The sequence below is a fragment of the Calonectris borealis genome, chromosome 4, assembly GCF_964195595.1.
Source record: "Calonectris borealis chromosome 4, bCalBor7.hap1.2, whole genome shotgun sequence".
Taxonomy (NCBI): domain Eukaryota; kingdom Metazoa; phylum Chordata; class Aves; order Procellariiformes; family Procellariidae; genus Calonectris; species Calonectris borealis.
The window spans coordinates 19848786-19992964 of NC_134315.1; the positions used below are offsets into that span (position 1 = coordinate 19848786).

Consider the following 144179-nt stretch of genomic DNA (forward strand, 5'->3'; position numbering starts at 1 on the left):
CCTTCTCAATGAGAAATTATTAAAACAAATTAAAAAAAAAATCCCAGTCAGGTAATTATGAGGGCAAAATAGAGTATTATCTAAAAACATTACCAAGTAAACTAAAACTCTGTGCAAGTGCATTAAAATAAGCCACAGCCATCTAAAAATATAACTAACTTATGCAGCAAGTACAAGACAATGATTTTGGAGTAAATGAATTGCCTGTATACTAAAAATCTCTTTAAAATGTAGCTTCTTCACTTCAAACAAATTCTAGGCCTTATGTAATTAATTGAGCTATTTACATTGTCTATATCAGACACCGAACATTGTCTTTAGTAACTGAAAATTACAAGTTTCAGATACTGAAATAGTAAAATCAAGATGACATTCACTGCAATAATCTTTAAAAAACCCAATAAATAAGTGCAACATTGGGCTGCTGGGGAAAATACTATTTATTATACATTTAAATACAAATTTGAAATGTGTTGTGGACACATCTGCAGGGTTACAGGTAAAAAATAAAAATGTACAAAGTTATGTTCTCCATCTCTCAAGACTGATGCTTCAAAAAAAATTTCACAAAATACCGAAAGTTCATCTTTGTAAGAACGGCAAAGATAATAATGCATACAATCTTTTGCTTGGCAGATTATCTTTGTTTCCTCCCTGCATAAAGTACCTGGAGTTTGTAAACAGTCTTTAAAAGTGTTAAGTAGCTTTAAGGAATGTGTAATCACAGTTCATATGGATTTGTCCCGCAATGAATTACAATGCTACACAGTAGTTTCATGTTTCCACAACCCAGTTCTAATATTACCAGTACTGTCTGCAGTGAGCAAGGCTCCATCCTGTCCACTGCTTTTAAGTGGTCCATTCTGAATGGCTAAATTTAAGCCGTAAGATTTTTGTTGGTTTTCAAGTTCAACCGATATTGGTTTCCTTAGAATATCTTTTTTGTTGTTGGTAGCTATTGTTTTTTCAGTATTTCTGCTGCTTTTTGGAAGTGTACTGCAAGCATCGCTGCTATCCTGTTGGGATTGGTTATACTGACGTTCTCTATATGCCAAATAGGCTCTTCGGCTCCTTGAATGCCCTTCGCTGTTGCTTTGTCGACTTTTAGGTAAGCCGTTTTGCACACTTCCTTCCACACTTGTGGGAACATCGTACGCATATTCCCTCAATACTGCAAGCCTGCTAGCACGATGTCCCTTGCTTCTGTTCTTATGATGCCGACTTGGGTGTCCGTTTGTCCGAAACTGTACCTCTAAGGGAGCTACATGCATTTTGATGTCATTATCCACTGAATGTTCAGTGAGACTGTTATCAAGTTGAGGACCTGTGTTCAATGGCAGAGAAGTAGGGTGGCACTGAGCTGCTGCAGCTTGTAAGTTCGTTAGTTTACAACCTTGAGAAGAATTTTTTAGGCTTGATGCACTTTTATTTGTGCATGAAGATTCTGCGCTACTGTTGGTGCACTTAGGGGCCTCTCCACTAGTTCCACTGGAACTGGAGGGCTGAACATTTACTTGCACTGAATACGTACTCCTTCCAGGGCAGCAAGTTGTTATCCAAGCGTGCCTGACATCTTCCCTGTTAACGCAATGGTGCACCATAAGAAAGGCACTGAGGCTTAAACATGTTGCCCCAAAAAAACAGCTGAAGATCAGGTCCATGGGATAATACAGGGAAACTGACAGAGCTCCAAAGATCCACAGAGCAACATACAAAAGCAAAGTAAGGCCCGCTCCCAGCAGCTGTGCTTGAAAACTGTGCTCGTTCTCCAAAGCAGATGTAGAAACTAGCGACACTGACAATGAATCTTGATGAGCCAGTTCCCCGTGTTCGTTGGTGGCCAGACGCTGCTGTTCCTCAACGGGTTCCTTAAGTTCATATTTACGTTCAGGGTGACGTTTTAGTTGTATGAATATGCTGAGAAAATACATACAGTTTATGAAAATTATAAAACTAGCTGGTCCATAAAATGCTCCTAAGCTAGGTTCCCAAGTCATCCAGCAACTGGAAAAGAAACAAACCAAAGAATCAAAACTAACATCATCTCACAAATCACTTAGGCTTTATCAGTTCATAATGGTACTTTGAAATTATCTTGGCTGTGTTACATTTTCTGGAAGAATCAGAATTAATTGCAACAAGTACTTAGAAAAGCAAACCCATGACAGAGCTCTCAGTGATATGGTACTTACTAAGGAGCATTAGGTCTGCTGCCATAATTTCGGATGTTTGCTGCTGCTGTTATTCCACAAACTATGACAGGGATCCCTCCACCAATAAGGTAGAACCTAAAAAGTAAAGCCAGTATATCAGTGGCTGCTTAGTGGCAATTCAGTCACCATGAAGTAAAGGAGAGCTTTCCTCTGGATTCTGGAAATATGCAAGTTCTTTAAGAAAATAATTAGCGTGAATCAGGTTTGGGCTTCGGCAATATAAATTTTTTCTAAGTCTTCCTCACTACAATTTTTTTGCTCCTGTTATAAACCAGCTCTCTCTTACAGCTGCTCACCTCCTTGGAAGGCACTGAACGAAGGTATACACAGTTAGACAGAAGAAGCAAAAGCTGGCAGTCCAAAGTTGTAAACTGCTGGAATAGAATACGGAAACTTAGAAGGAAAATATTAAGTGGTATGTCTCTTGTTCCAGAGATTAAACTTGCCTAATATTATGGACACTATGTTCAGAAAATCAGCCATAAGAACTTTTGTTGCTTGGGTTTTTTTGTGTGGAGGGGCTTGGGGAGTGGTGCTGGTGTTGTTTTCATTTATTTGTTTTTTATGGACTCTATAATCTCATAGTATATACCTCCTGCTTCCCTGTGGTGGTGTTAATAAAAACTGTATGCCTTCACAAGGATGAGGGCATATGTTATTGGAGTATCTAATTTTTCATCCCAATTTCTGTGAATTCACACTGAATTCATTAGTGGCAGATCAAGAATTACTGACAATCATTCAAATTAATGGCACACTGTCCTGCATCTTATGTTAATCCAGTCCAAATTCAGATCAGAACATACAGTGAAAACTACTACTGTGACATACAGATGGGTAGTTTGTTTCGTCAACAAGAGACACCTATTCCAATGGTCCTGGACCTTTCCACTGCATTTCAGATTAGCCACCAGAAGTTACTGCTGTCTCACTTGAGACACAAAAAACCAGTCTAAAATAAATGAAGTCTTTCTTGGAAGTCTAGGTACACTAAATATATTACTTAGTTGCTGAATCCTACAAAGATCAAATTCTGGCATTGGTTTATTCAGTATCTTGATGCAGCAATCGGGAGCTGGCCAGATGAAACAGATCTTTGTGGCAGATTTTACTCTACCTATCTTTCACTACAAATTACTAAATCACTGCCTCAAAGATGCACCACTACTCATACATGAACAGCTAGGTGAAGCTGTTCTATACAAGGCAAATCATTACTGGTGGGAGAGTGAAGCGGTATGGATTGTTTGTAGCCATAGTTCAGTTTGCCGTATTGAAGGAACATGTTTACAACCAGCCTTGAACCATTCAAGACACCAAGTACCAACACAAAAAACCCCCACAACACCACAAAAAAAAACAACCAAACAAAAAAACCAAGCCACTTGTGCGTTGATGTGTCTAAGTCTTCAGCAATTCCTAAAAGCCCAAATTACAAAGCAAAACTATCATGCAGCAAGGAGCTGTGCAAACAGAATAGTAACTAAAAAACATATACAAAGTATGCTAGAGGAGATGCAGTAATATTAAGATTCTGAGGCAGAATGCTGTACAAGCTAAAACTGTTCCTTAAGTTAGATCAAAGAGAGAAAAACAAATCTAATGACATGGGTACACAAGAGGTGTTATGATGGTAACAGAAAAAAAAACGTAAATAGCGAAATGCTGTGTTTCTAAGTAGAACAGTCACCCAGTATTTGTATTATAGTAATACAAATATTTGTATTTATTTTAAATAAAATTACAAAATACAAATATTTGTATTTTTATTTTATTTTGTGCTTTACATGAAGTATCCCATCCAGTAAGATCTTCAGCGAGGTTCTTTGTAAAGTAATTCTTTTAGTTAAAAAATTTGAAACTGTTTCCTTTTATCTTGGTTGGAGTCTGCTGAACAAAATACCGTTTCTACACGACAGACTCCATTTCCTTCTTGTGATTGGCAGCTGAGGACCTCAGTTATTTTTACACCCTCTTGCCTGGCATGGCAATGGAATATACTTGGCATAAAGTTTTTCACAGTTAAGAAATTCTAACCAGTGCCAAGTGTTGCACTATCTTCTCAACATGGCTACTGTGAGCCACTGCAAATCTCTTCTACTGTCTATAGTGGCTTTCTGCAGAACACTGGATCCATTTCAAAGTCTTTTTCCATCTTGTTCATGACATGTGACAAAGTCCAATTAACGCTGAATTAATATCCTCATCACCAAAAAAATTGTCTTACATGCAATGAATTTTCCAAAATAAAGAATAAAGCTTATCTATGCTAGAGGAGAAGGAAGCTTAACAGGTATGAATGAAGTCCACCCTCAGAAAATACCTACAGGAACTGATGATCAGTAAACATCATGTCTACCTATCATCTGCAAGGTGGACTTCTTTAAACCCAAAGAACACAAAGCAGAATAATTTACATATGGCAGATAAGGAGAAAAATGTATACCTACATACATTTATTGGGTTTTGGGGTTTTTTTTCTGTTCCAAAAAGACCTTAATTCTAAAAAGGCATATGGAGGAGAAACATAAACAGTGTGGAGGCAAACAGAGAATCAGCTGTTTTGTCTCTTTAAATTCAACAAACAGGGGGCCTGATAACAGTAGGTGACCAGTTCCAAAAAAGCAAGAAACTCTTGCTCAAAACTCTTTGCCCTGTGCCATGGGTAGTTTTGTTTTGAACACAAGTTTAAAAGACAACTGAATGAAAAAAAAAAAATCCTTCTATGGCTGTTCCATGCAAAAACATCACACATCTATCTGATGGAGGAAATCCCTGATCCGCAAGAAGTTGGACATTGAGAAAATCTGGAAAATACGAAGCATGTTTGCTCTGTTCTGATACTTGTCTCCAGAGTTACTGCCATTGTCACAGATGAGGTGTCCAGATCTGAAATGGGTACGTACATGTTTACGTCTATGCAGAGCTGAGCCTGTGAGGCTGGTAATTTTATTGTAATATTTTCCAAAGCAAGAACTCCATGACAAATAATAAAGGATGAAAAAAAAACAACAAAAAAAATCACAACAGATATTAAAAAGGCTACTCATTACCCTGCTGGAAGGCACACAGTTGGTGATGGGCATGATATCCTACAGTGAATACAACAGATGTACTTTTTCTTAAAAGAAAAATAATAAAAGTTAAGGAAAGCAAAAGACGGCACTTACGTGGTATAAACGTTAAACTTCTACCTTCTACTTTATCAATTAAATATTTCTATATGCTTGTAAATAGTACTGCAAATTTTAGTTGATGATATTCAAAAAAGCATTTCTGATTTTCTACAGTCTCTGTACTTTAAAATCAAGCTTTCTAAATATTTGCCTATAACTAACCAAAGTTAATCAACTTCTGCCACCTTGTGGAGAATTTCAGCTTCGCAGTTTTTAATTAATATCCAGGGTCTCAGTAAGCTATATGAACAAAGTATGTTAATGTTTTCTATTAGAAGTTTTTCACATAAGGTGAATTTCACAGGTAACTAGTTTGTCCCATTTCAGTGGGAATGCTTCACAAAGAACATATTTTTATTTGGTAATGACCGGTACCTGTTTTTCAAACTATTTGTAAGCAATCTTTGGAAAACATATTAAACTCTATTTACCTAAAATGCAGCGTTGGTTAATTGCATGATAACAGTTCTCCACATTCTTTCTTATATGATAATTTAATGGGAAGTGTTGCTATCTAAAGTCCTAATCAAAGCCCCAGTGGTGATGCTGAAACACTACCATTTCTTAATTTATAAATCAGGAACACAGCACTGCAACAGTAATATGCTAACAATCGCCCTTCACCTCATCCTCCTTAACATAATGCTGAGAAACAGAAAAATCTGGAAAGGACTTTAAGGATCTGGAAAGAAAATCTTCTATGAAAGGCACTTGCAAAAAAATCTGTTACACTTTCTGATCAGAATATGAGCATAGCGACTTGGGAAATAATGAGTTGCAGACACAAACAACAAGCTCACCTCAGCATTGGTCTGGGTGGAGGAGGTGGTTCATCAGGATCTTGACATCTTTTTGCTTTTTTGGTTACTTGCTTGTAAATATTACGAGATGTCACGCCCAGCCACAGTACTGTAGCAAGAGTGGAATAATGGAGAATTATCCCAACCTTAAAAAAATAAAAATAAAAATGAACCCCAAACATTTCCTTTTTATCAAGTTAAAAATTAATCATTTAACACGCAACTGGTATAAAACCTGCATTTTCAAAAGCTCAGTTCAAGAGAGAAAAAACCCTCTTGTCTTACTATGACTGTTCTAAATGTCAAGTCATTGTGGTTTTCAAAAAAGTAAAATATGTTACGCAAACCCATCTTCATATCAGTTGAGTCTGGAAAGGCTACATAGCTGCTGTTGCCTCTAGTGGAAGGAAAACTTAGTAACGCGGGAAGAACTTTGCTGGCTGACATTTTTAATATTATATATCAATCATACACTTTAGGAAACTGTATTTTATGAAACACTTAACTTTAAAATGTCTTGTGTTACAGATATTATTCAAACTGAAACAAGTAAGGGAACAGCAAGCTAATGATATTGTGGTAACTACATACCAGGCAGCAAAATATAGACAGCTAACAAACTCATCAGCGATTTTAACATAATGCAAAAAAAAGAAAGTGTCATACTTTAGATATTTAACCAGCCCAAACATTAATGCAAAGTCATCCTCACAGACTGACTGGGCACTACTGTTAAAAAAATGGCTGTCTGTCAGATCCTTTTGCATCTGCAGTATTTTATAAATCGAACATTGTTTTCTTAAAAGAAGTTCCAGGAATCCCAAGACCCAAGAGTTTTGTCGAGGAAAGGCACAACCTGGTTTTCCTGTATTTACTCATAAGCCAACACTGAGATGAAGTGACTGGAAGAAGTAGGTTTCATATATCCCTTAAATGACAGCACACATGCATGGAAGAGGTGACATTTCAGTTTCTGTTAAGATGACTGGAGGTAGGTTTTTTTGCAAGTTTCAATCGCCAGTAAAAGCACAACTCTTAAACAACCCATCCATATCACAGAATTTGTCTTGGAGGGATTACTGTCTCCAAGAAGGCAAGAAAGAAGACTACAGTTTTTCAAACTATCTCCTCCTCTCCATATATATGTGTGTGTGCACGTGCTTATACATGCGTGCACACAAACTAGCATTCTCTTTATATTTGTAGGAGAAAGAGCAGGGACATATTTTATTGAAACATGCAACACTTCTTTGAACCATCAAACTAATAACTACTGTAAATTCAAACAAAAAGCATTACGGAATATTATGGTGAGAGATTAGAAACTTTTATGAATCACTGGATCAAAAAAAGAAAAACATTAAAAAAATTTCACTGATATCACTCCAAACCGGCAACTTTTACTATACTGAAACACTGCAACTGAATTAGAGATGGCCAAATCTTAGAAGAACAATTCATTATAAAAGAGGAGTCTCAAACATCTCAATGATGCTTGTTTAGTCTTTGACTTGAGACACTTCTCTTTTCCACCCTTTAGGTTATACTGAACAAATGGAAATAAGTATTTTAATGCCTGTGGAAATCAGTTTTCACAAGGTATGTAAAGGCCATATACAGGCCTATAAAACAATTTCATAGTAAGTAAGTCTCAAAAATAAAACTAACAGGTAAAACTTGTTTTTTTGTGATAGCATTTTGGGCAAAAAAAATTTCTGTTGCACTTCTGAAATACTTTTCCAGTTTTCAAGTTACAAACTAGTTCATGGCTGGATGAAAATACAAGAGAAATCTTTAAGGTTAAAAAAAAAAAAAAAGGATTTTTTGTCTAAATTTTACATTCTGATGAAAATGCCTGTACAGAATACTGTACAGTATACTGTTCTGTAGCAGGCAAGGGGGGCATCTACATATATAGGAGTATGAAACTGGTAACTAATTTTTCCAAGTGTTTGCATGTTTACTTACTGCTTGGCAAATGCTGGCATTCCTGGTCTGAGTTATGCCTCCAACAAACATCACACATGTCAGGAAAATATGAAAGCTCAGGTTAACTAGCATATGCCAGCTTTTTACACTGATCCTGATCACACTGTTAAAAGAAACAAATCAGACAACACAAAACACAGCTGCATTATTGTCTTTCAGAAACTAGCAAGATATACTTGTGATAAATGAGACATAATTACTGTTAATGATTGTTTGACTACCACGTACTTTGTAATCAAATATCATCTCTGGTCTTCATCACAAGAAATTAAAACACCCTCCTATTAACTAGCATTATACAACTATTTGGGGCCTGATTCAAAAATTTTAGGCTTCGAGCTTTCACGTCAACAGAAATGTAAAAGGCTGAACAGTTTGTTAAATTCTACCGTCATTCTTGAATGGTCTCTCCTTTCATCATAAAGCGAAAGTGAAGAATTAAAGAGATACATGGTTATGAGAGCTAAACTGTCATACTCAAGAACAGATGAAATAGCTTGCTTAACTGTTAGTTTGCATCAACAAATTTTACAGGGGAAAAAAACCAAATGCAGATTACTATATCGTGTTCCTGTCAAAAAGAAAAAGTAGTCCTAAGCACTTATGAAACGGATTTTTTTAATCTAGTAATTTTGATTCATACCTGTGATGGTATATGTAACTGACTATGATCATCAACAGGCACATTAGCAAAACCATTGCAGTGGCATAAATTACTGGATGTAAAAGATCAGCTGGCTGTGTATATAATTCAGCTCCTGTCAAGTCCTGACAACAAAAACAAAATTAACATTAGTCCACCTTATCTCTTCATTTTGTGGGGGCGGGGGGAATGGCAGAGGAAACACAAAATACAGAAGTAACAGGAATCTTCTAGACGAAATCCCTCCCGCCCCCCCAACCCTAACCCTCCAATTATTTATTATTTGATGTTCCTGGCTTTCTTCCACAATTACCTGCTATTCTGGCTGGCCTTTATAAATGTAGTCACACATCTCATAGAACACTTAAACTTCATATATGTTTGAATATACAGAGAAGTTAACAGCTTACAGACACACACCATTTTCTTCTTCTTAAAATACTTATATGTATAGCATGTAGAACTGTGTTTCAGTTATGATTATTATCTTCTGCAATAACCTAAAGAACATTACAGAAAGTGCCCTCAGCAAGTTTGCAGATGATGCTATAGACTGGGGAGACTGATCAATAGATTGGAGGATATTCAGAGAGATGTTGGTGAGCCAGAGAAATGGGCTGATAAAACATCATGAAATGTAGCAACGGAAAATGTGAAAAGATCTGCATCTGGGATGGAATAACCCCATGCATGCAACAATACAGGCTGGACACTGGACTGAATAGAAAGCAACCAAAGAACTATTTGAGAGTACTGGTAGACAAAATTTGACCACAAGTCAGCAGTGTAGCCTGCAGTCCAAGGCCACACTTTGCTGTAGTGTGAGACCACCTCTGCAGAACTGTCTTCAATTTGAGGCTCCCCAGTACAAGAAAGGCACTGACATACTGGATAGAGTAAGTCTAACAGATCACTGGGATGACTAGCAGGCTGAAGCACACAATGTCTGAGGCTGAAAAAGCTGGGTTTGTTCATCTTTAAGAAAAGGAAGACGGAAGAAATCTCATTATTATATTGAACTAACTACTGGGATGGTGTAAAGAAGACTGAGTCAAACTCTTCGTGGAAATAAACCATGAAACGATGAGAGGCAATGGACATTATCAGCAACATGGAAAATTCTGATTAGATACAGGAAAAAAAATTCTGATGAAAGTGGTCACGTACTGTCCAAAAAGACTGTGTATTCTCTGTCCTTGGAAATACTCAAAGGTTGACTGAATATGATCTGGAGCAATATGATCTGACTTTGAAGCTGATCAAACTTCGAGCAGGTAATTGGACCAAATGACACCCAGAGGTTCCTACCAGACTGTTATTCTATGATTACTGCTTGACAGGAATAGATAGCTGGTAACTCAAATAGAATTCAACAGCTCTTTAGCATCGTTCAAGTTTTCTGAACCCACCCATCAAAATACTACTCAAGGAGTAACATGAAATGGAACCTTGGACTGTTAAAGTATGGCAGTGTTTCAAATAACACCTGAGGAGTGACATTTTCATTTACCAACACGAATAGCAAGAAGAAATAATTCTGTTTGGATGCAGTTACAATTTACTAGGGTTCCACTTCCATAATGGTAATGAACACTGGGGAAAAAAAAAACAAACCACCTCAAACTTCAGTCCCTTCCAGCACTAAATAAAAAAAATTTGCTTAACTAAGATTAGTGAAAAAAATCTATTAAAAAGAACTTCTCAGAACAGACAGGATACAGAAAATTCTCTCACCTGTAATTCTGTCACTCTTAAATCTCTACAGTTGGCAAAGTTCAAAAGTGTGCTGGGGGAAAGGAGAACAAATCTGGCATTCACAAAGAACAGTAGAACATTAGAAGGAAGCTTCAGTTTGTTTTGAGAAAAATCACAGCGATTACAATCTGTTTTTAAGGTTAAGACAGGTAATCTGATTTCATGGACAGGAGAAGAGTCTTGAATTGAATCTTACAATCAAGAGTCAGCAGTCTCTTCACCACTCCTTCAATTGTTCTTTCATCAGAATATAAATTTGTTATTCCTAACTAACTCACCAACCTCATTTCAAACTAATTTAATCAGATTGTCAGTTTGATTTTTATGTATTTGGTTTTCCTTGGCACCTGGAAAAAACACTTTGAGAAAAACCATAAGATATTATGCCTCAGGCATTTCAACGCTACCCATGGCCTGGTTGATATCCAGCTGGAGATCCCTAGGAACTCATTGCTGTTACAAGCATGAGCAAATATATCATCACACATAGCCAGTGAGTATCGGAGAACAGAAACTGTAGGAGAATTCTTCTTGCTGCTTCCAGATTGGTGACAGGTAAGAAGACGTCATGCATGTGTTGGTGTTACAACCTGCTTTCTTCTACACACATATGCACTAAAGTAAAGTAGACTAAAAAAAGAGTGAAATAACTCTGGTTAAGTCATTCACCATCCAGCCAGGATGATGGAATATTGCGTTCAAGTCCCTCCTGCCAGTACTGTTCATGTATTTGATGTTAATGACAACTGTTGAATTAAAAGCCAAACTTCTAAAACTGAACCCAGAACTATGAGCCTGGGACTAGAACCCAGACTTCCACAATACTATCAAAGTCTACAAATGAAATAGGCTATTATTGTGCCTTTTTTAGTTAATATATGGATAGGCATTATGAAAACCTTTTTCAGCAGCTACTTAAACATCCAGGGCTTTTGTAGTATATTAACTGTGTGCAAGGAACATCCAACAGATTAGCGTTACTCTCTGTCCTCCTCCACCTACCCTCTCCTCTCCAGTCCCTACAGCCTAACATTTTGGCAAGTAGCTAAATATTTAAGGAATACCAGTTTTGAGCAAACATAGAATGACAGCCACTGCCAGAAAAAGAAGAAAGCTGCCCCTTCCTCTAACTTTTTTGATTTCTGATTGTCGACAATTCTCTATATAACTCACAATAAGATACTGATATAATCTTACCATGTGTTAATCTAGAAATAGTCATTTAGAGCAGCAGATTATGTTCTTCATTTTTCTTCCTCCAGATGGCAGAAATGTGACCAATTTAAAGCATCATCTCTCTTTACATGCATACTACACATACAAATGAAGTTTAATTCCGTTTTAAAGAATGCTGTTATGTTTTAGGAAAGGATTATGTATTTTAAAAATATCAAAGGAAGCAACCATAGGATTATAACAGTTTGAAGTAATTTAAAACAGTACCTTCAGAGGTAAAGTGAAAAGCTCTCTGAGCTGTTTTAAAAAGCTTGGCATATAAATCTCAATTTTATTTATGTTTAGCTTTTTGGTATTCTACTATTTAATTCTCTTAAGAGGAAGAATTTTGAAAATTTGAGGTGCAAAGCTGTCCTGGTTTCGGCTAGGGTAGAGTTAATTTTCTTCCTATTAGCTGGTGTAGTGCTGTGTTTTGGATTTAGTACAAGAATAATGTTGATAACACACTGATGTTTTAGTTGTCGCTAAGTAGTGCTTATGCTAATCAAGGACTTCTCAGCTTCCCATGCTCTGCCAGGTGCACAAGAAGCTGGGAGGAGGCACAGCCAGGACAGCTGACCAACAGGGTATTCCATACCATATGACATCAAGCTCAGTACATAAACTGGGGGTTGGTGGAGGAGGGGGACCGCTGCTTGGGCATCGGTCAGCAGGTGGTAAGCAACTGCATTGTGCATCACTCATTTTGTATATTCTATCATTATTATTATTATTATTTTCCCTTCCTTTTCTGTTCTATTAAACTGTCTTTGTCTGAATCCACGAATTTTACTTCCCCTCCCACCACACTCCGATTCTCTCCCCCACCCCACTGGGAGGCAGGGAAGTGAGCAAGTGGCTGGGTGGTGTTTGGCTGCCTGCCAGCTTAAGCCACAACAAAAGCAAAAATAGCAACTTCTCATGCATTGATCGTTATAAAGGAAGCCTCTTTCTTCCACATACGATTACATAAAAATATATATTTAATTCCACACAGAGCACATTAACTACAACAAAACCCATACCAAATTTACACTCAAGTTAACAGTATTTCCTAAACCTCTTACTATTTCACTCAGCTTCCTACTAACCTACCATTTTTATGTATCACACTTTATCATTTAGCATCTGTGGTGATGACTGATAAGCAGGGTAGCAGTCACCATCTCTAAAAAGGGAAGCTTCCCAGGCCAAATGCTGAAACGAAGAGCTCTGGGAACAGACAAAGAAGAAATCCTACTTCATAACTGAAGAGCACTAAAAGAAGGTGTCTCGCTCCCTTCTTCTTCAACTATCACTATATTTTAGATTTAACCTTTTTATTGACATCAATATGCTAAGACTAGAGTTTAGATACTATTTTTTAAGCAATATTTCAAAAATACTTTGGGTAGTAACTAAGTGTTTTGATGTTTTTCTTTTTTCAATCAATGTCTTCTGGTAACAGACCTACATACTAGTGAATGAATAGCTAATTTGCAGTGAAATAGCTATCTCTGGTTATGGATCACAGCAAAAAAAAAAAAAAACAACCAAAACCTGGGAAAACACTCCTGTCAAGAGACAAAGCTAACAAATTTAATCTAACACAGAGAAGATAGGGTTTTTTGATTGTTACCTTTCTTTATTTTAAATTGTCATTATTAGATTAAAATTCATAAAAGCCCATTTGATTAAGTAGCTCATTAAAATGGCTTCCTATAATACAGTACTTTTCATATGAAAATTCTTTTGTGTCTAGTATATTCAGCAATTAATTCCACTTTGACAAATTTCCACTTAAACCTCATCTTACATCAACATTTATATCAACACAAGCAAAAACTGAAGATTTCTTATGTCTAATTTTATGGGAAATGGAACATGGGAATGCTCATTTTCTTTAATGCAAGGAAAAAACCCCACAGAATTGCATTTTGAATATTTTTAAGTTCCAGAAAGAGACGTGTAATTGTAAGTGTCATACCATTAAAACTGCATAGTTGCTGAGGGAGTAGCACTGAATGGTAGTAATATTTTCATCGGACAGAAGAATGCGACAACCATCAGATTTCCATCCCCCTTGTCCATTCAGTAGATCAAAGTCCCACTGAGCTGCAACAGCATCTGCTCCATGCGCAATGCGCCGCAGTGTCACATTTATAGGAACGTGGTGACTGGCTAGGTTTAAACCATCTGTTACAAAAGAAATGTATTTGCACATGTAACACATTAGATGCTAAAAACCTTTTATTAGATATACACTAGTCGAAACAAAGGAGTCAAAAGCGTTTCTTATTTTTAAAGATCATAAAAAAGTAATAATAAAAAACAAACCTATCTTGGTAAGAATAACTGGTGTTACAACTGTACGACGTTTCCCATCATCAGCCAGATTTGTTGAATTTCCTGTTGCTGGAAAAAGCTTTCCATTGCGAAATGCAATAAGCTGAAGCTTGTAGACAGATTCATCTGCTGGTCTGATTTCTCTTTTTTGCTTTTGGGTGAAAAGGGAAGCTGGCAACTGGATAGAAGCCTCTACAATTGTGTTCTAGAAATAAACAGATTTTTAAAGTTTTAAAGAGAAAATGAAATTCTTTACACAGATTAAATTAGCAACGCCTCCAACTGAACAGTGTCAGGGATGAATGCATTTAGCAGACTATGTATTGTGACCAACCTATTTGACAGTGTTTCCAAGTAATCCATGATAAAATAGTTGAATCAGGTTATTAAAGTCTTAACACTTCTTTTAAAAAGAAAAAAAAATGTTAAGATTCTGTAGTTACCTTACTTGTTACAGAGAGTAAAGTTGAAGTTGATATCAGTAAAGTATTACAAGAGTTTTTCAGATTAGACTATTGGCAACTAGAAGCAGCAACCAAGACAAGCAAAGAGAAATGCTGTAATTGTGCATTAGTACCATTCAAAATGAAACACTGTATACAAACAAGTTTTGATAACTTCTATATAAATTATACTTGGGTAGGGAAGCATACATGTAGTTTCATAGAATTACATAAATATCATTTCAAATATACACCCTGCAGTGATGTTCAAGCACATTAAGTGATAAAAGCAAACTGGTACGTTGGGGAATGTAACTGAAAAAATACTTTTACAGAATATGAGGAAGTGTTTCCATTCTATACACACCCACATATATATATGTGTGTGTGTACATGCACACACACACACACAAATAAAACCCTTTCAGGTCCATTTTCTATTTCATGCTCAATTACAGCATCACTCCGAGCAGAATATTTCAGATATTTAAGGAGACTGGTAATATCTGATTTAATATGTAATGAAGGTGAAAATACAGCAAAATAAAGCCAAGTATTATTATGAACTAGGGAGCATTTCAATTTCCATACTTATGAAAAGGTCTGAAAGCATCTTTCAACTTAAGATGTTTTAATAAAGAAACCCACACCTACTCATTAAAAATTGTGTCCATTAACAAAATTATTCTATAATCAAAATTTATTATCCTTTGTCACTTTAATTATTTCTTGTCCCAGTCATTCTGGATTACATAAAAATGTTACTTTAACATTAGAAATTAATAATATAAGCCTGCTTTCCAAATGATTCATATTTAAGATATTATTACAAAGTCAGTAGGGAAACAATGAGTATCCGACCTTTAAAGCTAGACTTGATAGTGTATTTGAAACGTTACACTTAAAGCTTAATTGTTTATCTAGATTTCCATCTGGGTCTCTTCTCCCATAATCACCGAGTCCTGTACGGTCTGATGTAGCCACTTTCTGAAATACGGTGCATGTCATCCCAGTGAAACCAGCAGCCTTTATTACATAAGCCTCAAGAGCAATATTTGGAGAATACTGTGACGACAAAAATCAAACATTAAATAATTTTACACATGACAGGAAGAATAATAAATAATCTTAAAGGGATTCTCTGCCATAACAGAAAAAAACACCCAGAAAACTCTTTCTGTTTATCTGGCAGGGATAAATCTGTTCAGAGTATTTCTCTTCTCCCTACAGAAATAGTAGGCATTTCAGATAATGTCAACATCTATTAAGAAAAATAAAAAGCTATTGAAACTCAAGAGCCAGCAAAGTGTCTTCTAAATAAATAAATTTATACTTACAGTCGAATAAACTTGAGCTCCATTTGCAAGCCGATACATAGCAATTTTCTGTAGACACTGTACAATTCTAGTGCAAGCCTTGGCTTCCCTTTGTGCCATCCACAGAACACGTTCATCAGCTAACATAATGTTACTTGCTATGTCCACCATCACGTCACCAAGCTAACAGGGAAGAGAAATAAGACTATTTTATATCTTTGAAAGCGTTCATCAAGTAGGATCATTATCAGACAATACAAAGCGACTTGTCAGCACAAAAAGCAAAAGCAAATTGGTTGTTCCTGTTTCAATCACCACTTGTCAAGTTGAGATACTGGCATACTTTGACTCAGGCATTTACCTCCACCCAAGAAAAATGTTATGCCAATGTAATTTGTCTGTTTACATTACACTTAGAAAACAAAAACATGAGAAACACAGGTATTTCGTTAAAAGCAGAGAACTCCACGTTCTACTGTATTAATTATTTAAAAGGACTATTTATAATCAACTTTAAACCTAAAATAAATAAACTATAAATCAACAGTAATACAGTTTGCACGTATGGGGGAAGATAGTAAGAAAAGAGTAATACAGGCAAAAATTAGCACACAACCCTTCCACTTCTCTTCCTTTTGCTATGTCTGCCTCTTCTTTGATTCCTTCCTTGCTTGCCTTCAATTTTGCATGAACTGTTTTAGGTCACAGGTTATACATGAGAGAGACAGCAAATACCCGTAGGTACCAGAGCTGCTTTCAAACTACCAATTACATTGTAAGTTTATGCTCACACTCCCTTACCCTGTCTTCTGTATGACAGACAAATACAAACTATAAAGGGAATTCATTTATTTAGGCCACAACCCTGCAAAATTAATGAGCATCTACATTGACAACATTGACCTACACTGGATTTTCACAACATTTAAGAAACAGTGACAAATATTGGACCAAAACTGAAGGTGCATGTATTTTCTAGTTGAATTGACTGAAATGCAATTCACAGTGCCTAAATTTAGGGACTGGAGTTTTCTGCATAAACAGAGACAGGGTGGGGTGGGAAAGACATCTCCTTTACTATCCAGGCTTCCCAATTTCTCTTCAGAATATTACTAATAAGGAGAGAACACAGTAGTTTGTTCTTCTTTTTTTACATCTTTAAAAATAAAGGCAAGAACACGAATATAAAAATATTTACTGTTTCAAGAACTGTCTCTTTTAGGGACAAAAGCTATTATCAGTAAACATTCTCAATAGCTAACACAGAGTCTCAAGTAGCATTTGCAGGCTGTAGCCCTTTTCATTAAATTCTCAAGAACAAATCAAAGTTAAATTAATTGAAGATGTTTATTATGAGTTACTACTACTTGGAAACTGGTAACGTTTTACACATCAACAAATGGTGGTTTTACAATAAATTGTCAGTATTAAGATCCTGATGTCACAGGACTCAATTTGTTTCATGTTTCATACTTTCAAAAAATTTTACGCATTATTCTTGCCCCTGCTTATCAAGGTACGCACAAGTTTTTCCAATTGCATTCTAGCTTAAGACAATCTGCTAAGAACTTTCTGAACATTTGTCTTCAATTTGTTTCTTCTTCTAACATGAAAAAGATATTAAATGAAGCTTTTTATAATTTACAGTATTTATTTTTCAGAATAGCCACTGTAACACAAACTAAAGAACTGACAATAAGATAGTATAAGTGAATACAGTGTTAAGAAAAAGTTTGTAGAGTAATACCCTAATAAGAAATAACTAAGTCTTATTAATAGCTACTAAAAATTATTAAATGAAATTGCACTCACATTCCTTGAATACATCAGCAAATCAAAGGCTGACTTCAAATCAAACCAATTAAGATAAAAAAATACATCATCTAAGACCAACGCTACCTATGAATTTAACTTAGATATTTTCATACCATCTATTACTTTCAAATATGGCAACGTAATGCCAGATTGTGTCGCTCTACAGACAATAAATCATAGCTGAGAAAAGAATATCCTTATAATGTTAACAAATCATGAAGCAATCTAAAACATATTTCTGTTTTCGACTGGGTACAAACCCAGCCATTTAATGAACTGCTTGTATAATTCCAAAATACACACAAAAAAATCCAAGCTATGATGGCAAAAAGGAGATTTAGCCTGAAAATTCTCCAAGGAGTTCTGCAAAGAATTTACAACCAACATTTATGGTTTGCTGAGGGTGAACAGGGAAATTTGGCCTTTTTTTTTTGGTCAAGTTTAAAATTGAGGCATTGTGGTCTCCAACTTCCCAACATGCACTGTACAGTGAGATCAATATAACCTCTGTTCAGCAGTGAAACAGAGAGTTCCTACCCACTGGTGGGACTATTCAACTACTCGCATTTTTCTCCCCAACAATGAGCGTTCTCTAAGATTTTATTTTAATGTCTTGTCTTATATCCTGCAAGATACAGAATACTGAAAACCTTAGAGATACAGCTCAATACTGAATAAAGACAGCCTACCATGGTGGGAGGGGAGAAGATAAGTCTTGTTTTATTCATTATTGAGAGGATCTCTGAGGCTTTCATTATTTGTATTTTTAGATAAGAACATACCAATGAAAACCTGTGTGACCCACTCCATAGTAAATAAAAACAGACTTACTGTACCTATCTCCCTGCTCCAGTGCTGACCAGAGGTGTTACTCACATTACAGGTCCAGTGAATGCTGGATCATCTCAGCGCGAATGCAAAGTCTGTGACCATGGGTCAGCAACTTCAGGGACCTACTAAACAAACAAAAACATGGAATAGAATCTGATAATCCACTAACTCAGTGCCTGCATCTAACGTTGAGAAGGTTTCACTGCTCAGAATACTTAAGGACAAACACTTTGATTATCTTTAAAGTGATGGCAAATTATCCAGTTACCTCTTTATATTTTTCAGCAAATCTTCCAAATTTCTCTATCATTTCAGCCACAAAAATAACATCCATCTTATCAGAAAAATTTGCTGCTTCAACAGTGTAAGCCAAGAGCTGTCTTGCTGTTGCCACTGCATTAGTAAGGTTGAGCGGCATCTACATAGAGAACAAACAAGCATTTTGAAGAAGTGAATATTAAGTACAAGATAGAGGCAACACTTCAGCAATTAATAAATACGCATTTTCCCAAAGAGGATAGCAATTCCCACAGGGATCACATTATTTTAAGTAACAAGGGACTACTACTTTATCTGTTAGCAAAAACATTTCCTACAAGACAGAGAACCAACATTTTTACCTGCAGCCAGAAATTGGTGTTTGTCCTGTTGTCCTAGAAGGGAGAGAGGTGTTGCACCAAGAAAAGGAGCAAAAAAGACAGTACTGTTAAATACTTATTTTCCTTTTCACCAAAGCCTCGGCATAACAATACAAAGCTCCTAAAATATGGCATTTTATAGCAAGAGAAGCCAAAAGAAATTCAAACACCACTGCTGTAGCATTCACTCTTGATTCTGTAATTACAGAAAGCATTTGGAATGGAACACACACAAAAAAACCCCACCAAGATAGATCCTTTCTAAGACAAAGCTCATGGTTTCATTCCTGAAACAAGCACCATGCTGGAAAATTCTTCACTAAATAATATGCAACATCAACATGCCTAAGCTAGCAGGGACCCAAAATGGGAAATTTCATGTAGTACAGTGGAAAGCTGTGCAAATGTTATCAGCTCATGTTCAGATGCTGTTTACCCATGATAATCCAAACTAGAGATGTCCTGTCTCTCCGATTTTTGGTCTGCCCTACTGAATTTGCAATGTGCCACATAAGCACAACTATGTATTTGTCCCTGCTGGTCTTAGCACTTGTACGTAGATTTGAATGCAGATTAATGGAAGATTATTTTTTTCCAAAACACTACAAGTCATGCACTTCAAGTGTAAATAAAGTTCAAAGTCATAACACGCACTGAACAAAGTCAACTTTCAAATTCAGATATTCTGTATAATTTCTTTGAATTTTTTCTTTAAACATTAATTTCTTTTCACGTAAAACTATACCTGTATGACACACAAACAAGAACAAAGTGAACAAGTGAAATATAAGTGTTCTTGTATAAACGTTACGCTTGTATACAGCCTATAAAGGTTTCTCTCCATTTTAAACTTGGACCTCTACTTGATTTAAATTGCTTGGCAGAGTTCTAAAGTTCAAAATGGCTCAACTACCTTTGTGTTCAAAGGCTCTATATATGCTTATATTATTACATTTAATATTAGTCTCAAAGAGACAATAAATTTCTGGGCAGAATACTGCTAAAAATTCCAGACCTACTACACATAAAAAGAAGGCGGCTCTAATGAGTAAAAACAACTCCTAAAACCAAAACATGCCACTTCTCCCTTTTAAAAAAAAAAAAATTTGAAACCTCTAGTTCAGTGTCGCATACCTGTGTGCATATATTTTTAAGCAGATAACTTTCTATTATCTACTTCACACATGGAAATTATACTTCTACTTCTGCTTTTCTGAAGACACCAATCTGACCCTCTGTGGTGGTTTTGGCTGGGATAGAGTTAATTTTCTTCATAGTAGCTAGTATGGGGCTGTGTTTTGGATTTGTGCTGAAAACAGCGTGGATAATACAGGGATGTTTTCGTTATTGCTGAGCAGTGCTTGCACAGAGTCAAGGCCTTTTCTGCTCCTCGCACCGCCCCGCCAGCGAGTACGTTGGGGTGCACAAGAAGTTGGGAGGGGACACAGCTGGGACAGCTGATCCCAACTGACCAAAGGAATATTCCATACCATATGACGTCATGCTCTGCAATAAAAGGTGGGGGAAAGCTTGGCCAGGGTGGCCACTGCTCAGGGGCTGGCTGGGCATCAGTCAGTTGGTGGTGAGCACTTGTTTTCATTTGCATCACTTGTCTTTCTTGGGTTTTATTTCTCTCTGTTATTTTCCTTTTCATTACAATTTATTATTATTATTAGTATTATTTTATTTCAATTATTAAACCGTTCTAAACAATTATCTCAACCCACAAGTTTTCTCACTTTTACCTTTTCAATTTTCTTTCCCCCCATCCCTCTGTGGGGGAGGGGAGCGAGCAAGCAGCTGTGTGGTGCTTAGTTGCTGGCTGGGGTTAAACCATGACACCCTCACATTTTAAACTTCCTAACACAAAGTTGGCAACATTCTTCCGCAACCTGATAAATGTTGGCTAACCAAAAGCAGTTATAACAAGCTGAAGTAATATAGGCTCTTGAGCACTTGCAACTCTAAAGTTGGGCTACAGTACACAGGCAGGAGTAGCATTGAGCTGTTACAAGCCTTGCAGGAAAATGTGAATTCCCAGGTGAAGAAAAAGCAAACCAGCAGCAAAGCTCTCAATAAGCAAACACTCAACCTTGCTGTGTCCCACAAACTGACAACAAAGGGATCCCCAGCATCATCTCCCACCTGCTAACCAGTCATTAAGCACCACCACTCCTCACCATTTCAGTCCTCAAACATGTTTCTTGTGACCAAGCCATGGCATGCACCTCTAGTGCTGGGAATGTAAAGCAATAGAGCACAAATAGTTATGTCAACCCCTAAGTTTATCTTGGACCAGAACAGGCAGTCCTTTCCCTTTCTTTCCCTCCCACCCTTTCCATCTTTCTTATACCAGTGCTCATTGGTCCTCAGGGAACCAGAGCAGGAAGATAAAAAGCTATGTCTGCATTAGTAAGTAATTGAACACAGAGAGAGCAAGTCAACAACAACCCATCTACAAAATACGCAGTTCAATGTTTTTGCCTCAAACTAGATTTAGGCCAAGCCACGTCAAGCCTTCACTATGTGTATAAATTGGAGACATCCAAAGGGTAAGTATCAGTTTAGATCCTGATAGTCCCAGTTAGGGGCGGCGGTGCTTCTGATACACACAGTGTGAAGTTTTCTCTAAACAAATGTGAGCTCACACACTGAAACACTCCGAACACACGCAACACGCAGTAATCCCACCCTGAGGTCAGACAAGTACCATGGCCCATGTTAAACATGGGGGGGTGCTACCAACATCATCAACTCAAGTAGCATAGCTGTATTAAGTGGGAAAAAAAACCACCAAACACAAAAAAACCACACACACACCCCCCACGCACACACACCAAAACACATTCTCCTATCTCCATAGTTTCACCTGTTGCACTGATGCTAGTGATCTGACAGTACGCACTGGAAAACATGAAGCTTGAACCAGAGGTTCAAAGTTTTATGGAGTGTTTTACTATACAGCACCTATACATACAAGGTTGGGTACAGTACTGCATGGGTGCCTCATTGCGGAACAGTGTTTGTGAAACTGTGCGTTAACGAGAGATAAGCCTCAAAAGGATTGGAGCTGAAAACCTTTGTTTTATAGCTACATTTAAAATCTAGAATACTCTCTTGTAACCTGGTGAGTACTACCAGATTAGAAAAGCCTAGTTAATACTCACTACTTTCACTAGTTAACTCTGATCAGCCACACCAAGTCTATTAAGAGGTTTACAGCAACAGAGGCAGAGCAGAGTTTGACTACTCTCTATTATTATAAATAGCTGTTCTCCGTTACAACTTCATCCTGCCTTGTTTCTTTATAGCATGTGGGCAGAACAGGGCATCCAGCTGACAAAAAAAAATCATGACAAGTACCATTATCTTATGCTTTATGCAAGTACACCGAAGAATAAAATTTTCCTTGTACTTTCAATCTGGGGGCACTCAAAATAGGTATTAAACCAAATTCTTAACATAAACCTACAAGTTCTAGTGTTGTACTCAGAGGCACACGTTCATCGTAATTCATCTCAACCACCAGTATCACCAGCTTAAAAAACAATGGAGAAACAGACTTTTGAATTTTTATTTTCATTAAAGAATTTGATTTTATAGAAATGCACAAATTACCTGATTGAACATATAAAGAACTCGAGTCACATCATTTGCATATTGGCACCTGGAGTAGTCCTCTTCTGCCCAGTACCCTCCCCTGTCGCATCTGCGCCAGGCCCTTCTCTCATCTTGTGAGTTGCCAGGATATATCCCACTGCCAGCAGAATAACGTGTGCACAGCAGGTACGCTGTGATGCCTGCCAATGTTCTAGGCCACCTGGGGAGTCAAAAGCAAAAAAAAAAAATCAGACAAATTTACATGACAAGTAAATAAAAGGATTAAGCACTACAACATGAAATAAAGAGACACTCAAAACTAAGCATCTCTAAACTATTTCAAGGACCACCTTGGCTCGCCTTCAGCATTTTCAAGCTGTTCATATTTGTGTACTATTAACAAAATGAGTTCTAATGCTAGCATGCCTTTTTTTTAATTCTTTCATGAGGTTGCAGGTGGAGAGAAAAAGGTGCTTATAAAATTACTAAAAATAGTTTACAATTTTTTATAAAAAACCTTGCCTACTTCATGAAAAATTCCGTATTAACCCTATAAAAACAGTCAAATACATAGTAGAAAGCCCTGCAAGCTTTCTATTTGTCCTGTTCACATGCATCAATCTAACTTTCAAATGACTGCATTCATATCAATACTAAACTGCAGATATGAAAAGACGACTTACATTTACAGTAATTAAAAAACAGTAGTAGTAGTACAACCACTTAGACTGATTTTGCAACCAAACATAATACCAAATAGAAATGAATGGGAATAGAAAGAGTTCATAATGTTAAGAAAGTAGAAAAGATTTCCTTTCACTCACGGTATGTGGAACTAAGCATTTTTTAAGAAAAAATTCTAACATTCTCTCAACTTTCTCCTCTGTAATTTTACTGCATATTTTATCTGCATAAACACATACACAGATAAAAATGAAATAAAGAATAAATAAATAAATACAGAAAATTAAATTGCAATACACCTTTAGTGCACTGATCATTCATGAGATCAGAACTGATTCAAAGGAAACAAAACCAGAAGGAAACCACGCCTGAATTAAGCTGCAGTGCTGAGAAGAGGGAAGGACAGGGACAAGGAATGCCAGCCAGCCTGCCTGCCCCTGCTTCCGGACCTCTCCCCTGTTAAGATATGCATAAGCAGTGTTTTATCATTCAGTACACTAATACTTAAAGTTTAAAAGCAAAAAGCATACATACCTAAATTGCAGAATGCTAAGTATCTCAAATCCAACAACCCAACATAAAAGGTTTAACTAAAACTGAGAGCAGAAGAGAGCTTCATTTGATCATCCCAGGCTTTCTGTATCATAAATAAGTCAAGCTCCCTGAACAGCCTTAAGAGCTAACATACTTTTTCTCAGTTTTAAGTATTTCAAAGGGCCTTGCACAAAGCAGTTGTCTCCAAAAATTGACATGGTCAAACAAAAAATTCTGTTAGATTACACTGTGATTTAAAGTTTGCTTTTACACCTGGACTGCACTTCAGTAGATGGCCATTTAGTCACTACTATCATCTAAATTAAGAGATGCTCAGAACATATCTATATTTGGAAAAAAAAAAAATTCTGTGTTTGCAGGAGGATGGAGTAAACACCTTGAAGAATATTCCATTTCAGGAAATTAAAATTTAAGTAATATTGCCAAAGCAGAGAAACCGAACAAGTCAGCTCTATTTTCCTTCCTTATTCATCAGTTAAGAAACTTCTCTTAGTGAAGACACTGGGATTTATCACAGCTCTTTCTCAAAGAAGAGAGTAACTCCAGGGATGGATCAAGGCAAAAGGCTACACTTTTCAATTATATTAAATGATGCAAGAGATTAACTTTGGGGGTATACTGAAAGTCTATCTCAAATTCCTATTTATTCCTAATCAGCTCCAACAGAACAATTTTGGCATGTTCAGTAAGGGAAGACAGACTCTTAATGCAGGCCATTTAGACAAACATCACTTAGGTCTGGTCAACAAGCAACTTGAAGATAGCTGCTGGTGGCATCCTTAAAATGCACAGGTCATGGCAACAACCATAAAAGAATTCAAAGTCAGTAAGCAATCTAATGGAAATAGACTAGACAATAATTACAACAAACCAAATTAGAAAACGAAGGCTTAAATTTTACTACATTTTGCAACAGCTTTGGCATTACAAATCAGTTCTCCATATTGTAGTGACATCATTTAGTTAAGAAATAGAGACTTGTTATTATGACCATCACCATAGTATCCGAATACTAGTAGAAGAGACAGAAGATTATTTGGGTACCATAGCAGAAATTCATCCAGCCTAGCAAATACGCATACACTTATATTCAGAGCCTCAGCAGCCACTTCAAGACATTAACTGAAATGTCACCATTCAACCTTTATCAGAAAGGAAAACTTATACCAGAATTGGTGGCAATGGAGGCGGTTTAAAGAAAGAAGAAAGAAAAATAAAAAAAGAATTAGCACAGTTTTTAAATGCCAGGATTTATACACAGGTATTTTAGAGAATGTAAATTAATTCAAAGAACAGGTATAGATTCTGCAATGGTAATGTAAATTATTTACCATCTTTTCTCCTGTATAGAAGAAAAGCCAGCAGAAAGGATGTCATGGTTTAGTCTGGCAGAGCTAACCACCACACGGCTGCTCGCTCACTCCCCCCTCAGTGGGATAGGGAGAGAATCTTAAGAGTAAAAATGAGAACATTTATGGGTTGAGATAAGAACAGTTTAATAATTTAAATAAAATAATATAATAATAATAATAACAAAAATATGTAATGAAAAGGAAGATAACAAAAAGAGAGAAATAAAACTCAAGACAGACAAGTGATGCAAATGAAAAAAAACAATTGCTCACCACCAACTGACCGATGCCCAGTCCGTCCCCGAGCAGCGGCCCCCTGGCCAACTTTACCCTGGTTTATATACTGAGCATGACATCATATGGTATGGAATATCCCCTTGGCCAGTTTGGGTCAGCTGTCCTGGCTGTGCCTCCTCCCAGCTTCTTGTGTATCTCCAGCCTTCTCAGTCAGTAAAGCATGAGAAGCTGAGAAAGCCTTGACTCTGTGTAAGCACTTCTTAGCCATAAGGAAAACATCTCTGTATTATCAACGCTGTTTCCAGCACAAATCCAAAACATAGCCCCATACTAGCTACTACAAAAAAAATTAACTCTATCCCAGCCAAAACCAGCACAAAGGACAAAAATCTTCCTTACAAAATCACAACAGCCTTTGTGAATTGCTGCAATCCCAGTAGTGACCTTAGTGCAACCATTACATGCACCCTAGCAAGCTGACAAAAACATCACTTCGGATCATGTCTGGCCAACTCTGATCATGGACAGAGCAAGTTATAGATCTGCTGGGAAGGGATAAGGGATACAATACATGTAAACTTATCTAAGTCTCTGAAATTTCATTTATGAACAAATTAAAATACAGTCTGATAACACAGACTAGGGAAAAACAAGTACAAAGATGAGCTACTTCTATGCTCCCAGTTCTTATGGATACATAAAGAGCCTTCAGAGAATGAAGCCAAAAAGAAAACAGGCAGATGAAGACAACTAATAAATCAGCTAGCGCAGCTGTTAGAAGGCATGCAGGCCCACAAATACCTTGCATAATACACCCAAATCTCAGCTTCCAGAATGCCAAGTCAGGTTTCCAGAAACACTGACACTGGAGTGCCAAAATATCATTTCCAAAACAATTTTATCAACACTGAAATTTTTGTATTAAGTTTCCAACATCAAAGATGCCACTTTGAAAGGGATATCTGTCTCTGTCTTTATAGACAGATTTCTAGAAGTTGTATTTTTCCAAAGCATTTTAAGCTGAAGTGCGGTCGGCTCAGTTTTGACTGAATGTATCGCCTTACAGAGCGAGTGCCACATGGCCTTAGGATAATTTAAACTCTGCGGTCCTGACAGATGTTGTATGACACAACCTCCAAGACAAATATTTTCACTGAAAAATGGCATGTGCCATTCCTTTCCTCACTGTTCATACCTAGTGCTAGAGAATTAGAAAAAGAGAAACCAGAGTGAAACACTAGGACTCAAATGAAAATCAAGTTTTTCAGGAGAGCTAAACAAGTATAATTTCTAAGCGCGCTCTCTCTCTCTCTCTCTCCTGGAACTTCTGTAGCCGTCAAATGGAAAAAAGTGAGAGTTTCAGTGTTTAACACTACTTCAAAGGTTATTAGATTATCACGAGATTATTTGCCTTCTCTCCCTGTTCTTCTCTCCACTTCCCCTATCTTTTTAATCCATCTCTTTCCCTTTTGTTACTGTCCCTTTATTCCTACTGCATTTACTTTTCATTCATCTCCTTACACAGCATTTTATCATCTTTTACCATGATCTTCTCAAAATAATACTAGCAGTGCCAGACAGCCATACAGTCTCTGCTGCCTTTATAACAAATTTAGGTATCTACAGAAACATTTTACTAATAAAACTAATATATTATTCATATAATGATTTAGAAAGCTTTCCACTAAACCGGACATAAAAGGTGGGCAATTTAAAACTCCCAGCTTTCTGCCATAATTTCACATACACAAAAACAACACAAATGTGCAGTGTCACTAAGAGAAGCTCTTTGTGGAGAACAGTGTCCCTTACCCTCTTTCCTCTCCCATTCACAATACCCCTTGTACAGGTACAAGTTTCTTTACAGCCCAGTGGTGAATGAGATAGGGGAATTGATTCCAGCTGTAACTACGCTTCCCTTATGCCCTATTTTTGCTAAGTGAATGTTAACCTGGACCATTCTCAGCCATGAACTGTCTCCTCCTAATACCTGTATGAGATGAGCTGATGAGGCACTCTCCACTTTCCCTGAAGCCAGAGAGGACAACCCTCCAGCAGGGCTCAAAAGGTGACTAATGACATGAAATTCTCATTATGCAAACAAAGGCTTCATAAGTTTGGCTGCATTCTTAATTTCTTGTGAGCCTAAGCTTGAATACCTTTCACAGTTTACCCAACCGCTAGCAGAAGTGCAAATTTGGACTGTATTAACACTCTTACTTCATCACTGTTTATAATTAGGTGCTCAAAATTTATCACATATACATGAGAGTAGACAGCTGTGGAGGAAAAGATGGTTCATTTACATTTAAGTACCATAATTTCATTTCAGGGAAAAAAAGCCAGACCATGAGATTATAAAAGAATACTTCCCTTCATGCATATTAATTGTGTTTTGAAAGCATTCATTTCTTTAAACCAACAGTAACTTTCAGTTACAATGAGTTTTTATATCATAATTTCATTATCTTACAGGTAGTCTAATATTTTTTTCTTATTACATCTTAGTAATTCTCTAAATTCAGCATGACAATTACAGTTTTAAGATTGATTACACCCAGTGAGGAATAGTTTTCAAAAGGATAATTCTTATATTTAAGAAAGAACTCTATCAACTACCAGCATAAAATTATTCTAAACACAACCGTTGAAAGATTTACTGAAGCAGAAGCACTAGGTTACATTCTAACATGCAAACTGTATTTCCAGTTTAATCATGGATTGTAACATATTCAGGGATATTATCGAGTAAGACTTAAAAGAATATCTAAATTTAAAAAAAAAAAGATTCCATAATGAAGACATTTTTTTGCCTAATTTTTATAAACTCATGTTAAACTACTATTACTAAGCCAGAGACTGAAGACAAACATCCTCCTCCGCTACACTTTGCTATCCCATCTCTGAAGGGATAAAAATCTAGATGCCAGTTTTGAAACAGCTTCCAAGCTAAAATGATAACCAGTTCCAACTAAAAACCTATAAAATCAAATTCACCTAGGATCATTTACAGCCATCTGCTCAGAACCATCTTCTCACTAGTCAAAGCCTTATTTCCATATGGTCTCAAAGGTGAAAAATTACTCCTTATTATTACTCTACCTAAAATATAAATGGAAGTCTGTTAGAGTAAACCCAGACATAGTGAACTTTTTGATAAGCTGAACATTTTCTGGAATCTTATTTCTTTCTACTGAATTCCAGAGGGGGTAAATCTTATTACACTGAACAGTCACTGAAAAGCACAGGTTAATTTAATGGAAAACACTTTGAAATAAGCCTTTACCATCTGTTTTCACCTCTAATGGCAAATCGAAGAAGAACAATTCACACTTGCATCATTAAAAAAAATGCATAAGTGATTTAAATAGATGTGTTCTTTGATGAATACAGCATGCATCTGTTTGACTTTCTTCACCTTATATCTTAAGCAGGAAGTTCTCATTTTCTAATGTAATGCTCATCACTGCAGTTGAAACCACCACAGTGTAAAAAGAGGATATGTACAAAGTTTCTTATATAAATAATTCCTTACAATGTGAAAGTGAAGCTCTTCAGTAGTTCCAAATTGCCTCTGTGCAGCAAGTGATCTTAACACTACTTCCCTTACTAATAGTTCCTCCAACTCAGACACCAGCTACCCCTCTCAAATTGTCCAATTGATGAACATAAAGAAGATGAACTCAGAACAAGTGCTCTCAGCCAGGACTTTACCTGAACTTTTGGTACAACTGGAGAACGCCTTCTGCACTTGAAAGCTTGTCTTCTCTCCCCCCAAAAACTATGTCCCAGCAAATGCTTTAATTTACTTTTCATTTCTTAAAATAAAAGATTTATGGTCTTAGATTAGCTGTATAGAAAGAAGATGACTTTAAAGAACTCTACTGCACACAGGGAAAGGAAGAAAAGTTTATAAATGTAAGCAAAAGATTAAGCAGAAGATCCACATAGCCAAGCAGCATAAGAAAAATGAAAATAAATGAGTGGGTAAAAGCAGTTATTACAACATTAAGAAACCCTACAAACCATACTGAAAACATATGCTATGACATACGCTAATTCTCAGTAGGAGTTACTGCAAGGAGGTACAACACAGAGTAGTTATAAAGGGAATTACCTTACATATAGAGAATCTATACAGAAGCTATCTGTTACAGCTGGCACCTCCAGGAGTAACGTGTTGTTAGAGTGACCAGCAGCAGAAAGATCAGAAAAGGGAAAACAGGTGAAGAGGTAAGAACAAAAGATAAAATACTCTGCAATACCCAACACAATGGAACATCAGAGCTACCACTACAGTCCCAACAATCATTAAAAGGAAGCACCATTCATATTATTTACTCTAATACTCACGGGATAAAAAAAGAAAAAAACTATATTACATGTTTCTTATATAGTGATTTTGTCGTCTGGGAGAAGGAGGGTTTTAAAAACACAATGATAACCTGGTGGAAACCCGCCCATCAGTATGCAGTCCAACTCTAACTTATAGATCATGTAAAAAGTTTTACTCTATTCCAATAATTTCATTTATATGTTTCAAATATCATAGCTTACTTTCCATCTCTTCCAAATATGTGAGTTAACATGTTCAGAGTTTAACATTTCGTGGTATAGTTGTGTGCGCTTCTTTCAACACATACTAATTTAGAACAGTTAAAAATCTGTTGCACATCATTTACAAACAAGCATCCACACAGGTGCCTTTAAAGCATAATACCTTAGTTAAAGCCAAAATTAAATGGACTTTTCTTTTCTCTGAAAAAAAAATTGACGTTACCAACCTGAAATCCCCTTTATTGTTCACAACCCTCTCTGGAGGGCAGTACTGCGCAGAACTTTCTAGCACCACAATGTCTACTGTCCTTGTGTTATTCCCACGTCTGGTTTGTACATGGCAACCCCAGTTTCCTGTGGAGCCAGCCTGAATGTTTGAGATTGTCAGTGCACTGGGAAGATAAAATAAACAAATAAAACCCAATGGTCTGGTAATAAAATTTATATAAGCTTTTACCAGAAGATGAATAAAGTACAGAAAGACAATGGAGGAAACAACCGATTACATACAACCGTCAGTGATCTTACAAAACCAGAGCTATCTATGAATCAATGTACTGTAATTAACAGAGAAATATTTACTATTCTTCTAGCTCTCAATTTTGCCAAGGTAGGAAAGAAAAAGAACAGCCATGGGAAAAAGTTCCTTAACTTCAGAAAGACAAGATGAGAAATCCAAACTCCCCAAGTGTTATCATTGCTCTTCAACACAAAATTTTTATAGATGTTCCAGAAAGGCCAAACTAAAATAACTTCCCAAATGCATGATTTGTGATGAAGTTAGAAGCCCTAATTTACTTATACAATTACAGGATATATAAACACTCTGTAGATGCTGAATGAGTCAAAAAATCTGCTGCAGGCAGAATAAATGATACTTATAGATCTCTGCTGGAGAACTTCAATATTACCAACTGTGGTGTGCTCAAAAGGAAGAGAAAAGAATCTCACTTAAATGCTTTGTTTTCATAATTTTCATGTTCCAAGAGAACAAATGTATCCTACCACAAGTATATGTTACATGAACTGCATTAGGTAATCCTTGGAGATAATTAAAACCCAACTGCAACAGTCCTGGGCAACCTGTTCTAGGTAACCCTGTTTTAAGCAGGTGGGTTTGACTAATCAAATCTCTAGACCTCCCTCCTCAAACCTGATAGTTAGCAACAGTAACCAAACCCAGGTAATTTAAGAGATGTGCGAAGTTACAGGCTACTTCCCTGCTTGGGAAGTTTCTGTCTACATATGTTCACCCAGCGAGAATACGAGAGGGCCTTACTGGTTACAGAAATAGTCACTAAATCAGAGCAGAAAATAAGGAGTGGGAAATACATTTTCTCTTTATGGATTCACCTTGCAATCAGCGAGCAGTTATGAATCATGTTTTTTTCAACAAAAATACCCTGGGACTCATCAGTTTCCACTATCTTTCCATCCTGATACCATAAGACTTGCATGTCTTGATCAATATACGAAGCCATACATTGGAAGGGTAGACTATCTCCTTCAAAGACAACCTGACGGTGAGATGGAGTCATATAGAAAGATGGTAATTCAAGCGGCGGTTCTAGAATTCAAGAAATAAAAGCACAATTAATAGCAAGAATCTGTTATATACATAATTTTCAAAAGGGGAGAAAAATACACTGAGTATCAATTATTGATATAACCTCCTTGTAAACCGCATCTTGCAAGATTTATATAAAAACTACATTTGATGCATCGGATATTGAAAATACAAATTCTCATCATATTCTTTTTCAAAACATGTATTCCTTTAATGTAATACATTTCAAAAATCTTTTGCTAGCCCACATCCAAAAGAGTGAAAATATAAACTTGAATGAAAAAAATACATTTATGCATTTTATTTCTTCACAATTTCTCACTATTAATATTTCCAAATCACAAATACATACGTTTTATTATTTTGACAGATGGAATAACTCTAATACAACAAAGAAGTTAAGCAAATTGGTCATGGTTTCATCACAACAAGAAGGCTAATCAACAACAGAATAACCATGTAGGAAAGTAAGTCGTAAAATAAAGACCTCAAATTCAGAATTTGGACTTGGAATAATTTGAAGTCGGAGAGCTAGACTTTGGAAAAAAATTATCAGTTTCTGATTCCTTTTGTGAGGTTTAGGTAAAAATCCCTGGAAAACACAGACTAGCAGGAAAAAGGAGTTTATCTCCAGAGGGTGCTACTCATCCTTAGTTTCTACAGACTAACATCCACAATCACCAATTTATTTATTATTTATTTCCAAAACAAACAATACTGAATCACGACTAAAAATCAGCTTTTGAAAAAGAATCACTATTACCACTATCATGTAAGTACTGAATTTCAGGGAAACAAAACAAAGCATAAAAGTCTGTTCAGTAATATTAACAGAATATGGAATGCATTAGAAAATAAGTATCAGTTGTCAGGAGTGCTTACCGCAGGTCAGAAGCTCCTGCTTAACACCAGTCACCGTCTGCGACTGAAGTGACTTGGGATAGGCACATTTAGTTTCACGTACGGTTATATTTCTTTCTTTTAACCACTGATGCATCCACAGTATGTTGCAATCGCAAAGAAGATAATCAGTCTGAAATTCTCTGCAACACAAAATAGGTATTCACAGTGACAAAATGCAACATCAAAGGTCTGAAAGCTTGACATCAACAGCTGTACAATGCCTCTCATTGTCACAGACACACAGACAACAAGCAGTCAAACCCCAGAATACAGCGGAGTTGCCTACCACTATGTATTGGAAGATACTCTAATCCTCTGCAAGCTGTGGTCTGAGAACAAAAGTACACAATCCCTGAGAAAAGGAATCTTCTCCATAAATATGAGGAACATCTAATACCTGCGCATGAAAAAATTTCTAGTAATTTCTTTCATGGAGGGAGTTTACGTTATTGAAGTGAGCAATAACAAGAAATTGCTTGAATATGCATCAGCATAACTTAAGAATACACTTCATTGCTTCACTTCAGCAATCAAATGCTTTAACAGTAAAATCAACAGAAATATAAAAATAGCCTCTCACCTATTTCTCTTTTCAGAACCACTATTCACACAATTTTAATGATAGTTTTATTCTACTTTATATGAAAATCATATAAGGCTTTTCATTGATTCATAAAGTCTTTTCTGTATAATTCAATACCTTCTACTAAAAAGACATACCAAATCCCCCCGTAGGTATTTGTTGTAGTCAGCTAAATTAAAAGAGACCATAAATATTTTATCTGTTTAGAAACAGTTAAAAATGTATCAAAACGTATCGCTGTGTCTACACTGTTTTTTACCTCCAAACATAATTTATTTTTCTTTTTGCAAATGTCTAGAGGATAACACAACATCACAGGCAGAACACTTCAAACACTATATCAAAATTCCTGTGAAATTCCATTTGGTCTTTGTTCACAGGAATTCCTCCAGACACATACATTTTAATAGCAACAGTTATATCCAGGTTCTCTTGTCAGACCTGTGATGTTCTTGGACAGCAACCCTTATGTACACAATTAAAATACCAGGAATAACAACTAATGAACAATTAAAAGAAGCTGGAGGAAGGAAAGAAACATTTGCCTTTATAAACAAGAAATTAACTCTGTGTCAAAGCCAAAAGTCAGAGCTTTTGGGAAAGTCCCAGTACAACTGAGCCAACTACCAGGGAAAAATGCAAGCTAATCATCAGCACTCAACTTTTTTTCATTTGCTTTCTTCCTTACACAAGATTACAACTCATGAAACTAAAAGCAGAAAAATAACATAAGGTTGAGATGTACCCACTGTTACGTGTAACAAAACTATACTGTTCTTCAAGGACTAAGATATTCCTTAAAAGTATTTGTCCCCTTTGTTAAAAGAAGGTGTAAAATGCTATTTATTTAATATAAAGTAATAATCAATGCATACAGAATACAACTTTCAGAAGCCCAGATGCCAGTATAGCTTTGTTTTCTCAGAACTATGTAACAAATACTGAGCATCTTCTGAAGGAAGTTACATAAACACCCAAATAACTGTACATATATTTCCCATGCACTTATTCAGATAAAGAAACCGCTGTTATGAGGTTTAAAAGTAAAAATGCAAAACTGTAGTACAAACAAGTGTATATAAAATGGTTTTTGTTACGAACACAAATGATCCTGCAAATTAAGATTAGATGCAATAAGTACTTACAGAGACTTCAGTGAACCAAGATGATCAAATGTTCCCTGTGTAAGTGTAGAAAACAGATTTCCAGAAAGATTCCTAAGAAATAAAAGTATCATGATTTGAACTCATGCTCAAGCAACTGACATTTGAAATAAAAAAAATTCCTCTTCAAGATGACGTTATTTTAAAACCTACAAGATACTATTATGACACTCTGTCATAGTTCACAAGACTGTAAGAATAATAATCAAGTCTGACAGCCTAGCAAAAATCCCAAAATAAACTGTTCCCCAATACTTCTTTTTTAGTTGAAGAATTTTAAGATTGGGAACAAGGACTGAAAGCAAATACTTTATTTTTTTTTTAAAGCAACAACTAGCACATGCTGAGCATACATTTCAAGAAGTTTAAAATTAACTTCGTTTTTCACAGAGAATTGATGTGTTGCTATTAACATGCTATAAAAAGCATGTTTGGTCTAGCAGAATATTTTTTAAAAATATTATACATCCCACTTTCTCTGTATCAGTGAAAGCACTGCATAAGAAGCGAACAACCAGGGCAAAGAAACATTCCATAATCTTACATGTTATTTTCTTACAGTAAATGAAGAACTACAAAATGTGCAAGAAAGCCAGCAAAACACAACCATACTGATGCCATGGTAGAAGGCACAGGTATTAAAAGATTCTATAACCCTGAAATATTTTTCTAAGGAAAATATTTTGTAGAGTCTGCTACTCTCCCCCCTTCTACTCCCTCTATACCTTCTAAGATTCTGGAAAATGGTTGCAAAGCAGACAGAGCACTGAGTAGTATGGTTTTGGTCGTGCATACACACACATCCCCCGCTGCCCTTTTTTTTTTTTTTAAGCTTGCTACTGAGTAACAAGCCACAATCACAGCCATACTGCATCTCTTTCAGACACACACTTAAAACAAACTACTCCCATTGAAACAAAGAATGTTAACTTACATAAGACTAAAACTTAAGAAGTGAAATTACATACCACAAAATTATACTTACAATCTGATAAGATTTACAAGTCCTCTAAATATATCTGCATTCAGGCAGCCTATTCTGTTATTAGTTAAGTCTCTATAAATAGGAAAAAGCAAAAATCAGAATAAACTGTTTTATTTCCAAATGACATACAGTCTGCAAACAGAAGTATTTCAACTAAAATTCATGAGTAACAGATTGCACCATATATACGTTTAGTCTTTTTCAGGAAAACCCAAAAGGTACTGCTATATGGGTGGACACACATGCACATAGAGTCCTTATTCCATTTCTAAAGTAACAATGGTTTGCCCATATTCTTACCAGTAAATCCCCTTAGAATAGGTTTGGCTTACATCACTACAAAGTAAATTTTTGTATTTGTACAGTATATTCATCGTATGTGCTACATCACTTAATTTTCTGACATGCCAGAGAGACCTATACTAGTGCATTTATTGTACATAAATAGGACCAATTCTATATTTATACTTACATAAATATTTAAATATTCTATATTTAACAATGTAGGTCTTAAATCGAATTGCCAAAAATTCTTAAAGGAATAAAAATTAAGCTTGCAAGTAGTAATGGTCCAGAATTGGTCCTTCAGCTTTATTTTTAAGGTTTTCAGTGAGCCAGATCATCTGATCAGTGCCAAAAATTTAAAAAGGAAAGCTGTATGCTGACTAAAGGTAGGGGCGGGAGGGGGGGCAGCAAAATCACTAAGACTTAAAAGCTGTCCCAGATATATTGCGAGAATCTGAAGAGTGTTTTAAAAAAAGGAAAAAAAGAAAAAAGAAAAAGAAGGCCATCATGCTGAGGTCTTGTTTTTCAAGTTTCATCTGGGGCAGAATTTTTACCGTCAAGGTATAAATCCCCCAAAAATGTGTTAATGGGAATGTTGGCACAACCTTCAATAAAGCAGCATTAACAGCGCTGTAACTTCAGTGTAGTATTAATAGCAAGGGACTGTGTTCCACTATGACCTTTGGAGAAAAAAAAAGAATCATGAGGAGTTTAACATTTAACAAAGCAAGACTTGATGGCATCAAAGCTCTGAATGAATGTTCACCCAGTGATGTTTCAAGTTACTGAAATACAAAAAGAGAGGAATAATACAAGAGACTGTCAGTAAGAATAAGTGAGACTGCCAATCCACAAGCAGTGGATGTTCTTCAGTTGTAAGACTCAAAGCAGACTTTGTTTTATATATTCATGTATGTGTATAAATTTAGACAGCATATACATATTCAACTTTTAATATATAATAGTTTTGCTGTCTAATTTTCCAGAATCTAAGACTTACTCTACTCTCAGGGTTTTTTTGTTTGTTTTGTTTAAAATGACTAGCTAGATATACCACTTACAGTCTCTTCAGAGATGAAAGTCCCAGAAAAGCTCCTGGATCTATAGTACTAATAAGGTTGTTCTTAAGGTCCCTGCAGAGAAAAATTAAGACATTACATTTATCACAAACTACCCCTTAAAACAGATATACATGCATGAAGATACATTTAACTTGTCTCAACTTATTTGAAAACTGCCCAAAAAACCCATACAACACTTTTCTACTTTCTCTAAAATAGTATCTTTCAAAATTTGAAAATCTGTATTTTAACTAGAAAGAGGAATATAAACAGCATGTGTATTCCTTTAAATATTCTATCAGTTCCTATCACATGAAACAGTATATAGTCAAAGATACTTTGCCACAGCGTCCGAATAGATTACAGCTGCTCAGGGTGTAACATTTGCTCATTACACAGTACAATACCATTTAGCACAGTGTTGTCTTCTTCAGCCTACCCATTTTAAATACTTAGTAGTGCCCAACATCTGTCAAAAGAAGCAAAACAAGATCCTAAAAATACACCAAAGATACAACATTGAAAGTTTCCACCAACGTTACTGGCACAAAAGCAAAACCCTGGCTGAGAATCCCGAATAAAACTGGTGAAAAAGCTCAGAGTATTTTTAAATCTTGAGTTGCCAGAATAGGAGATTGTAAGGAGAAATGTAAAGTAACTATGTCATTAAACTGCTTTATTAATTTTATAAATCATATAGGAGTTTTAACTCCTAACTCGAGATATTTTGCATATACAGCTTAATTTGAAAGGTCACAGAAAGCATCTGCCAGCATCTACACAGTTTTGAACAAACTTTATCACTGCATGAATGCTAAAATTATTTCCACCTCCTTATTCATCCAAGTTTTTTACTATACTATTATTTGAAACTTTTCAGGCACTTACTACTACAAGGAAAATTTCTCATTCCTTGGTAGTATGTGAACGTTTGAAAAGAAAATTAGTAATTTCAATTAAAAGCAATGTTTTAGTAAGCAAGGGTAGAAAAAACATCTCCTAAATCTACCACAACATTAATAATTCTGCCCAAAAGAGAACAGTACAAGAGGATTACATCTACACAGATATGCATGAGCGAAAAGATAAATTCATCCCAAGATTTCACAATAGCATTTCCTGCAGCCAGATTAACAAATCATGGTACAACAGACAGTGTCATGGTCCATGGATCATGCTTCAATGCCGTACCTAATAAACATTTTAAATACTTGAAATACTTTAAATATTTTAAATTTGCCTTGCAGTCCAGTAAATTAATTTTCAATAAAACTATGACATATACACACACTTCTCTTATTTCAACTTTATATTCTTGCCCTGTATGGTGGCAGGGACTGCCAACTACTTCCCAAGCAGTATCACAAGCCTGAAGAACTGTAATGTTTTTAAACCTCTTTCAGCAGGCTTATAAACCAGTACCGAGACCATGACAAATCTGAGAATACTAAATGTTAATCACCACTTATTTATTGGGACAGGGAAGAAAAATGATACTTAATGTTCATATTTTAAATTTCATTTTAAAATCATGTAACTCCCATTTAAACTTAAAATCTCACTGTGGAAAACACTCAGGGAGAAAAACCTTGACAACATGCCTTGGAAATCCACTAGTCTAGATTATCAGTGATCCTTAATTTCATTACTTAAATTCAAAGCATACTCCCTGATACACCTCTTTCTTAAACCCATTGCTTCAGTGGAAAAAAACTATATAGTTCTAAAATTAAAAGCAAGAGTTTTAGTACATCCACAACCTGTTTACAGATTTTGTTAGATTAGTTAGATAAAAACTGACTAGTCTATTCTTTATGTAATTTTTTGCTTTTTCCCCCCCCTCCCCTTAGTAGGTCTTAATATCAGTTCCAGAAGGATAATTACACTAGAATTAACAAATTCTTTTTAAAAAGAAATGCCAACAATTTTCATGTTTTTGTAACACTCATTCCATATATATTCTGTATTTTGCAAATAAGATAGCAAAGCATTAATGAACCACCATACTAAAGGAATTTTTAAAAAACACCCTGAATGCCCAAAGTGTTAGCATTTTCTCAACCTGCAACTACAACAGTTGGGGGGTCTCTGGGTTTTTTTCCCCCTTCCCAGTGGCAGTCATTAGTAACCACTAGCTATGTATTCATCTATCAAAAAGTATTAGCAGACGAAAACTGTGAAATAAAGAGATATTTAAAGATCTCAAAATTAACACAGTGCTGACATGTCTGGCAGCTCTTCAGAAACAGTAAAAGATGTTGATACACAGGCTGGTGCAATTGCCAGGACTCCTGTATCTAGGACAGTTTCTAAATGAAGAAATGACAGTTGTCGTTAAACCAACAGACTGATAGGATTCTCACGTAAAAGGGAGGTGGGGGAGAAAATCTCATTAGAAAGTTGTATTTGGCTTTAAATTTTTGTTGTTTTTAACACATATAAATACATTTATACAAACTACTGATTTTTAGCAACAGGAATTTACTCATCTCAGCCACTGATTTTAGTAATTTTTCTTTGGCAAAGCTCAACTAACAGGATATAGTTATTGGTATTTATTTGTCAAAAAAAAATAAAATCTGTCCAAAAGAAATCCATTAGAAGAGGGTTTCAGTTAGGATAATATTACAACTTCGCCATATAGTCCAACTTCTGGCTCAAAGCACAACTAAATCAGATCAACTGCCCCGCTGTTATGACCAGTGAAGTCCTGAAAACCTCAAAGGATGCAGATTTCACCATCTCATCACCCAACTCTCTAAGTATTTAACCATTCTCATTATGAAGAATTTTCTTATGTCCAATTGGAACAGCCCTTTTTCAAACCCATGATTAAGTGGCCAAATAGCAACCTACCAACAGGCAAAAATATTTTTAAGAGCCCGACAACCGCACCTAATGTTATCTTGTTAAGAAAAATATCTTAATGAAAGAATACTTAAATGTAACTATGGTTTACCATGTAAAAACCAAAATCTTTACATTTCATTAGAATTTATAATGAAATGTTTCAGTGGCCAGTTGTCTATGACTTAAAAGTGCACATATACAACTCAAAAATTACTTATGTAATAATACATATTACATATAATTTATTGCTTTCTGTCTCAGCACAATGAAGATTGTCTTAATTATTACTAAAGCATCCTGCAGGCACAAATAAACGATGTATATATATACATACTGACATGTATACATTATTTAGCGCGCTCAACTACCATTAGATAAGCTATCTTTTCTTCCTGAACAGAATGTGAAAATGAACATCGGACAAAAAACACATTAGCTACCATGGACTCTTAGTATATGAAATGCCTTTTCAAAAAGGAAATGGGGGAAGAGGACAAAGAAATTACAAAAATAGGTTAAACATTACATAAAGTCAGCCTATCCCTCCCATAGCTCTATAGGGTGTAGATTTTATGCAGGCAGATCCAATAAATGCTTATGACTGATTAAACAATTTTATGTTTCCTCATCATTCACTGTGTATGATTTAAATTCTACTATACATGCATAGGCTTTCTCCCTAAAATATAGCAGGCTGTATTTATTTTGAGTTTTCACCATCCATGTACCAAATATTTAGGGTACCACCAAAACTGCTGATAACTGGAAGCCCAATACTTTACGGCATGTGGGTCTCAGATGTAGAATTCTGCTTTTAGATCACCATATTCAAATTGTATGTGAGGATCAAGGGCTGCTGGAGCTGTTTCACCAGGTTCAAGTAACTGTCCCTAGGAAAGGAAAACTGGCTCAAATCTATCACTGATTTCAATGATATTAGAGTAATACAAGAATAGAACTGGAGTGTCCAGGTTCATAAGGAACCACAAAACAGGAGACAACAGACAGTTCCGAGACTTGGATATTTTCCAAATGGAAATTAAAAAGTTACTAAAAATCATCTCTTGACTTTTTGAAAAGTTCTTACATATGCTTTTGACATCCCCTTGCACCTAAAGAAAGAGACAGCAACTTGGATCACTGTGTTTTGCTGTTTTGCTTATGCCATCACATCACCTATGACGTGCATTAACTACAATAGTCAAAATTTCTTGAAGATGTAATACAAAAAAGATTAAAAAAAATGCTTGAGACTACCACACTTCTGCAAACTAAACAAAAGCTAGAACCTAGACAAGAAAACCTTTTTGTTTCCTTCAAATAATTTCTGTACTTCCAACAGGTCAGAATACTCCAAAGCGTTCAGTTTAACAGCACAGATTTTTCAGCAGAGACTAGAAGCACATTTCCCCCGCCTCACCACTCATCTTTCAGAAATTACCTGAAAACCAGGTGAAGATGGGGAAAATAAATATTTTGTTAGCCTAACACTCTCAGTCTTCTCCTGAAAGAGCCACAGCTAACAAAGAGATGGAGCTTCCAGAACCAAAACCAGAACTAAAGTTAGAACAGAAAACAAGTTCCTGAATATTCATAAAACTGTTTCTCTGCTCAGCAATATTAAAACAAGAAATACTGAACTTTCCAATCACTTTTAAAGATTTTAAAAAAAAAAGTTCAGGGCCACCACTAGAAGAACTCAGGTCCATCTTTTCACATGCTCTGCTGCACTATCACAAGAAGAATTAAAATCAGAAATTGTTACTGCCTGAGGAAGTATCAGATACCGCTCTTTTTAAGGCATCCATATATCTGTAGATTAGTGCTGTAAAAACAGGAGAAAAACAAATGAGGCTGCTACAAATAACACTCCCTTCACACTGCATATTTTCTCTTTTCAAAGGTATATTAGTATATCCTAAAAATACATTGGTAAACCCTTGTCATTATTTACAGTTCAATAAATATCAAACCCTTCTTTTGCCATCTAAATATCTTACTGAATTCCACGCCTGTCTCTTCCTCCTCTCTCTCTCATGTACAATGAAAAATAGTACTTTATAAATGCATAAAGTAATCTTCCTTATCCTTGCAAAAATCAACAGGCAGCATTAGCTAGCTGCCAGATGGAAAGCAGCAGTTTGCTTCTAAATTGCTGGACTTTGAATACTGCTATATAAAGACAAGTATCTACTAGATGAAAAATTACCTGTCACAAATTAGTTGTGCAAGAAGTTACTTCAACATTTAAACTGCAGGAAATTCATAGCAAAACATAGCATTAATAAAATCAGCGGAGATTAAAATATTTAACATCTTTTTGTACAGACGCTTTAATTACCATTTATGGCAGTAAAAATCTTTGACCTGCTTACTGTTATTCAGCTACCATTTGCATGAATTTTTTCCTATAAGAGTAGATGTAGACATAACATTGTCATTTTCCACTATAATTAACAAACATTTAAACCTCCAGTAAAACAAAACTCTTATTTTGGTAATCTTATCACCCTGTTTACAAAATAATGCATTACCAAATTCTACATTTTCATAAATTAACATATGTGCACAAAATTATTAACAAACAGATTTGAAATTCCTACTTGGGGCCAGCATTTTTAATGTACTTCCCCATTGTTTTGGGGCATACAAGCAACGAATAAAACAATCTCTCCCTTTCAATAGTAACAGTGAAGAATTGTCAGATGGGGGATGAGGTCAAGAGATAACATGTTTGAGCAAAAGGATAACCTAAAGGGAACAATTTGCCAGATGTAGATACCATATGCCCAAGTTTATCTGAAGAACTGAAAAAATATCAGAAGCCATTAAAAAATATGTAAATTTTCATTAAGATGTCCAAGAACTAAACAGGAGAAAACAAGTTTAGTGTGTTAACAGATGAACTATGAAGTTGTGAATCTGTATTTCAGGTTTCAAAATACTGATTAAAATGCAATTAAAAACAATTATTATGCAATTACATGTTCCTGACATATTAGCTTTTTTTTAAAGGCTTTGGTTAAATATATCTACACATCTAAACTCTATCCAAAAACCATTAAGGAGAAATGGCAAAAATATTTGCTATGAAGTATAAAATCAAAAGGAATGAACAAACAAGCATTAAATGCATACAGAATCTCTCCCTTGGTGAGCAGCAATTGTTAAGTGACAATGCTACTGTCTGAATTAACTATTTAAATGCTGACTGAATTTCTTTTATCTCCATTTCATCTCTTAAATTAAAAGTGGGGAAAAGAGCACACCTACAAAGAAAGAAAACACTGATAAGGAAATAAGGGGGAGTATGAGTAGTAAGAAAAAAATAAAAATAAGCAAGAAAGTCAAAAAAGTGCAATTTTAAAGGCATGCAAGTTATCACAGTGAACTTTAAGGAATATAACTTGAAACTGCTGAACATAACGTTAGTGTTCAAAATAGTTACCATGGCTTTCAATTTTTTTTCCTTTTACTATTGACTATTCATTTAAGTTTGAAAAATTGTTTTAATTACAAGAGTAGCTTCTGTCCAAGGTCACATGAGCTTTTAAAGCAGAAAAGTATACTTTTACTGTGGTTAAATAGTTTTTTAAATAAGTCTTGCACAAAAGAAAAAAGAGATGGTCATTAATGACTAGTGTATCATGCTAGTTATCCCCTCCTTTATGATGAAGACACCTGACCATTAACAATCATTTGTTGATGTATTAATTCCTACACCAGTGCACATAAAGTGTGTTGTCTCATTCAGATGAGACCACTACACTATCTAAAATACTGCTATTCCAGATCACTTTAAATGCTCAAAACATGATGCCTTACTTACTGCTTTCTTTTCCTTCTCATGAAAGAAGATATTAAAATAATCTAAAAAGTCCTTACAAATGACAGGAGTTAAATGGAAGAAAGCTGGGTTCTTATAATTTTAAAGAAAATTAAGATTTGGATTCATAGAGCAAATGTAAATGATCACCTCAAACTAATTAGAGTTTCAAGTATTTCCTGTCTGAAAATTGTAATGAGTTACAACAAATAACAACTGTCAGCAGATGCCTTTATTACCTAGAGCAAGGATGCCAAAATAATGTGTGAAGATCTAGAATGCCATCACTGCTGATAACCTTGCTTCTTTGGCACAATGGCTTATTTCTACAATAAAGCTCATCTGCCAGCACAGAAGACAAATCTTTCTTCTGGCATGTGGGGGATAGAATGGTGGAAGTGTTTGAATTTATTTAGGCCAGGTGACCGGCACTGCAGCCTTCAAGTTTTAGAGGAAGAATAAAATACTTTTAATCCCCTGAAGCCAGAAGTCCTTTGGAACTCTTCCTAGATGTTGTGAGATGATTACGGAACTGGCTACTTTCCCAGTCAAATGGCCTAGAAAAATCCTTATCTCTAAAGTTTCTGTTTGCTCCCAGGTAGATCAACCTGCCAATCCTGACCTTCTACCAGCTGGAAAAAAGCTGACTGTAACAGAAGCTACAATGCTGCTTCTGATCCCATAGGTGATATATCATCTGAAAGGGAAAGTTAAAACAGGAAGCAAAAGGCGTCAAAGAAGTTACTCCCATCAGACTCACTCCCGTTTTCCCCCCCCCCATACATTCAGTGTATACCGAAGTTGTAAAGTAAGCAGCAAAACTGTTAAAATAAACATCAACAACAAACTTAAAATGCATTTAGCCTCTTTTAGAGGCTCTAATACATCCGCTTCCCCTACAAATATACTTTGATAAAGGGCCTGATGCTTCCTAAGAAATTAAAGAAATAATTTTTTTTACAACATAAGTTTTCATATTACGAGACCACCAACAACAAAGCAAATGCAGTCATCACGGCATTCCAGTGAACTTCCCACAAACTGCCCTAATCTCACCCGGAGGTGAGATTATCCCTTTCTGCTGTTACACGACATTCATATTCACGAAGAGAATGCTTAACTATGTTAACTCTTCAATCACAAAAAAAAAATCACAATAAAGTAAGAACACATCTCTTAAATAAGACATTTTGTTCTCAGAATTATTAATGAAACATAAACAATATATCACTTAATTTTTCAAGTGAAAATAGCTTTTTAAGAAGTGCTTACAATCTTTCAAGAAGGTTTAATCCAGAGAAGGAACCATTCTTCAACTCTGTTATTTTATTGTTACTCAGAATCCTGTAAACAAAAACGGACAAGAATAATACATTATAAATTTGGTAACAAAATTATTTGCTGCAGCTTACACTTCTGGTGTAAATCTTCTTGTTTAACAGCCTTTATATCAAACTGCAATGCCTAGCTCATTGTCTGAGGTGTATATAACCGCACTGCTTAAATATGATGAAGAAAAAAAAAAAAGAGGATTTTCTGCTATGTGCCCTAAGTACCACGCAAGCTTACACAACTAACATATGAAAGAAAGTACACCCATATAGGATTGTCATAATAAAACACCAGAATTGGCATAATAGAAAATGAATCTACACATTCAACATTCTGTTCTTCCATACCCATTTTGATTTTCAAAACCATGCAGCATATCGCCTGTTTCCCATTTCCTCTGCTGCCACCCTCAGCCGCTCACACGCGCTTACTTCTCCCATGTTGTGCCACCTTTCCCAGCCATTCTTCACACATGCATCCCTCTCCTCAACGCAATCTTTTTAAGACATCTGCAAATAAGCTCAGCAAGCAGTCCTTTACTTCTATCTATCCCTTCTTCTCTTAAGGACCACACAACCGCAAGTTCCCTCTTCCACACGAATAACTGGATCAGGCCCATCTAGCCAAGTATCCTATTCTCCAATCACAGCCGTCTGCAGATGCAAATTACCCTCAAGTTAGGAAATCCCTCGTATAGCTGGATGCTTCCTTACTTAGAAGGCCCTGCTTTCTATGTATTTCTCTGTCACAAAAAAGCCTATTTTCCTTCACGTAAAATTTTGGCATCCACAACACTCCTTACAAAAGGTTTCACAGTACAAAGCTCTGTTTCACAAAGAACGCCTCATCTCATTCATTCTGAACACAGCTCCTACTAGCTTCACTTGATGCTCCCCACTTCTTACACTGAAACAAGCAGTAATCAGTCCCTACCTACCCTCTCTTTACCACGTGTAATTATGTAGACACCTAGATGGTCTCTTGCCAGATGGAAGATTCATATTTTACTTAATTACTCTTCACACGGAAGTCATTTTGTGCCGCCTTAATAATTTCTGAGCTCTTTCCAGCTTTATTACACTCAAAAAATTCTGAGATAAGACCACCAGAAATGAAATAGTATTCAACACACAGACAAGTCACAATTCTACATAGTGGGATAATGATGTTCTGTTTTGTTTCCTACTGTTTTCCTAGCAATTCCTAACATCTGATCTGCCTTTACCACTTGCACTAAGAATTGAAGATTTATGGTCAACTTAGCACCCATCATCTATATATGAAGACAGAATTGTCGTTGTCCCCAATACAATTTTCATTTTTCTACAATGTGCTGCTTCTGCCATTTTATTGCCTGATCATAAACTTCTCCAAAATTCTTCACTTTACCCTTATCCTTATTACATCAAGCAACTCACCAAACTCGGTCAACCCCCTACTCACACTGTTTTACAGGTCATTAAGAAGTACGTTGCGCATTACAGGTCTCTAGGACTCCACTCCACTGAGGTGGCTTTTTACTTCCACATCCATTTACTTCCACATCCACTTCTTATCCTTCAGCAAGTTAGCTGTTCATACAATTATTGTCCACTTTAGATTGACATACTATTTTCATCAAATGCCTTTGGCGAGGGACTGAGAGATGCCTTATGGAAAAGCATCTATGTCTCATTATATCAACTGGATCATCCTTGTAAATATTTTGCTGATTCTGAAGAACTGAAAGGTTTGCGGGGAAGAGCTTCCCACTACAGGAGACACAAATTTTCTAAAGTACATCTCTCTCTCTTTATCCACGTATCCAATATATTTATTATAAATTCTACTGATTTGTTCAACACAAACATCAGACTTGGAACCATGTAGTTCCCCTAAACTCTTGATGCACTTATAAAAATCAGCATTTGCCATTCCTCCAGTCCTCAAAAATCAAGTTCATTCTAGGCAAGACTTCAGACATTCATCATTTGACTTTTTCATCCCTGAGTTCTTCTAAAAGCTCTCCAGTGCACGCCATCTTGTCCTGGAAATTTATACACTCTGTCAGTTTGTTCCACAACTTCTGCTACAGTCACTTCAATTTCAGACAGGTCCTCTATCAAATGCATCCTGCAGATCCAACATGTCCGTGCGCTTCTTCACTTACACCTTCAGGCTGGATAACTACTGCCACACTTACAACTGCCACTAGGAGAATTCTTTCCAGTCTACTACATCTTTCAGCTATCCTTTACAATAGCCATAAACCAAACACACACACACACACACCCCTCTTTCCTCCGGTGCGTAAAATTTATTATCTAATAACAAGGATTAGTACTTCAAAACACATCATGAATAAGATAAAACTAAAATACAGAAATACCAATCTATGATGGTATTTAGCATCATTTTGACACGACCATATATTATGCTAAGTAGTTTTCTTCTCCAGTTTTCTCAAAGAAGCCTCTGTGGTTTAGACAAACACAGGGCAGGCAATTTTTTGTCTCAAAGGTCTGGCTTTGAGTCAATCTCTCTCTCTCAATCTCACATACACAGAATCAAGACAGCTGAACAAATCATTTGAAAAACTTTCCATTTCCAGTCTGACAGATGGAAGGTTTGAAAACTCTTGAAGTTAAGATTAAATCACTCAACCAAGGTAACAGTTCTGATGCTAAAAGGAGAAGATCCCATTCCTTCTCCTCCCCTTACAGTCATACCATGTATTTCTGCAGCTCATCTCAAGTCATCCCTGGTGCCCACTGCTCCACGAGCAATCAACATTAAACTACACATTTACCCAAGGCATATTCCAAGAGATTAGTTTAGATGTCAACCCCAAAAGTGTGATCAACATAGTACGCTACACAGTCAGCTAATCCCAGGTGAAGACTGATCACAGGAATGGTGGAAAGAATGAGGAAAAAAATACTTAAAAGTATACTGAGAATTTGCTGTTGTATGTGCCTATAATGCCTGTAACATCCACTAGAGTGTCAGCTATGAAAATTTGCTCTTGTGAAAATACAGTTCTAGAGTCAGACACATTAAGCTACTTTACAGGAAGGAAAGAAGGAAAATTGCCCCTTGGCTGCAGCTGTAATCACCTAGATGACCGAACAAATGAAACACAGTGTTTTTTAAAAACACATGTACAATCAAGGAAGCCTGGGTACTCTGCAGAAATCTACATTTCAAGGAATCTTTGCATCAAGGAAGGCCGAACATATAACAGAAAACCAGAATACACATTTGCAAGACTGCAAGTTTGGTAAATAGAATAATAATAATAATAATAATATACAACTTGGAATGCCAGCAAAACTAGTAAAATTTAACTGAAGCATTAAAATCACACATCCTAAAGTCTTTGAAACTACTTTCACTTCTACTCAAAGAGAAAAAGGTTTCAACTTAAATAGTAAGGGTTATTTGTAGAAATGGTAGCTACAGGATTCGTTCTGCAAACCAAATCTATTCAGAGCAAAGTACACCTTTATTTCAACATTCTTCCTGGTTTCAGAAACATATACGGGAAGAAAAATAATAATATATAAAGAAATGAATGAAGAAGCTTATAAAAAACCTTAGTAATAGTTAATGCAAACTGAACATAAGGCATAACAACAGCAGCAAGAAAAAACACAGACCAATTTCAGACTTATGGATAAAATAAGGAGAAAAACCATGAGGTTCAGAAAACATCCAGGTCAAGACAAGCAAGCAAGCAACCTACCATCTTTGGTAGCACAGAAATAGTTTGTATTTTAGTTATAATTTACTTCATCGTAAGAGTTATTGATTGTACCTGTACTTTTTCCAGAAAAAGGAGCTATTCAAAATGGAGCAGAAACCACTTTAAAAGTAGCTATAACTGACTGAACTAAACTTAAACTAAATAAAAATTACAGTTCTGTAAAAAAAATTAGTTTTCTGACATTGCCTGTAAAATAATAGGCCTAAAGTAGAAATCTCTGAATATCTGTGCACTAGGTAAATTTCTCTCTGGAGTGTGATGTACAAATTATAGTCAGCCTGATTTAGTATTTTCTCTGCAGAGGCTGTTAACTGCTCAACCATAAAGGTTTAGTACAATGTATGATGGATTTTACAACACTGCATATAACCTAAGACATTCCATCACACTTAAAAATGTTGTAAGTGTAATCTTTTAAAAAAAAATGCAGTTTAAAACTTGCTATTAATATATTTAGTCTATACATTATTTGAAGTGTTAAGGGATGTGGCATAAGAAGACAAAACACAATAAAGCATTCACCTCAAAGTAGACATTTTACAGTCAGTTTCACAATTTCTGTGCATTAATGTACAGTGAAATGATGGACTATTATGTACTACTTAGACACAGAAAATTATTTGTGATCAATAATAATTCCAAGTTACTAGTTTATGACCATAATTTTTCTTAAGAGGCAAGTAATTCTGAAAATACATGAACTTTTTAAGAAGTTTAAAGGGAAACTGGTAGAGAGCTACAGATCTCCACTCATCCCCATCTTGTTCAACTCTTCTTTAACAAGTGACTTTGCAACATATAAATGATGTACCTGGAGATTTCATGAAGGGGTTTCCATAGCCCAATGTCATTGTTGCTCTGTATGTCTTACAAGCTCCAGATCAGGTTTTGGTTTTTGGGTTGGGTTTTTTTTTTTTCTTTTAAATGATCAAAAATACCTGCTTGGAACAAATGCGTTTTGCTTGTCCAACCCTTACATAACAAAAAATAAAATGTGGAACTACCGCGTGCAAACACACTCACAGCCACCGGAATTAACACAAAAAACTTGGAAGAAAAGGCAGCTGAAAAGTAGGTTCTAGAAAGCATTATGGACATTATCTCAAGTCACCTTAAAGCAACACATTTCCCTCTCCTTTGACTGAGCAGAATGGTTGTAGAGACAAAGAGGTGATCTGAAACAACACACCTCAGGGGAAAAAAAATACCAACACCTCCCCCCCCCCCAAAAAAAAAAAACCAAAAAACACCCCAGCTTTTCACCCATTCCAAGAACATTGCTGAAATGTTCCTTTGTTGAATATAGCTTGGATCTGAAAGCCCTGTTTCCATTTTGCTCCATGAAGTGGCAGAAGAATTTGGCAAAACGCTGCAAAGAAACTCAACTCTGGCTCTAACTTATTGGCTAGACCTTTAACAATAGATGCCCAGTTGCTAGCATGCAAAACATAACTATGCGGTAAAACCCAAAGTCTGTCCTTTGTACTACAAATAGTTCTAGCAACAGATACTAAACGTGATGTAATCATCCTTTTGTTTTTGATACAGTAGGAAAAAAAAAATCAAGGCTTGATTTGTTTTTACCATTAGAATAAGGTGATAAGCACTACGTGAAAAAAGTTTTGTTCTATGAAACAGTTTTGGCTTGTCAGCTATAAAACAACCATCACTGAGATAGCAGTCAACTAGACAGGAATTTAGAATGCATCTCCAAACTTCACAAATAGATCCTTTCATAGGATACTATTAAAATACACACACGGCCATTAACGCTATTACAAAATAGTCAAAATGGCCTCCAAGAAGCCTGTACAAAGACTGGGAGACACTGTAACTTTTAGCTGAATGCTAAAGTAGCTTCCAGAACACCTTTTAAGAGACTCAAATAGACAGCCAGGAAACAGAAAATAAATCAGATCATTTCATGATGATGGCTGTATACTCTAAGGACTGGGAAAGCGGCCACCAGCAAAAATTGGACTAAAATAACCATCTGTACAAACAAGAAAAATGCTTTCTGCTGAAAGCCATGAACATGCAAAAAGAAATACATTTTTCAAAGTTTATCTTGTAGAAGCTGTGATTTAACAAGGATATAAACCCAGTATTTTTCAACAGTTAGTATTTTGCTTTCTAGTGAGTTACTGGTGTCAAAGGGAAGGAAACATAAGTAATGAACTGAGCAGAACATGAACAGTACTTGCTTAAAAGTAACCCTGAAATGAAAACACTCCACAAACTATACACAGAGAAAGAACTATGAATCTTTCCAAAGCCCCTAACAAAAGGAGACAGTATTTTCCAATTTAACAAAAACATTATAATTGAGGAAGCTTAGCAATGAAAGAAGAAGCAAAATAGAAGTTTGCAATAGATAAAAGATTTCCTGTGCTATTTCATTATTATGCACATTAAACAATATTAAGATTGTAAACTAAAACATCAGAAGCAATGAAATTACAGAATTAAAACTGTGTCTGTACTGCTTCATTTTTAACTGGGAATGTGCTAACTTTATATGATGTAGTGATGGACCTTTTTTTTTTTTCCTTCCTACACAATCCCTGCATCATTCAAGCAACAATGCTCACTTTGTGCACTGCTATTCAAGATATTTTTTTCTTGATATTCAGTGGCCACATGCTTTATTTATTGCCTTTCTTTAAGGACAAACCATTCTTTAAGGAAAGAAATTCTTTATTTCTAGTGAAATACAGTGCCAATCACCGGAGTACCTCTGTGAATTTTCTATGTAAAAGTACTAAATAAAAATCATCTTAGAAAAAGGACAGAATTGAGGGGCAAAACAGAATGCAAGAATGAGTAGCAATGTTGCTGAAAATGATACTACTATCAAAAGAAATTCTTGTGAAATTATGACCTTACCAACCAAACCTCTCTTTCTAGTACTTACCCCAGGTTGGAAAGCCTACCTAAGAGAAAATTAAGAGGACACAGCAACATCCAATTTCTTCCAACACTAACTCTGAGTTGCCATTTCTAAAGCTAAGCAAAAGCACTGGTAACCTAACCCTTGTGACCATTACATTCTGGGAAGCTTCCTCCAAATTCTCTCTCCCCCCCGCCTCTTCTTATCTGTAGCATCTGCATTAGTTTAAGAGATGATGATCAACTTCTTCTGTAGTAACCCTCTTGTCTTACTTCCCTCCCTTCTGCTCCCTCCTGAGTTTCCCCCTTCTTATCCACCAGATGTAGGCTTTTTAGGATTCTCACTGACTTGCAGTTTAGTGCAAGTTTACCCTACCCCTCCAACCTCCATACATACATGCAAGAGAGTAACTCGCTTCACAGGAAATACTGGACACACACAGATGCCTAGCCAGACTCTCCTAACTTAAGCTGTTACGACCAATACATTTTATGTGTCATATCACAGTAGTATTAATTATAGCATATGTTGTCACACCCAGCCTCACAAGTATTTACATTTCCTATCAGGTATATGTGCTCTCTAGAAAGTGCTTTGTCTAGACACATTAGCAAGCACTTCCTGTCAACTGCTGGCACACGAAGATACATTTTCACAAAAACTGATATCCTAATTCTACAGAAGTCAACAGTTTTTCAATAGTTTAGCTCCCTGAACTGACTAGGCATGGAGTCAGACAAATGCTAGTACAGCAGCAAGGGAGGGGAAAAAAACCCAAGAACACCCACACAACAAGAGACTGGGAGGTGAAGGTACAAAGACACCAGCTCCAGTTCAGGCTACAGTTTTACAGGCAGCTGGATGTGGACGTAACTTTCCTCACTCAGAGGGGGAGATCTCCTTTCCCCCGCCCTTGTTCCTGATCATCCCTGTGTCAGAAGCAGGAAGAGAGGGTGGAAGGGGACCTCCCTTCTCCAGCTCAGAGCTGCAAGGTCAGCTCGCTGCAACCCATGGAAACTTTAATGAGCCCATCAACACGCAGTTTTGAGAATTGGTTTAAATTCTGTTAACACCAGAAGCTGTTATTCTAAAACAACAGTTCAAGGTATTAGAATCAGTTGTTTGGGATGTCTTACAGGATGCTTTTAGAAATCTGAGCATAACTTGCAAACTCTGCCTGATACTAAGTTTCAAGATAAAACCTATTCTGTAACAACATGGGCTGACTAATAACGAGTTCTTGTATCTGACAGAAAAAAGCCTTTACATTCATGTCCTTAGATGGAAATAGCACATCATGTGGACAATACCAGAAGAGTTTTCCGTGACTGTGTTATACCACTACCATTTCCTTATATGATCCATCTTCTCCTACTGGCATCCAGTCACTAACCCTGCCTTTACTGATTTTGTGGGTAGCTGCTGAATTTCCAAGAATTCTTATCCGTCTCTCACTAAGCCAGTTACACTCACCCTTCAGCACCTTATCTGGTCTGCCTTCATTCCCTCCAAAGCCCTTCTGATTTCCCATCTCTACAACCAACACATCCAAAGAAACCCTCCCTCCCATCTCAACTCCCCCCCAACTCCCAGTAGTAGCTTCTGCCTTTTAATCCAACCTCCCTGCCTTTCTTCACTCCGTATCCAGACCCTAACTTCCCTCCCTCTACCTCAAAGCATCTTTTTCTCCCTAGATTGAACTGACCTAACAGAAGACACAGCACCTGAAGACGGCGCAGCCCACAGCCACCTAGAGCTCTAATGCTGGAGACTTGTCTGGATGAATCCTAGAACACACTGTCCAGTGCAGACAGAATTGGGGAATTAAGCTGCCTATTTCTTAAACGTCTTTAATCAATCTGCATTTATTATGTTCAGTTTGTTTGGGTTTTTTTTCCCCAAAAAAGCTCTTAGTTGGTCTGCCTTGCCAAAAAGGTCAAGTTCCTACTCCAAAAGCGACAACTCCACAGCCTTGCCAAAACTGGCTGACTAGCTTGGATCACACACACCACCAATGCAACTGCGCTACTTTGGGACCTAGCAGCTCTGCACTGCAGTGCACTGGCATCCCATTCACTCGAAGGCAGCTTGGAGATCTGTAGGACAGTACTGTACTGTGCCACTGGACATGCCCTGTGGCATTACTGAGGGAGGAGTCACAACGCAGTAATGCACATAAACAGTAATTAACGATCTGTCCCACTGTAGCACTCTAAGGGCAGCAAGACATTGCAGTTTTCCCTGCTAAACAGCCCAACAGTGAAATCCAAAGGTGAAAATAAAATTCTCACCTGTTTACTGTGTTAAAGACTAAAGATATTTAATAGATTATTTAAGATTTTACAAATTAATATTTAAAATTCATTGTCCCACTGCAGAAAGCCAAACTCACAAAAACGTACTTCAGTTATCTTCTCTGAAGTTCTTAAATTTAAAACCATTTATTATTACTAATGAAAAGAAATGCTCAACTGTTTTTAATCTTCATGGATTAACTACTGGTACAAAGGAAGCATTTAAACTATATAGATTCAAAAACTATGGAGACTATTATGGTGAAGATAAAGTCTAAATAAGGCAGTAATGACAAATCCATGAACCTGCAACATATCTGGCCCATGCAAAGTACATATGGGAATCATTAAATTCTGAAAAATCTAATCTTGCAGCTCCATACTTGTTTTAAATTACAAAAATAACCTCTGAAACATGAACAAACTGCAAGCAAAAAGGAATGAGACACATGTAGCTATTCATTCTTCATCACAGCAGTACAAATTCTAGTTCTATTTCTTTAACTCTTGGCATTAACTTTTAAATTTTAATATTTTACAGTTTTGCCAAACTGAAACAAAAACAGGAGTACTACTGATCAATAGAAAACAACAATGAAAGAAAAAAGCATTAGTCCTGAAGATGAAAATCTCTCTTTCTGAGGCTAGATACAGCATAACGCATTGAACACTTAATACTCACTGAAGGGCTAATGAACACATAAAGGGCATTGCTTATATGGATATCCTTACAGGAATAAAGGTATTGGGCAACTCTACGCTAATATTGTGGCTCGGAGAATTTAAAAAATTAAAACATTTAAATTTACTCTCCAGAATTTTGCAGAACTTATCTCTGTCTTCCTCCCTTATTTTTAACTCGGCAGTAATCAATACATAACCTTCATTCAAAATCTGAACGCCAGGCTTGTAACAACTGCCTACAGTTGTATCTATGGTACAGAAGCCATATTTCTAATTACTTCACATATTTAATCAAAAGTACAATAATCTATTGTAAAAGGCACCTAAAACAATTTAAAAATGCTTATATAGAAGAATAATCTTTTTAAAAAATTATCAGTGTGCATTGATACAATCATTATTGCATGAAGACTATTACCAATTACAACCCACCATGTATGTTAAAGCCATTACTGCAACACTAGAAGAAACAAGAGGACACTATTCAAACTTGACTGGGTATCCCAGTGGGTATGTATTTACAACGTAACATAATGTCTTCCGAAGTTGAATAGTTATTCAGGTAGAACAAAACTTGCAATTTAGAAGAAAATGCTGTTCAAATTATGACCTTAGAATTTGCCTGCAATACTCAAATATACACAAAAGCGTACACAATCATAAGAGAATACTGTATGTATTCAATACCCTACAGTGATAACCCCACAATAATGACTCAGTGTTAGAATAGGGCATACAGCAAAGCATGAATCTGATTTTGAATGTGGATTGCTATCTTCTCAACAAGGTAAAAGACGTACATAAAACTGACAGATGGGTACTGAATAGGTCTACCAGAATACAAGCCTAACAGAAAATGAAACATCACTAATAATTTTTAAGAGTCAGATACCACTAGTAAAAAGGCGTGCACAAGTAGTCGCAAATTATTAAATTGTGGATACGGCAATTCTCAAGTACTGTCTCTGTACTGCCATGTGTTCATGAGAAAAATATATTTTGCATAGTCCGTGTATCCACTGACCCAAGAAAATTTTAAGATAAGTTTTAATGGGAGTTATTAGCCCTTTGTGTCTTCAAAAAATGTTATCACTGCCCAAGTTATTAGTACTGAACACTTACAACAGTGTAAAATAGACTATTTTAACACAAAAAGGGATTAGCTGTCAAGAGTACCTTCAAGTTAATAAATGGAAATGTACTTTAAAAGAAGAGGCAAACTTCCACAGGAGACACTTACTATGCCTATACTTCCTGTTCGTCAATGTTTTGGTAAAGGACACTTTTTTCCAAACACATAATAGAGAAAGGCCGAACTAAGTAAAACAAAGGAAATGAAAACAGTTTAGCAAAGCATCAGATCATGCCTCAAAAAAAGAAAAGAATATTAAAAATCAAATATAAGTCACTACACAGCATCTATTTGCTTTATTTTTAAAACCTGAAGAGTTCTTTTTCTGTAAGAAGGAAAAAATTACTCATGTAATTACACGTAATTCATATAATTACAATGTAATCACACACTGCGATATGAGTGAGGCCTTGCAACATGACTGACCTTTTGCTTTGAAACTTTTGGAATTTAGGAATTTGTGTTACAAATGGAAAGGCTGCGCAGATATCTGGAAGGCCAAATAAGTATGCCTTTCAGCTGCTGAATGGATATCGTTCGACACGATTATACTTAGGAGCTGGACAAAAATGGTGACATTTTAAGATGTTTCTCAACAGCACCCCAGTTAAGCATATGTTTGAACAGTTCTGAACACAAATCCAGGCTAATGCTCTGGCTTGTAAATTCTAACACTTGTAAGTGCAAACACTGATACTCATATGTTCCTATCAGGATATATGGGTAAGCAAAGTTGTTTGCAGACCAGTAAGGCTCCTTATTCAGAAACACAATTCTTTACTGAATATATATGCTTTTCCTCTGTTTATTTAGATTCCTCTTCCTACACAATGACCTGTGTGTAACAGGTAACTAAAATTCTCAACACATAACAAGGATTACAACTTCATGGGTTTATCTTCAGTGGGATTACACATTCTCTTCCAAAGAATGAAGTTATAGCTAATATCCAGCAAGTGATGACATCATCATTTGAGCTTGCATCAAAGAAACACAACAGCAATGGATATCTTATCTCAGGCTTCTATTACAAGAGCATAGTGCATTCCTTACTTAAATGTGAATCATGGCAATGGCTTCAGTATCTACTGAAATACAGAGCATGTCAGACAAAGCACCGAGTTACATTCACGCAGTTATGTTATCTTCACACCAAAAGCATCTCACCTGGCTGGTTAAACTCAAAGGTCAAAGCCATCTATGGTGTTCATGTAGATACACCCTTCATTTGCATCCGAATCAGTTTTTATTACATAAGGTTACAAAAAAGTCCCTTCCTTAGCTGTAAGTAAACTTGAATTCACCTTGGAATTTGACCTAACTGCTCAGTAAACCACTAGCTAATTCTACCTGGATTCTGAAGGAATCTCAATTTACAGTACTACCTGAAATTCTAAACATTACTTATTCTCCCATGGACATCTCTCTATACTTTAATACTCTCTTCCAGTGTTTGCTTTCCTTCCTCAATCATAAAACAAACTTACTTTGACTCTTATCAATTGAAATCAAGTTAGGATATTTTTTCTGAAATGTAACTAAAGATTCTAAATAATACTGACCTAAATTACTAGGACAATGAAATGTTTTGTGGCAAACAAAGGCCAAGGCATTTCGTAAATCAAGTGACCTTGCCCAACTTATCAATATCATTGCTAACCACTAACTACAATGGTGTGCAAGAATCAAAAGAACCTGGCCAGCATCCTTAGATGCTATTCATTTACCCTAATTTCCACTATTTCTCTTACTTCCTCACTTTTTAAAGACTTTTGTCCTCAAAAATATTTCACTGGGGAAAAAAGAATTGTAAATGCTAAATGCACAGCAGCTGATCTACTGAAAGTCTAAGAGTTTGATCTGTGATAAGGATGGAATCAGGATTTCTAAAATGGATATAATCACTTCACTTCATTCATTCCTAGCTCACTCAAAAACCAAAAAGTTGTATAAAACTATATAGGTCCTCATATTTAAAATCGGTTTATGCAAAATAAGAGTCAACATAAAAGAAAACTAACTGAATTAAAATGCAGCTGATCTACCCAACAGTGAGCTACTTCTATCTACTTATCTCTTCAGTGATCCAATAATCCAAAAAGCTATAACAGAACTAATACTTATCTTAATAGGCGAATCCCACAAGAATCAAGATTCAAGACAACTCAGGGCAGTTTGACTCTAATCAGAAAATCTTCCACTATCCACCAAGTGCTGCAATTCTAAGTATCACTTGGAAAAAAAAGAAAAAGTAATTTCTGGCAAAAGATTAGATAACGATTAACCCACTAATCACTACTAATCAACATGTTAGTGAAATGGCACTTGGCAACACACTCCATAAATCACCAAAACTTTCTAACCAGGTTAACATGGATTCAGTAAAAAAAAAAACCTCTCTCAAGAGATATGGAAAGTCAAGAGTCAACAAACTTGAAGGATCCTGAACCACAACAGTTATTGTGTCCGCTCTCTCAGAAAAAGCAGGAGCATTGGTTTAATAATCTTTGCCTTATATTTATGTAGAATTTCAAAGTATGTGTTCATATTAATTGTATCAACACAGTTATGATACTTACTACAAATAACAATGAAAAAATCCACATTGTTCCTTGCTATGTCTATTAAAAAGTTTAAAAGGGAAAAATAAATGTTTCGGAAGTTATCATGAACTTCAAAGGCCAGTTAAAAGCAACTAATTAGTGTATATAGATATGCTCTAGATACACTCTAGATAATCAAGATGAAAGATGAACCATTCTTCCAAATTCTTCTGTCACTGCAATTATGAACAAAGGTCCATTCACAGCAAGGCTGCTGTGTTTGATATCTGCTTGTCTTTCACAGCAATCAGAACTGTGACTCCAAGTTTTTCTGAACCAAAAGACCCCCACAGTCAACTTCAGCATACCAACTATACTAACATCTACTTTTACCAAACTTTTAATGGATAATACTATTTTTTAACAGTTAATCAGCTGCAAAGCATTTGAGGCTAACGAAGACTAAAATGGATTTGTTGATCAAATAGCCATCACCTCCTACTTTTTGCTTTCTTTTCTACTTCAGAAACTTCACATATGAATATTCCTGGTCACTTCTCACAGGTTATTTAGAAATGTTCTCTGAACCCTTGCAGATTGCCAAGTGAGAACAACTACTTTAGCCTTAATCACCTCCTTTTTTTGGCTTTCCCTTTTCTCATAGGTCCAGATCCATGCATCTGCCGCTACCTGAGTCCACACCTCACTAAGCCTTCCTGAAGGAAGCCCTTCCTTGGTGTTTCAGTGCTGTTGAAGTTCACAAAAGCAGCAGTCAGATCGTTGTTCTCATGACAGAACTATATACATTCTGTGCTTATTAAACCTGGATTACAGGTAGATCTTTCAAACCTGTGATTTCCAGTTAAGTAGATAAATATCTTAAGCTAGAGCCCATAATTCAGTTTCTTTCATCAATTTTCTTGCATACTATTTGGTTGCACCTGAGTCTTCCCACGGTAGCACAGGTACTTTAAGGCTCTCTAAAGAGGGGACAGAGTTCCACTTTTAGGACCATCACCGATGAAATCCACTGCTGCTGATGTCCCTGCCCATGGCTGGGGGGATTAGACTTGATGATCTTTAAAGGTCACTTCCAACCCGAACCATTCTATGATTCTATGAACTTCTTTGCTAGAGTGACCAGTTAATGTCTCAGGAAGAAAAACAACTTGCAAATCCTTTCTTTACATGTGCATATTCATGTCTAAGTAAATAGTAACATATTTCTTACTTTGGAATAAGTTGCACATCCTGTTTGAAACTTGTTATTCAAATGGATGAGCTAGGATTGCCTCCACATAAAAAGAGCACGCCTACTGCTACGTGGAAGTAAACTGACCTTTTTTCCAAAGAAGAAACAAAACAAATCCCTTCAGCTGGTTTTATCGCGAGCTGCAACGAACAGGTTGCTGTTTGCTACTGCGAAACTTCAGGCCCACCTAGCCTACCACACACCGAGTGGCTCATACTCTCTATTAGCACTCGGTTGTTAAAACTACCTCAAAGCACGGTGCTCCAAAGCAGAGTTTCTCCTGAGATTAAAAAAAAAAGAATTTCAGAAGTTAAAATAAATAAATAAAATTGTGGAATTACTTTTAATAAAGGAACACCTAAGCTTTTTGACCAGCCTGAACCCTTTGATGGAGAGCAGCCCCAAGAGGAAAGAAGGAGCAAGGTGTGGGGATGCTGCTCCGCGGAGCGGGCGGCGGCGCGGAGGGCTGCGCGGGGCGTGATCGCCCCGCGCAGCCCTCCGCGCCGCCGTCCGCCCCGCCAGTGAGTAACGGGACGCTTCCCACCCACCACCCCCAAACCACCATCCCGGGAAGCGATGGGAAAACACGGAAAACACGAAAAACACAGCCAAAACAACTCCGCTCCTGGGCTTTCCCCGGCCGCAGATGGGGTCAAGCGCGCCCCCCTTCCCCCTTCCCGCTCCGCCGATCCCATTTTACCTCAGGCCGGCGCTCCCTCACCCCCCGTCCACGTCGCACCAAGGTCCCCTACCCGGGGACGGTACTCACAGGGTGACCGTCCGGTTAGGCAGCGCCTCGGGAGGCAGGACCTGAGCGAGCTCCAGGTTGCTGCAAACTACTTTCACCTCCACTGGGCCGCCGGCCGCCGCCGCCTTCCCGGCGCTCTTGGGGCGACCGTCGTACTTACAGCCCGGGGGCAGCGCCCCGCCGCCGCCCCCCAGCGCCGTCAGGAGCAGGAGCGCGGGCAGGAGCCCCGCCGGGCGACGACGGCGGCGGCGCGGTGGGCGGCAGAGAGCGCGGCGGCCCGGGGGCAGCATGGCGGGGCTGTACAGGGCCCCGCTCCGCTCCTCCCGCAGGCGGCGGCGACGGACGGGGTCAGCCGGGCCGGGCGGGAGAGGAGCGAGGAGGGGAGGCTGCGGTTCGCCCTGGCCTAGCTCCGCGGGGGCGGCGCCAGGCGCGGCCGCAGCGCTGCCGCCATGTGGTGCCGCGGGGGCGGTGGCCTGCGGGCGTGCGGGAGCCGCGGCCGCCACAGCCGCCCTCGTCTTTGTGTCGGGTCCGGGCGGGCTCCGCGCGGCGGCAGCAGCGCCGCCTTCCGCCGGTGCCGGAGCCCCGCGGCAGCGAGCGCGCCCGCCGGGCCTCGGCACCACTGCGCAAGCGCCGCTGTGGCGACGGCGGCCACCGCGGCTGCGCGCTGCCGGGTGAGGGGGCCGGGGCGGGGAGGTGCTGCTGCCCGGCGGCGGGGGGCGAGCGCTTCTGAGCGGGAAAAGCGCTCTCCCGACAGGGAGACCCCGGCCCCTTCCGCCGCCGCGCCCTTGGCGGGGTCGGCGGCAGCGCTGGGCCTGCCCTCGGTCCCGCCGCTCCCCGCAGCGGCGGCACTGCCAGCTGTCGGGGCCTTCCTCCCCCGGGCTCCGCCAGCGGGAGCTCTTCGCCCGGGCCGTTGCCTGTTCCCCGATGGGCCGCCCAGCATTCTGTAGAGGCGAGGGTCCCTTAGATGATTCGTGGGCCTTGTCCCCCTCGCAGGAACAGAGTGGAGAGGTTTGGTTTCCCTCTCCTCTGCTTCCATGCCTTTCCTCTTGCCCCCAGCTCCAAATCCTTGGTCTTGCAGGAGGGACTGTTGCCATTCGTGCTTCATGGTGAAAGGATAATCCCCTGCCTGGGTGCTGAATGGCTTTCAGTACTCTAACGCCAAGTATCTTGTGCTTGTAAGACATTTGTCCTCAAATAATCCCTGTAAAATTAGGTAACCCTGTTATTCCCACTTGACAGCCAAAGAGCCAAAGGATGGAAAAAGTTATTTCAATATCATCGATCTCAAATGTAAAAAAAAAAAACCCACCTACCTACAACGTGTCTTTTCATTGCACACTTGGGACTGCTTTTCTGGGTGTAGTTACATCATGTTCTCACATTTCTCTGCAGCCAGGACAGCCAGGCACAAATGCCTCTGTGCCAATGACAGCTGAAATTCTCAATACGTTCTTTGGCTCCGGTAGATGTGAGGGTAATAAAATAACTGTTACCTACCTCGCAATCAAATTACAAGAACTGGCAGCACCTACTTTAAAACTTTTAAGAGAGACTTTGTAGAATCTATAGGAAGTTCTGGTCCCTAACCAAGAACTCACAATGCCCCGTCCTTACAGAAGCGTACTGCAAAATACCTGTTATTACACAGAAATGCAATTGTAGGCATTGGCAATAACAGCTGCCAAAATGCGTCTTACAAAGTCTTTAACCTAAGGTGTCCTTGAATAATGTTGAACACTCAAGTTGCAACCCAGTTTTAAATGTAAGCTAATGAAAGATACGGGCAAACGATAGGAACTGTGGATTGGGGCAAGTGCAACAAGGTTACAGTAATAACATCACAATTACCTGGGCATGTTGTAGATAGCCTTTACCCACCATCATGTTTTCTCTCCTCAATTGTATGGCCTCTTACAAATTAAGATGGAACCTGTCCCACGTACTGAAATTGTTGACGAGAATGCAAAGAGGACACAGGTCCTTGAACTTTAATATTAGGTTTGCATGCCACTGAGTCACTCAGCAGGACCAACCTGACCTGGGTGAGATGTGAGGCCACTATTACACTTGAACTGAATTAGGTCAGGACACAAAATACAAAGTTGACAACGCCTTTGTGCTCTTAAGCTGCTGTTGTGCCAACTGTAAGAGAAGAGAGATCTAATTAGCATAAAACTCACCAGTGTAAAGTTAATTCTTCCATTTTGGGCTTTGTTTTAAACAAATTCAAACTGCAGAATGAATTTGTATTGGATCAGTGCTTTATATCATGGAGCCCCATAATTTTTGATCTGGCACCAGGAGTTTTGAAGCTGGATTGACTATATCAAACCACAGCCCAAGATACTTTTTCCCTCAGAAGTAGTGCTGGGTTAAACAGTTCTTCCCTTTTGCTGCTTTCTTCCAATAACCTTCAGCTGCATCAATAACATGATCCAATTCACTGCACAGCTACATAAAATGTTTGTGCTGGGTTAAGGATCAACATGGAGATAGGGCATACAGCTGCCTCTTCTGGGACTGGAGCCAGTTTATGGCAGTTTAAACCATTGATCCCACCAGAATTTTGGCTTGGCATCACCACAGTTTCAGCACAGCTAATCAAGATTGCACTTCAGTGCTACTGAAGGAAACATTCCCATGTTTTTCTGAAGCTACTTGCTCCTCTCCCTTGTTTTGCATTTGTGGCGATGCATATGTTTTGACCCCCTCAGTCGCCACTTGTATCAGTGAGACGAGCCACATGGTCACATAATGTAAAGATGGTGACGGAAGAGGTGAACTGTTGCTTCTGGTGACTGTGATCATAGACCATCTTAACTCTTGATTTTCCCATAATTTCCTGCCACTGCTTTTTCATCTTAATGTCATGTCCAATTCCTTTCCTTCTAATTTATAGATTCAAGTGTGTTACTTGCCCTTGATGTTTCTGAACGATCTGCTCTGTTCTTTCCATTCCACTGAGACCATCGCTACTAGGATCTCTAACTATGGATCCCAGTTGCAAAGCTCCTACAATTCTAAATGATGCCTCTGTTTAAATTGCTATTATTGAAACCTTGAAGTGTTGTTCTCTGTTGATTTATATTCTCTTAGTTTGTCTGCTTTTGCAGTGAATCTAATTTCAGGGCATATTGTTCCTCACCTGTTTTCAAAAATCTTGAAGCCTTCAAGCAAAAGGCTCTTCTTGAAGGCTTGTGCTTTTACCCTCATCTTTCTTCTTTCATGCAAATTACTGCAACTTCCATTCTGTGCAAAAGATTTGAAAATGTATTGTCTTACATTGACTCAGGAAAGCTCTTAATCCAAAACATATGCCCCACAGGAGTCGCTTAATAAATTTCATGTGAGCTTTTTTTTGAACTGTGATATACTTTTGCCAGGTTTATTATATCACTACCTTTATTGTAGTTGTAGTGGTCTAAGGATATAAGGATAAAGTGACATTGTACATCTGCTTCAAGAACCAGAAAGTCGCGTTCCTCCTAGCTTTCTAACAACCCTTCTACCTTTAGGTTATATGCCCTCGCTCTTGCTTCACCTGTGGTAGTCATCTGATTGTTCAATAAGCCGATTCAACTCAAAACTAAGCTAACCTTTTTTTGAGTTTAGTTTTCTGCTAGGTTATTGAGTTGAATCCACTCAGGGAAGGGTTAAAAGACTGCCAGAGCTGGAGGAAGGCGAGGGAACCTTCCACCTGGGCAGCAAAGTAAGCCATCGTATGTAACTTCAAGAAAGACAAGGTTTGTAGAGGGAGGCAATATCTTTTATTATAGTAGCTGATACAGCTGCAAGAAAGGAAGCAAGCTGTTCCCAAAACTTACTGGCTATAGCTGAGGTAGCAGCTACTGTAAAATATTACCTCTTTCTGCAACTTTTGCTTCTTTTTCTGAATTGAAAAAACCCGAACTTTCTTTCCCTCAATCCTCTCATTCTCCATCAGTGTTGGTAATCTTGTTGGTGCTGGTAATGCTGTACTTCAGGTGAGGCATGTAACTTGAACTTTTTTGAATGTGCTTTGCTTCCAGATTGCAAACAAGTATACTTTGTCCTTTTCTGTTGTTTCCCTTCCCTTCATAAAATTTGCCACTGGTACATTCAATTCTGAAAATTAATTTTTCCTCTCTTCTTTCTAGTCTACTAATTACTAACTTCTTGTATCCAAGATATTAAGAAGAAGGGTGTGGGAAAGAGGGGAAGGCAAAGAAATTCTTATCAGTGCCTATGTGTAAACAAAGGTAGCTTTGGCAGCACTTCAAATCCTTCCTATGTCCTCAGGACAGAGAGATAAACAGGAGCTTTTAAGTGATTTTTGTCTGTCTCTCATTCTGATTCTTTTCTTTGCTTACTCCTTTCCTTTGCTTTTATCAGTTCAGGTTTCACATCCCTGCACATTTTTCTGGGCTATCATCACCTTCACTGAAATGATTGCTCCCTAATTCTCTCCTCAAGGGACTCCTGCGCTGCCACTACCTTCCTATCTTCTCTTTTTTTTTTCTCACTGCCACGGAGTCTTCTACCTACCACATTTCATCTCTTCCCTTAATGGATTGGGACATCATCAGTTATGTTTTGCTTGCTACAGCAATTGTCAAGGAAGAGGAAGCATTTGGTTGCCCTCAGCTATGTCTGCAATACTGTGGTTATTTGCTATTCCAAGTACAGGGAGGTGATGATAACTGCTGGCACATGCTGGCTTGCTGTTGGTAACCACTAAATTCAAGCAGGCTCAGAGTCACCTTTCTACAACTACTACTTCTTACACAGCTACAGGTTGTAGTATTACATCCCTGCCTCTGTCAGAGAGTTCACCAAGTTACCCCAAGCTCTGCTGTTGCTCGTGACAAACACAGGTATTCCCAGATGCTTGGCTGGTGTTTGTCGTGTTGGACATCCTCCATTTGTTCTCAGACACAGAGATGTTCTCTGCAAGCCCCTCTCCCCAGTCAACTGCAGTCAAGGGTCAGAGATCTTCAGTGTCAGTAGTATAACTGGGGAAAATACAGCTTTTAGACTCAGTTAGGAGTCTGAGGAGAAACACTATTTCCCTTTACCTGGTTGTTCCTTTAAGCAGACATATTTCAAGAATGCTTTGGCAGAATACCAAACGTTAGTTGGCTTAGTTTGTATACTTCTTATGGAAAACTTTTTGGAAATGGTTAAAAGGACAGTACTCTCAAAGCTGTTTATTTAGAAGTCTCTGGGTTTGGTTATCAATAAATCCCAAATTAAGCCAGAACTAAACACTGAAATTTTGTATATTAAAATTTGAAATATCACCAGATGCACTGCTGCAGAAAGAACAGTCAGGCCCGGAAGATTTTCATGCTTGATTTTCATTATTTTCTTTGCCTTGAGTGAAGGAAAAAAAAACCATACTGTGTGGATTCAGCAGACTCATACAGGGATCTCACTCCTCTTCTGCTCTTCTAGTCTATAATTGTAGATGGAACACTGACTTTGAAATACAGTCCCATCGCTAAATTTTAGAAAGTAATGTATGCAGCTTAAAAATGTGTAAAATGTGTTGTGCAAGGGGTTTTTTTGACATGCAATTCCATACCCACTTTTTCAGTGTTTGACTTCCAAATAATTGTTTCATATAATTTTGAAATCTCTTGGCTTTCTATACATCTGATGTGAATTTTCAATAAAATAAAAATAAAACTATAGAACTATATATTTGCGTGTGTGCTGGTTTTGGCTGGGATAGAGTTAATTTTCTTCATGGTAGCTAGTATGGGGCTATGTTTTGGATTTGTGCTGAAAAGAGTGTTGATAATACAGGGACGTTTTAGTCACTGCTGAGCAATGCTTGCACAGAGTCAAGGCCTTTTCTGCTTCTTACCCCACCCCACCAGCGAGTAGGCTGGGCGTGCACAAAAGGTTGGGAGGGGACACAGGTGGGAAAGCTGACCCCAACTGACCAAAGGGATATTCCACACCATATGACAATGTGTTCAGCAATATAAAAGCTGGGGGAAGAAGAAGAAGGGGGGGGACATTCGGACTGATGGCGTTTGTCTTCCCATTACGCGTGATGGAGCCCTGCTGTCCTGGAGGTGGCTGAACACCTGCCTGCTGATGGGAAGCAGTGAATGAATTCCTTGTTTTGCTTTGCTTGCACGCGTGGCTTTTGCCTTATCTATTAAACTGTCTTTATCTCAACCCAGGAGTTTTCTCACTTTCACTCTTCTGATTCTCTCCCCCATCCCACCAGGGGGGAGTGAGCGAGCAGCTGTGTGGGGCTTAGTTGCCGGCTGGGGTTAAACCACGTCAGCATGGAAGAGGAAGAGGTAAATATAGTTTTCATACAACCTTGCATTAAAATTTGCTAAAATGTGTAATTGTCATTTCAGCCCCTTTTGAAAAGATCGTCATCAGTTAGGCACATTACTCAGCATTAATAAGCTTACAAGCTTACAAGCAATAATCTACTAATAAAAATGGAAATAAAATAGTTTTCCTTCTACTCCTTGTTATACTTTGTTAGATATTTTAATAGATGTTATAATGTAAATAGGATCCAAACACACAGAGTTGTGGGGAAAAATTAGTAGGGAAAAGAAAAGCAGAACTACTTCATTACTAACACATCAGTGCTTATGGCTGAAAAGAAGGCGATGGTATTCCAAGATGGTGGTGATTATGTCTAGCTAGATAGATGGGGATTTGCTCTGTTGTGTGAACAACGCATATGAAAGAAAAGCTGTCTGATGCTTAAGCAATTCAAATGGTTCAGAAGTTAAACTTCCTTAATATGAATACTTTGAAGAATTTCCTTCACTCCCAAATCTTATCACCTTAGATTTTACAGAACATTAACTCCAGAAAAGTCCCAATTTTATTGGCTGCGTAATGGCGCCTGAAGCAAGAGATTTTCTTTCTCTTCCCTGCACAATACTTTGAACTCAGGCAGAAAATTCAGAAGGAAAAACAGAACGGAAAAGGCTAATGTGATAGTTAAAGAAAATAGAATAGGCTACACTGGCCAGAGGCAAGCGGCAGCTGAGTCCCACACTGACATGGGACGGTAGCTCAGACGATGTCCTACGGGACTGAGCTGGGTCTGGCCGATAGTCAAAAAAGCAGAAGGGAGGATGATAAGAAGCACATCAGGGCTCAGAGGTGTACCCGCAGCCGATGGAGCAGGAGTTACACACGTGTTGATGACAACAAGTAACATGTTGCCCTTGAGACAGAGGCTGGGGTCCTTGCTGTCAAGTAACCAAGATGCATCTATACCCTCTATGGCATAAAGACACATGGCACAGCCAGTACCATGCAGAGATGTAATAAAAGCAGTAAGTGGATGGGAGAAGCAATGTGTCTTACCGTGGTACTCCTTCTGAACTCAAACCCATACCTTTCAGCAGGTGGAGCCACAGCAGTAGGTTATAGCATGCCTGTCTGGTTGCAGAGCTAACACTCCTGTCATTAGAGAAGTGATCTTTGTGGCACCCTCAATTACTCAATAAAAACACAGTCCAATCTGCAGTAAGACTCGTACTGGTCTTTTCTCCCAGTACATTTTATCCATAGGATTACTTTTAGTTCTGTTAAGCAATCACAAGCCATAAAAAATGAAGCAATAGGAAGCATAATAATAAATAGCAATTAATACATCATTATAGGTTTGCTTCTCAAGGCGGAAGGAAATGGGGAAAACAATGCATTTTGATGTCAGGATCAGCAAAATTTCTGGATCCTGCTTTTTGGGTACTTAATCATCCTGACATCTAGGCACTTTCATAGGAGATTCGGCAGTGAAACTATCCAGGGAAAACTTTTTGTTCAAGCAGGCCCCACAGACTACTCACTTTTTTTGTTGTTTTCAAAACAACATGATTTTATCTTGATAAACACAGCATGGTAAGCATATTCCACATTGTGTTTTGTACTTCCAGACATTTTTTCAATTGAGATTTAAGTATTTAATTTAGACTTCATTAAACAGTTATTATATATTAAACAAATAGCAACTACATACTAAAACATATTTGCAGAGTATTATGGCTATGCAATAGGTCCATATCGATTTCACAGTTATGAATCTATTACGTAACTTTTAATCCTTGGTGAATGTTTAATAATCAGTATTCAAATAACATACATTAACTGTCCTATTAAATCTAAATTAATTGTGGCTCAGGGAACATTAATTTAAAAGGTTACGTATTTTCCCAGCAGATCTGATCTTTGTTTCATACTTTTCCATTAAAATTAGTGTTGAAGACAGAGTAAATTTGTTTTATTTAGAATATAGTTACTAGGTGCTCTGAATACCTGTGAATCACGTCCTGCCAAGCTTCTCTGCTAATAGCGATATTAAAGATTCTCTCCCATTTTCTTCCAGTGTAATTAGCATTACCTGGAGATAATAAAATATCACATATTTGTTTAGGAAATGTACTCCCTATTGACTGAAGGAACTGACATTCAGCAGTTCATTAAAATCCATGAGTCAAAATTTGGCTGTGGGATTTGCATATTTTGAGTTTACAAAATGACCAAGTTGACCAACTCTCAGGAAGGGATGTAAGGTTGAAAATTTTTGAAATAGTTTTTTTCTTTATATGACTCAGGATCACCACAGAATTGATTTTAAAATGACTGTATCCCTTGCAGTCCTCTGCATAACAAATGTGAGAAGCTGCAGTAATGCTGGATTTAGGCTTTGGATTCTGTTATTTGATGAAGACTGCACAGCAGGGAGCAATAACTGCCATCAGAGTGTTTTGATCTGAGAACTGAGATGTTTCATTGGAGGAAGGGACAAGATTCCTTGAAATTAGTGCCTGAAGAAACTGTTGAATCGTATAGTCTAACATACACTATAAGAAGCCATCAAAAGCCCGTATTGACCTCAGTAAATTGTATCTGATTCAAGCTCTCTAGAAAGATATTTGAGAACATCCAGAGCTAGAGAATTCATTGCTTCTTTTAGTAATCTATTCCCAATTACTGTTCACCTTCAGTTTTAAAAATAAACACCAGTTTGAATTTTCCTGCCTTCAGTTATGCTATTTTTAAAAGCTAGTATAAAGGCATTATTCAGCACCCTGTATCTAATTCTCATGATTGTATCCATACACCCTAATCATATCACCTCTCAGTCTTTTTAAAGCAAACAACCTCTGTCATATAGAAGTCTTCCCAGCCCTTCCGTGGATCTTTAGTTCACTCTCTCCATTCTTTCAACACCCCTAAAAAACGGTCACCAAAACTGTATACAGTGTTCCAATACTAGTCTCATCAACGTGATATAACTTCTTTGTTCCTACTTATCATTATTTCCAATGGTTGTGTTTTGTTTTTCTGCCACTGCACATTGAGAATTAGCGTTCAGGAGCCCACTGAACAGTCTGTTGTTTTGTAGATCTACCTTGAGTTCTTTGTCTTATATACCATGCCTAGATATATCTGTGTATGTGGCAATATGAAGATGCATATAAATTTTTAAATACAAACAGGACAGCAGGCTGCTCCACGTATTGCATGTTAGTTTTGCATGAAAGACTCCATGTTTCTGAAATCAAACTTTTGATGTTCTACTGATAGACCTATTACGTTGATGCTATAATAACATCTAACATCCAAACCACAAGCACAGCAGTGTTCTGGCTCTTCTTCCCAAAACCATTCCCACTGAAACCTGCAATTTTCAAATTAGAATCATAGTGTATTTTAGATTGGAAGGGACCTCTTTACGTCATCTGGTTCAGCCCCAGCTCTGAGCAGCGCCGACTTCTATGTTAGATCAGGTTGCTCGGGGCCTTACCTAGTTCTGTACAAGTTCTTATCCAAGTTCCATGCAAGTTGCCATGCTACAATCCTAAGGGATCGGTATTATTATGCCATACATATTATCCATCACTGTCATGTGGCATTATTTATTTCCAGAATTGAAATGAAAATGTTGGATAGTACCAGAACGGAGTCTCTCATGAGACACACTAGAAACATCTCAGTGTAAGGACTCTTTAAATGTATTATTTATTGAAGGCTTAACCTGAAGAACATGTATCCTATTGTTAAGATATAGCACTGGTTTCTTTTAAACCAGAATGCCGTTTGGTATGGTGTTAGAGCACTCAGAGAAATCATATCTATGAAGTTACCTCAATCATTCAGACTTCTTGTCAAGAAAGAATGAGCTCAAATGTATTTAAGAGGTGTACTTAAAAAAAAACAGATGTTAATTTATAATTTTTCCCTTTTGATCAATTCAATCCTGTGTTGACTTTCGCTATACTTTTCCAGATTAAAAGTTCACACAGGTCATTATGCTTTGAATACTGGCACAACAGTAATACTGCTTCTGTTCTCTGGAATTCATTCAACTTTACAAGACATAATAAAGTGAACATCTCTGAGTAAGAGGGAAGCTTAGCAGACTGTCCTTGGAGTCTCAGCCACAAGCTAATTGAGCACTGAAAAAAAAAATAGTATCCTTTATAGATGTTGTACGACATTCTTCATGGCCACAGCAAAGAGACAAAATCAAATGTGTTATTTTTACAAGACACAAGACTTCCAAATATTAAATATGTAGTTTTCAACTGTATTATCTCCACTCCTGTGCAGACCTGTTAGATTTGTCCAATAGTTCCTATTTTGCAGCATCTTGCAGCTGGGCTGTGTTCTCATAAGTTTGCAATGCCATGTTGTAGTTTTTCTCCCACTCTATAGCTGTCCAGTCTGAGAGAATAGGGAGTGTTTAAAAAGAGTTAAATTGTGTTAGCTAAAGAAACAATATAGGCAGATTTACTACCCTTTACATTGTTTAGCTGTTTGTGGCTGACCATTGAGTTTAAGGCCAAGATCCAAAAAGTTGATGAGATTTAATAAATGTCTTCATGGATTAGTCCTCAGCTACTTAAGAACCAGATATTTTATGTTTCTCTGCACTTTTCAAACAGTGCCCATTTTCTTTGTCTTGATAGGACTCAATTTTTTTTTCTCATGTAAAGCCAGAGATTACATCATTTCTGGCTCTTGCCATCTATTTCTTCCTCTACTGCCATAACACTGATGTCGTAGCCCTAGCTGTAGTTTGGCTGGAGCAGTGATCTTTAATCTCAGCTGATTCATGATCCAAAAATACTAAGCAAACAACAGTGCCAACGTTTTACTTTACTGTCCCTCTCACCCTGAAGAAATACACGCTGATGGAAAACAAGAAGTACAGGCAACAAGAGAGGGTATGGTGTTGTGAGCCAAAGATGGAGGCTGCTTCTCTAGTCTAGTTTAAGCAGAACTTTCTCCTTTGTTGATCGAACTAGATTTTATTTGTCAAGTGCTACTGTTTACTGCTTAGTTTAATATCCATCTCCATTTCTTTGCCTCTGGAAACGAAGGAGAGGCTAAAATTATATTACAATTTAAAAGAAGAGAATAAGTGAGGGTTGAGAAAAGATGAAGAAAAATTATAGGCCACTAAATTTAACTTCAATACCTGACAAATAACTAGAACAATTAGTAAAGCAAGAGCAATCAGTATATGTAAACAGGTTGAAGAAAATGCAGTGATAAATCGGTAACACATTTGTAAAAAGCACAAATCAAGTGAAACCAAACTAATTGGTTTCTTTGATGGAATAATGAATGCATAAAGGAAAAGTGGTAGACAGAGAATTTCTTAATATTAGTAAGACACTGATACTGGTTGCACATGGCATTCTCAGAAAGAAGCTAAATAAAGTTGGATTAGATGGAACCAGCATAAAATGAATACCCAGGTAAATAAATCAAATACTGAGAAACTTTATGAACAGTTGAGCTGGAAGCTGGGAGGAGATCGAAATGACTTTAGATGATCAAACATCTTACATAGCTCAATTTAGACGTGAAGGGGTTTTGTTTTCCTTTTTTTAAAAGACCAGGAAAAAACCCCATAAAACAGCATCTTGTGTAAGAAAGACCTAAATAAAGAAACTGAGCAGACCAGCAAAAATGACAGCCATTTTGGTTCTATGCCAGCACCAGAATAGCTTACATCAGCATCATTTTTCTGCTACACAGCTGAGTTTCTTTATTTAGACGTATTAAATACTCCAAAGCATATCTAAATAGAGCTTTGATTACTGCAGGATTATCTCAAATTTATTTATTGATGTTGCTTCTGTGGACTGATATTTCTGTCCATTCATCTAAAAATCGCACGATTCATGAAATGTTTATGCCTTTTTGTTGTGACTGAGTGAGAAAAGATGTCTAGTGGCATCAAGTCTCTGGAAACTTTTGCTCTGTTTTCTTTGTAAAAGCTAATACAAATTCTTATAATTATTCATTTGTTTTTACCACAGCAAATAGGCATGCTATTGGCAGTTATGGCCACTATGTCCCAAAAGCTGATGTGACGAGACAGCAGCCCAGATGTGACAGAGGCATGAGAGCCCAAGATATCAATGAGAGGTTTTTGGTAAGCCTTATAGACAGCAATGGTAGCAAGAACATCAGCTGCCTCATCATTGTCAAGATTTTTCATAGCTATTAGAGGGAAGGAACATTTTTTAGAGTCTTAAAGGAAGATTATCAGGTTAGTTTTGCAGATTCTTACAAGCCAACCTTCCCAAGTAAGAAGGGCAGAATACCCCTGAACAGAGAGTGAGCTAATCAAATCTGACAATAAAATACAACAAATGTATTTTAGACATTAGAATAAAAATATATTGTTGAAAGGAGAAATCAGTTGTAGAAAAAGATTGAAATGCGGAGCGCAGAGAATAAGCAGATGCAATAAACAAAGTGTTTTACACAAGAAAAAGCAAATACCATTAATTGTTAAACAGTTGATTTTGTCTGCTCATACAGACTGCAGTAGTGTTTATTTTAAAGTATAATGAAGAGAACCAGTAAGGCATAGGCGGCAAATAAAATCCTAGTCAGTAAAACTTTTGCCACAGTCATTTCTGCACCCTTAATATAGTCCAGATTGCATTAAAGTTGGAATAAATGCAAAATTGCTTCTGACTTCACCAGGAATGGCTTTGCACTCATAAGCAGCGTGCCTTCTAATTTCAGCAAAGTACCACATGACTTGAATGATTAATTTTAAAAAGGGCAAAGTTAAAATATCATTAGATAGATTGGGGTTACAAAATTGGGAGCTTATATTTAAAATAATAGAAGAATACTGCATTGAGTTTTTTCAGTGGAAGTATCACATATAAAGATGCAAAGAATAAGGTAACTCCGTTCTCCTCCATAATGAATGTTACTTCATATGTGCGTACTAGTACAATCACAATATTACCTTAAGATAAATTGAAGAGTTCAAAACATGTAATAAAAATGAATGGATTTAGGTTTTTTCCCTTATAACTCAGTTTCTAGGTAGGCAAGTTCACTTAATAGAAAAAAATGAAAGCAACGTTTAATAGCCTACAAATAGAAATATATATTAGATTGCAAATACTGCTTGCTGTGAACAAAATAAAGAATACAGGCAAATTACAAAGGGGAAATTTTGTTTGCGATGAATGGACTAGACAGGAAACAGGAGTGACTGTGGAGTTGCTGTGACCAGAGACCCGCATGGCTGGAGTTGATGCTGCAGTGTCAAAACAGAAGACATGAGATACGTCAAATTAGTCTCACCAGGCAGTAAGAGCAGTGTAAAACTTCAACTTCCAATTCAGAGGCTACCACAATTTTTTAATACTCTGCCACTTAGGAAGCCCACACGTGCCAGTACCTCTTTCTGAGGAAGTGCTGTGCTGGGCACTTTTTACAAAAGTTGCTGGGAAGGGTGCACCCCATCTAATGTCCCAATTTTTACATTCCAGCTAATTGGCAGCCTGTTTGAGGCACTGGTGTTTTATAGCCACAAACACAGTGAAGGATACAGAGGGTTACATGGGCTCTAAAGTTTACCATTCTTCCTTGTAAGTTATAATGGATTTAAATACTTAACTTTCTACTCTAGAACTAAACCCATTTTTTATAGCATACCTAAACAGATTTATTCATAAGTAACAATACTTTCCCTTAAAAGAACCCTACAGCATCTGATTTAGGGAGGTCTGGTCAGAGCTTGTAGTTCAAAACATATTTTAAGGAATGTTTCCTAGAAGATGTAGAAGGGTACTTTTTTTTCCTTTTTAATTGAGAAGCTGAAGCATAAGCGTGTGTGTACAAACACACACAGATAAATAATTCTCTAAGAGTTTTAATGTGTTTTTCAGATTTACCCCATAGAAATGCATTTGGGCACGTGAACATAAGTAAGAATACAAAACAAGATAACAAATGTTAAGATAATTATATATATGTCCTTTCTGAATGCCTACTGCAAAAAAAAAAAGCAACTGCATAAGGAGATGGGGGTTGTGTGATACCCTGAAGTTCAAGAAATTTGAATTACAGCAGTATATGAAATTTCAGGCTCAGATGCTTATTGTTCATAATTACTATACTCCAAGTGCCAGTCTACATTAAGAAACAGAAAGGCCAGAACTTGGAAGATTTTTAAGTGAACTAGCATAATTTATTTTCAGAGACACCTCCCACAAATATCTACCAGCAATTTTTCCATCAGAGAGGTACAGCTTCTTCTGAGGTGTAGCGAAGAGTGCCAGACAGTGGTCTACTACACAATGGTCTAAACCAAGAATCAAAGACGGTATCTGAGTAAGACTAGGTGGCAGGAACAGGAAGATTTTAAACAGGCAGAACTGTATTACTGGATGACATTTAGCCCAGGGAAATAGTACAATACATAATATGTTTCATTGAGTTTAGTCAATCTAATTGCCATTTACAATCTGGAAGAAAGCATTTCTAACATAGCCATGATTCGATCCTCTTGTGGGACATATATCCAAGATGTGCAAGACTCTCAAAACATCTATGCTGCACTCAAAAAAACCCTAGAAAACTAGCTGTCGCAGATACTAGCTGTAGCAGAGGCAACCTACAACACAGCTGTGGACACCTGTATGGCCATGGCAGCACCAACATAAATGCAGGTTTGCCATCCAAATATTTATGTGAATCTTTAGTAGATTGCTAAGCACAATTGCTGGCACAATAACACCGGTAACAGCACTTAAACTAGTTAGCTGAGACTCTAACCTCTGTAAAGGCACAGAGCTAATCACAACCTTCATTGTAGCATAAATTTACTGCCAGAAGGAAGAGCATCACTCCTGGCTTGCTGTTGAGATTCCCTGTTTCCTTAAAGAGGCTTCTTGTTCAGTTACTGGCTTCGCCTAATTTTGCATAGTGTGAACAGACAATTACATGCAATTTTCAGCTTTGGTCCACAGGGCCTAAGCCTTCTCCAGCCATTAGTTTAGACTGAGAGAAAGTTCATGTGCTCACTGGGGGTTCGTATGCCACCTTCTGAAGCATCTTGTGCTGATCACTGCCACACACGGAATACTCACATAGGTGGATGCACTGAATCCAATCCAGTATGTCACCCCTTATGATCCTAGCTGATGAATAGGTTCCAATGAAAAAGTAATATTAGTGAAAATCCTAAGAGAAATGGGAAGTTGGGATGACCTTCTTAGCCCGTGACAGCAGGCATAGGGAGGCAAAGCTGCATGAATTGCAATGAATTTATTCATGACACAGGAAAAAAATGGTACTGAAGGTGCCTAAAAGGACTTCAGTTTATGGAAACTTAAATTGTCTAATACTAGTATGCTAGGATCTAGATGTACATTTTAACATAGCATTACCTTGTTTGTATAAATACTAGCAGTGCACTAACATAGGTACGCTCATCTGAATTTCATTCGGGCCTCCAATTGCAATAACATCATTGTAAATCAATAGTCTGGTTTTACCAGGCTTCCCCACTTTTCCCACTAGAAAAAGCCCTTTGTAATCCACTACAGAATGATGACCATGGCCCTTAGTTTTTGTAATATAAAGGTAGTTCCTCCCACAAGATTTTCACAATTTTGAGAAAGCTGAGTTCACCCAATGCCCATCGCTTTGCTTTCTCCACACCTTACCCCACCAATCTGAGATGCAGTCAAATTTTATCTGACTCTCACCGGACAGGAAACTTAGTGTCCATATCATTTTGTTTGAACTAAGAGCATAACCATATCTAATCCAGTTCACGGTGAATGATCTAATCCTTTGTGATTTTGGAGCTGGGTAAAAGAGCTGTTAGTATTAACAAGTTTGTATTTCTGGCTTAAAATGCCTGGGGCGCTTGAGCTGACAGTCTGCACATCTGCCTTGCTTAGGTAGCATTTCTCAGTGAAAGACCCTCATCCTCAGCATTTGTGCCCCAGACAGTCTGGCAAGACATTGTATTCATATCTTCAGAGTACGCACCAATTTTCCTAGGCTCTTTTCTGAATAGGGTATGTACTGTCTGGAGAACAATTCTTTCTTCATAAACAATGCCCATGTTGATGACTGTATTGTTTATAAAACTCACCTGTTTTATAGTCAAGCAATATATTATATAAATGTGAAAATAAAATGCTTATTTTAGGGTCTTAAAGATGCACAGCTGAAGACCTCCTTCCTCTCCTAAATGCAAATGCTATTAAAATCACTTTTTCAGCAATTAAAGAGCATTAGGTAGACTCTCAGTTAAGATAAATTTACCTCAAAAATGTATTCATCACTCTTTTCAAAAGTAAAGCCCCAAAGCAAAATGCGCGTAGTTGCCAGCAGCTTTAGTTAAAGCTAAAATTAGCCATGCTGATTAAGTGGATTTTGCATAACCTTAACTATTAATCCTTCATATTGGTCTTCTTTTCTTTGAAAAATCTTGAAGTACCAATAACCTAAAGGTTTATTGAGTCACTTTTTAATACTACTTAGTTAAGATTTAATCCTTTGTATGATAGTTAACATTGGCACCATCTTTTAATAGCCCAAGATTTCTAACATGCACTTGCTGAACAAAACAGACATTTTAAATTCCAGGGAAATAATGGCAACATGCAGAGAGCAGAAGAACTTTGATTTAAAGAATTAAAAAATGTACTTACAAGAGATAAAATAGAACTAACAGTAAATTAATCTCACAGTTTTCACCCTTTCTTTAAATAGTGTTATTTTCATGCTTAATTCTCTCCCCTTCCATTTTCTTTAACTCAGGTTCTTATTTTCTAACAGCTAAATTGCCTCCCATCTTACGTGGCTAAGCAAAGCATAAATTATATTTTCCATTGAGACCAATGTGGAATTTGACTCCCAGTCTCTTTTTGAAAGCGGCCACTGTTTTATAGATACTTCCTCTGAAAAGGCAAGATAGTACTGAGTCTTGGATCATTCTGTTGCTGACAGAGGGAAATTAAATTGCCGCCTTTAAACGTTGAAATCGTTCAGATCAGGACAAGGAGGAATGAGGTAGGTTGTTCTTCGTGAAGTGGTGCGTCATTGCAAACTTGGCTCTTGTTTAGGGCTGATCCTGCTAACAGAGGGTGCTCTCCCTGAAGGTTTATCTAACACGTTTTGCTTCAGATTTGCTTGAGGCTGAGAGTGCAAATATTGTTAGTTACCCACACCTGGAAGCTCATTAGTTTACCATAATTCCTTTGTGTGCCCCAGCCCTGCCTCAGCATTTCATAGCATTTGCTCATCTGCCTTTTTTTACAAAAAGTAATCAACCTTCACATTTTGTAATAATTGGCATTTTTTGGTATTTATTTTTTTTAGCACCAATAATTCGAAGAGAGTTTGGCGGCCTCAGTGATCCTGCTTCCTTCACTTTAGAAATAATTAACAGAGATGATTAAAAAAATGAGCTATTATAGGTAGCTGGTAATTATAGTTCGCACCTCTGTTTTGCCAGTCCAACAATTCAAAAAATCAATTATAGGGCAAATTATTAATTAATTGAGCACTAAACATTTTTACTCTTTTATAACAGTTAGGCTTTTTTCTTCTGTGTTCAAGCATTAATTCATTAATTGTTTTAAACATCACTTCAGCAGTAAACTCAGAGCAGCTGACAGTTGTGTTTTGTTTATATATTTGATCAATACAACCAGCTGAAAACTTTCAGATCATTGATCATGTCATGTTCTGCTGAGTAATTGGCCAGTAAAACTGGATATTTGGAAACTGATGACTTAGTGGTTCAAGGATCAGTCCAGTAAGAAACTGAAGCTGGCTAAAACAGACTTTCTTTTCCTCTTTGTGTTTTTCTTCAGTAGGTGGTCTTCTGGATGATCCATGATCTCATCTCCAGTCTTCATGATGTTTTTCCTCTTTATTAATGGCAGATTGTTGTTCCATAGATCACCTTACTCTGCTGGTTGTACTGCACTGTAAAAGTACTAGCAATGATATTCCAGATGGAGAGCATAGTGACATTTATAGTTTTCTTTCTGTCCTTTTCAGTTATTTATGACTTTGTCAAACTTTCACCTTCATAGCTGAGATTTCTCAGATATGATCATTGGCCAAAGGTCAATTTTATCCTAGGTCACTTTTTAAGCTTTAGAAAAAAAAAACATTTCATCCAGCTTTGTGATCTTAAGTCATGTAACAGTTTGCTTTTTCTTACATGAAGGGTTGTGGATTTTTTCTTACAGAGCTTTAAGCAACAGAAGAAAACTTTGAAATTTAGCTTGCGCAACAATTAGTATAGACATGTTCTTTTCACTGCTTTATTACCAGTCTATTCCTATTTGGTAGAGTTACACAGATTATCCAAGCTATGTTTCTTTTTCAATGGTAGGGGCCATGTGTGGAAAGAAATAGAACTTTAAGAAACAAATGAAATTATGAGATTGCCTATGTTTGGAAACTTGAATTATTTCCTCTCCTCTTGATGAGGTTCCTGTCTCAAAATAAGTGCACGCAAACATCTCACTAAATGATGCAGTAGGAAACTAGCACCTAGGAGAGACTCTGCAATGGTCAAAGAATCATAAAGAGACATAGTGCCTGAAGAAGTGAGTGGGATGAGTGAACCCATGGGAGGTTACAGGTATCAGATGCTGTGAGTGGGATAATGGCTTTACTCCATAGATTTCCCTGAATTAGGCTCAAATAGCTAAACTTTTTTGGCTATTTCCAGTTTTCAAAGAAACTTTCCTTCATTTATCACAGCGATGAATATCTACGCTATATATACACAAACATAGTTTGAGAAGAGTTTGTATTCAAGTTTTAATGATTGTTAAGACGATAAACTTTAAAGTGCTAAGTGGGCAATGACAGAGGTAAACCACAATGGGAAGGTGTAGCAGTTTTTTGCTGCTGTCCAATGAAAAAGCTATTGTTTGCAGACAGATTTGCCACATCTGTTAAAATTCTAGTCCTATAGTCAAATACTTATCCATCCTTTTGGTAGATTGTGATCACAACTCACTTCAAAAGCAGTTATAATTATGTCTTTTATAAAATCACCTCTTTCCCTTACAGATTCACAGGAGAAATTTGAATGATAAAAAGGTAATCTCTAATGTCATTACAGTGTTCGTGTTTGAATTGGTTGTATACTGAACACAAGCCTTTAAGATTTCCTTCTCCACAAGAGCTGAGATTCTGTAGTATTGACTTTAATAGGCAATCATTCAACTCTTAAACTTTTAAAATACAAAGTCAATTTAATACAGGAAACTTGCTGTTGCGAAGTTATGGATGAAAAGATACGTTTCAGCATCCACTCAGCAGTACATACAGGTTACTGCATACAAAATGTTCAGAAGGGCAGAACTGGGATATGTGATTTTGAGTTTCAGGTCTTCTTTCTGGCATTTTAACGTTTGAGTTATAATGCTCCATTAATGTCAGTTTTTGAAGGAATGTATGAAGTTTCATATTCTGTTGAGCATTTCTACAGACATCCTTTCCAGAACAAAGCAGCACCATAAACTTTCAGTATGTACATAAATATAAAAGACAATTAAAGCTAACAAAAAAACTTTAAGCTTTCCATTTTTATAATTGTATATTGTAAAGCAAAATATCTATCTGCACATTTTCCTAACACTTCAGAAATGTGCTCAGTGCCAGATAATTCTGTGGTAGATGTGAGAAGGTGCAGATAGGTGTTTTACCCTGAAAAGGACATTTGCCTGATGAAAGATCTAAATGTTTTCCTAATCCTGATATTGATCTTTTGTATGGCTTTTGAGAAATCATTTCTCTTTTCTCTAGGGACTCTGTTCTCCTGTACAGTGTCTTTTCAGGGACAGAGAAAGAAGATCTGTGCGTAACAGCACTGGAATTTTTTTGCACTGGAATTCTTACTGTATTGTGGCAGGAAACAATTGGTATCAGTTGATTTTTTAAGGATTGTTTGTCTTTTGACAGTGTTATTTCCTGCTTATTGTGTTCTCTTTCCATTGTTCCATCTGTAAACTCCTCTCATTTGAAAACTCAGCACATTCAAGGGAAAAAAAGGTTCAAAAAATTAATATCACCTCTTTTTTAAATAGGGGAGAGAATAAACCAATGCCTAGAGAAATTAATGGCTGTAAAGTATTCCATGCAAATAACCAGATATTGCCAGGAACAAAAGTTATACTAATCACAAGATCTTCTCTTAAGAATATATTCCCAGCTTGCTTTGTCATGCTGACGTTCTTATCGAACTTTCCTAGGAGAACAAAGGTTGTGTTTTGTTTAAACCTTCTCCTTGAATGGCAAAGGTATGCTTAAGGCACTAATCCAGCTATATAACAGTTGCAAGCTTTATAACCAATAGCACATGACAGAACATTCTGAGAGATATACATCTTGGGTCTGTTCTAGGCATCAATCCAAGACTCTGCTGTAACTGCAAGAGAAATACAGAACCTGCAGTCTTTAGAAAACCCTTAGAAATCTTATATATAGCATATGTTAATGAGGAGTTGGCTAGTCTTGATTGGGAGAGGGAGAGTGAAAGAAAAAAATCCCAATCCCTTTTGTAATACCCATTTAACATCCCATTGCCATAGTGGAAGTTCAGCCATGTTGAAAGAAGACTGAGAAAATATTTTTTAAAATATCAGTTACAGTTACATGAAAAGAGACATTTTGTTGGAGGAAAAAAATTGGGTACCATTCATGTATTATATTTTCTCCTCCTTTTATTCAGATTGATTAAAGAGTTTATATTGGTGAAAGCTAAGACCTGATCCAACTTCCAATGACTTTAATGGAAACCTTGTGTTGATTTTGTTCGTAGAGGCTGTGTCCATATATAGTCCAAAATAGGAATCTTTTTGTATTCTACTTGTTGGAAGTGTGATAGAATTTGCATTTTTCCACTGCACTCTGAGGAATTCCACACTAATACATTTAAAAGGAAGAAAACAGTGAATACGGAAAGATGGGGTTTAAAAAGCAGAGATTATTATGACTTTTTTAAATTATTTTTTTACTGTTGAAAACCGACAGATCCATTAGAACCAAGATATTTTGTCAGAATGCAGCGTTGTGATACACTTTTTATCAATAAGATATACAGAATGCCAAAAAAAGGAGAGAAATTTATAAGTTCAGTGCAGGATAGCCAATGTGTGCTGCTTAGGACACTCATCTGGTTAGTGAGAAATGCACGTTCTAACCTGACTCAGGCAAAGTAGGGACTGGACTCTTTTCTTGCAAATACTTCAGCCAACACCTCTAATAACTATTGCATCTATTCCTCATTGTTTTGGACCACGAGTCTGACTGTCTCTTTATTTTCAGGCTCAAATTTGTCCTGGTACCTGACACGTGGATCAGAGGTGTCTGAAACATGAGATTTTTGCAGGAAGAAAACAAGGTGATAGCTTCAGCACCTCCAGGCACTGAAGGGGCGGATCAAAATTGGGACACCAATGACACATGCTTGTCAGCATACCTCTCTTGCCGTATCTGTTAAGATTCATTAAAATTTGGACCCAGTATAAGCCTTGGAAGAAATACACTTTACATAAGCTCAGTGGAAAACTTGTTAGGGTTTGGTTGTGTAATCTGCCAAGGATTCAGTCCACTTTGAGAACGCTTCAGCCCCTCCCAGCTTCTTTGCATTAACTGGATTGGGCTCTTCCTGCAGAGATTGAGCAGACTCCACGCTAGAGTTCAGAGGCCAAACAAAACTTTCCCTGCCATTTTCCTAGTGCGGCCAAATGTTTTTTTTTTAAAAAACCCAGACTCTAAGATCAGGAATGCAGGCCAGAAGCAGAGTATAAAAATAATTTATAATCAGTAGAGCACATTCCACTGCAGAACTTGGAACTCAGCATAAAGTTATTCAACCTTTGGCAAGGAAACAAATACCTGAAACCAATGACAAGCTGTAGTAATAGTCCACATAAAAGGTAACGGCTTTCTATTGCTACAACTTCTTGCCTTGGCTCAGACTGAGAGGAAAGTGATGTGAGTAGCAGCACCACCAGCGGATAGTTTTTAAATACATTTAATGAACTGCTATATGTATTCTGCTAAAATAATGGTAATTTACAAAATCTACTTTTCAAAGGCTAGAAAATAAAAGGTTGCCTTTGTGTCCCCCATTCCCAATCTATGTCATAGATCATGATGTAGTTTTTTAATTACATAAACACCCACTATTTTTCTACAGACCTCCATGGGAATGTAAGGAACCAGAAACATTTCTGAGAGCTTGGTATGTATGTTCACCCAGCCTTCACATCCTTATATCTTTAGCTGTTGCCTCCTACTGGATATTGATCACTCAACAGCCAAAAGCTTTAATACAACGACCATTACTAGGTCTATTCACCAGCCTAGTTTGAAAGAGGCAGTTAAGAGAGAGAGATACAAAGGAGTTGGATACCAAAATAGACTGTCTTACCCATAAACTCCACTTTTTTTGTTGTGTGCTTGTAAAATTCTTTAGTATTTCATCAGAAGGGGAAAACGTCTACGATTTCATCTACACTGTGCAACTGTTCCGTTTTCTCTGTGCCAAGCTAAAACATGAGCAAAGATCTAAAGAGCTCAAGTTGAATGCGATACTGTGTTCATCTGTGTGACTTCTTTATTAAGTAGACAACCTCTGTGATGATAAAAAGGGCAGTGCTGCACCATTATATCTACCATATCCTTTAATCTTTTTTTTTTATTTATGTGTTTAAATCAAGCAAGACAGTGCTATGTTAAACAGTTGTATTGATTTTTTTTCTTTTGATTCTATTAGTTTAGCTTCAGGGTCAGGTACATGTTTTGTGATATTCCCAGAATAACATAATCCTGACACATCACTGCACATCTGTAATACTGTTTGGAAGACCAAAAATATATATACAAAGCACAAGTTGTTTGAAAAATAACCTGTATTTACTGAATTCGAAATAGGTATTTGGATTACTTTGTCAAATTAAAGTACTGCTGTACTACTTATCTCCCTTTCCAGGTGCAAGCAGTAGTGTTCACTAATATTTTGCAGGATAAAAATGAAGAGTACAATGGATACTATTTCTTGCAAAAGGAAAAAATATTTACAGCATAATGGCGTAGCACAAATCTTTTGAAAAGTAATATCAACTGCTGTCTCTCATAGTGTGCTGCTGCTTAATAGTAGATAGTTCCATATTGCTGATATAGGGAAGTGAATTTTATGTAAATGCACTAATATAATGGGATTTCTTAATCCTGACTGGAGGAAGAAGCTTTTCAAGCATATTTGCTAAAGTCATAGTCAATGTCATTAGTCATAGTCAGTGACATTAGAAACAGCATTTCTGTAAGAAAAGAAAATGAAAGATACAGTTTCACTGCTATAAAAACTAGTCACACTATTTCTAGCTAATTCTGAAAGCAAAATGTGGGACTTTACAGGACTTAATACATATCATAAATGTTGAAATAATTTGGTTTAGTCAATATATCCCCAGTATAAAATTGGTCTGAGCAGAATCCTTTCCTAGTTTATTCTATGTATGTGTTAAAATAAATAATAATAAAAAAAAACTTGAAAGGGAAAAAAAAAGAGTAAAAAATGTTAAGAATTTTTCTAGATTGTTAGTGTTTTGGTGAAAAAACCTGCATAGAACTGAAAAAAAAAGTGCTTCTATGATCATTCAGTTTTAAAACCAGGTTTATCTAAGGGTTTTGATTTTTGCTTTTTTGTGGTTTTATGCATCTTGCTTGAAGCATTTCCTGTAGTATCAGCATCTCTAATGTGTCTCCTCTGAGTATATTCTCTGGTGCCTAATATTATAGTTGCACCTACTTTTCAGGCTTTCCATCAAGTCGCAACACCAGTATCAGTCTATCCATTCATTCAGCCATGTATTTTCACAAATGTTAGTTTTCTGTCAAATTTGGTTGGCGCTGGCTAGTGATTTCCACTGGTATGAGTGGAGGGTTGATAGACTGTGAGAACAAAGCTTCATCATCCCTGTAAGCGTTCAAACTTCTCAGTGACATTTTTACCCGCTGTATGGTGTGGCGGGAGCGCACACTTCTGCCTCCTGGGAATGCAGTGGCAGCAGGGGCTGCGGGTGGATGTGTGCGTGGGGTGGGGGCTACACTCTCCGCAAGCTCTGCCCTGCTTTGGCTTCTTGTTGATGGCATGTGGGGTCAGTAGCAAGCAAAAAAAATCAGTGCTGTGCTGGGAAATATGTATGTTGTGAGTGTTAGAGTGGGAGAATGATACAGACATCACGTATATAATCTCCCAGGAATAAAACCCAAGTGATATGACAGGTTTCTAAGGGTAAATATGATTTAGCTGTTAACAAGGGAGAAGTTTCAGCAGCATCAAAACAATCAGATACTGGGCCCACATTTTTAAAAGAGTCAAATTTGACCTCTAGATTTGTATTCATATGGACACTTAAATGATGTTCCAGAGTGAGGTAACCCTTAGATAAGGTGCTGGGATATCAAATATACATACTGCAAAAAAATGGGGCATACGGGTTTTAAAGCAGAACTTTGTATGTGCAGCAAAGATTATATGTACATGATTTTGAAAATTCAGCTGTGTAGTGAAATAGCCTACAGATTCATGACATAAATAGGGAATCTATACTGCTTTCACACACACGTAAGGCTTCTTTGCCTTCTATTTTAAAAATGTTAACAAGTTTAGTTTAAAAACATTCGGACGTGTCATTCTAACCAGTTGCAGCCAATCTGACTAGGTACAGCAGATATTTTCCTGGCAAAATCATATCAAGCAAGTTTGCCAGTGGGTAGTTTCTACAAATGTCTTGAAACTCTCTGTTTCTGGAAAACGTAGGCAGCTCTCCCTGAAACATCAGTGAAGGGGCACTGTCTCAGCAAACAAGTTGCATTCACAAGGGACCAGGGGATCTGTCTATGCTTCTGCTGTTTTTAATGTTGGTTTTCATATATATCCTCCTTTTTTTATCCTGACATTTTTGTATAATGGCTCAGTGTTTTTAAGCTTGTTCACTTAGAAGGTGAACAATTGGAATGGCAGGACATGCCGAGATACAAATGAATAGAGCATGGTTTTACATGAAAGGGCTTTTGCCAGGTTTTCTACTGAAGTGTGCAAATTTAAAACTGTGGATCAACGCCCTGCTCTCTGCCCACTCAGTGTTGGGTCACAACGTAGTGACAGTGACAAACTCCTGAGCAGCCAAGCCCACCTAAAAATACTGTACGGAGGCACTCAGCAATAAAGGACAATGCCTTCAACAGCTAAGAGCTACCAAGGACTTTTGAAGACTGATGACCAATATGGAACATCACTTTACATACGTACTATAAATCTTAATGCTGTGCTGCGCAGAATTGCTGAAACTGTCTCTGGTACAGGGAGTGATGCAACATTATTTTGGCTCTGGTATAGCTTGTATACAGTTATTCCCAGCAAGATTAACTTGTGTGAGTTCCTCAGCTGGAATTAACTTGCTCACAACTGGCTTTAGCTCTCTAAGATATTGTGCACATATATCTGGTATTGGAAAGCAGCTGGCATTGCATCGGCAGTTTCCTCAGCGATATCAAAAAATTCAAGCTGCATGATGCAATTACCAGAAGCAGTGGGAGAATATTTTATTTCTTCAGTCTCATGCTCTTTTACTGTCTTTTAGCCAGTGGCTCACTGTTATGTCATTCACTTCATGAAGGACAACACTCTGTTTGTTAAATGGATGGTTTACTTTTAAGTTTTCTTCCAGGAAAAAATTCCATAGCTGCAAAATCTCTAACCATCTGACTGATAGTCTGTTTTTCCAGTGCCCAGACTAAATGCAGAAGAGAGCTGATGGTTGTAGAGCTGCTTTAAGATGAGTCCCTACTTCTCTGCTTATTCTTTAACAGTTTTGCCCAAATTTCAGTTTTTTTCTGCTGCTCAGTTACAGATTCTTGCCTAGTTTTCCTGATATTCTTAATTTTAAATCTCTTCCAGCATTACAGCTCTCCAGATTTTTACCTGTTACCATCTGTTGATTTTTTTACTCAAATATTTTTCTTCTGTTTTCTAAACTGAATCTCATTGCAATATTCTGCCTGTGTTTCTAATCTTCCCGTGACCCCTTGTATTATTTCTCCATTTTCAGCACTATGCTCAGCTCCTCCTAGTTTAATAGATCTGCAGATTTCATTAATGTACCATTTACTCCCTCTTCTAGCTCATTATTGAAGCTATTAAATGAGATCAGAAGTAATACTAATCTTTGTGTACTGCACTAAATGCCTCCCTTCAAAGTTATTGTTTATCATTACCCTTCATTGTTTGTCATCACCCTTCATTTCAGTCAACATGATAGTTCATTTCCAATTTGATTTAAATTTGGGAACAGAATTTTGACACATTGGAGATGGGAGAAGAGAGGCTAATCAACAATCCAGCAGAGGCTTCTAATTAAGGCTCAATTTAGAGGATCAAAGTTAGGAGTCCTCTTCTGCAGCCACAGTGTAAGGCGAAAACTGTCTCCCTAACTTAATTGAGAACACCTTAAACTCAGTGCTAAAATATCCTAAAGAAAACAGTATACTGCTAAAATTCAGACACGTGACAGTATAGCTTCTGCTCTCTATTCATTAATTTTGTATTACTATTAAAAAATCAAGTTTGTCTGGCAGACTTCAAAGTGTTTTAGTAAATTTGTTTTCTCAATAGCTGTTCCATTATGTTGCCAGGAAGGGAAGCTAAATTTATGAGTAGCAATTTCAAAGACAACTCACAGAATATGTGAACTTCTATCTTTGGCTGTTTCAGAGACATGCAGTCTTGCTTCCAAAGCATCTATATCCTCCTTCTGTTCCTGCATAGTGTAAAATTTCAGGAAAGAGTTTTTCAATTTCACAACCCCTTTAATTTCTAAATTCCGTGGTGAGTAGTATGAAACATATTATAATACGTCATTAGGAAACTTCGGTTCAGTCAGGAAAAACTCATTTTGACAAGATACCATTCCTCTGATAATAATTAATCCCACATGACTTAAGGGCCCAACACCAAAGCCAGTTTATCCTTTACCTTAATATAATACCTAGCATTTTATAAACTTAGGTTGCTAACACTTAGCATCAGGGCCAATTACTCTTGGTCTTTATTGACTTGCCAAAAATGTCTTTATCCAAATACATTTGGATATCCAAGAACTGCTCGATTTTTTTCTAGGAGTACTTGGCTTGAGCTCATTTAGTTATGTATAGTCTGTGTCAGTGCAAATGTAAAAACCCTAAACCTAGTCTGGCGAAAAATTGCCTCTAGGTAGAACTGAGGTCTCTTATAGTTTTGTACTTACATGTGTTGAACAAAACAATGGGACAGTGAAATACTGAAATTCAGACTGGAGTCAGGTTATTTGTTAGATGTAGGGAAAATATCAGAAGAAGGCGGGTGCATCCTAAGGGCCATGATGACATGCAGTGCCTCTAATGGAAGTATAATTGCAAGTCCCACTACTGCAACAAGGAGTGGGTTCATGAGTCCAGAAATACAACCAGAAGTGGGGTCACAAATCTAGAAATTGGGTTGCCAGAAGAGTTTGAGATTAGCTGCTGTAAACTCAGCTTCTCTGAATTTTGAAGCTCTGCATCTTTCAGTATCTGCCTACTTATCTGACATAGCCTGTTATCTCATTACTGTGAATCTGCCTTAACCTCTGAGGCAAATTTTGTTCACTCTTCCCCAGACTGCTTATGGAATATTTTCCTCCCACTCAATCTCTCCTAAAACCCATCTCTGTCTCTGTTGATTCCTGCTAGGGAATCAGCAGTGACACTTTTTAGCCTTGTTTTTATGGTTAAGCATTTTTATAAAACTTTTTATTAGGTTTTTATTGCTACTATCTCCTGTCTGCCCCTCTCCCCCTATTATTAAGTTACATATTTATTATATCTCTTGTGAAATTGGATTGTATGATTTTCTGGGAAAAGATTTAATGTCACTTACATTTTCAAAGGTACCTACCAATAACATTTAATGATTTAAAAAATATGCATTGTTACTCTGGTTCATTAATACCTATTAATCATGATTTAAGGTGTCCCTGATGAGTTTTACTGTTAACTGTCGAATGCTTACCTTCTTGCAAATGAAAGCCTGAGGAGGCTGCTTCAACCAGAGAATATTAACTCGTTCATTGCATCAATTTTTGGTCATCTGTATAAAACACGTAAAGGATATGTATGTTTGCCTAGACCATGTGTCAGCATGTGTTTTGGGAACTAGTTGGTGTGTTGTGCCTCATTTCCCCCTTTGTTCCTCTGTATTCAAGGGTCTTTTACCTTGCCTTTGAAAGACACTTGAGGAAATGCATGCCTGCTGTGAAAGCCTGATTTATTTTGCATTGCGTCTGCACTGTCTGGTTCTGCAATGTGCACTTTGGAATAAAATCAGCTTCTCTGCATCTCTGCAAAGGAATTTTTTTCCTAAGAAGTTGACTCTTTCATTGTGTGTATTTCTGGCAAAAGTATGTGCATTAACTGTATTAGTGGCTTTTTCTGTATATGTTAAGGTTTTTCTTATTTTCATTATCAAAGAAAATATCACTTATGTGGACAATGCTTTGCAGGAGTAGGTCCTCACCCAGAAAGGTTTCAAAATCAAAAAAGTGCAAGAAAAGTAAATAAGAAGAAAAAATAGTAGTGATCATATGTTATTGCCTAGCAGTCCAATAAGTGCAGATACTGACCTTGGCAAAAGCAGTGTGAATGTAGTCTTATAATAAATGGGGGAAAAAACTCCTGCAAGTCCAAAAAAAAAATTGCGGTAGTGCCATCTAGTGTGCAGGTTTCTGGGAAGGGACAGTCAACTACTTTCAGCCCATGCCACTTGTTACAGTCATGCCCTGGCTCGTCCTCCTGCTGCTGCTCCCTTCTCAGCCTGCTGACAGGCGAGCAGTAGCAGCATTGACAGAAGGTAGAGGAAGAGACCTGAGGGCTGTTTTGCAGATGCTGATTCTGGCACACATGCCGTAAGGTTGTCATTGCTGCTCTAGAAAAAATGAGCATCCATGGGATTTTAAAGAAGGAGAAAGATAGCTGTTCTCTCTGTATTCCCATACAAAACTTCCTCTGCTACTCATTGGTTTCTACTGCTAAACATGTAATGGTTAAAACATCCTTTCTTACCTACTGCAGGCCAGTTGTTTTGGTGTTGGGAGAGAAAAAATACAAATTTGATACCAGAAAAGAAGAGGTTTTTGAAGCTTACTGAAAGGAGTGGAAATGACTTTTTGCCTGGTGGCTAAAGGATTTCTGTTGAGTAGAGGGTCCACAAAGTCCTTTGGCCAGGAGATGGGAGGTGAGAGGGAAGTGAAGGTGAACAGGGATCTGTTCTGTGTACTAATGCTCTGTACTAGGTGGAGCCCTTTCACCGTGACCACCCTAGGCTTTTCCACTGCTGCCTTTTCGACTTTCACTATTACTGACTGAACCCCTCTGCTTTAATCCTGAGATATGCAAAGTGCACGGCTTGCCCTTCAGCGTGTGAAGCTGCACGAGGTTTATTTTTGTCTTCAGTATAGAATCTGCTTGTAACACGTGGAAGAGTAATCGAGCCAGAAACCTATGTCTGCAATGAAGCCCGCATCTCCATAGCATCATATAATGCTGTGTATCCGCCTGTCCTCTGCAGCCGGTGCCAGAGGATATTGCTTTTCCACTTGGATTTGCTTGGGGTGCAGCTACAGCAGCATATCAAATTGAAGGTGTCAATTTTTAGCTGCCAAAGTGTTAAGGAAGTTTTAAGTGAACAAAAAGTCAGGATCCAGGAAGGAGAGTGTTTGATCTTTGTCTCATTACGTAGATGCTACATCTGATGCAAAGCCGTGTAGCACTTCTGTTTAAACACTTCTGGCCCGAGCAGAAAGAAGAGGGTAAAAGACGTTTCAAATTGCAGAAATACGGCTAGGTAATGGAAATAGAGGAGGGACCTTTCACTAGCTATTGCGGGGGGGAGAGGAGGGGGAACAGAAATAAGTAATTTTCCCACTAGTTCTTGAGTATTTCCTTTCTCTAGAGCTAATTTAAGTAGATTACTATCGACTATTCCAAAACTGGATGGGAGAGCTACCTCATCAGACATTGGTACTCACAGGGGGTCCTCAGTTAGGAATTAATCTCCAAAGAATATGAGAAATGGTGAACTGAGAAGTTAACAGTTGGACTTGTCGAGGCCCTCCCCCAGGGACATGTGTCATGTTCCCAACTGAATGGAGGCACTGATAAAGTGATTTGCCCAGCATGATATGAAAATATGTGGCAGAGTAGGGAATGCTAACCTATAAGGTACAGGGACACCTACAGCCATAACCCCCCCAACCTTTATCCCTTCATAAACGTGTGTTTAGAGACCTTTAAAATACATATAGATCTGATTTTCTCATATTATACCCTGCAGCACACAGGCACTTAGCTCCCATTGATTTCAGTACCTAAATGGGAGTTGTAGATCTAAAATTGTCTTTGAGGATGTAGCCTTTAGTTCTTGGTTATTGCTGAAAGTGAGAGTACTTGCCCGTGCTTGCTACCTTTTAACGAGCTCAGTTAGCTTCACCTAATAGACTGAACAGCTCGCTGTTCCCAGGGAATCAATATTCTGGGCCAGATTCTAACTCGAGTCCTGCAATGCGCATAGCTCTACTAACTGATTTTTAAAATGTGAATTGTGTGTACATATAGAATGACATTATAATTTCCTGCCTTTTCAGTGGCTAGATGTGCAACTTTAATGTTCTCTTAATGTATTTTTAATGAGCTTTCTTAAGGCTTCTGAGTGGGAGAAACGTAAAAAAAAATCTATAATGTGGTCTAGACACTACTCAAATGACCCTTTTCCCACAGAAGTAAGAAACTCAACAGGGAATTCCTCCTCCTGAAAGCTTTGGAAGCTGTGCAGCTTCTGACTTAGAGGCAGCATGATTGAAGCAATAGTTCTTGTAGAGTCCAAACTCAGTTGCCGCACATATCACAAGATAGATACACAGTGGATGAGGCAAGGGCTGACAGGCTACTTTATTTTTTACTGTCAGCTATGCATTTATGCACAGTACAACCTTCTCCACTCTGTATATTTCAAAGTGCTAAAAAATCATACCAATTGTACTCTGCATGCTCAAAGTGCAGATTTCAAAGGTTCATGACTCAGTCAAATCAAAATCAATTTGCACCAGAACACTCAAAAGCACTTCTTCTTACTGAGGGCCATTTCTATGCTAAATTTCAACTCTCTGCTTGAATTTTTTTTTTTTTTTTGAGAGAGAGAGGGAAAAGTTGCAAAAAATTCTCGTACTGATAAAAGTGGTTTTCTTCACTTCTTTCATATGCCAAATAGTTGAACTGCATTAATTCAAACAAAATTTCACCTTTTGGGCAGAGACCAGGCCAAGAAAATTTCACTCCAGAAGGTGAAAGCACAACGGAATTAGAAGAAAAGCTAACTTGGAAAAGTACATGAAAACTGAAATACTCTGATCGGTAAAATTCCTGCTTCACTAGCTTCACTTAAAAGGAAAAACATTCTGTCTTACTCCATTGTAATAATTGCAGAGAATAGGAAACATGCATCACGTTTCATGATAATTTATATTGATCATTTGATGACATGTTATGTGATGATTTGGTAGCTAAGTCTCACCTATCTGTTTGAAATGTAAAATCAGTTCCCCATCACTGTTCTTTCCTGGCCCTGAAGCTCGCTAAAACTCAGGGTACGTCTACACTGTGAACTGCTGTGTAGCATGGAGGTTTCTGAGCAAGCTTAGAGGTGCGACCTCAGTTCACTGAAGCAGAGCAGAGCTCTGTGCAGACTAATTGTGGCTCAGCAGGATACATCAGTGTATGTGGAGCTTTCTGTTGCCTTGGCTAGATTGCTTCCTACACTTTATTTAGCTAGCTCAGAAACTCTGCACTGTACAGAGAGGCTCTTCAAACAGCATGAGGAATGCTTGCAAGTGGCTTTGTTTGCCACAGCCCCGGTCAGGGCTTTATAGTGGCTAATGACCACTGGGGTAGTACTGTCATCCTCTGCTGAAAATCAAATGCTCCTTCCCCTCCCTCCCACCTCCGTTGCTGGAGGAAGGCAGACAAAAAAGAAATCGTTCAGCATCTGCTCTAGCTGCTGATTCTTAAATGAAGATGTGTTAGCTGCCCATTATGGCAGCTTTTGCCTTCCCTTCCCTCCCACTGTAGTGAAAAAGGAGCTATATCATATCGATATGGTGCAGGAAGCCTGCTCTTAAAGGCTTCTAAATTCTAGGTACCACCAAAGAATTACTGTTACTTGTTATTTCCTGCACTCCTCTAAAATGACTGTTTATTTCAGCAGGCATTTTTAAAATCAGAAGCAGGATATAGAAAACTTTTAGTACTGCATTTTTCCAAGGAGTATACAGACAGAGCACAAAGTCTGTGATGAAATCTGAGATTAAGAGAAACTCAAACTGTCTGGATCTAAAATTTGACCTACTTTGAAGGTTGTCCCATATAAGAGTTTAATATACTGACCAACCAAATGTAGATGTATCGGTGTTCGTATGCCGTGATAAGATTCTGTAAAGAACATGAAATGTGACAATGATCTTTGAAAAGCTAGGTTATAGAAGCGGTGTTACAAATTTTAGTAATGCTTTAAATTAAGTGTCTTCAATATGCTTAACCTTGCATTAAACTTAGATTTAATAAGACAGATGTGTATTAAGTACTGAATATACTTAAGGGAGCAATCTTGCATTGGCAGGGGATGGACTCAATGACCTCCTAATAGTTCTCCTCCATCTCTAATTTCTATGATACTAATTGATTATTAAAACACTTTTATTGAGGATTGATATGTAGCTATTATATAGTTATTAATCTTACAACCCAACTGATATTTAATTTATACATGATTTTAACACACAATGTCATTTTAGTTTTTAAAGAGTAACCCTGGATCAGTGCTTTCACTGGGGCTCTGAAATATCTTGCTGGTAAATGAGGTTGGCCATTTAGGGGTTATTTGGAATTTTATGATAAAACCATACTTTGCAGGGGTGTAAGTTTACAAAGCTCTCCACATTAAAAATGAAATGTTTGCCTCAGTTACAGCATTGCTCTGGAAAGACAAAGAAGCTTGTCATGAAGAAGGGTGCATTTATTTGGTTTAAATGCTATGTAATGTTAGTACTGTGTAATCTCAAACAACAGTTAAATTTTGGATATTTTGGAGGTAATCTGTCTGTCTCAATTTTGGATTGCGAAGAAATTTCCCAAAACTATGAAAGTGAAAAAAATGGTGCAGGGATTTTGAGCATTCAAAATTCATTTCTGTGAACGTTTGGCTAAGCAAAAAGCAGAAGTTTTGCAGAGCTGTGTTATTAATTCAGCTTGTATATGCCTAGGGCCATGGCTCATAATGGCATTCCTTTCTTTTTAACAGACTGTCAGGATTTTCAAAGGACATCCAGAAAGCCATAAGTGCCTATTCGTTAAACGTATTTCTCATACCCTAAAGGCTTTCTTTGATATGGACTGATCTTTTACATTTATGGATGGAAGTTGCATTAGACAATGCCCTTTGTGAAAACCTGTAGTATCTCAAGAGTTGCAAACATCTGATTTTTGGCTAAGGAAGTATGAAGAGTGTTAGAACTCTGAATGCTTTTTAAAACAGGATTTTTAAATAATTAGCAGCAAGCAAAAATATTAATAAATGCAAAACCTAATGCAAATATATACTAATGCTCGAAAGTTCCTAGTTACTTTAAATGATATAAGGAGCGGGGAAGGAATACTGCTCATTTTGCTCATCGGATTTTGAGGGGTTTGTGCCTACTTTGTGATAAATATTTACGTTCAACATATGTCTTTTGATGTCAAAAGTATAACGACCAAGTTTTGTTTTTCAAGCAGAAGGCTGGAATGCAGATGGAAAGGGCCCTAATGTCTGGGACACATTCACCCATCAGGGAGGAGATCGAGTTTTCAAGAACCAGACTGGTGATGTAGCTTGTGGCAGCTACACTCTGTGGGAGGAAGATTTGAAATGTATCAAACAGCTTGGATTGACTCATTATCGCTTTTCTCTTTCCTGGTCACGTCTGTTACCTGATGGGACGACAGGTTTCATCAACCAGAAAGGCAATTGTTTCTTAAAAATAGAAGGTTGCAGCTTTAATTCAAGGTTATTGCTGCAGTCTGGCATAATTAATCCAGTATGCTATTCTGCAGTGTAGCTTTGAAATTGCAACTTTTTTCAGAGTAATTATGGGATGATTTTTTTATAGGTTTGCAACAACTTACTAATTAATATTCCAGATCCCCTTGGATAGCACAATCTTTTGGGATAGGATTAGTATTATGTTTCCTATGTATCTTTTTTGCTTACTCCAGTTTTTTTAATTGTAACTCTACATCATTTTGCTTCATCAGAATGTTTATACTTACAGGGATCCTAGCAATGAGGATATTTTTGGATGGCTTACAATAGACAAGTATCTTATTTGGCAAATGCATTTAGATAGTTTATCTGTATACTCTGATGTACTGAACTTCACATCAACTATTTTACACGAAGAGGGACATACTTTTTCCGGATATTTTCTTTAGCAAATTAGAGAGGATTCTTCAGACTCAGCTAGGAACTGTGCTTAGTTCCCTGACAAACAAAAGGCAGTGCCTGCTCTGAAGAGAAGAGTTTTCACAATCTCAGCAGACAGTGTAAAAGTGAAAAGGGATACAGACATAAACAAGCTGGTCAGATTGCTAGAAGTCATATATAAAATTTGTTATACTTCTGATTTGTTTATTTTAATTCCATTGGTATGAACTGGGGGAAAGATGAAGGTGACTTCCTAGGAAAAGATAGGAAATGGCAGCTTTGCCTGCAGAACATAGGGAATGGAAGAAAGAAGAAATAAAAAGAATTGTGAAGAATAAAAGCAACTGAACCAGAAGGGATGGGAGAATCAAAGTAGTTGGCTGAGGTCTCTTATGTGCTGGGAGGATACTGTTCCGAGGAGAAAAAAGCAAAGTAGATTTGGATGAACCTCTGAATCTCAGTTCTGTCCCCTACTCTTCTGAATCTCAGTTCTACCAAGAAGACATATATCTTTGTACTTCTGGGGCAGTGTTTGCCTTGGCAATTCTTTTCTTCCACTGGTTTGAAGGTTGCAAAGATGGAAGGCTACAAAGGGAAAGGATTTCTTAGAAAATGCTCGTCAGGTTATCCTGATCTGTACTAAGAAGATACCAGCAGAAGCAATATTTTTTGCAGAATTTTGGTCATGTAGAGTTTGGCTGTTCAATAGGCAGCAGCCTGTCCTCTGCATCCTGCAGATTACGGTTTTCACCAGAGAGTGGAGGACCCTTTGTTTCAAGAATTCAGAGAGGGGGAGGGGGCTGGTGAATCTGCTGTAAACAGACCAACCAGCCATTTTCCCCTGCAGAGCATGACTGCAAAAATCCTGCCAGCATCCCGGAGAGGCTTGAATGGAAGCCTTTCCTTTGCCACCAAAATTTACAATATGCGGCCCACTTTCACTGGCACAGCTTGCCCTTCCCTAGGAACGCTTTTTGTGGCGTGTTGAATTTAAATTTGGCTGAGTCCTTGTGGTTTCTTTCCTGTACTGATATTCCTTCAGCTGGGGCTGCAGGCACTGTACAACCCCACGGAGCTGCCTACTGAATGGGCTTTGTTATTTAGATGTCAGAGTGGGAGATAGCAAGCAGACATTCTGAATGCACTTGGTAAGGAAAGCTAACATTTTGACAAAACTCAGCTGTAATTTCAGAAAATGTTCGCTTGATCCCCAGTATAAGCAGTTGCCTGATTAATATTATGAACTTTACATTTAGCAAAAGGGCATTGGAGGAACTCCAAGTAGGCCAGCTTTCATTAGGCAGGAGTTCACTTCTCTTGTGCAGTGATCTGTTGAAGCAATTGTAACTGCATAGCATGGAAAGGCCATCATCTTCTATATAAACATTTTTACAAAGAGCATGTGAAGAATTAGAAAGCTTAGAGCAATGTCCTTTCAAATAAAATCATTCACACCAACTGATTCACTACCAATTTCACACCTAAGATGTAGGACATTTGAAAACCTTTAAAATCATTCTGTTTCTAAGTTGGTGGGGGTAGGGTCTTTTAAAGCAGTGATGTTGTAGGTGTATTGTTCCTAAGACGTGTCAGGGTTTAGGTAAAAACTTACACCAAGTTTGTTTTTAAAGTATTCTTGTATAATTATTTTCACCCTGGAAGGTGCCCTGAGCAGAACATGTTAGCTGCTGAACACTAGGTGTTGGTGTGGAGGGAGACAGAAGGAGTAGACATGGGGGTATTGAGTCTTGGAGAGTTTGATGTAATGCCTCACTTCAGCATGAAGGTAGGGAATCAGGATGGGGAGAGAAGACGACAGAAAGGAGAAAAGAACAATCCTTCACTTCTCAGTGACAAAATGCTCCTTAATGTCTGTAATCCCAAAACTTTGGGGTGTCTCCACAAAACCCTTATATACACACTTTTTCAGAGGAATGTTTTCTTCTGTATTTCAGCTTCTAGGTGACCCACAGATACAGCCATAGAAACTAAATCAGGCTACTCTGGAAAGTATGAGACAGTCTGGAAATTTGACCTGGCATTTACATTTTTCAGGGATGCATATTTCTCTTCATTTCCTAACACAAAGCATAAATCTTTTCCAATATTGGTGTTTAATCGAGAAAAAAAAAAAAAGAACGATAGTTGGTTGCACTTAAATGTTATAAATTGTACTAAGTAATTTATAATCTGAAAATTAGAATGGGAAATGCTAGTGTCTTCTAGGCAAGCATTACTCTCAATATGGTAGAACAGAATCCTGTATCAGCAAAGGATTTCTTTTTTCCCAGTTTAAGCTTATGTAGTAAGCCTTGCAGTCCCACCAGCAAACAGTTAACACACACCCAATCCCACTGAAGTCAAATAGGTCCCTGTTCAAAAGTAACAGTAACAAACTCTATTTGCTCCTAATTGGTCTTGCAAATTGCAAGAATTTTCTTTTCAAAATTTAAAATTCTGGTATATTCCTCTTTTACGTGGGTGCATTCTCAGGCACAGGCACGTATCTCCTCAGAATTTAATGTGTTTTTCTGGTGCTGCATTCGGAAGAAAAAACAAACTGTGAGATTTATTGTGAATTACTTTGTAAACAAACTTATTGAGTCTTGCTGTGCTAAAGGATGTGTATGCACCTGTTTGTTTATGAGAAGGCACTATCTAAATCTGGGGTTCATAATTGATTGCTGCAGTAAATGTTGTCTTAAAAAAGCCATTCGACAGAAATCCTTACGATCAGTCATTTGAAGTTAGGATAATTTAAAGTCTAATACTGTCCTTTTAAGAAGAAGGTAGTATGGGATTCTGTGTTGGCATTTTTAAATATCAATATACAGCAAGCTGAACCTGAAAATACCAGGGAAGTTATAGTACAATATATACAGACATGTTTACTAATGAACAAGTTTCCTGCTTTGGGTTAAACAAAATCTCTGGTTCAGAAACTGTTAAGAATAATAATCTAAACCATACATAACCTCCTAAGCATACATTTTATTAACCTTTGCAACTTAGTCTTCCTCCTCCTCCTTTCTGCTGTGTTCTCAACTTCTTTAGACCTTTCTCAGTTCTGGGTTTCAATACAGCAAGGCCTTGGGATAGACATTTCCTAAGCACCTATGTCTTATTAGGATATGTGGTAGTCTAAGACCCATGACATTTTTATGAATTTTAGGTTTCTAAGGTTCTTAAACACTTTGATATATTTAGCCCAAGTCTCTGAAGCAAAGGCTGATTGATTTCTACATTCCACCAGCATGATGGAGACCTACTCCTGGCTGGAGCCTCTTAGCTTAACAAGTAATAATTCAAGGCCACTGTTGGTCTTTTCCAATTACCACGCTAAACCAGATAGTTCAAGTAAAAGAGCAAGCTAATTGATACTCTTTGAACCAGAGCTTATGACGTGTTTTGCAATATCTAGTGTTTTCAGAAGGCTTAAAAGAAATGTGGTTGTGTTTGGATGTAAGCAAAATTAAAAATGCCTATATAAGAGTTTAAAGTATCCTAATATTTAAACTTACAGTGACCTCTCAGCAGCATAAAAATAGTCCTTTAGGAAACATATTCATGTCAGCCACTGCTAAATCTGAACAGAAGGTGAATTCCTTTTAAGCCTCTGGAAATACATCCCCCGTACTGGCCAGCTTTAACAACACATCCAGGAAATTAAAGTTGATCTCTGTCTTATCAAGAGGGACAAGAAAGGTTGGAAGTCATGAGCTTTTAGAGAGGTGAGCTAATTCCTTCTCGCAGTTAGAGGGACTGAGCAGTCTGCAGCAGTGGCAGTGTAAAAGGAAGAGAGTTGGTTTCTTGGATAAACTATTGCCAAGCCGTTCAAGTTGGTGGCTAAAGACCAGTGCCCTGAACTCCACCTACAATCTATTAAAGCCCAATGAAAAGCCTTAAATCTTACATAGATCTGGAAAGACACCCCAGCTAATGAGGGAACCATTGAATTCACACCATTGCAAAATATTGAAGGTATTGACAGTATCTTCTTTGTCATGATGCTGGCACAGACAGTGATGGAGAATGGAACAGTCCAGAGAAAACAGCTCACCCAGCTAACCAAGTTCAAATCATAAAAGATCAGCTTAGTTACCTCACTGAGTGTGACACTAAACTTTTCAAAAGACACAGTTCTCAAGGAGAGAAATGCTTTCGTTAGAGCAAATCTACCTGTCAGGCTCTCAAGTGTTAGGATTTTTCCAACACGCTTTCGTCTTGTACATGCAGCCAGGCTGCCATCCAGGCATTTAAATGAAAGGATTATGTTTTCATGTGACCAGCACCCATCAGAATTATGTTTCTCCCGGGGAGTTGCTGTCCACTGATCTATTTTGAAAATTTGCATCCTCATTTGATTTTATGTGCCTGGTTGGAAGATTTTGTGTGCTGAGCATTTTTGCCAACTCTGGGGTCTTGTAACAGTAGTCAGCATGCTGTTGAGAGGAAATATTTGCATCTCTTAGCAGAGAAAATGTGCAGTGAGGTTTCTTCATGTGTTAAAATGTAGTAAAGTTACTAAGTTAACCTTTTTTTGTTTCTTTTAATATTTTCAGGAGTCAATTATTACAGCAAAATAATTAATAACCTGGGAAATGGCATCCTGCTTGCTGTATCACTTTGGCTCTCCTCAGTCCTTAGAAGGTGAAGGTGGCTGGAGATCTGAAAAGATCATTGAGACCTTTGATATTCATGCAAAGTTTTGCTTCAGAACGTTTGGAGACTGAGTGATCGCTATTAATGAGCCTTATGTTGTTGCTATAGGTGGTTGTGAGAAAGGTATAGCCCCAGCATTGGTACCAGAGCTTACAAGGCAGCTTATAATGTGATAAAAGCTCCTGCTAAAGCCTGACGCAGTTGTGATAAGATATTTGGAGAAAACAATGTGAACTTGTGTCTATAGCTTTGAACTCAGAGTGGTAGAACCTCTACGAATTCTGTAGCAGATCAACAAGCAACTAAAGGGTACCTATCCTTTACCTTAGATGGGTTTGTTGGGACAGTATTTACTGCAGGTGAATACCCAGCCATCATGAAGTCCTGGATTTCTGCAATGCATTCAAAGCAGGGTTACTTATCATCAAGGCTTCTGGAATTCACTAAAGAGGAAAAAATGTGATCATGGCTATTGCTGACTTCTTTGCCCTGAACTGTTAAACTTAAGACCAAGAAAATGCAGGCAAGAGGCTAAGTGTTTCAATGGACTGTGAAGCTGAGCAAATAATGGACCCTTCTTGGCCTTTTGCAACTGGGAGTTTATGCCTGGCTGTAGTACCATGGGGTTTGCATTGACTTCTGTGTTATATCGAGGAATGACCTAAGGCTCACGGGACCATTTTACCACTATTAGCTGGCCAATGAGGGGATCTGAGAATCCAATGAGTAATACTGGTGATTTGGGGGTTTTTTTGAGGAGCCCATCTGGATGGCATAAGACATTGTACAAGATATAAATAAACAAGTCACCTTGGGATTCTTAATTTAATTTTTGCGTGCTGGCTATAAAGAGTAGAAGCCTTAGTATTTTCCTATTGCCTTTGTACTTGGTAGCTATTTTACAGTTTGAAATGACACACCAGTGTTATATCATCTTTTGAACTCCAGAAATGATCTTTCTGATGCCAGCAGTAAGGCTTTCCTGGCATGCATCTACTCCTGGCAATGGGACGTGTGGTGACTGCCAGTACCAAGGGGTTAAGGAGCAGTGACAATAAGCAGATGCTAATGCAGGAAAGATATTTTAGTCTTCTCATTAAAATAAGTCATTTCACTGTCTTCATGGATATTTGCAGTTTTGCTTTTCCATTGTTAGTCATAAAAGGTCAGCTCATGGAAAATTAAGTTAATAGGGTCAGTGCAATTTGATGAAAACTAGTTTTAGTTTGTAGCTTAGAAAAGATAGAGGGTAATGCATCTGATTTTATGGGCTTTCTTACATCTGTTCTGAATAAAACTTCTGCTGTCTTGTTCTAGGATACATATAATAACCCTATAATTTACATCACTGAGAATGGGTTTTCCCAAAGTGACCCTGCTCGACTTGATGACAGTCAACGATGGGAGTATTTCAGGCTGATTTTGCAGGAAATTTTAAAAGGTACCATTTAAAATGATGAAAGATCAATTGTGCAAACTTAATATAATTTTACTTCGTGCTTATTTGCATTCAGCAATGACCAATGATTCTTGAAGCTAAAACTCATGTAAATTGGAGTAAAGTGATACGATTAGAAAAAAAAATGTTTAGCTGAAAGGAAAGCAAGTAGGTTTAATCCAGCTCCCCCCATCCTGGGGTGGAAACAGATGAAAAGGTGCTCCATATGTACATTATTTCTAAACTCAGTTTTGTAGGGCCATAGTTCTTTGTTGAGCAAAGCAAGCACATTGATCTTCAAAAGTGCTCATCGTTCATACTTCTCATTGTGAAGCGTGTCAAGTTGAGTGCACCTGAAAACCTGACCATTGCATCTCATAATATCCTTACAGAATACAACCTCCCATACGCAATGAGGTCCGTGTAATAATTCATTCCTGTACAGGGCCATTAAGTCCTTATACTTCAGCTTCTGCTTTTATGTCAGGATGGCCAAAAGTGTTCAGCACTAGTGAAGCTCTTTTTTTCAGAAGATGCTTTACCATTAGTTTTGATAGAAACAAAGTTGGTCCAATTTCCAATCTTCTGGAAATTCGTTCCCTACCTTCCTTCTGTTGGTAGTATTCTCTGAGGCAATTTCCAGGGAGTAGATCTTCTCGTTATGTATCAAGTGAACTGTATTTTAAAATGCCAGTTCATTTAGATAACAGCTAGTGTCCCTGTTAGATTTGTCCAAAGTGATCACAATCATGAATGTCATATCCTGGTTTAATAGTTTTTTGTAGCCATTCTTCCATCTTCATGCTTCTTTTTTACTTTTGCTATGTTTATATTATTTATTTTATCCTTACTTTCATTAAAATGTTCATTTAAAAACTACCTTTCTATCTACTTCCTTTTCATTTAAAGTTGCAATTTAGACTTGTCATCCATGCCAATTAACTTTTTTTCTTCAAGTACAAGATGCAAAGGACCATTTTCTGGCACTGAAGCCAACTGGTAGGACCTACTGCTATCTGAAGCAGGCAGATTATCTTCTAACTGCCTTTGGAGAGCACTTCCTGGGCTGTGCCATTTCTGGCCCAAGCCATGTGTGGAGAGTAATAGTTGGCATTGGACAGCAGTTTTGTCCAGGAGTAAAAATTAAAGTCCGCAGACTATTGAGGGATGGTGTTTGAGTCAGGCCATTGACCCTGTTTTGTTTACTTATAAGGCTGGAATTGACTTTCTCTGAAGATGTAAAGAAGTGAATAAACATTCAACTCTCCCTGTTTAATGAATGGGATTCATTTACCAAATCTTGTTGTTTTACAGTGTACAATGGCTTATCCTGAAGTAAACATTTAGAGTAGGTCTGATGAATCACACCTTAGTGCATTCATTGACACAGTTCTCTTCATGCACGGTAAGGAAAGGAAGGGGACTAGCTCTGAGGTAGATGCCTATATGGGAGCCATCAAAATTTGGGTAAAATGAACCTTTGCCGTTTGTTCAGCCGAGCACAGCTTTGAAACGTGTGTGCTCTGACTGTGATCAGTGCAACCTTACATAGGTTTAGTTATATATGCGGTTTGACATAAAGTTGGATTGATGTTTATAATTTTATCCAGTAAAAAGCATGGTGAAGCACTGGTTGAAACAGGTCTCTATGCGAAGATAATATGATATTAAATCCATCACCTGCAAGGCACTTTATGAAGAAATGCCAGTAACATTATCCCCATGTAACCTCTCCTGCTACTCTGAGGAAACAGTTTAAGACCACTCCCTATGTACTGACCCATGAATGAGCAACCCATTTCAAGTTTTCAGCTCAGATATCCTGCAAAGCAGGATATTTGAAGACGTTCACTTTATTCAACACTTAAATGCTTAACCATTTATTAAGTGTTATGTGAAGCAGAACAGTTTAATTGCTCTGCATACAGTGTCTACTCTACAATAATTCCTTATCTTTTGAGCTAAGTTTTGAAATGATTAGTACCGGCTCATTCATGCAATAAGCTCTGGGTCATGGCAGGGGCCTGTGTGGATTTTGCTGTGGGATTTGGGCGTGCCTACTTACTTTTTTGTCTAACGAAGAAATAAATATGCTTGACTACAAAGGAGAGTATATCTACAGCTTGTTACTGCACTTGTTAATAGAAATATTTTAATATGTTATAATTGGATTGATAGTATCCTCATTTCATCTTTTTGCATGAAAAACCCTCCTAGCTTTTAGAATACATGCTTGCACTAATTATGTTAATTTTGTCAGCCAAAATTTTCAAAATAATAAGGAACTTTGCTTTTCAAGACCTTGTGTTTTTGAAAGTGCTATGCTCTAGTGTCTCTCAAGCTAGGTAGCAAGATTGCTGGTATCCAAAATTCCTAAAATTTTTGCTATCATCAGGACTATTTGAATGACAAGATTTTGGAGGGCAGGACCAGTCTTGAGTTGGTACAACAACCTTCACCCACTAAGACTGTGATCACGGAGTATGGATGAGTAATAAAACCACTGTATGTTACTCCTATGCTTTACTTTTAGAAAAAGATTTTGATACTGTCAGAGAAAATTGAGATGGGGGGGGGGGGCAGTGTTAGTTAATAAGACCAGAAAGAGCATAAGTATGAGTATGTATGAACTAGGAAATAGAGAGTGAACAGCATGCAACTACTATAAATATATAACATTATAGCTATTATAGATGGAAAATAGTTTTTAAATGGATACAACTGCTGCCATGTTGCCTCTGCACTATATGAATAGATAAAAGCATCAATGTTTTAGTAAATGTATATATACCTATTTAGCATCTCTACAGGGCCATAAGCATGCATGGTGCTTTACAGGTAAATGAAAATGATGTCTTCTTACCCCAAGGAACTGAAAATCTAACTTAGATACAATGCATGAAGAGATGACAAACAGAAGGCTGGTTAAGAGGTAAAAAAAGAACATGGATCAGAGTAGTGAAATGCTTTTTACTACGGTTGCTCTTCCTTAATTTTATGTAATGTATGTTAAGGATGATATCTAGATCAAAGATCAAGGCTGCCAATAAAAAGCTAATTGAAACTACTTAGTTTTGAAAAGTGGAACCTTCTAAAAGAGATAATAGAGTTTCATAAAGTCTACGGAGGAAAGCAGTGCAAATAGTGGGTAAACTATTGCCTGAGGCAGCTGATGGAGACGAGCAATGAAGTTATTTCATAATCTGGCAGGTAGAAGATTATTAATAATGCTGATGGGGAGGAAAGAACGAATTAAATGAAGTTTGGGTTGCAGGGGGCTGCAAGAAGTAGGCATTGGAAAGAGAGTTGAAGTTAGTAGGAACAGAAAGTAAAGAAGTTGAGGATGATGTGGTGTGATATGGGCAGGGGTAAATAAGAGGGAGATGAGCAAGAATAAATGTGAACAAGCAGGACTAGATTTGGGAGTAAATAGAAAACATATGAACATTTAATTTGGAGTCAGCTAGAAGGTCAACAGTAAAAAATGCAGGGCAAATAGGAGAAATTATTGCGAGGAGAAAGGGATGGGTAAAGCTTAAGATTCAGATGGTGTTAATTTTCTCCTTAAATATGCTTGAATGAAGCAGAAGAGAAAATGAGATACAGAGAATGCTGACTGCAATGGGAAGTGCAGAGCAGAACTAAAACTGACAGTAAGCAAGGTGGTGCAGTTAAGAGGATTGAAAAAAATGCACCTTACATTAAATGCAGTCCCTTCTGGACAGCTTTTTTTGTCCTTTTTTCCCTCAGACTTCTAAGAGTTGTTATAAAACCTTTTATATATTGTCATCACTGTACACTTTGACCTTGCTCTCATGAACTAACCATTTAGCCTGTCTTGTAGATACGTACTAGCCTGCTTTTGCTGCATTCCCATGCACATAAAATAGTGAGGTTATAATACAATACTGTAGTCCATGAAAATATGATTTATTGTTAAATTAAATATGGATGTCATAATGTGAGCCTCTTGGGTCAACTATAAGCTTGAATGTTATTGAAAGAGCTGCAACAGCAGCTCTGTTTCTTCATTGCCGCTGACAAAAATGCCTCTACAAATAGAATACAACAATGCAGACATCTTAAGGAGTCTCTGAGATGTGCTGTCCCTAGCATAACATTGCCATGTGACATTTTCAAGAACTATAAATATATTAACTGCATTATAGTGTAAAAGTTAAGAAGCTTTGCAGTAGTCACTGCAGAAGGTTAAAATCAAGCTGAATTTGTTGTGAATACTATGAGTCATTCAAAGCTCTAAAAAAAAACCCCAACCAACCAACCAAACAAAAAACCCATAAACTCCTAAAATCATAAAGATACAGCTAGCATAGTACAATATCATGATCAGATTTTTAATATAGTTTTTAAAAGTCCAGAATACATAAGTATGATTCCATAAAGTTCCAGTTAAATGCCAGCTTTATAACTTCACATTATGGCAAGAACAGCCACATGTAATTTCTTAGGAAAGATGTCTGAGACCACCTCTAGACAATAGAAATGACCACTTTGTAGCAGTATTTTCTTGTTACTGGGAGTTTATACCTCATTTTTTTCACATTAATCCTTTAATCTGAATGTTTTAATCTGCAAAAGTGAGCACTTTTTTTTTTCAACTCTTAACCAGCAGTTTTCCAATGCAAAATGATGAAGGAACTTTTTTTTTCTCCAAAATGTTCTGTAATCTGCATTCAAAAGTATGGTCAGTGAAGACAACAAAACACAATTATGTGTTCATGTTGGGAAAATTTTTACTGGAACCAGGGTAATAGGAGCCTGGTCAGTACACCAACAGAAGAGGATCGTGTCTCTGAAACAAAGATATGTGAGTGGATTTTTTGCTTGCCAGTGTCTTGATTTTGATTGAAGAGATTAAATTAATAGTAAGATTATGCAACAGCTGCTAGATGTCTATGGGCTGATCAGATGGTCCCTGGGGAAGGGGCTGCAGAAGACACGGGAGCTTTGTGTGCAGTGTTAGAAAGAGGGTAGCTAGAGTGAATGGTGCAGCAGTTTGTTCAAGTTGTAGGGAATCTGGATGTAACCAGTATTTCACATCCTCACGCAGTACCTGGGATGTGCTTTGATTCAAAAGTAACGAGACCCCAGCCCCCAGTGAACTGTTAGTTTTCAAAAGCATTAGCGACCTGCAGCACTAGCATAGTTCCTGCTCTGTAGAGGGGAGATACCGTGTGGGAGGTTTTGTGACTACTAGTTACCTCAGAGAGGATAACGTAAATATTTAGGCACTCTGGGTGTTGTACTGCTGCCGGATAGCTCGTGGTTAAGTCCCTACTAGAACCCCCTTTGGGGTATCACTTTTGTTATAGGCAGAAGATTTGCTTTGCTTGGATAGAAGTACTACTGCATTGTCGAAGCAAAATTCAGGATTCTTCAGCTTTGCTGCTGGTTGCCTCAGTTGTGCAAGCAGAGATTGCGGATCTCAACATCTAACCAGTCTCTAATCTCCAAATCATATCTATGTGGCCAGAAAGTTAGAGGCAACTATTACACACCTGCACATTACAGATTTCCCTTAGGTTTGTACATATAAAACATAATCCCCACATCAGAAGTAGCTACTGTAGGTTTTTTGATTCTGCTTTTTTATTGTACAAGATGAAAGGTAATGACAACTCCACTGGGAAAACATTCACAAATAAAAAGGAAGTATTTTGGCCTTTATGATGAGTAAACAGAGTTTTATGAAAATTGTGAGTTTAAATTTGTCAGATGTGGATTGCCCATAACATCATTGGGTTTGATAACAGTTCTAAGCCTATGCTTCATTTGGAGTACCCTTTCAGGAGAAAATGTACTGAATCCATAGAGGCACATCATAAAAAAGCACTGTGCTAGTGTTGTGTCTTTGAGACAGTTTTTAATTTAAATCTCCCCTTTTTCAAGATAATTCCGTTTTAAATAACTCAGGCCCATTATGTGCATTCTAAATGCCTTTCCTAGGATTATATACAGGATCGTTCATAGCAGAAACTAAGTTAATATATAATACGGTTTGGCTAAGCTTTTCCATATAGGCATACATCTTTCCTGGAGTTGAGAGATAAGTCCAATTTATTAGAATAAACACCTCTATTTAGATACCTATCATTTCTTAGTCACAGATTTCTATCCCAGAAAATGAGATTTTGCATTTTAATATACAACAGGAAACATACTTTTTCTTAGGGCAGAGCTCATTACCAAAAATATTATGAAAATTGGTTCAAAAGGTATTAGAGAATTAGTGAGAAAGCTATTAAATGTAGTAGCACTGGTACAACTTTTATCTCAAGATGTTCCTAAATGATGATTCCTGAATATTTTCCATTGGAAGTATTCATGCCCTGTTTCTCACCATTCTGTCTAAATATCTGCTGTTGACCATGTGATATGATTTTCCTTACGTTCATTTGAGAGTTACTGAAGAATGGATCTTTTCCAAGACACGTTTTTAGCAGTGCAAATAGGAGAATGAATGAGAAGAGAATCTCAGTTAGGGTCTACTATATTAAAAAAAAAAAATCTGTGTTTTGAAGTGCTTGGATAGCTAATATATGGCTATCCAGCTTTCAAACTAGTTATTTTTCATGATGTTTCTGTGATAATAATAGCTCATCATTTGATTTCATGGGAGTTATTGTCATTCTAAAGGGCTGAAAATGATGTAAATGCAGCTGTATGGGGAATATTACAATGTCAAATGAAGCAGTGTCATTGCAGTTCTCTGTATACGCTGCTACAATGTCAAGATAAAAGGAGAGAAACCATATTGATCAATAGAGCAGAGTATCAGAAGTGATTAGATAAAATGCAAACAATGCATTATCTGTTATAAAGTCTTATCAAATGAAAATACAACTTTCAGGCTATAACAGTGCATTGAATTTGAACTCGCATATGTCTGAGTGTTTAAAGCCACTGCAATTTTTACTGAGCAAGTGTATGTTCCTTCAATGCATTAACACATACATTCAATATGACCTACTTTGTAATTGCTGTGGGAGTTTGCCTTTGCATTTTTTGATAGCTCTCTGTTCAGATTCTCAACCATAGCATTGCATTAGTTTATTTGTATTGAATCAATTTTGCTAAAGGATCTCCCATTTTTATATAAAGAAGTAACTTAGCTTCATTACACAGGGAGTGAAGTGTCTCGATCTCAATTTTAAACTAGGGAAATTGAGGTAGCACAAGTTCATTGTAATTTAGCTAAGGTCAAAAAGCAGATGGGGTAATAATAGGAATAGTACCTGGATTTTTCCGCTCTCCTGTTCTGATTCTGTGTGTGCAATGTCACATTTAAAAGACATGTAGACGTGGTGCTTTGGGACATGGTTTAGTGGTGGACTTGGCAGTGTTAGGTTTATGGTTGGACTTGATGATCTTAAAGGTCTTTTGCAACCTAAATTATGATTCTATGATTCCTGCTGCTAACAAACACATTGTGAAATAAATATTCATATCAGAGAATATGAGGATCTACATGAATGCACAGTATACGTCTATCAAAAACACAAATGGGAAAGTCATTTACTGAACTCGTATAGTAGCTGGAAATTAAATACAAAATGTTACTATTTCAAATATATTAAAGACGCTTATCCTTAGTGAGGCGAGTCTGATGTTTGAACAGAAGATTTTTGAGGAGTTAATAATTCTATTATACGGTGGAATAATTTGCCCAGGAAAAAGGTGGATGATTACATTTCTGGGAAATGAAAAATCAAACCACCAAATAGTAACATAAGTACAAGGCATTATTCCTCTATAAGAATGCTGCATCTATCTGGATACAACACAATTTGGAATATATACATTGGAAAAAAACCATGTCCTTTACTTCTTCATGCTAGGGTAACAAAAGACCAGCTACATGAAATTTTCTAGACTTCCTTAACAATTTACCTTCAGAAAGAAGTAAATGTAAGAAAATGCAGTTCTCAAAAGGAAAATTAATTTTATGTTCATGAATGCTTGAAAAGAAGTTACTTCTACATTTAATTTTCTTACAATAATGTAACAGTTAAATGTATTTTCCTTGTTATTCCCTGAGAGAAGGAACCCTCTGTTGGTGTCACTATTTTGTTTTGGAAAAGTAACACCTGAAAGTAAAGACCTTCTTAGTATTTATAGCCATTCTGTGTTGTACTCTCAGATTGTGCATCCTGGCACATTTACACAGTGTAAAAGTGACTTGGAAGCATCAGAACATAGGACTTTTTTTACCTGGAGTGAATTGGACTTGCATGACAAGTATTTGCTAGTGTTGGGCTCAAGAGGTTAATTGCCATTTAAAGGAAAGAAGAAAATGCCCTGCAATGGCTGTTTGCAAAACAAAGGAAGGATGTTGGGAAAGGTTCCTTCTCCTGCATCCCACACCATATCTCATCTGTGTTTCAGTTATTAAGAAGCCTTTAAGATACTTCCATGTTAGTCTTCCTTTGTTTGTATTCCCTTGGTGACACCAATAGGTTAGGCATAGCAGACTTTTGAATTCCTAGAAACACTGACTGTCTCCTCAGCTAAAGTGTAATTTTTGCCGTTGATGTTCTTTGTGTTGCCTAATTTATTGGAATTCAGGCAACGTTTATACGGATATTAGCTGGGGCTATAGGAACTTTAGTAAAGGGCTTAAGCAAAAAAGTAAAGCTTTGATTTTTCAGAAAGAATCAACTGTAGTCCATACGTGCCTTAGGTATTTGAGTGTTTCTAAAAAAAATGTCAGATGGTCAAAGTACTTTGCAGTCTCCTTTCTTGGAAGTGTAAGAAAACATATGAAGCATAAGTTTACAAAAAGTGTTCAAAATTACATGTTTTTAAATACAGTGTGTCCTTTATAATGAATTCTTATTGATTACTCGGATGATTTAAAAAAAAAAAAAAGGCAAAACAATGTTTGTGCTACTGTGAATACAGGGTCAGCACTTACAGTGAAGAGCCCATGCAGTACATTTTCTGCCTGGGCTAATACCTTCACAGTAGTAAGTAGCCTCCTGCTGTAACAACTGCAGCTGCCATGCACTTTTCAGGTTTATTCCTCAGTCACCGTGCATTGTAGAAATCCAATCTAAAGATCATAAAGGAATGAATAAGCATGGCTGAATGCAGAGCCAGAGACAAATGCTTTAGTCCTTGCAGGGGGGGGGGAAGAGAGTGCTTTTGGCTTCCGCAGCTTCTGAAAGAGTCATTCGAAAGCTCTCTTGGACTTGCATGGCTTTATATCTGCAACTCAGACTGTCGCCTCTGATCTCAGCAACCAGCTGTATGCTTGTCTGGCAGTCTTTTTCTCATGAGCTACCCCAGCAGTTATGATCAGCTGGGTGCATAAGTAAACATTTCCCAGGTTCTACATTCTACTCTTTACTCAACATCTTTATAAGCTTCTAAAAACGATCTTTCAGTAAGAAATACAATTTATGGAGCCAGAGTGGGGCAAAATCATCGATCTTCTCTCTCAGGTGTTGGCTCTGCAGGGCGGGCATTGGCTTGAATACTGGACCTGCATCCTGAGATGTCAGTAATTCAATGCTTTTTTAATATAGGTTACGACATCAATTAGGGTCATGAAATCCCCTTTGCCTTTATATTCCTTTAACTGTTGTGGATTTTTTTTGTTCTTTTTTGACTATCATGGCATTTCTCTTCTTTTTTATTCCCTGCTTGCCTTACCCCCGTTAGTCCTGTGTTTTCCAGCAGGCAGGTGCTGATTCTCCTCATCCATGTGTAATCTCAATGAAATTTTCATTTTCCATATTTTATAGTCTGCTGCTATTCACCTTTCTAAACACAGGCAATAGGAGTCCAAGGGAGAAGAATTCACTAACCTCCTGGGGAAACTAAAAATGATCATAGTCTAGCAAGTCAGTCTTTAAATGTCCTTTCCCCATTCCACCCTCCCCTCTGCTACTCTTTAAGTATTTAAATCTGCCCCCTACCAGCCAGACTTCCTCACCAGATGGTGCCTTCTGACTAGCTCTGCCTTTCTTCAGAGGATGAATAAGTACAGCAAAGAGCATAAGGAACTGGTGAGACAGCTACTGGAATATTTCATCAGAGCTAGTGTCCACTTTTTTAAAAGAACGGTGAAAAATGGGAGAGAGTTCAGGAAGGAGCTGCAAAAATGATTTGAGGGCTGGAGAAAATGCCTTACTGTGGGACTCTAAAAGAGCTCAATCTGTCTAGTTTATCAAAAAGAAGATTGAGAGGTGACTTGATTACAGTGTACAGGTACCTTCATGGGGAAAATATACTAGGTACTAAAGGGCTCTTTAATCTGGTGGAGAAAAGCATAAAAGGAGCCAATGGCTGGACGCCAGACAAATTCAAATGAGAAATCAGACACATTTTTTAACAGTGGAAGCGATTAAACATTGGCACAAATTATCAGAAGGACTGGATTCTGTACCTCTTGCCTTCACATCAATGCTGAGTGTAGTTTGGAAGATATGCCTTAGCCAAACACAAGTTTCAGATACATTCCAGGGAAACTAGTGACATTTAAGAGCCTGTGATTCACTGAGGGTCTTATGATCTGTCAGTTTTTAATTCTATAAATTTGAAAGTGCTGACTACAATGACTGTCCATACATCATGAAAAACAAGCTGGTCTGACGTGTACCCTTGGAATAATAGACACTGTTTTTTTGGAACTAGATCTGTATAAATAATTATTTTATTGGCCTAAAGACAAATCTAAAACAAAATAAACAAAAAAAGGAATAGATTGGTCCAGAGCATATAATTTTAATATTTAAATTATTTTAAATTATTATCATTTTTTGAGTCAGGACAATTTGAAAATGTCTACCTCATTTTGTAGAGAAAAGTCAAGCTGTTTCGTCGGGGAAATTTTTTATTTGAATATTTATACTTTCCCCAAATCTTTTCATGTTGCTTTTTTTCTGGCTGAAAGAATTCTACCCGTCTCACACCATAATTGCATTTACAGTATGCTTATTTTCAATAAGAAAACCACCCAAGATTTGTCCAGAAAAACAGGGAAACACGTTCCATACTAATGCTCATTGGTTGTTCTCACTTGTTCTCCTCTCTGAGAATCATTATCATTTATGCGGGCAGTGATAGGTTTTTAAATGATGTAATCATATATAGGTGTGAAAAGGTAATGACTTTATCTTTAAAGATGAAGATATTTTAAAAGGTTAATTATATTCCACAAATTGTTTTAAATGTAGAATGTTAATATTATTGTAACACTCAGACTTGGAAGGCAATTCCCCTGTCTAATATATGTCATTTAATCCCAATATGCTTCCTTCTTTTCTTCCCATTATTGCTACTGTTTCCAAGTCCTGCTCTAGATAATTTCTCTCACTCTTTTGTGTTTATTCATACACTTGTCAGTAACCATGTTTCCTCTCCTCCAGCCATAGACATATTTAGCCAGGCCATGCATATTTATCTTTTCTCTTGGTCTTGACTCATAATTCATTTTTTCCATCTCTTGATCGCTTTTGTTTTTCTTTCAACTTCATTCAATTTCTCACTGTCTCTCCAAACAAATTATACCCGGAACATGAGACCATACTAATAACAAGTGTTGCACGGTTGTGATTGCTGATCTGACAGGCAATACATGTTTCAAGCAAACTCCAATGCAATTTCAGCCAAGGAAAAGACAGAAGCAGTCTCAGATCTAAGGCTGGGGAAAGAACAGAGGAAAAAATATCAGCCTGATGTGGAAAGCAGAGCTGTATGTAGGATGGCTTAGTGGCTGAAGCAGGAAGACGAAGGTCTCAGGAGTGTGATCAAGGCAGGTTAGAAGGAGAGGAGAGGTAAGGAGAAGGAGAGTGTGGCAGCAATGAACCTTGGCTACATAAAAGTTGGAAACTCTGCTCTAGCCATAATGAAATATATATATATATGAGATTTTAGCCACCTGGATCTCAGGAGATGAATTCTCACACTTCTCCACACGTTTTACTGGTATTATCTCCTCTCTTTTCACCACCCATATAAACAGTGGTAACAGCAGCCATAGTCATCGTCTTTATCTCACCAGCTGCAACTTTGCCCTTCTTTTTTCACATGTGTTTGGATAACGCTTCTCCCTTCACATGGCAAAAAAGCGCCCCACATCAGTGCAGTCTTTCGGTCTGAACCACCACCTCTATTTTCTGTGGGTCACAGACCCTCATGATTTGGCCTGGACCTTCCCTCCCTCTGTGCATTTTCCCATCTCATAGGCTATCCCCCAGAATTTTAGAAGTATTCAAGAAGTACTTCATCCTAGACAACTAGACAGCAAGGACGTATGGAAAATGGGAACGTAGATTCCCTTTCTGTATACCGAATGTAAGCCAAGTGGGGAAAGTATTGAAGTTAGAGATTAGAGTCCTTAATTGAACCGTCCCTAGTCATAAGAATTTCGCTAACATGGCAACATGCTGTTACTAGTATGTGGGGAGTGATGGTTTATTTGTTTCTGTGGTAGCAATTTTTGTCATTTTTTTTTAAAAGTCAGCTGTGATCAAAGGGTCAAATGTGTATGTGCCTCTCACTGGCAGTCAGTCTGAGCCTGTTGCCAGAGTTTGTGCCTGTTTTTCATTTATTCTGAGTAAGCGTCTGAATAATATAGACAGTATATTCTGTGCATGATCTGTAACTGGAGGTGGCAGTGTTCTGCTGCATCCTTTCCATAGTTTTAGTCATGGAAAGTCCATTTTAATTCTCTCAGTTGTAATCTATTGCTTTTAAATAAGCAAAGCGTGTGCGCCTGTTTGAAAGTTGTAATAGAGAAGATTAATATGATGTGAAAAATGTCTTTACTTAAACAAAAAGGTTTTCCAGAACCTTAGTTTTATTAATTTATAAGCAATGTTTATAAATTACATACAAAACATACTGCAAGAGAGTATCAGTTCTGCGTGCAACAAAGGCAAACCGTGTTCTAACACAGGAGACATCCCTCTTTGTCACAGGTAGCTGGAAGTATGAATATGCTGCATGGTTACTATAGTTATGCAAAAGATTTCAGAAAAAAAAAGCAAGCTAAACATTGTGAAACCCAACCCTTGTTTTAGCCCCCTACTAGTAATAGCCACTGCCCAGCTCCAGAGGTGACCTTTTTTTCTTTCGGGGGGTGAGAAGCAGTTCACTTTGTGGAGCAATGGACACTTAGCTAGTCCTGCAGAATTTGAGGAATTGTGGGAGATTTTAGAGGAGCAGAGGACTGGCTGGAGATGAGCTGAAGGAGAGATTCTGCTGCAGCATCCTGCTCCCTGCACTGCTCCCAGCTGCAAAAATGACACTGTATCTGTGTATTGATTTTTTTACCAGCCAAACCACTGAGTGTACCTGAATCTGTAAAACAATAGAATATTGATCTATTAAAGAAAATGATCTATTTAAGATGTCTGTTCTCTTTACTGGTCCAGGGTGCAGAGAGACACCTATTGGCTAATGTAGCCTGACATATCTGCACTGCAGCCACCAGTCTGCACCATCTGTGTGTAAATTTAGCCTACGTATCCTCTTTAAAAATACCTAAATACTGGTTAAATCTTCCACTGTCAGTTCCCAGATATGCCGAGAGGGTTGCATGGAGCCATTTGAAACAGAAGAGCTATTAACAGGCAGAGTTGGATTTTTTTCCCAACTAGCAATTTGTTTAACAGGTTTCCACTGCAACTCCTAAATGATTTCACTTAAAAGGACACTGTGAATGTTAATTAAAAACATTCATTAGAGTTTTAAGAATTCCTTAGAGGCTTTAAACACAAATCTGTTTCTATACCAAAAATGTTTTTCTTCTTGTCTTCATCCATCTATTTTGGGGAAGCCAGTGTGTGTTGCTGGACTGTTAATGTTGCTTCTCCTCCTCCTGCCTCTACCTTGTTTTGAGGAAAAAAGTATACATTTGATGGGTGATGAGGAAAAATCACACTCAGAATTAAATTGTTTCTTTTACAGGAATTGGAAATCAGAAACCCAGCCTTTATGTCAGTTCAGACATATTTGATTAGAGTGTGGTTTGTGTAATGTCGGTTAGGTATGTAGGCATGATATGGTAAATCTCCCATGTTACACCAATAGTCTCCATTGCCGGTCACCTTGAAGTCTCCATTAGGATGGTATCAGTATAGCTGGGACAAAATTTTCTAATTTATCTGAGTGTGAATTGATCATTTTTATGAGTGGTATTGTTAGGCATGAATTGTGGCCTGAAGATGTCTGAACATGCCACATCATAGGTGAAGTTTAGGATTCCAGAGTCAGTGGGAGGTTTGCCATTAACTTCAGTGTGCTCAAAATGTAATTATACATGAATATACACTCCATTTGGTAGGAGGTCCTAAGTCCCTTTATCATTCACAAAAGGGAATGGATATCTTTTGAATCTCAGTGGATATACAGATTTTGAAATCTTCTTTAGTTTTTTTTTTACAGTGTTTCCTGATTCTTTCTGCATATTTCCATACAGAGAAATATAATTCAAATACTTAGACTTTTGACAATTGTGATGCTGTGTGACAATTGTGGTGCTGTATGGCTGTCTTTATGTCATGCTTCTGTGTTAGCAACCCAGATTGTCACTTACGTTAATGGAATTTTGATTTCCTTTTTTGGTCTTTCTCTTGTGCTTTTTTAGTTTATGATATTGAAATCTAAGCCTCAGTGTAATTCCATTGTTCAGGTCAATTTTTTCCCCTTTGTGTTTCTGTCAAATTTGCTAACTCTGTCCAGGTATGAGGCATAGTAATACACATGGTATTAAATTAATGTTCTTTTTTTCTCTTGATTATTAAGCATCTATTTAAATCCATATATATCATTTGCCTGTACATTTCATTTGCATGATTGAATGCTTTTTGGTAGTGAGACAGATTCTGTATACTGTAATATGCCAGTTCCAGAAGTTTTCAGAGAGAAGTGTATTTCATAGTTTTCACTTTGTGGTCTATGAGGAATCTTATTTTTTGAATAAGTATTGATTGCATAGTACAAACGTACAAGCCTTCCTTTTATTCAGAAAGAATGAGCTTGGTTGATGATGAACAAGAGCATTCATGGCAATCCAATAGGAAAAAAGTACCTTGACACCTGCAAGTTAGTAATTGTACTCACTGTAAAATTAGGTAAGTGCAAATGTTGATGTGCAATGACTTCTGTAAAATCAGTACGAAAACCAAGATTTGACATTTTCATTTTAAGTATGGGACACTGTCTATGCATTTCTAGTTCTCACAAATTTGGGTAAAATAATCCAGCATTGCCAGCTGTATTGGTAAGGAATAGCCCATCCCTCCTTAAAAGGAGCCCAAAGGGACAAGAAGACATTAGCAGTGAACAAGTATTCTCATAGCAAATACTATATCCTACCGTTTTTGTTAGTATGCTAAAGGCAGAGTAAGCAAGGGAGATATAACTGTCTCTCAGGTTAAATCCTTAGTGCAGATGAACTCAGGTTGGGCTCCGTCCAACGTTTGTTAATAGTAGCATTTTAAAAAGCCGGGAGCATTTCTAAAGACACTCTAAGGTAAGGAGAGCAGAAGGTGCTTTATGCAGAAAAATGACAGTCTGGTTGTCATGGTGGGACACAGTTCAACTCTGAGCATACCTACCCCTTCCCCTATAAATTAACCCTCCGTGCTGGTATTCATTGACAGAAATTTCAAAGGTTTGGTTTTTTTTTTACACTTGTAAGCTCCACTATAGATTCCTGCACAGTCAGAGCTTGAGTTCAGTCTCTTTATCCATGCCTGGATAAAGGGCTGCTGCCCATCTGTTCTGAATATTCATGGTCCTGGCCATCAACGGCCATACCTGGAGCACTTTCCAGTTAAGACTCTAAAGCAGATAAAAGCTGCAGTGTTGTAATAAACAGGTTTATTACATTACATCCAGGGTTTCTCCCTATTCTTTCCCTTATTAATATGCCAAGTGGTTCATTGATAATATTTGCTTTGATACTCACAAATCTGCTTGTCCTGCAGGCATTAGGTGCTATAAAGTTGTCACTCTCACAACAACACTTTGAAAATGCTGTTCTCAGGAAATTTTCGCTATTTCTCATTACCCTTCTTGACTGATCTTCGGTGTTTAACTTTGCAGTGCAGCTTGTAATATGAAAGCAAAAATAGAGGAAAGTGGAAAATACTCAGCAGTACCGCTGCATAAAATCTCTGAGCAGTCACCAGTAAACTTGCAGTATTTCATACCTGCAAAGCAGGTCAGCTGGTTGCTGAATGAACTACTAAGATGATGATTTAAATCTGACTCAATGTGCTTAAAATGACCTAATATTTACTCAGCATCACCAATTACAAAACTCCCTGTTACATGCCTATGTGCCCAGTCAGATAAGTCATTTAATCAACTCTTTCCATTCCTATGCAGCTATGTAATTGCATAAGAGAGGATTAAAAAGAGTTTTCTCTGCCTATCTTACGCCATAACTGTTGCATTTGCGAAATAAAATGTTCCCCCTATATCTACCATCACAGAAGCTGGAAGAGTAGTCAGATGTGGCCTGTGAGAATATTTGCCTACGATATGCGACACTCGGGTTCAAAATTCATCTCTGCTCTCTCATCAGTTTTGGAGACTAGATAGAAATATCTGCTTTGCTAAAACTTCATGCTGGAAGACGACATTCCCAAGTTACTGGTTGCTAGAGCTGTAAGTTCCAGATGAAGAGAATTAGAAATTACTGTAAAACACATTGCAGTAGAAAAACTTATATCACATTCATGAAGACATGAACAGTACTATCACAAAGACACCGTTTACCACCATGGTATAAAGTAAACATTTTTGATAGTGTTACAAGTATTCATAGTGTCAAATGTTTTGACCATAATAGCTTAAAAATATACTATATTTTGAACAAATAAACTCTTCTACATTTTTCAGATTTAGTCGCAAAAGACTTTAGCATACACATATGCTAAATTTGCTGATTTTGAAAGGAGATAGGGAATAGCCTTGATGAACAAGTTTTATAACAAATAGAACAGGAGACAATGCCAAAGGAGAATAAAAGTCAGAGAAAGTTCAATTTAGTCCATTGAGAAAGAACTTGGGTAAAATTTAGGCAAAGGATATGGAAGAACAGTGATGGGGGGGTAACAATATTTTAGAAGGAAATGATTGCAAGGAGATAGAACTGAAGGAGTACTCAAAATAATCATAAGACAGGTGCATAAGCTAGTGATAAGGAGAATAGCTGCCATAGATAAGGCTGCACGTTCATCCTTAGACATGCAACACCTAAGGAAGCCATGGGGAGTCCAGCACAAGATACCACAGAAGCAAGGCTGGACAAGCAGAAGAGCAGATTTAAGAGTCACGAACTCTGGGAAATAAGTGGGTCCAGGACAGCTGGCAAAGACACCCAGGCAGTGACTGAGAAGAGGGAAAAGGGAATGATGAGAGGTGCCAGCAGAGACGGGGGAGAAATAGAGGATCCATCAGCACTAACTCTCTAATGCTGTCAGCCAGATGAAGAAACAATAAGTTGGTGTCACATAAACCTAAGGGTGGGAGTTTCTTGTGGAGTAGTAAGTGGCCTATGGTGTCAAAGGTAACAGAGCTATCAAGGAAGAATGAGCACAGAGAAATGACCCTACAAGAAATAGACACTTAATGTGAAGGATGACAAGACAAATTAGATACTTGGCGGTATACCTAAAGCAACTCCTTCAGCTACTGCGACCACCTACATTGGCAGAGTAATTAGAAGGTCTTCCAAACACAGTGATAAATGGCGTGATAGGGGCAGGCAGATCCATGCCTATTTATAAAGTGCCTGTCATCATAGCATCCAGATATCACAGCAGCCAGTTAAAGAAAGATAGTCGCTATCCAGTAGTGGAATATTTTCTTCAGTTTTGGTTAGATGTGTTTGGTATAAAAAGATATCCCAAATAAGCAAAATTTTGTCAAGCATGACAAAAGCAGGGAAGGCCTCTCTACAGTGATGTACTGTGTACATCTTCAGGAATAGGAAGTATTCATGTTTTGAAGCTGAAATAAAAACATCTTTTATAAAATTTTGTAATGGTGACCCTCTTCCTGAAGAAAAAAAAAAAAAGTCTTGACTAGCCTATGCAGACAAGAGCGGGTGCACAATTTAGCTAGCAGTGTTAGAAAATCGTGCTTAGGGCTTAGAAATAATGAGCTCCTAATGTGTTTTTCTAATCAAAGTGTCAGCATGAAATTCACTGTATTTGGAGACCATCCTATTACCAAGGCAGCAGTGTATCAAAAGTTCACTGTGGATATTATTTTTGTGTCTCATCTTTGAATTAGATTTGCTTTTGTCCCTCCCTCTTAATAGTTTTAAGTCAAAAGCGGTAGAAATAAGAGAAGAGCAGTGCTTATCACATTTGTTCCAGCTTCCTTGGACCAACAGACATCCCTGTCAGTCTCAGTTATCTTTCCATGCAACACCGTTTCGAACAGAGGTTTGATATGCAAAAGTTTTTTCCCCCAAGATTTAGGCACATCATAAATCAAACAGACAAGTCACATGATGGGACTTCTTTCCCTATTTAGTCTATTGGATGCAGACAGGTGTGTACCGTAGGTTCCTCAACAGTTTACTTTCTAACAAAAGCATAACATTGTGCAGTTCACATATTACAGCAGGCTTTTCGTGGGTTTTACCCAGGCAATATTTTCCTGTCACAAAAACAGAGCCATATTTCCACTACTGAATCCTCATAATTGTAAGCAGCCATGGACCCGGTGGTGTTTTTAAGGACTAATTTTTTCTGTTTCTCTCTTTGCCTTACGGTAGCAACATCCTTTATTCTTGAGAGATTGATTTTCTGTTTTACATTTTGTTAAAAAATTATGCATAGGTATAATTAGTGATATGCATGATTATGTTTCTAGGAATATGGAAGAGAGAAGCAGATTAGGTTTGTTTTATCTTCTTCATTAAACTAGTCAAAGGAATCCAGGTTGTCTTCTCTTAATTTTTGCCAGGTTTTGATTATCCAAGTTATATGAACATTGTAAAATTTCATGCAATTTCTCTCGATACTTTTTCCAAGAAAATCTCCAAACAGCTATCCAGGCAATTGTTGCTTGATCATTTTTGTTAGCCTTGTCTCATGTCTACCCATACATTTATGTAGACAGACAAATAGAGATATGGCCGAGCCTCTGACTTATGAATTGGGGGAGTGCGATACATTCTGGTATTAATGAAAGAACAAAGATATGGAGGGTTGCTGGAAGCTCTTTCAACCCTGCCTTAGTTACGTAATAAAATCTGCACCAACATATGTAAGCATAGAGAAGTCAAGCAATAACATGGTTGTACTGATTTGCTTCATGGCATATGTGTATTACTTAAACAGCAGTTTGCTAGTTAGAGGTTGTACGGAGGCTAAATCATGCATGCTGCTTGTCTACGGTGCTGCAGAATGTAACTAGGAATTGATGTGCAGCCTTGTCCTTAATATACCCACAGTGCACTTCAGATAGGGATCCCATAAAAGCTGTCATGTTGGGAGCTTTTTTTGTTGAAGATTCCATTTTAAAAAATCTGAAATTATGTGCTTTACTCGACTTGAATTTCACAACTCTAAACCATCACCCAAATTAGGCTCCCAAACCAACCCTTCCTTGGAAGAATGTAGCTGGGAAGAGGAGGAAACACTGTCTTGTACTCATCAGCTTACAGGACAGAAGCAGAAGGATGATGTATAGATTGGTTTTAATAGGCAAAGATGAAGGAAAGGGAAAGAAGTTTAATGTCCTCTAACTCACTCTACACCTGAACTGTGTAGAGAAGGGGAGTTAAACAACCTCCATGAGTAAAACAATGTTACGTTCAGGTCTGCCAACCTTACTGCCAAGGATTCTTTATGAACAGCAGGGAAAGACTAATCCTCTGGATTACATTCACAAAAAGACAGGTTACAAATTGTAAGTGTTGCATTTTGGGGCATTGACTCATTTAAAACTGGAATATAAAAATGTAAACCCATATACACTCCATATTTGCAATTGTGTGTAGTATTTTAATTCCAGCCATTTCTTTTGATGTTGCCCAACTTATAGTATGTTTTGTGTGATCCCTCTGATAACTTTGATAACATGCTTCCCCTTCCCCAGAGAAACTCTATGAGAAAGAGCAGCAGAAAACTGGAACAAAACCCCACCTCTTCAAAATGCCAGTGCGGTACTGACGTGGCATCTCATAGCACCAGCAACAGGTCACTGCCCTGGCTCCTCACTTTCTGTGAAGAAGAGGGAAGAAACAAGGGAAATCTCTGTCAGATTACTATCTTAGGAGCATTTAATTTCATGGAGCACCAGCCTGACTTAGGGCCAGTCCAAATTAACCTCAATTTAGGAAGGCACAATCTAAGCTGGAGTAGGCAAAAAGTTTTCAGACAGAAGCAGTGCAGAAAAAGTCGATGTTCCATCCCTGTAAAATACATTAACATAGATTCAAATTTTCTGTTAGTGACCCCTTGCTTTAGCACGCTCTTACGGTAAGAGGTTCATTCCACTAGCTAAGCAGCTGCCGCCTTCTGACAATGGAGTGAAAAAAGTTGAACCTTTTTTTAATGAAAAGGAATTACAATAAGAAAAAGTAATGTGAAAAGACTGTACCTTCCTAGAAAAAAAAAAATTACATTGCTCTGATGCTTAGATTAAAAACAAGTTGTTTTACCCTTATACACGATGCTTGCAATCTGCAGCTGTTCACAAAAGACCAGAAGACTTAATATAGAAGCAAGTAAGGTTGTTGCCTTCATTCCCTTCTTTTCTTGTAAAGGACACGTGTACTTTACCCGTTCCAGTGTTACATCAAGGTGCTCTCCTTGAAACAAGACTTTCTTTTTCTTCTTTTGGCATTTGGGAGGAGGGGAAAAGGAAAAAGTAGTAATATTTTGGTTTTACTTTGAGAAGAATCTTTCATGCTTCATCTGTAAAGTCCTTCTCTAAGACTCAGAGTGCTAAGTAACCTGCATTTTACAGATGGGGAAGGAGCTAGATGAAAAATAAGTGCTCTACATTCAGATCTTACACTGATGGTTAATCTTACAGTTGCTCTTTCTTTTCCAGTAGCTGGCACATGTCACCTCTATGCAGTTCAGTTTCTCAGGATCTAGGATTCAAATTACACACTGCAACAATATTTCAATACTTGACCAGCCTCTGTCATATTGTTAGCTTCCTGACCTTTGGTACAACTGATGGCAGAGTTCATTTTACCACCTACAGCTTGAGGTTCGTTGGCAACAATTGCTTTAGAGTGGTGCTGGGATCAAGTTTAGACTACAAAACTGTGGTTTCCTCATCTCAATTGTAAAACCTTCTCTTTTTTCCCCTATATTTTTGTCTTGTTCTTTGCTTCCCCACCTCCCACACCTCTTTTTAAGGCACATCACTTCCAAGAATGTCATCAACACTATACCTTTTTCTGTTTAATTTTATGCCATTGTTTAAGTTTGGCTCTCTTGGCAATTTCAGCATTAAGAGACCTACAGTGGACATGTAGCCCATGCTGGCAATGGTATTGCCTCTAGATACGGGAGACTGAGTGTGTGTTAAAAGCATGATCCCTGTTAATTTGGGTATACCCAGTATTACTAATGTGCAACTATATTGATCCCTTAAGGCCACCATCATCCTGCACTTTGGAGAAGCTCCACCGCATTATTCTCTGGGTACTTCAGCTGTAGCCAAAGAACCAGATCATAAGCTTGCAGCCAGCATTAGATTTTTTTTTACACACAAGTTTGTCTGGAACAAAGGTGGGCAGGAGGGTATCCTAAGAAATACTCTTCTTCAGGAACAGGATAGAAACAATTAAAATAAAGGTTACCTGAATCAACATTTATTAGTAACTAATCATTACCTTATCTGTCTTTACTATCCTATTTTCCTACTGCTTAAGCAGTGAAATCCTGGTAAAGGCCTAAAAATCCACTTTCATATTCTTTTTCAAAGGCTGCCTGCTTTATTGGTAGTTTCACATCCAGAGCCCTAAGTGTGTCATATGTTTTAAATGGGGGTCTCCCTATATGTATGCTTTCTGCTTGTGAGGGACGACATCATTGGCAGGAAGCCAATCATACCAATTACTTCTCCTGGTGGCAAGTAGGACCCAACATGGTTTTCTATTGTAAGAGGAGTATTTACATTTCTGGAAGGTCAGAGCTTCAATAGCAACCCCTGAATATCATACACAAATCCTCAGGGTTTAACTACACTTATGACACCTTACTGTACTCATCTACCTTCACTTCACCTGTCATCTTACTGTTTCAAATAATTTTTCTCACCCTCCCATTGTTATAGTCCAGTGTATATATATAGTATAATAGCAGGTATTCTGCTTGCACAGATGATGACTTCCCTGGAAAATGCAATGTGATGTACTTCAACTCCCCTGTTACTAAGAAGCTAAAAGTTCCTATCAGATTTCCAAAGCCCACATCAGTAATATTGCATGAAAAATCACCCTCCGTGACTACAGAGGGAGCTAAGTGTACTTTCATGTTTACATGTAAGAATGCTACTATAACAGCATTATGAAGGAGAATTGGGATTCTTATTTGTGTTGATTGTAGTGTGATCACTAAAGTCTCCCAACCTTGCTCTTAAATCGACGTCACCTTGAGCTTTTGGTAATTTTCTGGCAAAGAAACTACTTTAAGTGTCTTGGTTTAGAGAGTAAAAATGGCCATACCGATTTGTTAAACTGCATCTTGTGGAAAAAATAGTTAAGGTAAATAGTTATATTATTTTAACAGTTACATGATAGGTTTTAATTTTACTTCTTTTTTTTCTATTTTTTAATTGCACAGCAAAAACTTTTCAGTTATGCGTCTTTAAAAACAATGTGTTATATATTTTTGTCTGTGTTTTGTAGGTTGTCTTGTTCGGTTTTATAACATATTGTACATTTACCTTTCCCTCCTGTCTTCCATATGAGGCCGTTACACTCTTTTTTCTAATTAGGACAACTGGGCAGAATATCATCTATCCTATAAAGGATATTTGCATGTTTTACAACAGGACAAATGGGCAATGCATTTTTCTTTGCAGGAATTAATATTCTTCATTGTAAACAATATAATCCATCTTGTTTGGTCTACGTGGTGAAGTGAATATCCTGATAGTTAGCATGAAAGCTTACTGAAAGTACAGTGACCATCTGCATCTCTCTGTTGGGCTTTGAAGGCCAGTTGTCCCTTCTAAAGATTTATAATACAAAGGGCAATTCACTAATTACTACTGTAAATTAGTGTTGCCATGAGGTTAAAAAAAAAAACCTAACAGCCCCCACAGTATTTCAATTAATGTTATTTTTAATTGCTTGGATTAGCATTTGAGAACAAGATTGATTAGCTTTTGACTGTCAAAGAAACAGAACTTTAAGCTCTTAAATACTGGAATGGAAGTTGTTAATTATACTTAAAAATCCATAGATAGTGTACATGGAAATCTGGAAGGTCATCTGAGTACTAAAGAGGGTATGATTCATTTCTGTTCTGTTTAAATAAAAATTTAAAATGTTTGCATAGAGCCACATGTATTCCTCATGCTCTCTACTAATTGATCATGCAAATTAACATCTCCAAAATCACTCTAAAAACAAAACAGCTCTAATAGTGCATCTGTTTATAGAAAGTAATTTTAGAAGTTGTTTAACTTTAAAGTGATTAGTTAATTCTCAATTTGTGATTAAAGTGGCAAGACCTGAAATTTCTCCTAAAGCTGTCATGAGTTTTCCTCCATAGACCCAATTCAACAAATAGCGGCTGTTTGCGGGGACTCGAAGTCTAGCTCCGAGACAGGACTTGTGCTCCTTCATCCCCAAGTTCAGACCCTACCTGTGGTAGATTTAGAGACCTCAGAATGGCACACAGAAAAGCCAGCAAGCACAGCAGAGATCTTCCTGTAGCAAGCTAATAAGGATCCTGAGGCTAGCTGTGCTGTGTAGCACCTTACAGAGCTGCTTGTGTCCAACAAGGTAGCCACAGGCTGATAATCTTTCCAGAATACACGAGTCATTGCTTAAAAGAAACAACCAGCATTTTCTCCATTATTTAATAGGCCCATGTTAGAGCAGTAACCTGGGAAGTAGAACGCCCGGATTCATGTCATTCCTCAGCTTGAAAGGATTTATATACATCACCCTTCTCACAGGGGTATATATTAACAACCAAACCATTAAGGAGAGGGGATGGAGAAAAAGACAAAAGTTTTTTCTTCTAACCAGGTCACTGAAGCTGTGCTGTTTTGCAACAAAACATGAATGATCTACCACGCCTAACTATTTAACCTTATTTAGTTCTGTAGCTCCGGAGTCCTGACTGGATTTGGGAGGAAGAGAGGTATCTTTTCAAACTACATCATTTTTGGATGTAGCCCTTAAGTACTTGCTTAAGTCCTCCGTAGTTAATGGGGCAGAATCTCAGTTGACGTACAATGTTAGCTCTTCATCAAGTGCACACAGAGGTCTGCTTTCTTAATGACTCTTGGACGTGCGCTTAAGTGCTTTGCTGAACTGGAGCCTTCAGCCCAGATCACAAGTGGAGTGGAACCTGTAGTTCCACATCTATTTTGTCAGCAGCTGGGCAGGTCTAAGCAGGTGCCCTGTCCTCAGCACCTTGTCCCCACCGCTCACTTGACTCCTCAGGCACATACTTTGTTGAACAGGATTCTGGAGCCAATGTGGCTAAGAAAACTTTTTTCCCCCAGCCCAATTACTTTTCAGCCGGATTAGCATGGGTGGAGGACTGTAATCATCAGACTATGGATATAGCAGGCATACCACTTCTGCTTCTACTTTTAAAGGCAGTGGAACTTGGTACTCTGACCTTGGTCTCTGTTGCATTAAGGGCTCCAAGATAAGTTTACAGAACATCTAACTGTAGATTCTTGTTGGCCTTAAGCATAGGGCAGGTACCAGAGAGAACTGGTGCACACTGGGATACACAACAAAGTACAGCTGTCAATGCATGAGAAACTTCAATGACTATCAAAAATTGTGGCACTTAGGAAATTCATGTCTCTAGCTTAGGTAGCAGCCAAGTGGCAAACTTGAAGGCTGGCTGGTACTTCAGACCTTTCGAAGTCCCTTTTTTTATATGTCTTAAATATAACACATGGAGGACCTGGCTCCTACCACTACAAAAGCAAAGAATATGGATATTATTGGTAGCAAAGACTTCAGTACTAACTGACAACATTGTCCTGACTTCCATGTTCTCCCTCTCTCTTGCCATTTGATGCACATCCCGTTACCAACCTCATTCTTCATCTCATACACTTATAGAAAAAATTACTGCAGGTTATAAGTAATCATATACTAGCTGTTCTACAATAATTTTAATGTGAGGGAACTGCTGCCTGGCTTCCTACTGCTTTACATCTTCTAACTAAATAATAGTAAAAAGTAAGGGACACAAAAGAAAGGGAGGTTAAGATAAATGAAAATGAAATTTTGAAATGAGAACAGAAAAATTAAATCTGATATTTTTCACTGTTAAGAAAGCAAAAGAAAACCATATTTTAACTGAAAATTTTCATTTTGGAAAAGGATTTTTCAGCTGAAAAATCTTTCATACAAAAAATTTCAGCTACATGTGTCAAAACAGTATGTCAACTCATCAGAGGACCAGGATTTTTTTAGAGGCAATTAGAAGGTATATTTTAGAGCTAATTTGACTATCTAATGAGAATATCGCAAATGAAGTGATTCAAGATAGCTCAAGTACTAGTGATCAGAGTTTGTCAAGGTCAAAAGTTTCAGTTATTAATATTTATATGTATATAAGTGGGCAAATAGTTTATTCACAGTTAGTACTTTAAAAAAATCTGCACAGTATTGACCAAAAAGGAATTGTCATACCAATCTTTTTTAACATGCTGTTGAATTCCTAACTGTAGTACACATGTCAAATAGAACACTATATTTAATTCCTAGAGAAACAGATGATAAATCAAACTAAATAGAATTAATAGCGCCTAATTACTAGTTATACAATTCACCTGGAGTATCATATTCAGTAGTGATCACTATACTTTAGGATATAATTGCCCTTCGTGGCTTATAATACAGAGCCTGAAGTACAATAAACCTCGGAGAAAAGCATTAAAAAGAGAGAGAATAAAAACAGCACTTTATTTTTAGTATTTGAATAAAAATCTTGAGGTTCAAGGAAATCATCGTACATGGCATTTTTAGTAAGTCATAAGACAATGAATTGTGTGACACACATTCAAACACATACTGCTGATCTATGAAAAGCAAAAGTAGCCTTAAAATGTTTTAATTTCTTTTTCCCTACAGGACTGTGATTTTCTGGGAATATGGTACTAAGTCTGCTTGAAGAATCAGTTTCTTTTTCTAAAAAATACTTCACACTATGGCATCTTTAACTTGACTTATTTGTCTTGCAACAGTGTTGTGACATGATTTTTGGCTGAAAAGGAAGAAGTATAAAAGCTTTCCTTTCATATAAAACTGCTCTAAGTGTACACAGTCTGTTTCTTCTTAACCTGTCATTTAAATCAGCTTAGAACAATCTAGTGTTGAGGAATTCTACAAATTTCCAAATCGACATTGTCAAATGCTGGATAATTACTACATTGGACTTGAAGTCTTAAAATAGAGTTGGAGACACCAGGCTCCTGAAGACTTTACAAAGCGCGCATGTTACTTAGTTTTAAATATTTTTTCTCAAAGAGTGCCTCTTGAGGGTTTGATAAGTTATTTCCTAATTTATTGTGTCAGTGAGGAGAGTCAGTTAACATCTGTGTCTTATTTTATCTATTTGTATAGCGGGAAAATGTCTACCTACTTATATGTGTAATCAAGATCTATTTCTTTATGGCCTTCACTTAATACATAAGTACCAACTTACTGTTTTACAAGTGGACAAAATGAGAGAGAGGACATTAGTTATAATGCTAAACATTTTTCTGCTTTCTCTTCATTAAAATTAAGGACATAAAAATACTTCCTCAGGCTAGACTTAAAGATTAATTTCTAAAGGGCTTTCTAAAAACATTGCTATGTTAAGGAAAGATGGTCCAGCAGTTAAGGATGTGATTAGCTTTCTGATCACTGAAATTTTGATATGTATGCAGCCTTAATTTTTGCAGACATCTACTTCTTTTTGGCTAGTAAGAGGTGATCTTCTCTTTGTTGACCGCCCCACTGAGTGCAATGATCCCAATATGGCTACATGGGTTTTTTTCTGTTTCAGAAAGAATGACAACCACCCAAAGAAAGAGAGAAAGCTTAACTCATTCTCTGTGAAACTATGGAAGGAAGGTAACAGAGAAAGAGAGCACTCTTACTTCTTTTACAAATGAAACAAAAGTCAGATCTTTCCTGTAGGAGAATTTTGCCGATGTTTTTTCCCTACCAGCGTTTGAACAGCATGGCATTTCTCTGCTGAAACTTTAGCTTCCAGATTTTGCCTTGCCAACTGCTAGCAGAGTTAGGAACTAGGAGCTCATCCTAGAAATCCAGCCTCAGGTCTTTTCATGCAGCAGGTTTTACATGCCTTTGTATATTAAGCTAGTGTCAGACAGAACTGAAAACATTTTTTTACCACTACACTAGAAATAAATGAGTCTGTGATGGGAACTCTATATTATATTTTCGGTTTTCTTGTAAGTGTATTTTTACAATATACAGTTCTTATTACTTTAATGGAATGTGAATTGATTTCCTTGCACTATAGAAATAGTGAGAGTACAGCTCTGAGAATGACATGTTTCTTGCAATTTCATTTTTTACAATACAATAGGTTACTGAAACACTCCACAATCATATAAGTTTTGATAAACCATTCTCCTATAATCCTTCCTAATGTCAATCTTTACCTTATTGTCCATAAATTTCATTTAACCCTGTTAGGACTGTCTTTATTGAAAGACAGAGATGCACTTATCTGAAGACACTGAAAGCCTTCACGCACCAAGATATCACACTCAACAAAATATGAATCCATTTTTAAACTTTTTCACACAAGAAGTTGGCTACATTATCATGCTATGTGGGACCTGGCTGGCGGTACTGGTTTGTTCTCTGCAATTCCTGTTGCACTGTAAGCGTGTTCTGTACTGTGTAGGATGAGACTTGATAAGTTCAATGAGAACCTATCCATGAGCCGCTCTTCCAGAAATGGTGTGATTCTGTTAGAAAGGCTACCTCATGGAGGGGAAAAGACTGTTAGATCCAGTGCACAAATTAAAACACCATGGCCACAGGAAGAATGTCTATATAGAAGATTTTGTGGCAAGAATGCATAATAATAGCCTTGTTTAGGCAATGAAAGGAATCTTTTGCTGAAGTTTACAGAGCTTCCTTAGTAAAGTTTTGTGTTAGCAGTAAATTTTGATTTGGATACAATCTGATGCATTAGAAAACTATGCCAAAGCGCACTTTTGTTCTTGTCATGAAAATATGGAGAATAAGGTCTACATATCACTGCTGTGGCAAGTTGACATCCAACAAGATTTATGCTATTTGAAAACCCTATTCTTCCTAAATGCATTGCATATGTAAGTTCAGTGTAATTTACTTGGAACTTTGCTGCTACAAATAATGTTAATATCTTTGTTTTGATATGACATGAAATTTATTTAATCTGGTATCTCATTTTGAAATATATTCATTAAAAGTGTTGAACGGAGGAGAAATCTGTCAGCGCAAATGGTGTTCATTTTCAATGTGACAGTATTCACAAGTCCCAAGAAATAGAACAGTTGAATAGATAATGTCACATATCATAGCATTATTCGGATGGTGTGATCTTCTTATTGATTGGACAGCAGTTGCAAATTTAGAGCTTATGCTACATTTCACTAATACCATGACAATGAAGAACATGAGCAATGGTCTGTCAAATGTGTGAAAATTGTGCCATGCAAGTAAATAAAGACACAGTTTATAATTCTCTGAAAGGAAGAGGATAACATTTGTTCTGGAATTAAGCAATAATGAAACAGAGACTCTGCTTTGTGCTTTAAACATAAAATGGGGTTATAATGGAAGAGCAATTCTTTCATCACTGATATTATGAAGTAGCTGAAATGGTTAGCTTCCCTATAGTGTAAAAAGGTTACTTCTCAAGCAGACAAACAGAGACAATTCTATTGAAACTGCAGTTTGTAATCTCTGTACCATTATCAGCCTTTAAGACAGCAGGCACTCTATCCTAGTTTTATTGTTGTAAATAATACTGAAAGCTTTTGTAATAGAGTTCTTTCCTAGTAAAAAAAAAAAATCGAATTCAGTTCGTATGTGAGCCACTCGTTGTAGCTTGAGTCCAAAGGACCAAAATAAAAATTTGACTAGAATTCTTAAACCATCTTTTACCAAATTGTCTGGGAAGTCCCAAGACGTGGAAGAATTAAATGAGCAATATCTCATATCATAGCTTTATTTGGGTGGTGTGAATAGTGATGCATCAAGCAACATAACTAGAATTTGTTGCATATGTTTGTATTCCATCCCTCCCACTAAAAGGGGCAGAAGGGAGCAATTCAGATGTATGAATACGGATGCTCAGTGGCATTTTAAATGTTACAAAGTATCCCACCAGACCTCAAACTGTCACTCTAGAAAGGCACAGGTCTTTCACAGATCCTCTCTAATTTTTGCTGGCCCCATGGAGAAGACTGGAACACTCCAGATCGTCTCAGTGGCACTGTGTTAAGGCTGCTGAATTTCTCTGGGAGTCTTTCTGGGCTTTATTGTGTGTTTAAACAGTAAGGAGAAAGCAGTAATGGAGAAAGCAAAAAGATGTAGTCTGACCTTCCCACAGAGTCAGGGACTTGGCGCTTGGAAGAGGAGACAGAGCTGAAGGGGTCTACGTCTCTTGGGTTCCCAGGAGCAGTGAGAGAGGTATGTCCTTGTCCACCTCAAGGCTGTGTTTTAAGAGCAGTTTCACAGTCACTGTTTACCCTCTGGAGGGCACTCTGGAACAAAATTAGAACAAATCAACTGATAAACTTCAGGAAGGGGATAGAGAGTTACCTTTAAGTGTGCCTTTAGTTTAGGTTGTGTAACCACATGCTTACTGCACATTGCACCTAGCTTGGCTGTCCCCTTGTATTTCTTCGTCCTTGTGGAGATACTGCTTGACCAGCATCGGCTATATGGAAGAATCTAGTGGCAAAGAAGAGCCTTAAAAGGATTTTGATGCTGCGTTCCACCAAACCAAATATTTACAGCCTATAGGTCGGCTGTGAAGACAGTGTACACATGAATAGAGAAATCTCAGAAGAACCAGCACACTTAGGTACATATGGGCTTAATTATTCTTCTAGCCTAATGCTCTATCCACTAGCCTGAATCTTCATTGTTTGGGATAGAGATTTTGTTTATTTTTGTTCGTTGAACTGAATTTTTCACAGCAAGCAGACAGAAATATCCATATGCATCTTTTGCAAGCAGGACTGTGCACAAGACATACCTGCTCTTTTGCCATGTATTGTGGGTGCGACTGCCATCACTGATGCAGCATCCTCATTGGAGCTGGCAGGGCAAAGGAAAAATTTCATGGTTGTCTATGTTGGGTTTTCTTTCTCCTGAATATTGGTACTTTTTCATTTTCATTTCTTTTGACAATTCTGCTGAAAATCTCCACCTATCAGCCAGGTTTGCATTTCTTTTTGGCGTGCTGCTTTCCCATATTTTTCCTTATTGCTATGCACTTTGGAAAGGTGGGAAGGGAGTTGCCAAAATGGATTGATTTCTTCCAAAGCTCAGCTTGGGGAAAGGGTAGGCCTACAGGCCTGATCCTAGTCACACTGACAAATGTCAGGTATAGCTCTAGACCTTCTCAGCCTGGCAGGCTGCATACCCTTGTTTCAGCCCCAGGGGAAGCCATGTCCTGGAATGTTCCCCATCACTTACTGTCCTGTTTCCAAACGTGTCCTGTGAATGTCTTATCTGCATCAAAGTACCGTGCAATAAAGTCAGGCACTCCTGGCCTTACTTGCAATGAATGTCTAGCTCCCAGGAAGCACTAGGTTCCCATAAATGATGATGAATTTACATAATCAAGGTGCTTTTATCCAATCATTCTTTGCATGCACAGAATTCCAGAATCACAGAATGGTTGAGGTTGGAAGGGACCTCCGGAAGTCATCTGGTCCAACCCTCCCTCAAGCAGGGCCACCTAGAGCCAGTCACCTAAGACCATGTCCAATGGGTTTTGAGTATCGCCAAAGATGGAGACTCCACAACCTCCCTGGGCAACCTGTGCCAGTGCTCGGTCACCCTCAGAGTGAAAAAGTTTTTTCTTAGGTTTAAATGGAATTTCCTGTGTTTGAGTTTGTGCCTCTTGTCCTGCACCACTGAAAAGAGCCTGGCTCTGTTGTCTTTGCATTCTCTTTTCAGGTGTTTATAGACACTGATACAACACACCCCCCTCAAGCCTTCTCTTCTCCAGGCTGAACAGTCCAGCTCTCTCGGCCTCTCCTCATAGGAGAGATGCTCCAGTCTTTGTGGCCCTTCACTGGACTGTCTCCAGTATGTCCATGTCTCTGCTATATTGAGGAAAGATCAATGTCCACTGCTCTCTCCTCATCTACCAGGCCAAATGCAGGAGGCATGGTGGATGTGATGCTCCTGAATAAACTTCTGTTAATGCCAGACAATCTGTCTGCCCACAACACAGAGTTGTCTACAAGAGAGAGGACCTTTGGGGGTGGACTTTGGGCGAACTAGGTTGCCCTGGGAGAATAAATGTGGTCTATGGATCCCAGCTGCAGTGATTCACAATACGAAGTTGATGGATAGGCAGGATCAAGTTTCATCAGAAACAATCCTTCATTCTCCCTAAACCTTTAAAACTGTATCTCAGTCATTCCAGAACAAGAAATAAGGCTGAAAAAAGTTTTTATATATATAATTTCAGGGACTGTGCTTCCTTCTAGAATGACGAACTGCTGCAGAAGGAAAACAGATGAAATTATATGACATAAATTTGTGGTTTACAGAAAACCAAAATAAGCAATTTGAGTCAATTAGGTATGTGCTACAAGTCATTCTACTGTGCGTTTTACAAGTGAAATTTTGAGTCTCCTGACACAGTCTATATATTCTGCTACAACTGTTAAAATGGGTTATGACTTTCTTTTCTAAAACAGTAAAATAAGAATCCCTCAGTCCCCAGGAGCAGCCCAGTATTTCTGCTGCTGTCTGCCACCCCACGTGATCTGTCCTTAGCACAAGCAGTGCACCAGTGATGCTGGGCAGTAGCTTTACAAGAAGCAGAAGACTCCAAACCTCAGCAAAACCGTTCAGCTGTGTGTGCCCTGGAGTCACAGCCATGGAACATGTTGGGAGAGCAGCAAAACATTGCAATTCCTCTACGGGATATCAAGGGATCCTTTATCTTGCTACAACCATTCATAGGCCCCTATCACTTTCAGATGATGGCAGAAAATCGTTGGCACTAAAGTCCCTACTGTCCAGCAATAACAAAGAAAACGTCACCGTGTATCAATTGTCTTGTAGCAATTGTCACTGAGCACTGACAGCATGCAAAGTGCACTGCCATTCCAATTATTAAAAGGTCTTTAAGTCCAACCTGGTTTTCCCAAAGGTAATTGATATCAATTTATTTATCTAGCTTTTCCTAATTACAAGAAGAAGAAAAAATGGCTTAGTGAGATTCATTGGCATTTCATAGTGTTTTAAGGGGAAAAAAATCCCCAGCAAAGTAGACAAAATATGTTTCTGTAGGAGAATGTGATAAGTCATTCTCTATTGATTTAAAAACTTTGCGTGAGGAAAGTTTTGCAGTGTTTAAAATGAGATTGAAAAGTGAATGCATTGGATTTTTTTTTTATCTGTATTATCAAAGTCTAGGGCTGGTTTTGATTCAGTGTTTTTTTTCCTGATGAAATGTTTCATGTTGTAATGTAATAGAATTAATAAGATCTGATACACTGACTTTTAATGAAATTTCATTTTTCAAAAATAGGCACATAAAAATGTCTCCATAATAAACTTAATTAGAGAAAATAGAAGATTGTATTATTTCATCATTAATACAAAGAGATGGATAATTAGGAAGATGCGATATGCATATTGAGTGAAATCAACCCTCCTGCAGGAGGCTGGAGTATACAAGCCTTTTGTGGGAAGTTATTTAAACCAAGGAATGGGACTCCAAGCCCCATCACAAGCAAGCTTGCTAAGGATATAGTACTCAATACTCTTCAAAGTACTTTTCAAACTCAATGCTCTACTGCCTGTCTCCTGTGCTTTTTTATTTGTTTTTCTTTTTGGTGATCTCGTGCAGTTTCTCTGTAACCTAAATATCTTTGTATTAGCCATTTTGTTCCCGTTCCTACTGAAAAAAACCCAAAACATGCTGCATTTTCCATATTCATTCAGTTTCCCTTCCTGTTCCTTAGTCTTTTACTAAAGCTCTGCCTTCTTGGTTTCAGTAATTTTCCTGACATTTTTCTTCATTTTCTTCTGTACTAGTATATCTTCATGTGCCTCAACAATGTTATTGTCAAGGTCTTATTTCATTATATAACTCCTACTTACATCAGTTGATACACTGCACATGTCAATATTTTTATTAACCAGATTTTACCAAGTAAACAGCAAAAATCCTCTACCTAAGCTGAAACCAGATTATTTGTGAATGTAGGATAAACTGCGTTATTCAAAATACTGTGTTGATGACTGAACCAGTTTCAATTTTGCTGGAGCGTGGAGCGAATTAATTTTCTGATGCAGTCAGAATGAAAGGTAGTTTTTCAACTGTTGAGGTTGAAATTCACTCCTGTTCACAGGGTCTGTACAAGGACCTCATTTAAGTTTAGCTGATGCATGAGACCTTGTATGGGTACTCTACATTGACGGAAATTTATAGAGCTGATTTGTTCAGTCTATTATATTAATACTGTTCTGAATAGGCTAAAGCTCTCATTGGTGGATTTCCCCCTGTAATTCCATTCTTTTTACCCTGTTGCCAATTTTATGATCAGTATTAAATTAGTCCTGTCAAGGATGGTAGCTTCCCAACCCGTCCTAAAATATCACTAACTTGTTTTAAAAAGTACAGCCAATATATTTTAAAATAAATGTTCTAAATGATGCTTATATTGAAAATTAAGATTCGCAGTGACCAACATTTATAAGAAACTATATAATAATAAAGTAGGGTAACACGATTTGGAGGGAAAATAGCTAGTAAAACATTTGCATTTCAAGCCTACAAACAACGATGATATTTTGAGAAGTATTACTCACTGTTCTTCCAAATTAAGGTGCCTAAGGTGACTTCTGAAATCACTTGAAATCAGTTTCTCTGATGGATGCAGCATGGTTTGGTCTTCCACAGTGAAATAGGTCTGTTGTGTAGTGGGATTTTTGTGTGTGTTTTGGAGTGAGGTGTTGTTTCTTTTGTTTTTAAACAATAGTTTCCATTCCAGGCAGCTGCAAGAAAGCAGCATGCTGTACCCCCTTCTTACAAAATCTGGACTGAGAACTGTTGTTCAAGGAAGTATGAGGAACTAAAACTGACTTCAAATGTCAGTGAAGCATATTCCTGACTATGCATTCCCAAAGTTAGGATTTTTAAAATGAGCCTCTCAGTTTCATCCTGCCACCTGTGTTTTCTGTAGATGTGTCCACGCCCTTACTCCCCAAACCATTGGTAGCAGTGCAGCTCCACCCATTGACTGCAGCCTTCCACAGGCTGCGACAAAAGCATATCAGTGTTTTAAGATTAAATTAATATTTCCCCATTTAAAATTTTGACACTGTGAAAAGAGCATTTTTCCAACTGAAGATTACTGGTGTGAGTTGTTCCTTACCCCTTATAACACATAATCTATTTTGTCATTGCTCCTCTGACAGTGAGTCTAGTGTCCAAGTTCAGACAAAGACTTGTCGCTGATTAAATGTTTGTAAAGAAACTTCTGCCAGGAATGTATCTACTTCTTAGTCTGTGGGTTCATTTCATGCCAGTTGCTGTGAGGCCACAGCCTGGTTTTGCTGTATTTTGGTAGTGGACTCAAGGTCTGGCCACAGTTCCCGCTGTAGAACTGTGTACAGCTCGGTGTGCTGCTGGGTGTTCCCATCACCCCTACCTCCTTCACAGTCCGCAGAAATGTACCACTAATCCTGCTTCTCAACAGAGAAATATGACTCTTGTACATCCCCAGAGGCCTAATTCCTGCAACAGGATCTGCTGTGAAGCATCACAGGTGGAGGCAAGCTCTGAGCTCTCTGACTACCTGCTTGGGGCTTCCAGTAGCCTCCCTCCCCGAATGACATCCCCTTTTGCAGATCCCCCTCTTTCAACCCAGGGATCTTGCTCCAGGCTCTGAATGCCACTGCAAAGGTCAGACATCTGGAAAGCAGGCATTGCGGCAAGTATTCAGACCTCCCAAATGTAGGCACTTAATTATCAGCTAGCTCTTCAGTCGGTGTTAATGGTTGGCAGGAAAGGCAGATGTGAGATATCTCCCAGGCTGCATCAGCAAACTTTATCTAACCACTTGCCGGGGCAGAGCCGCATCCAGCGTGGATGAGCTGCCAGCGTTAGGGGCCTCAGCTGCAGTGGTAGCAGTACCCTTTTCTTAATTTCAAAGCATGCCAGTCGCTTCTTAAATGTGGTCCCTGGTTCCTCCACTGATGTTGTGCTTGGTTTCTACCTCAACATTAATAGCGGCCTCCAGACTGTATCCATCCTAAGACAGAAGGGAAAGATGGAAAGGCTAAATAATGCTTTGGAGGTGTCCCTAGATCTCTCCTTTAACCTTAGAGGCAGTCTAGCTGAATAGCTTTGATGAGATATCTGATTTTAGAGTATGAGATTTAGATGAGTCATATACTAAGAAAAGACAACATTTTCTCTTTTTCTCTCTCCATGTGTGGTAGTTTTCTTCACAGCTTCTAGAGTGGGTTTCATATGATTTCCTACTCTGAACTTCATCTAATTCCCCACCTTTTGAGGGACCCATTTGTAGCTCCCTTACATCCGAAGTGGAATAAGTGGACCCCAATGGTCACCAATAGAACAAGCTGTTAACAACCCATTTTACGCAGATTTTGAACTCTTGGGGAGGGACTGGTGCAATGGAAGCTACCACTGCAGGCCAAGATGCCTCAGCTTTTTTTTTAGCAGTTAGAAGCATCAGTCTACTTGGCTACAATGCATAATTCAATCAGTATTATCCCTTAAATGCCTGTCTGCTGTTATCCAAACTTATTCCCTGTTTACTCCCGTGATCCCCTTTATAGATGCATTTCCTATTGCCATCAGTCTCTATCTTTTTATGTCATTTTACTTCTCTGCTAGAAGCCATATAATTCTTATCAGCTCCCATAGTACATCATCCAATCCTCCTTTACTTTATATTGTATATTGCTATCAATATTCCATTCTTACAGATTTTTTAATCTCAGACAAGAATATTGTATCATCTTTACTTTGCTCTGATAAAAGAAATGTAATATTTTGGTATGGAGACTACTCTGTAATCCACATGAATATACAAGAGATTTGTTTTCTGTATTGAAAAGAGGTCTTTTTTTACAGTATCTTTAAATCAGAAAAGACATTACATTTTTTTTACCATGTTTTCTCCTTAAAGGATGAATTTAGTGCTCATGAAAGCTGCCACATTGACAGCTCTGAGAAAAGAAGCCTATTTAATTGGCCATGGAAAAGATAAGTAGCAGTAGTGTAAGCTTCCTAGACTGCTTATGCATTCACCTGGAAAAATCTATGATCCCGCTCCCATTCAAGTCAATGGTAAAATTCCCTCAAATTCCCTAGTACTTCATTTGGCTTCTGAGTCTGCCCATGGAAATAATCCTTATGGCAATGGTAGATGTGCTGTTCTTAAAATTCTTCTCCAATTGGAGATACTGTGAATTTGCTCTGAGAACTGAATACCTTTCATATGGCCACATCTCTGGCTGCTATCATCTATGCCAGATTCACATCAGTGACATAGAGAAGAGAGGGGGTATAGCTCTTTGCTGCTCTCTCAAGCCCCCCCGATGATATTAAAGCTGTGATGGTGTTAACTGTGCGTGATATATAACAAATCTCCTTCAAAGTCACATTTTAGCTCTAAAAGGAGTGAGAGACTTTATCAATAAATAGGTGGTATGGTGTCTACCACTGTGGTTTGTAAATGTTATGCCCAGAAGAAATCTTATTTTATAAACAGATGGATCCTTTTTACTTGATTCACTAATGCTTTACAATTAACTAATTAACAGGTTTATTGCCAAAATTAGCAATAAAAAGTGTTCAGGAGTTTTGACCAAAGCAGTCTTTGGCAATTACATAGATGCAAAACAATCTGCATGGTAGTTTGAGGCTAAACGTTCCTCAGATCAGAATTTAACCTGCTGTTTTCAAATAAAAGTTGACAAATAGGAAACCAAACCCTGCAGATTTTCTCAACCTTTTCATATTTAAGAACCTCAGCTTTAATTAGTATTAATTACAGGTAACACAACAAAAGTTTGAAGGGCTGATTATGCATTTTCTAGACAAACAAACCAGTTTAATATCCTACCCTTTGATGGACTAGCTTCTTTCAGGCTCTGCTAATGATACAGTTCTGGGTCAGGAATCATTGTGCTTTTCATGCTATAAATAATATTTGGTTTTAAAGGGCACTATATCATATAGAAATATATAGCACAAAGGACATTTAAAATGTAGTTCTTTGATATTACTGCAGGTCAGGAAGAGAAGGGGAATTCTCATAGAAATAGACTACTTAGTTTTGAGTAATCAGCTGCACAATTCCTATGTAAAAGTCTGTCCTTTTCAACTTGACACCACAAAACTGCAAATGAACAAAACTCATACGATCAGAGTTTTAAAAAATCTTACTCATTCATTTTGTAGATTTATCTCTAGAATTGATTAATAGATGGGGACCAGTGACTCACTCACTCCCGACCATGAAAGTTTCAAAGGAAAACATATATGAAAATACAAGATATAGTCAAGGCAAGTCATAGTCAAGTCAGGAAGAGAGTAGTTTGCAAGTATATCAAGTTGGTGTGTGTGTCCATCCATATATACCAATTCCGTAATGATTTATTATATTATCCAGTGTAACCCATTACACTTTCTTCTTGACATTGCATCTTGCAAACTGTTTATATTTTTCTTTTTGGACAAGATCTGCCTAAGGTAACACTTAAACTGACATTGTATTTTACAGAGCACTCAATTTTTAGTAGAATGGACACAGAATTAGGTACATAACTCTGTTACCAAGAAAGGAAGTTTTTAAATTCCATTTTCTAAAGACTACAAAAATATATATTATTATTTCCTCCCAGTTTCTAACTAAGATTTACTGGATGTTTAAATTGCTGGTAAGCAAAACTGCCCTATAAGTGACCAGAAGAATAAAATATTAATTTTCTTTTTTTGATAATGATATAAAGCCTGTATAATATGGATTTAATAAGACATGACTGGTTATTTATTTGAATAAGATATTAATACTGGAAAGTTTGTTTGGACTGGGAAGTCTGTTAAACTTAGCTATTGTCTTAAGTGAAAGGTCATTTTTTCTGACGACTGCATTTTATTTTGTTGTTATGCTAATTTTTATTCATTTCAAAAGGACTGCTCTTTTTCTGACTCATAGTTACATGAATGAACTATAGACATACGTTCAGATTGGTTTTGAAGACATTCTTTAATTTTATATTTAACAGTGTTAATATATTTGTTTATCTTACTGTGTATGGTAGGTTGCACTTTTTAAGAAGTACATTGTATTATGGATTCATTTAATGAACTGAAGCATATTTGCAGTAATTTATTCACAATGGGCCTCTTGTGTTTGTGTGTATTTGAGAAGGACTCTGCATGAGAGGTCATAAAGATTGGGGAAGTTTGGAATTGCTTTAGATTGCTGGAAGTTTTCTTTAATGTTCCTGCATATACACTGTCCAGAATATTTTCTGAAGAGCATATGTACTAAAAGGCAAAATTTCAATTTATATCAATTTCCTTTTAACTGGTGGAAGTTATCATTCCCTTAAAAAGGGGTGTTACAATAATAGAAACACTGAAAGATTTAAATAGAGCTAGTGGACAGTGCTATAATATACAATTTATCCTATTTGATACGTGTTAAGAAGGGCAGTGATCCATGAAGAAGATTCTTCTTTGATTTTTTGTGTCTGAGTTTAAATTAATGGTTTGGGAGTAGAGTCTATTACTGTGTGCTATATAGCTAGCAATCGTTTAAATTCAACACAAACTACACACAGACTGGGATTCTCAGGGTGCCTAGTTATGGTTGTGATTGGCAACCAATCATTTCTTTCTCATTTTCATTACAATATGCCATCAGAAACACAAGTTTGTAAGATGTTGCTTCTGTTTACCATATGTTTGATATTCATGTCCCCAACTGCAGGGAAAAAAAAAATAGGAGGAGTAACTTAGCAATATTACTACCTTTTTCAAATATGAAGTAAGAACATACATTAGTTTTCAATCTATCTGACCCTTAAGGATTAACGAAGGAGAAAAAGACATCAGCAAACAGCATCTGAACCTTTAGGGTCAGTTGATGTAACCCTATGCCGGTGTGGCCCACGCAGTTGTACAGTGATTCCCAAGAATAGTAGAGATATTATGTCAGTGAAACAGAAATCATAGAGTGATGATCTGAGGATCAGCAAGAAGGAAGGTTTTGACCTTGAAGAGGTTTAAGAGTGAGTTCTGAACAGCTATCTGGGACGTAATTAAAGGCATTTTAACATGATAAGGCCTAAAGAATGCAAGCCATCATCTATGCACATTGAAGAGTAAAAGATATTGCTTTTGTAGCTGTGGAGCTTATGGTCAGAAGTGATATGACATATTAGAAATGTGACAGTTTTATAATAATTTTATACTCGTAATAATTTTCATTTGCAGCTTTTTGCCAGTGAATCTCTGGAATGGCATTAACTATTTCTCACTCCAGCTTGCCCTGTAATATTGGAGTGTCTCTGTGGTCTCTCTTTTTTCATATAACTGTGTGCGTACAAGTTGCAAGCAAACAGGCATTAAGACAATGTCTGTTATTCAAGCTAACAAAAGAATAAGGAACGAGAATTCCCAAAGAGTTTTTGTTAAGTTTCTGTGTGAAGAATACACTCCCAGGTCTCCTGGACTCTCTTATTAAAATGCAAGTGTGGTATTTCAAGCAAGAAAATAAATAAGTCTTGTTGACTTCTGCAAACTAGTTATTGCCAGAAAATGGGAAGATGAAAAGAAAATATGTAGATGAGGAAACTCAGTACATTTTCTTTTTTCTTCTTCTTCAAACTCTGAAGCAGTCTAATCAATATCCCCTGGACTACATAGAGGGCACAGTGTAATTTAGCTCTTCCGTAAAACACAGGATGGACTATGTAAACCGCTCTGTGGGTTCATCAGAATGAAATTGAAAACCAGTAATACATTACATATAAATTTATCTTCTCCTGAGAAGTATGCATGAGTCCAGAGCAAAGAGAAGTCCATGTAGTTGAAACATAGGTAAGTGCTTTTATTATTACCAGGGAAGTGCCATAGTTTGCCTGCCTGTTTATAACGGATAGCTTTGGCTTATAAAGTGACTCCCTGAATGCCTCTCTTCCTTCCGTTAGGGAATTATTTCTCACAAGCTATAGTAGTATCTGGTTTCTGTATTTAAATTTTGCCAGTCAGTCTGATATCTCACTGGGGCTAAACCTTAGGCAAAACTCTGTACGCTATGCAATTAAAGCATTTGCATTGTCTCCTTAGACAGTTGCCTCTTTCTCTAAATACCTTGACAGAAAATTCATCCTCCACATACTCTAACTCTCCATCTCATAATCATTCCGATTATTTGTCTCAATAATCATTATAGCACATTTAGTCTAGATCTGTTCCTCAGTGAGGTTTGCCTGCTGGGAGAGATTACATTTAGAAATGTCACATACCTTTCATTTTGGAGTATATATGGCAAAGGTGTCCTAAAGTCTGCCAAAGCACAATAAATATGTTATTCTCACCATCATTTTTAGGGACATCAAGTTTTGGGCTAAGAGCAAACAGGGTAAAGTTAATCTCAAAAGTTTCTTAGAGACAGGTATAAACAGCTGGACTTCTGTGTTTCAGCTGAACTATGGTGTTTAATAATCAACCCAAAGCAGTACATGATGCCTAAAAAGGACTTATTCTGGATCGGAGAGTGGAAGCGATGGCAGCCACGTGTAAGATGAAGTCATACAGTTGCGTTCATAAATTTGCCAAGGGCCCTGACCCAGAGGAGCCCAATTCTGTTTGGAGCAGGAAAGCCTTGCTTTCTTAGCCTCTCAGGAGCTGCTGCCTCTCCCCGACTCGATACAATCAGTGCAGCCTGTGCCACGGACTTCAAAGGCGATGGGGCTGGGCCCCCTCTGAGGTGCAAAGTGGGCTCCCTGTGCCTGGGTCCCTGGCGATAGGAGCCATGTAAACAGCTTCCAGTAAACAGAGAGATACTCTCAATCCTTCACCTCCCCAAATATGAAATTCAACCCTTTTATGTTTTTAATATCTTTTTTATCAAAATCATATTGGAGATTTATACAACTGCTGCTGTCAAATATTTGTAAAAGCCTCACAACTGCATCACATCATTCAGACGTTTACTGCAGGCTGTTCTGAAATGAAAGATACTGCCTTCATTTACACCCATTAGGAATCTCCAAATTGAGTCACTTCCCCAAAAGTTATAATGGATTCCTAAGATGCTAAATTAAGCTGAAAGATACTGTGGGGTCTTGCATATAGATAGACGGCAACAAGTGTAATGCAACAACTGTAGTAGTCCCTCTGAGATGAGAAAGATTACTTCCCTCCATCAGTTTTTTATTGTTCTCTGCTGATAAGGCCCTCTACTACCCTTAGGGTACTTCTCTCCTGTTTAACCAAGAATGAAGAAAGCTATTTTTATCACTGAACAATATTTAGTTCTGTATAAAAATCTTTCATTTTTTGACATGTTTGTAATGCTTTGAGCTTAATGCCTCAGAGAAAGACTAGCTGTTCTCAGTGTATCCGTTCGTGGCACTCAACAGAAACTTTTTGATTTCCTTTGTTTATTAATCTTTACATCTATGCTCTGCTTTATACGGAGTATGTAACAGCATTCATAGCTTTTATTTATGTCTGTATTAGCCTCAACACTGACATACATTGCTAATTAAAGATGTACAGCATTTATTTGATGCCATGAAAAATGCACTGACAGTTTCCTGCCTTGTAAACGGGAAGGCTAGAAAACATTTAATCACATCAAGACAGTAAGAGTTTGCCTCCTGCAAATGGGTTTCCAGCAGCCACAGAGAAACAGAGGCAAAGTGCAGTATTTATTTTCAGCACACATGTTTTTCAGAATTTAAACTCCATTCAGAATGAGAAATTTTCAGAGAAAAAAAAATCTTCAACTAACAGTGCTGCTTTATGATTTCAACTCACTCAGCTCTTTCAGAAAAAGGCTGTTTCAGACTGCCTACTGACACTATTACACAAAATTAAATAAATATTAGTTCAAACATTGTGCAGCTAAAGAAGAACAGTAGATTTTGTGCCTGTATAGTGCTGCTTACATAAGCACAATGCTAACTACCTCGCAGGCATTGATTTGCATGGTATCTATGCAAAATGCTCCAGACACAGACAGATTAATGAGCTCCTCTGCATTTAACCACCTTCGCCATTAATTGTGAGACTCAGACGAAAGGGGGGAAGAGGTATCCTCCGATACAAACCTACGTATTTTCTCAACTCTCTCAAAACTTCAGGCTTTTATATTAAGATCATTATATACCAATGGCAAGCAAACAACAAAGGCCTCGCTTTACTGAATTTTATTCTTCATTTCATTTATTTTTACTACACTACATCTCTGTTGAGGCATTTAGTAAAATGGAGTCTGAGGCTTACTAGGTCCTGGCTACATCAGTGAAAAGATGGCAGACAGTATTATAGGTTACAATAAAAATAATATTTCTAATATTTTTGCTCCCTTCTACCAATTTCCAGGGTCTCGTGGATTTGTGCCTTTCTGGTTTATTTTTGCTCTGCTAAGAAATCAGTGCTAAAACTAAAATCTATTCTTTGTATTATCTGGTTTATTTAGCCTCATTCACCCTGAAAAAAATGCATATCCCATCTGTTTTCCGAGAACAGAATGGAGAGAAACCACAAGCAGT

At 37.6% G+C, this 144179-nt stretch overlaps 2 protein-coding genes across 2 annotated transcripts; one reads left to right on the top strand and one right to left on the bottom strand.

Annotated features, from left to right (window-relative positions):
- Window positions 1-422: 422 nt before the first annotated feature.
- On the bottom strand, window positions 423-60535 carry ADGRA3 (adhesion G protein-coupled receptor A3). The gene is made up of 19 exons (XM_075148849.1): window positions 60009-60535; window positions 44640-44711; window positions 36692-36763; window positions 35346-35417; window positions 34343-34414; window positions 32594-32754; window positions 31498-31711; window positions 30372-30536; window positions 22778-22979; window positions 18790-18939; window positions 15897-16058; window positions 15421-15624; window positions 14108-14321; window positions 13758-13966; window positions 8822-8946; window positions 8158-8281; window positions 6190-6335; window positions 2193-2288; window positions 423-2004 (listed from the first exon to the last, which is right to left on the bottom strand). The coding sequence occupies exons 1-19, from the start codon at window positions 60275-60277 to the stop codon at window positions 762-764; spliced, it is 3972 nt and encodes a 1323-aa protein (XP_075004950.1). The 5' UTR covers window positions 60278-60535; the 3' UTR covers window positions 423-761.
- On the top strand, window positions 60437-102150 carry LOC142081920 (cytosolic beta-glucosidase-like). Its single transcript, XM_075149292.1, is given in 11 exon segments — window positions 60437-60658; window positions 89929-90001; window positions 94185-94412; window positions 99435-99480; window positions 99482-99669; window positions 99672-99724; window positions 99794-99989; window positions 99992-100030; window positions 100504-100571; window positions 100852-100975; window positions 101930-102150. Coding segments are annotated over 11 exon segments (1458 nt in total).
- Window positions 102151-144179: the final 42029 nt, after the last annotated feature.

Excerpts from the sequence above, each read along its gene's own strand:
- ADGRA3 (XM_075148849.1), bottom strand. The coding sequence starts at position 60,277 with ATGCTGCCCCCGGGCCGCCGCGCTCTCTGCCGCCCACCGCGCCGCCGC. Across the intron at positions 34,415-35,345 it reads CTTGTAAATCTTATCAGATT|GAATCTTTCTGGAAATCTGT; the intron begins GTAAGTATAATT and ends TTTATTTCTTAG. Across the intron at positions 22,980-30,371 it reads AACAATAAAGGGGATTTCAG|GTGGCCTAGAACATTGGCAG; the intron begins GTTGGTAACGTC and ends TTGACTCCCCAG.